Genomic DNA, 144,179 nt, shown 5'->3' on the forward strand with positions numbered 1-144,179 from the left:
TCAATATTACTAATGTTGGTACTGTCATTTTACTAAAATTTGTAGTGTAACTTCTTTTATTAATGTTGGTTTGCATGTTTAACTTCTTTTATAAATGTTTCTTTTACTTATCGTGTTATCTAGTTCACACGACTCTAATTATAACAAGTAGATAAAAATCAAGACCTAACAACTCAGACACAACAAAATGTTTTATATCAACCCTCTCTTTTATTTAGGATGGATTATTTTTTTATTTTTATTTTTTGTTTATTGAGATGTATTTGAAGAAAAATATGGAAGACGAAACACAAAAGCAAAAAATTTAAAAGATATTAAATATTAAACTTTTTTCAAATAATCAAATTATATCTTTGATATAACCAATTTGTAAGTAATATTAATAAAATATTTACAAAAATAATTTATAAATAGTGTTATAATAAAATAAATATTTAAAACAATTTAAAATAAAGTAAATCAATTTAATATTTTATAAGTGTACCCCTATATATTATAAAAATAAATTAATATTTAGAATAAAGAACATTTAAATTATAAACCAAATAAAATAGCGTAATATTTTATTAATATATTTGTTTTTAATACTATAATAAAATAAATAAGTAAAATAAAAATATTGAAATAATAAGTATGATACAATTAATTGTTTTACTTTTTAAATTTTAAAATAATTTATTTTACGATATTATTTTAATATAATTTTGATTTTATAACATTTTTTATTTTAGTTTCAAATTTATTTAACCCTAATTTATATTTCAAATTATTTTTATATCAAATTACTTTTAAAAATTTATTTCACACCTTTTTAAAAATATATATATATATATAGCAAATTTTTATTTTATTTATTTAATCATATTAATTTTCACTTCTTTTAATATAAATAATTTATTTATTTTTACTCTTGATTCAAACAAATAAGAAATTATTAGTTTTGTTGACTCAATAAGAATTTGCAAGAAGAAAGTTAAAAAAAAATATTTACATAATATTTTAATAATTCAGATGTGACTATATTATAATATTACTCAATCAAACTTGTCTGACAGTAAGATGTGACGTTTAGCTAGAACCTACCCTCATCACCAGATTGAACAAATGCACATGCATTACCACTTTATAAATGGGAAAATTCAGCAATTTCACGTGTCTATTATGCACAATAAATATTTACTTTTTGTTGCATAAGTAGAAACTATAGTAGATTTTTATATTTATATAAAGGAATTTACAATTATAATTTGTATTTGAAAATAAGAAAATATAGTAAGTAAACTTTATAATAAATAAATATTTTTAAATATGTAATGTATTTTTATATCTACAGTAATTAATTTTAACTGTAATATAACCTTACTTTTAACTATTCATAATTTATTTTTTAAATTAAGTTAAAAAAAATTGTACATATAGCATAAATATTTAATGTTAATTTTTTTTTTCATATAAAATTTAAATTAGTTTATTTTTAAAATTTTATTTTAGTTTAGTTCCTTATATTTATAAATTTATAGGTTTAGTCTTTTTACTAAATTTTATTAAATTTATTTAATATTTTAAATTTATTTTTATAATAATATTTATATTTTTAAAATTGTTTAACATATTTTTTGCTTTTAATGATAATTGAAAAATATGTTTAAAATATTAAATAAATTTAACAATATTTATTTAATAAGTTTAAATTCATATATATTTTTAAAAATAAAAAAACCAAATTGATTTAAAGTTTAAAAGAAATATTTTTTATCAAAATTTAAGAAACAAGTTCATATTTAATCTAATATTTTATCAAGTTAACGAGGTATATAGGTATGTAGATTAAGGATGTCAAAACAATTTGTATTTGTGATTATCTGCGAATAAAATTCACAACAGATAGGGAATTGATTTTGAGAATGAATATACGTAGATAACGGGTATATGTATTTTTTATACCCGTATGTTAACAGGGCAGGTACAGGTATATGTTATATTCTAATTTAAATTAAATAAAAAATAAAATAAATGATTAAACCGTCAACACATTGATTTTGAATGGGTTATTTTTCATCAATTGATTTTAAAAAATCTTCATTTATTTGTAAACTAACATTCAACACTATTTAAATGATTATTTGCACTTTGTTTGAAATTTATAAATGTTATGTATTGTATTTTTATTTTAATTTATAATTAAAATTTGTTGTTAAATATTAATTTTTTTTTTACAAATACTCGCGAGTACTAATAGATATTTGTAAATACTAAAAAATTATGTAGATATTCGCAAAACGAATATTCAAACGAATATAAATACAGATAAAGAACAAATATTTATCTAATAAATTGGACACAAGAGAGTTAATATATATATATATATATATATATATCCTATCCTATCATATCAGCCCGTTGAGATAGATCTTACGGATGTTTTCTCATAGGATTACCTACCACCATAATTTAATCTTATTAATATGTTAATTTATTTTCTCACATGATTGTTTGCTTTGTAAACCTTCTCACCCTCCTTTATCATATTATTTTTATAAATAAAAATAGTAAATGATAAGATAATAACATTTTTTCAATTAAATAAGCTTAAAATTAAATTTAATTAAATTTCATAGAAAATTGTGAAGTTTACGAATAAAGAGAAAAAAAAAAATAGAAAACAGAGATGACATCGGATAACTCACGAGTCTTGGCCTACTCCAGTAAGCTATTATAGGTAGAAATGCATAACAATGGCACGTGAATCGGTGCTTTCAGGAATGGAGCATAAAATACCATTTTTATCGTATAATTCATAGTCAAGAATTAAAATAAAAAGAATACACAATTTAAGAACTTGTACTATGCCGATAATAGAAAATTTGGGTGAGATTGATTTAACATTGTGGAATCTTATTCTAAGCTTTTATATTTATCTCTTTTGATTTTGATATATATTTGGTCAATGCAGTCACATATAATAAAGTTAATATGGACCTGCATTGAGCTGGCAAGCAAAATGCAGCTCCCATGTTTTTCCACTTTAGATTCTCATATCCCAAGTTGAAGCCTTCCCTCCCACTTATCCTTACACAAATTTATTCAAACACAGATACCAAGTTAAAATAGTATAATTTGCTTTTATGTAATATTTTTTAATAAATTTGAACAAATTTAATATCATTAAATTGATTTTTAAGATGAGATTTACATATATTTATTATAAATTAGTTTTATTTGTAGTTGATATAAAATTTTAATTACAACTTTTTTGTGTTAAAATATATATATATCTTAAACATGAAATTAAATATTAGTGAATGGTATAAGAGGAATAATACAATAAGTAAAACAAATAATAATTTTGTTAATAATAAGTTAAACAATTGGTAGAATAAATTTTATTTCATAATTATGAATTTTAAAATTAATTTAACCTCACATAACGAAGTTATAAAATAATTTTTGCTTATTCCTAATTATTGTGAGACTTTGAACATGTTTTTAATTTAGTTCAGTTTTTTATTTTAATTTACATAATTAACTTCTATAATTAACTTCTAGATTGAACTTTGGTCAAAATTTAATGAATTTAATTTGTTCTCCTCGTAATAAACAAAAAATTGTATATTTATATAAAAGATTGACGAATAAATATACAAATTAGCATATGTTTATTTATTGTGCGTGTTTAAAACCAAGTGTTTAGGAATTACGTAGTGGTGTTTTATGGATTTGTATCAATAAAATTGTTATATGTAATTTTAGATTATTTTAAAATAAAAGATAATAGAAGAAACATCCATATTACCAAAGTTCACAACCGTTTTAATAATTACGAATATTAAAATAAAATATAAAAACCTTAGTAAAATAATAATTAATTAATTTGCTGATATAAACAAATTGAAAATATTCATCCATTACAATTCATAAACGTATAGATTCTTTAAGTATGTTATTAGGAATTAAATTGTGTGATAATATGTAGTTGAAATTATATTATTATTTTTCTATTTCTCATTGTGAAAAATTATATAAATGTAACATACAAAGTCGCTTCTAATATGTTTTTTTCTTTTCAAACTGTGAAATAACAATCTATGGATTTAAAAAAAAAAAAAAAAACTTAGGAATTGCTTAACAAATTTCTTCCCATGAACTTTCAGGAAAAAACTAAGACGGGTTCCTTAAAATTAGTTGGTATATTTTTAGAAAAACTTTTATATACTTTATTTGATTTTTCTGTAAAGTTGTCGAAAGAAGTGTAGCTTATAAAAATGTTTGGGTTTCTTTTTATTTACTTTTTCTAAAAATATTTTTAAAATTATAAAAAATTTTGAAATTGTTAAAACATGTAAAGATTAAACTTATAGTTTTTTAGCGGAGATACTTTTCCCCCCATACAGTTATTAGAATGAAATAAATAGTTTAGACAAGTACAAGATTCTTAAATTATATACGAAGAGGGAAAGCAAGTTAAAAAAATATTTTTATAAAATATTTTAAAAAGTTATCCATATTTTTATTTAAGTTTCTCAAATGACACGGCTCAATTAATCCATCTCATTGTTTTAATTAAAAACAACTTAAGAAAAATATAAGAAATAAAAAGTTGGCGGAAGACAAATACCCAAAAATCATGCATGTTGAACTGAGTGATGTTTGGGTGTTAGAAACAATAAATAATTAAATCAGATTGTTTGTCTTTTCTTCCCCACAAAATGAAAAATAAAGGTTGTGTCAGCATTTTCTGACTACTACAGAATACACAGACTGGCATCCATGCACTTATTTACTTTTTTTACTTCTACAATACAAAATTTATGACTAAAATCAATTCAAACTCATAATTTATCCATATTTAACTTTTAATTTTAACCATCTTATAATTGGTCAATACGAATCGGTTAGCAAATCTAGGACAAAACTTAGATGCTTTTGGTTAAGTATTTCTTTAAGCTGTTATTTTCATCATGATCACAATTCAAGTTTTACTTAATGAATAGTTGATATTTTGATCAGAGTTCTGCGTATAATTTTTGTATAAAAAAAAAAAGCACCCAAGTCTGAAAGCTGTGTTCTAAAAGGTCTTAAAGTCAATAATTTACCCATAGTTAGTTCAGAGACAGCGTTACATGATAATTAACGTGGGTTTCCGAGAAGGTGAAGAACTAAGAGTAAACTAAGATGCAGGGTTGGAGTTAAATGGTAAAGAAACAACTATAAAAGGAGATGCAGAAGGTCCCTTAAGAGCATAACCAAAACCCAGTTAACAACAGAGTTGGAGAAAAATGGGGTCTCTAATGGCCTCTGCAACTATCACTCTTGCATTTGCCATAATCCTTTTCAGCCTCCCATCTGAAACCTCCGCCAACCACTACTCCTACTCCTCTCCTCCACCTCCCAAGAAACCCTACCACTACCCTTCTCCACCACCACCATCACCCTCACCACCACCACCCTACCACTACCCATCTCCACCACCACCACCAAAGAAGCCCTACAAATACTCATCACCACCCCCTCCAGCCCCCACATACCCTCACCCTCACCCTCACCCTCACCCCTACCCTCACCCACACCCAGTGTACCACTCCCCACCACCCCCACCACCAGTTTACAAGCCTTACCCTCACCCAGTTTACCACTCTCCTCCACCCCCTCCTAAGAAGCCATACAAATACCCTTCCCCTCCTCCACCGGTGCACAAACACCCCTACCCTCACCCACACCCAGTCTACCACTCCCCACCACCCCCACCACCAGTTTACAAGCCTTACCCTCACCCACACCCAGTTTACCACTCTCCTCCACCATCACCTCACAAGAAGCCTTACAAGTACAAGTCTCCTCCTCCTCCGGTCTACTCTCCACCTCCACCCCACTACTACTACAAATCCCCTCCTCCTCCTTACCACTACTAGACACCCCTCTCGCTTCACACCACATGGTATTCAAATCCTTCCAACATTTTCCTTGTCTTTTTCTTTTACTGTTGAGTAATCTTTCATTTCAAACAAAAGATCTGTGTCTGTCTGTCAAACATTCTCTTTTCCTTGTTGGATTTGTGAATTCTTTTCCTTGACGTGGACTCACACACTGTATACGTGTTTTTTTGTAGGATCTTAAATGCGAAAGCCGTGGACGGGAAAGTCACCAAGAAGTATAAATGTTTATCAATTGTTTAGAGAACTGTGTTTACTTCAACAGTCGTTATGCTTTTCTTCTATTATTAGACAGTTGTGAGGCTTGTGTTCTGCATGTGTCTACACTTGTCTGAATCTTTTGTAATTTTCAAAGTCTGCTTTATCAACCTCACCAAATAAATTATTCCTTCTCAGTCCTCGGATATTGTATGTATAATGTTATTAGTCATTTGATTTCGGAAGCATATTTTAACAGAAAAATCTGAACTTTGAATAAAAGTAAAATAATAAGTATCCTATGTTAACATTTTCGTGAGTAAAAAAAATTGCTTTTAGTTTCCCCCTTCAGTTAAGTGTCTCATGTTTTCATCATAAAAAAATATATATCCAGAGATTTCTTGACGTGAACAAAATCTCCTTGATTGACGCTGGAATCCTGCTTGAGTGTAATAATTTAATCTGACACATTTATTTGTAAGTAAAAATTTTGGTTTAAGTTTAAGTTACAGACGAGTTGATGAATAAAAATAAGATTTATAAAATATTAATAGTTTTAATCACTACGTAAAGACAAAGTGTTTGTGTGCGTTTTTGGCCCAATCTGTTTGATTGACCTTCCTGTGCCTTCAAGCTTGAACCAATAGATTGAACAAAGTTTTCATTGGAGAGTTTTATTCCCAGCCATTTGTCTCATGCCTCACACTATTATTAAGCAGATTTGGCTAGTGTGTGTGTTCCATGATCTTAACGTATATCAAGTATATATGTGTAATAAACATTTTCAAGGCATCTACAAAATATCCAGTACATTATTTTTGGGTTCTAAATTGTGATAGAGCTTAACCATTGTAATACACTCGATCACTTTTATAAAAAAGTAAATTTTAAATTAAATTTAACTTTACAAAACAATTTATAAAATAAATTTTATGTTTATATAAATTAATTTTATTTTTAGTTGATATAAATTTCTAACACATCTTTAATCAAGATATATAAATATTTGAATATTATCATTGGACATTAATAAAGGATTTGATAATAATTTAATAATAAATAACAAAGTTTTGTAAAAAATATTTTTTAATTTATAATTTTGATATCATGTTAAAAATAAATTTTTAAGTCCAACTCAATCTAATTAATTTGTTAGATAAAATTTATTATACTTATATATTGTTGAAATAAAACTTTCAAGAGATAAAATAATAAATATTAATAAATAAGTGAGAATAATAAATCTATTTCTGAAGAAAATTGAACAAAGTCCGAATTCACTTATCAAATATCAATATTTCAACATGGCTACTAACCTATGTTTTAACTATACCTTTTTTTTTATTAATGAGTTGTTTAAATTATGGATATGTTATCTTATGCTTAATTTTAAGATTTAAATAACTCAAAAAATAATTAATTATATAAACAATTGTCTCTAATTTTAAACCAATCAAAATTATATAGGACAATAAAATAATATTAATATAATTAAACGATTCATTGTGTATGCTCTAAATTGATCAATTTTCGGAGGAACTTAAGATTGAAAGAACAATCTTTTTTTCACATGACTTCGTGTCTAAGCTGTTGACGAGAAGGTACAAGCCAAACGAAGCATAGAAAGGAAAAATATTTATTGTTAAAATGTAGATTCACATTTTATACAGATTTAAATATTATTTTAGTCCATATTTTTATGCAGTTTATTTAATTTGATTTTTTTTTATGTTCAATTTGATTTTTATTATGCTAAATTATTTTGAATTTCATTATGTTTATTGATCACGTTTAAATTAACAATGACAAAGTCACATTATATTGAATGTTTCAACTATATGATTATATGTGTTTTGTTTAAATAAGTATCCATTTTAATTAAATTTGTTCAATTTAGTTTCATCATCCATTTCATCACCTTCATTCTCTATTCCATGATCTTTTATCATTGTCACCATTACCACCACCATTGTTGTTGCTATTACCACTACCACAACCACATTAGAACCACTGTCACCACCAAACTAAATCCACAATTACCACTGCCACATTAAAATAACAGTCACTTAGAACCACAATACAATCACCATCACCTCACTAAAACCACCACCCCCACGACATTAAACCCACCAACAACAACAACACTCATGGTGGTATAGATTTTAGCGTGATGGTGGTGAATATGGGTTTAGAGTGGTAATGGAGGTGGTGGCATCGATAATAGTGGTGGTGACGGTGGTAGTGGTGAAGTGTCATGAAATAAAAAATGAAGATAATAAAGGAGTCCATGGTGAAGGTCATGATGAAGTAGATACTCAAGGCTTTTTTGTATTTTGGGATTCTTTAGAAGTTGAATTTGTATAAATGGGTTCATTATTTTTTTTTTTTTGCGAAAATTGGTCAAGTCGTAACATTGGAGGTGAAGTCGTCTTCCCCCTGACCGATTTCTTTATTTTTTTTTGTCGAAAGTGATGTCGTACTATACTATAACGTTTTTTCTTTTAAAAAAAGTGAAGTCGTCGGTATGCATAACGACTTCACCTTTCCAATTTTTTTTTTTTGTTTTTTATTTATTTTTTTCTTCATAATATATGAATTTTGATTATTTTTTTAATTTAAATTTATTGGAAAAATAAACAGTAAAAAAATCAATAGAATAAAAATTAACTTTAAATTAATATATTTTAAAAAAACAAATAACTTATAAATTTAAAAAACATTGATAACTTATAAATTAATAAAAAATAACGAAAACTAAAAATTAAAAAAAAAATAATCAAAACAGTTAAATTGAAAAAAAGGAAAAAAATAAGGAAAAGTGAAAAACTAAAAAAAAAAATTAAAACTAAAAAGTTAAAAAAAAATGAAAAGTGAAGTCGTCATGATACGGTACGACTTCACTTTTCAATTCTACTAGTAGACGTTGTTATAAAAAATAACGATATTATTTTTTTTTTAAAAGAAAAGCAAATCGGCTTGGGGAAAACAATTTCACCCTGAAAGTCGTCCTCCTCAACAACGATTTGACCCAATTTAAAAAAAAAAAATCAACGGATCCTATTTTACAACATTTTTTTCAAAAAACACCCTTAAATACAAAAAAGCCGATATCGAAAATAATGAAGTAGAGTATGAAACTAAATTCAATAAATTTAACTAAAATATAAATTTATTAGAATAAAACACAAATATTCATAATTAAAATAGTCTAATCCACATAGTATAATTATAGTCTAATTTGGACACTCTGTTATTATCAATTTATACAACACTACCAAAAATAATAAAATTAAACATAACTTTTCGAAATAAAAACCAAATCAAACAACAAAAAATGACTAATTGAACAAATTTTGAATAAAGATCCATTACAATAATGTATAAATTTAGACAAATATTATTTTTGGTCTTACTCAGGTTTAAGACTCTGAGCCTTACCCACGTGTCGCTTTGCATGTTGAGCCTCACCACTGCATGCTGCCACCTTTCCATGCGTTTTCAATTCACGCTTATACCCCTGCCCTACACCGCCATGTACTCTCCAATATCACCCTTCGAAGGCTATAAATGTAATTACATATTTACTGAATACAACACCATAAAAGCGCGAAGAAGAGCCGAATTAGTAGCAGAGAAGGCAGAGGTAGCACGCGCAGACATGGTGGCAAAGCGAGGTCATGCCCTCACGTGCTTCGTACGTCTTTCACTCTTCCTCTTCGCTCTAACCCTAACTTCTGCTCGCCAAACCACGGTTCAAGACATAGCCAGAAAGTTGAAGCTCGAGGACAACCAACTTCTGCGAACGGAGAAGAAGTTCAAAGTCTTCATGGAGAATTACGGGAGGAACTACTCCACAAGGGAAGAGTATTTACAGCGTTTGGAGATTTTCGCACTAAACATGCTGAGAGCGGCAGAGAACCAGGCGCTCGATCCCACTGCCATCCACGGCGTCACGCAGTTCTCCGATCTCACCGAGGACGAGTTTCAACGGCACTACACCGGTGTCAATGGCGGCTTCTCGTTGAATAATGGCGCCGGCGGAGTGGCACCGCCGTTGGAGGTGGATGGACTGCCGGACGATTTCGATTGGCGAGAGAAAGGGGCTGTCACCGAAGTTAAAATGCAGGTACATATATATGATAAGTTTAGCTTTAATTTCTACGAAGAAAATTACATTTCAACTAACTACAATTCATGATTATTATGATTCTTTGAAGTGGTATATTTTTTGTTTTCACTAATTACTAATTCTTTGAAGTATTTAATATTTTATTTTATTTTTAGCTAACTGATTCCAGCTATGAACAATTAGTTAAAATGTCACTATTAAAAAATAAATTGGTAAGAAAAGTGTATGGGAAGAAAAATTGGTTTGGCAATAGATTTTTTGCAGGCGTAACCTTAAGAAAGGTTTTATAGGTCCTGAAGATTCTTAAGTTAACAATACGTTATGATTATTTGTGATCAGAGTTTATAACTGTTTTCCTTTTTTAAGTGAAAGTCTTTTCTAAACTTAATTCATCTGTGTTATGAATATTCCATTTTTTGAAAACAGGGTAAATGTGGATCATGCTGGGCGTTCAGCACCACGGGATCTATAGAAGGAGCCAATTTTATTGCCACCGGAAAACTTCTCAATCTCAGTGAACAACAGCTCGTAGACTGTGACAGCCAGGTACTTATAAAAATATTTCTGTTCAAGTTCAAGGATTGTTAGATGCATATCTCTTTATAACTTGCTTTCTTCAGCGCTTTTCAATGCATAAATGTCACAACCTTTATGCATCCCGATTCATTTCTGAACTGGGGTTTTTCTTTACATGAATCCACTTTGCCTTTACACTTGTAAATTTTGCCCCTGATAACTTTTTTGTTCAATTTCTGTTTCCAAGTGTGACATAACAGAAAGGGCCACATGTGACAATGGCTGTAATGGAGGTCTTATGACAAATGCCTACAAGTATTTGCTGGGGTCTGGTGGGTTGGAGGAGGAGTCTTCATACCCCTACACAGGGGAGAAAGGTGAATGCAAGTTTGATTCAGGGAAAGTAGCTGTTAGGATCACAAATTTCACCAACATTCCTGTGGATGAGAACCAAATTGCTGCATATTTAGTGAAGCACGGTCCACTTGCTAGTAAGTCCTCGTAATAAAACAATCTTTAATGTTTAATGCTAGTACTATATCTGTATGTCTTAACATTCATGAACTTTAATGTGTAGTTGGTCTGAACGCAATTTTTATGCAAACATACATTGGCGGTGTGTCATGCCCTCTCATATGCAGCAAGAATTGGCTGAACCATGGTGTGTTGCTTGTGGGATATAGAGCAAAAGGGTTCTCAATTCTGAGGCTTGGCAACAAACCATACTGGATCATCAAGAATTCGTGGGGGAAGAACTGGGGAGTAGATGGGTATTACAAGCTCTGCCGAGGGCATGCCATGTGTGGAATGAACACAATGGTCTCTGCTGCAATGGTCGCCCAAACACAAACACCTACACAAAGTTATGCTTCCTATTAGCTACCTCTTCTGCTACGTACTTATGCAAACACAAGTATTTATTTTCACTCTAGCTACAATATGAGTGATGTGAGCTGCATCTTTATATTAACCTCCCTCTTTAAGTAAACTTTCATGTTACTGTAGTTATGAAATATAAATGTGATGTATGATAATGTGTGCACTATCTATAATAAGTAAGATCTTTATAAGATGAAAACGGAGCATACCATGTTAAGAGTTATCTCTCTGCTATATGACAAGAATTGTGCAATTTTGAAATGTGGGAAATTAAGCAAAAAAAACTTCCATTGCCGAGACTTGAACCCGGGTCTCTCAGGTGAGAGCCGAGTATCCTAACCAACTAGACTACAACAGATTTTGCTAAAACTGTTATGATGCACAATGGTGTTTTGTAACATATTAATTGTGTAGTTACAAACATGGATGGGAAAGTAACGTAATTAAATGAAAATTTGTTAACTTCATTAAATTAAATTGAATATTAATGAAAAGAAATAACTTTAAGGACTTAGTTGTGGTCTAATGAGTATGAGACTAGGACTTATACATGGAACCTGCAATTACCAATGATGATAAACTTCACAACAACACTATTTTCATTTTCATCTAGCTGCACTTGCACTACTGAAATAATAAACTTTTCCATCTCCCTGCGCTTTCATTATTGAAACAATTTTTTTTTATTTTCATGATACCTTGAGCAAAATATTTCATGATACCATGTTGTGAGTTTATATAATACATCATAAAATTTAAAGTTGTCACTTAATTAAATCAATAAGAGAGGGAAATGTGTTTTAGAAACTATAAGAAAATGAGTTAGGTATATTTTTCCTATAAATGAAAAATAAAAAATAAAATTAGAGCTTATAAATTTCATTATTTGATTTTAGAATCTTCTAGAATAATTAAATATTTCAATAATTTCAACATTCCGTTGTAGTCTAGTTGGTTAGGATACTCGGCTCTCACCCGAGAGACCCGGGTTCAAGTCCCGGCAAGGGAATATAATTTTTGATGTGATTAGACTTAATGGAATTAAGTTGTAATGAACTTTAAAACGTATTAACATAAAATAAATTAATTAAGATGACAATTTGTGTGATCCTAAACTTAAAATAAACATTATTATTCACGAGATAATACGTGTTCATTTATTATATTTAATGTAATCACCTTTCAAATAATTTTCAGGTCATTTTAAAGTAATGAAAATATTAAATCGATTTAATAGAACTTGAACTAAAGATAAATATTGGAAACAAAACAAATTAAAGTCCAAAATATAAGACCAATTAATAATAGTTAAGCTTATATAGATTTAGTTAATTTATTTTTTATAATATAATATATATATATATATATATATATATATATATATATTAGTTTATTGTTTCTATGTTATTTTTGTACTTTTAGTTGACTTTTATATTTATAAAATATATTTTTTAAATAAGATATATATTAAAATATAAAATTATATTTAAATTCATCAAAGCAAATAAACAAATTGCTTTTGGAAAAAGTTTGAATATGTGCATTAGTTTATCATGTATGAATTTTATTTTTCAAATAGTAGCATTTGCTGTAGAAAATAAAGTGAAAATAATATATTTTGTTATCTAAAATTAATTAAAATATTGTTGGAAGACATTTTCGTAATCTTTTGTCGATTCATTAATTCTTTAATAAAAAAAAGAGCTATTTAATGTGTTTGATGGGCCATTGAAAAGTTTTCGTTTCTATAACAAATGTGTTTCATTTTCAACCATTATTTAAAGTTTTATTCAAATTGGATCCTTTTCAAATCTCTATTTCATCGTTTAATGAGTTGTTGAAAAGTATTGTAATTAATATATTACGTATCTCTACCCCGATATTTAATGCATCTGAGTTTCAATTATTGAAAAGTCTTTTGAAGTATGTATTTAGCATTGTCACTTTTGTTTAACATGAAAATGTTGTCATATCTTTTAAAAACATTTTAAATAATAAATAAAATATTTGTATTTTAATTTCAAGTATACAGACTGTGAATTTGTTCTTGAGTCTTTAGCTATATATATCTGATAAACATTAATTAATTTGGCATATTTGTTATTATAATTATCAAAATAGGTTGAACCTGTGAGTCAACTCGGTCCATTACATATTTGGTTTAGGTCAAGTTGAGTTGAAAACTTTTCACAAATTTTAATAGGATTGACTTTTGATTCGGTTCACTAAGAACTCGGCCTACCCGAATTGAACCTATGATAAGTTTGGTTGATTCACCAACCCGCAAATAAAGGGTCATATAAGTGTTTTTTGTTAAGTTGGACTTTGCATATGAATCAAGTTAGGTTGTTTCTTTTAGCTAGCACATGGATAATTTGTATTTTTGTGATTACGGTTGTATTTGGACGGTATTACAGTTTATTCAGATTTTAATTATAATTATAATTTAGTTTTGAATGAAAAAAGTAAAAAAAAAAAGAAATTGTATTTCATTTTTAAGTAAGTGAGCTCATGAGTTAATCTGTTTAACCCACCAACCCGTAGTGGGTCGGGCTTTGTTTGAATTTTTTTTGGCTCACTAATAAGTGAGTTGGGTTAGATTGACTCACTAAGTGATCGATCTGTGGTGGGTCGAGTCAGATTACTCGTTTTGATAGCTATATTCGTTATTACTAGTGCAGTAAAAAAATTTGGTCATGGTTATTTTTGCTTTATGATTTTGGTTTCACATATGAGTATATACGAATGAGGTAAAAAAGTAGTCTTTCTACCTTAGTACCGAGACAAAAAAGGTCCACATCATGTTTCAGTTGTAAAAAATCAAAGCATAAAACTATTTAAAGTTAAAAAAGTTTATAAATTGAAGGACCTATTACCTCAGTTGTTATTAGAACCAAGACATAAAACCATTTAAAATTAAAAAATTAAAAAAATTGAAAAACCTATTGTCTCAAGTGTTATCAAAACCGATACTAAATATAAAATTTATTTTTGGTTCGTCATTTCATCGTGATTTTGATTACGACAACATGTATTAAGCTTCGGTAAATAGGGCAATCGAACCACAAGGGTCGATTTAAAAGAAAAAAGAAATTGCACTAGTGTATTGTGATTGTTTTTGTCTTTTTAATTGTTGAAATATATTTTATATTTTAAAAGTAATATATTTTATATTCTTAATTTATTATTGTTGAAACCTATTAGCTATTATTATACAATTACTTGTATTTTTTATATTTATTAAATATAAATTTTAGTTAATATAACGACCTAACTAGTTTTCATTGATGATTAATATAAAATAACTATGTTGTTACCCATGCGATGTATCTACCAACAAAGGTCTTGCTAACTAGTTATATAGGGCACTGATTAAAAATAATTAATATGCATTGAATTTTATTAAAATTCATAGTTAATTGTGATATTAAATGAATTTTGACCTAATAATTATTAATATAGTTTTATTTTATTTAGATGACAAAAATACTCATAAGTGTGGTACAACCGTGTTTAATGTTTTATTTAATGTCCACTAATAAAAAGTTAAAAGATAATTAAATAATAAAAATAACTATATTTTAATGCTGTTAAAAATTAAAATATAATTAAATGTAAATTTTTTAAAATTAATAAAAAAATCAACAAAAAAATAGTATTAAACATCTAAAAATTTTACAAAAGACAAATTGAGATTTCATTGAGTTTTCTTTATTTGTCGATAATTTTTTGTAACATTTATGTTAACTGAACAAAATCTTCTATACTAAATAAATATATAATATTTTAATATCTGAAATTATTAATTTTAAAGACATAAAGTTAATGATATAAAAAATTTAATTATTGAAACACTTATTTAAATTTGTATTTTTAAAATATTTTTAATAGAGACCTTACAAATTTTAAATTATTTATTTTATGTTTAGAAAGTTAAAAGATACTTTTATCTATATAAAATCTATTATATAAATTTATATTATTTTAATTGATAAAATTAATTATTTCAATTTTTAATATAAAAATAACAAATTCGAAAGATCATTATTTTAACGTTCATAAAAACGACCTGTGTAGAGCACCGGTCGAAGGAATAGTTATTATTATAGAAATGATACAATTTTGTATTATATTGAATAGACACAGACTTTAAAAAGATAAACTAATATAAATTATCGTCTCCATTTCAATATATTTATTTTACTTTAAAGACGTGACACGAAGAAACGTGTGTGGTTCTTACGAGCTGAACTTTTGCCTGATTGTTATGACCTCAAATGACTAAAAGCCCCTCAAAATGTTTTTTCAGTTCTTGTCCACCTTCATGTCATGAAGGGTTGGTGGAGGGGCATTGTAGTCATATTGTATTACACGTGTATAAATAATAAACAGCAATAATTTTTCCAAACTCTACCATGTGAAAACAAATATTTTTCTAAAGGCTCTAAAGGAAAAATTTATGATGCGCATATATTTTAATTTGGATACATGTACTTTATAATATTTTATGGATAATAAAACATTTAATTTATAAAATAATATCTGATAATAATTTATAATCTTTATATTAATAACACTTATATATATTATTTTAATTTGAATTTAAACAATAATAATTATATATTTATTATATTTTTAAAAATTACTTTACATGTTTTAATATATGTATATCATGTATATATTATATTATTTTTAAAATATGTATCTAATGTATGAGGTATATTTTGTATCCACCGTGTATCATAAGATAATTTTGATTATTTATAATAATTTTTTTTTTAATTTGAGAGAGGAATAAAAAAACAATAAAACATGCAATAAAATTACTATTTCAAAAGAGAAAGGCTTTTCATTTTTAACATTTTTAACATTGTGAGAAATTATCATAAATTCAGTGAAAAGAATATTCTAAGAATTTATCATAATAAATAATAACAATGGTAAAAAAAACAAAAAACAAAAACTGATGGCAAGTCGCCACAGACACATGTCCGCAAGCAGGAATTGAAAACGTAGATAGTGGAGAAAATGCATGTTCTTAATTGTTGTAGCTGAATGCTTGTAGAGTCTGAGACCCACGTTTCTAAATCGGAACTTGAAATTCTTTAGCTTCTGATTCTTCTCCGATTAATCTCTTTGGTCAGCCACCGCCTCCCACCGTCACTCAAAAACATCATAAGGGTATTGCCCTGTTCCTTTCTTTGTCAGGATATCACACAAAAGTTCACATCTTTTTCTATTTTGTTTTTGTTTTATGTTTCATATGCTGGTTCTTTTTTTATTCAGATCTGGTGTTGTTTTTTCTTTTCCTGAATGCATTCCTCATTGAGGGACAATGTTGTTTGGTTTTGTCTCCTAGTTGGAATTATAGGGAATCTCTTACTTTTTTGTTGCTGTTAGCTTTGTAATTTGTGTTCTTCTCGTGCATAATTGCTAGATTATGTTGCTTTCTTGATGAAGCTGTGTTGTATTAATTGTACATTTGAAACCGACACAAGTTTTGAGCTGTATACAGTGATGATGCGAAAATTGATTTGCGGGATGTTGTCCAAATACGGTTTTTGATTTGTCTAAATTTCTGTTTCCTTTTTGTTTATATAAAAGCAATGTTTATCTGTGTTTACCTAATGTATTTCAAGTCAGGAAGATTTGGGATCTAGAAGTAGCATATCTGTGTTCTTTTTCTTTACCTAATGTATTTTATATCAGATCTGGAAGGGAGGTGGAATGAATTAATGGATAAATATTTCGTTCGTGATATTGTGTTTGATCGGAATTTGGGTATTATGTGTTAGAATTAATTAATTAATTCTATTAGTGACTCTTTTGAAGCCTAATTGTGATTTAATAAAATCTAAAGATTTATTGGTTATTATTATGGGAAGTGATAATAAAATAAAATAAAGATAAGATAAAATAAAAACTAACTTGATGGACGTTGGTTTATAAAAGAGATTGGGATTTTGTCTCTGGCCATAAGATTCTTTTCACAGTAATCCATTAAGAACGTGTGAGAAGAGTAAAGAAAAGCAAAGAGATAGATTGAGTAACTGTGGTTGAAGAGCACACAGGATTACAAATTGAAGACATATTCACAGGATCTCTCATGGATCAAGGTTAATGCTCTATTATGTTTTATCCGGTGAGAATCATAAATCTTAAAATCTTAAAGATTCTTAATTAGTTTTACATTATGGGCTAACAAATTCCCACCTAGAGTATTATAGGATACCCGTTGAAAGATTTAGGTGCCTGGTTCTTCCCTTCAATAGTTAGTCTCTGAATTTTTGGGTTACTTATCAGGATCCGAGAATCAAACTGTTGTATTCCAGTTGAAGTTGAAATATTAGGAAAAGCGTGCAACTAATTTTGTATGGTATCAGGTCGGAGAGTGGGGGGGAATGCTAGATTCACTGTAATTTTCAGGTTGTTTTACTTTAGGATTTCGGGAATGATGCTCATGTGTCTAGAATAACTTGAATTGAATGTTAATATGCATCTGCTATATTTGAACTTGTGAGACTGCACATTCTGTCATTTGTTCATTTCAATACTGACTAAAATCGGAAAACAAAGCAGGTACAGGGTGAATTGCCTTGTTTAAAAATTGTTACATGCCATTGATGACTCAGAAAGGTTCACTTTCTGCATTATCGTAAAAGACCATTACTATGTGTAGTGCACAACTTGTATAACATATGACGCAGAGGTGTTTTCGGTTTCCTTGATAATACTCCAAATTATCATAATCTTCAGCCAATTGATGCCACATTATAGAAGAGATATAATGTGGAACCAATCAGACAAAATGAGGTTTGGGGCAAGATAAGTTTGGAGTGTTGGTGCAAATTTAAAGCAATGGGTGAAGAAAACTACTGTTGCAGGAAGTTATTTATGAATGTTGTACAAATTTTGTGAAATTTACAGTTCATCCTATTTTTTCCATTTTTACTTTACCTTGTTTTAATTTTTTTTTCTTTTTCCTGTTTTATTAGTGTTGTACAACAAACACAAATTACACTTTGCCAATTGTTTTCCTTTGAAAGTTGTTTTGTCATTATGCAGCAACAGTGACACATGAGCACCAGTTCTTTTCAAACCTTGTGACATGAAAGTTGCAATAACTGTAAGGAAGCTTGGAGGTACCTCTAATCTTTTGAAGGAAACAAGTATTAATATTTACCGTATAATTATTGCGGGGAATAGTCATTTAATTTGGATATGATGGAGTTCTGTGCTGAAAGTTCCCATTCAAATGGGAAACAAACTTTGAAGCATTCTAAACCTGCAGATGAAGTGAAAAGATCCAGTGAAAAGTCTCACAGAAGTTCTCATTCCAATGGAAAGCAAAATTTGAAGCAAACATCGAATTTTGTTAATCATGGTGAGCTTGTCATTGTAATGTTCATAATCTAGTAAGTAAATTTTCATTTTCCTTTAGCATTGTTTGTTCATCTATTCTGCTCTAGTTTACCACTGAAAAGTATTAAACTATCCAGTCATCCCATATAGCTTGTTGGTAGCTGCTAGTTACAAGGATGGTATGTAATAATTTTGTTTATCAGCTGAAATAACATAACTTGAGGAATATGGAAGGAGATTGATCCATGAAATATCTTTCCGATCTATATATACGAGGACTCCAAATATGTAATCAGATAAAACAAGCTTCAAATACCTTTCTCACCTAGAAAGAATTAAAGAAACAAATAATGAAATAGTACTAGCTTTATCATAATTTTTCAGTTTTTTTTTTAATTTATTTAACTCTTCAAATCATTATTATATATACTTTTCTATTTTCTGTTCACCTTTTAATTTTTCTGCTGTAACTTAAAGCCTAATATGGATTGATATATATATATATCTGCAGCTGCAATTGCTTGGCATGAGGATAGAAGAAAATGGGTTGGTGATAGGTCTCAACATCCACCAAGAATAGCTAAAGATCAAATTATTAGGTATAACTAAAGCCAACTTCCCTTTTTTCATTCACAGAATGATCAATCATTGTTATTAGAGTATAGTTATAATGAAAGTTTTGGAAGGTGTTTTATCTTACTTTTTGCATGAAAAAAAACAAGAAATGAAATAATAATGCTTTAGGAGGTTTTTTTTCATACACATTTTTCTAGTTTCTTATATATAATTTGCAATTTTATTTAAAGGCTAGAGTTTCTTCATTCATTCTTAAGACACAGGAAATCACTATTCTCTTCCTTGTCTTTTTTTATACCCGTTCCATGGGTGAATCCTATTCCTCACCTGATAAACCGTCCTTGCCAATGAATTAAATGTCCTGTTTCTGCCATAAGAAGAACTCATCTAAGCTGATGCCCTTTTTCTGATCTTACACTATAATAATTCATTTGCATTTTCCCTAATTCATAAATAACCAAAAAATGACACGTGTAATTAAGTTTTAAATATTTTTCTGGCACATGTAATGATTTTTAAATTACTAAATTGGATGTAAACATCAAAGTGGGTTGAAGTTGACTTATATGAGCATCACCCATTATTAGAATGTCATAACTAGCTGTTACTAATTCTGAAACAAATATCCATGACTAGAGTTTCTAAAAATAAAAAAAAATTATGATGATTTTTTGGGATAGGTTTTACTACAATAATCATTAAGACATTCCATTCACAATTTTACGTGATTTTTTACTTTAGTTTACATAATTTAATCTGAAATGTAGCTTTTGTTTTTACATGCCTGAAATGCTGTTCAGTGGTTAACAATTAAAATGCATCTGATGTAGGAATAGCTGACAGTATATAGGGCAACTCATGAAAGAAATGAAAATACTTATTACTTGATATTGAAATAAATTTAAGACTATTATGGAATTTTTTTTGTATATCTCGCTCATAAAGATTGAATTGATGAAATATACAACCTTTCTATAAACTTTCAGAATCATGAAAATACAATCTAATTATTCATATATATAGATCACATTTGATTATATATTTATTAACAATTTCTGTAATCTAATTACAGCAATTTTCAAACCAATTGGTAACAAAACTTAGATTTATCTGCGGACATTGTCCCTAAAACTACAACCTCTCCTTAAAGGAAATCAAATAAAAAATACTAACAAAGTTGTAAGGCATAATTTCATTTATGCTCTTTGATAAAGGGAGGATTGAAGAAAAGAAGCATGATATTAAGACTTAAACACCAAAGGAGGGTTCAACTGCAAACACACTTGTCTATTAATTGGGAGAATCTCAAGAGTTAAATATCAGTCCAAATAGTTGATTACACTCAAACCCAGTATTTGGCTAGGTTTTTTAGTAATTCATTCATATAGCATTCCATGCCTTCTATAGCTAGTACTACAACGAGAAACATGCATGCAGAAATTGGTAGTCAGATTCCACCTGAGTTATACCAAGAAGGTGGTTTTATTTGCCAAGTTGCATCAGACTTAAATACCGGTGGTTAGATTGCTCGAAGGGAACCATTAAAAAGAATTAAAATTGTAAACTGAGAATCCACATGAAATCTGAAATTATTGAATTTGAAGGTTTTCTTATGCTTTCTTTTGTCTACAAATATATATTTTTCATATAAATCCTCTTCAATACATGATGTTAGGGATGTTTAGTCCTATAATAGGGACAATGTACACCGAAAAATCTGTGTTTTATTACCAATTGCTTTGTAAAATCCCTAAACGTGCACTTCAATAGTTTTGCCCATTCCTTTGACTTAGCTTCATAAACAACTCTAATAGTTTTGAACATCTTTATGTCAGCTGGTCAACGTCTTATGAAGAGTTGCTTTCAACTAACGAACCTTTTGCGGAGCCAATTCCCTTACCTGTAAGATTCCTTTACCTGAAATTATCTAATCTAATGCATAAAAAATGTATGTGCTCAAATGGATCTCACAATGTAAAAGTCTATTTATGGCAAGCTTGATCTATAATGTTAACAATCAAGTTAACGCTCTCTTGCCAGTGTTTTGATTGTTGAGTCACAAAGAACTTCAATTTCTCCAAGTATCTCTTAGGCACAGGTCTCAACTAGAGTCTTAAATTTAAGAGTTAGGGCTTCGTAAAATTTCTCATCGAAACTGCTGATATGATATCGTGAGGGGTATGAATTTAAGACTTGTAAAATGCAAGGTGTAAAAAGTTGAAATGCAAAAGAACATAAAAGTGCAAATCTTATAAGATTTTATCATTGGAACAAAAGCTGTAAGATTGTTTTAAAAATGTAGTATGTAGAGATCCACTTAAGGTAAAATAAGATCTCAGGAGAAGGTTTAATAAGACTGTTGTGTTGGATATGCTCTTGCTTTTTCTTAACCAATTTACACCTGCATCAGTAATTTTATCTCAATACTTGTTCATTCATTTTGTAGCTTTACCAGCTATTACATTTTATAGTAATTCATTTGGAGCTAAAAGGACTTGTTGCATAATATTCCTTCCATGTAATGAAACAAAATTGATGGATTGGTGGTGACTTATGCAGGAGATGGTAGATTTCTTAGTCGATATTTGGCATGATGATGAAGGCTTCTTTGATTAGATTGTTGGAAGTTTTAGTTAAATGTCCAATGAAACAAGAACTGTGTAAAGCCTCTAATATGCAATGACTTCCATTGCTCTTGTAGGTGTCCGCGTGCAGTGATCATGATCGTAGAGGGAGACCATCTATGTTTTCCACGTTAACCTCAGCATCTAATCCTTTTATATGTAGAAATGGTTAATGGTTATTATTATTTTGCATCATTTATCTAATGACAAATTTCATTATATATGCACACACCCACCATAATAAATATATTATTTGTATCTCCTGATCCATCAGCAAATAGACAAGTTCAAATCCATGTATTAAATAGATGGTTTGATCAATGCTACTTTTTCATTTCTAAATTCAAATCGTGCCACAGTTGTGTTTTATTGTGACTTCCGGTGACAGATCTAGGATTTCTTTTGGTGGAATAATTAATTTTTTGTGGAAGCAAAAAAATAATATCTAAACTTTTGTAAAATACATAATGTTATGATTAGAAAGATTATATATATATATATATATATATATATATATATATATATATATATATATATATATATATATATATGTGTGTGTGTGTGTGTGCAATTTGAAAATTGTAATTGTTTATTGTAGTAGCATCATAAAATTAATACCAAGTCATTCTTACATTTACATTTTATAACATTTTACAATTATTTTAGGAAAAAATTATCAAAGCAATATTACATTTTTTATTGGAGAAAACAAAATTGTTAAATATATACATTTTGTGAGGATCATTACTCACAATTAGAGAGGATAACTAGGCGGGATGAGTATGAATTTATCTTTTTCATATTCATTCTCCAAATAATATTTACACGATTCATCCACAGCCGGAGTAAGTGTCTTAGATAAAGATTATTCTTCACTACGTTTCATAGCTGTCACATGAAGTTTGGCTTTTGTGATGCAGATCGGACAGGTTGTATTGATACCCATAGATCCATTTCGGGCCAATGTTTTCTTCTTGGTTCATTTCTTATTTCTTGGCGGAGCAAAAAGTAAAGTGCAGTCTTGAAATCTTCATGCGTACTTTATCTGAAACTACTTATGAATTACAGTGGATTGTTTATTTATTCTAAGACTTGCACGTGGAATGTTCATGATAATCAAAGCGTTCCGGTGTTTCATGAATGTACGGAACACCTTGATATAACTCTCATTTAGTTCAAGAGAAGTCACAAGTTGGATTGATGCGGCTGCTACCAACCAGATAGCATATTTCTTTACAAAGGCCTTCTCTCCAAAACCTTTCTATGAGGTACCGACTAAGTTTGGATCACTTGGCAATTTATATAGAAGTTATAATATCGGTCTGGGTGGGCGGACCGATCTATCGGCCCGCGAAAAAAAAGTATGGAACGGATATTAAGTGTCTTGGTCAATAGAAGTTTATAGTTTGTTTGGGTTGATCTTTATCTGTCAAAAAAATATAGGACAAATTAGAATATTGAGTCTGTTGGTTCATAAAAGTCCAATCTATCTGTGTGGATAGACTTACTGACCAACATAAAATAAAATTACATTTTGTGTATGTTAATTATTTTTCTTCTGAACTTCTGCATGAATGTTTTAAATTTTTAAAAACAACAAATATTATATATTTTTTAATATGTTAAAATTTGAATAATATATCGTGTATGTCAGAGTACGAATATGAATATGATAAACATGTTGAATTATCAATTTATCATCAACTTTTTAATATTTTTGTTTAATTTTGTAAACTTATTAAAAAATTTCAATACGTTGAACATTAAAAACTTTATCATATAATTTTTTTGTTAAAAAAAGTATAGGCAAACTGGTTTACAAATTCACATTTATACAAAACTGGTTAAAAATGCGAGACGAGCCGAACCGGACCATCCTGATCCACGTTACCACCCTGATTTTACATGATACATGTACGTTGGATTAAGTGTATCTAACAATATTATTCTCCACTATATGTCACAACTTCACATGAGGAGTTTGTTACACGGTTATTAAAACCAGCCACTTTACTTGTTTGTCTGTTTCTTTGCTTTTTTTTTTTCTTGTATAAAACAAAGACTCAAATAAATATTAAATAATTATAAAAAATAATTAAATAGTTGGTTTTAAAACAAGATAAAAAATAAAATTATTATAATATTTTTTAGATTAATTAATAAATTAGACGTTTTAATAATTTAAAAAACAATACATTTATATTTCTAGTGTTACTTTATTAATCCGCTCCCATTGCTGTTTTCCAATACATTTATTTAAAAAGTGTTAACAATACATTCTGAACACAATTTTTATTATCAAACACAAACCAATTCGCTTTAAAACTAATTTTAGTAAAACACAAAGCTATGGATAAATTCAGGTATTTTATTTTTCTAGAGCTGTCAAAATAAGTTGAAACCCGCGAGCCAACCCAGCTCACCACAGGTTTGGGTTAGGTTGGGTTAAATTTTTTTTACAAATTTCAATAAAAGTTGATTTTTGACCCGGCTCATTTAGAACCCGGCTCATCCGGGTTGAACCCATGGTGAGTCGGGTTGGCTCACCAATCCGCAGATAAAAGGGTCACACAAGTGTTTTATTTTTTTTATTAAGTTGAGCTTTACATTTGGGTCATGTTAAGTTATTTTTTTATCCAACACATAAATAATTTGTATTTTTTTTATTTTGGTTTGTATTTGGATTGTATTAAAATTTATTTAGATTTTAATTAGAATTACAATTAAGTTTTGACTGAAAAAAAAATAAAAAAAATAATTTTTTTTTAATTAAGTGAACCCTTGAGCTAACCCGTTTAACTCACCAACCCGTGGTGAGCCGGGTCGGGTTCGATTTTTTTGACTCGTTAAAAAGTGAACCAAATTGGATTGTCTCACTAAATCATCAACCCGTGGTAGGTTGAACAGAATCGGGCCGGGTTACCCATTTTGACATCTCTATATTTTTCCATCTAAACTTGAAAACCATTTTACTACTTTCACAACAAGGAAGATCTGATTAGAATAGCAGATTGTATCAGTATAAAAAATCACTGTTGTGGGAGTAAAGTAATAAACTATGAACCTTTGCTATTTATAACAAATAATAAAAACAATTAATTTTCATAACTGCTTTTTTAGTATGTATTTTTACTATTTTAATCCTAGCTATCTTTAATCTTACTAATTATTTTTACTTACATTAACTGTTTTATTATTATAGTAAAAATATATCCACATGTTTGAAGAGTATCTACACTATAATTACTCCGTTAACTCCAAATAAATGGTGCACATTCCATTGCTGAAGAGAGAAAATTTCTCAAATTGCAGTGCCATGACAATGATTAAGTTACGCCATCAGCAAATATAAGTTACGTCAATATCGGCATTGACTTAACTTAAACGAAGACAATTAGTAAGGTAAAGCACGATTAGATATTAATCAAACAAAAATGCATTAAATTAAAACGATTGCTTTGAAGTTCCATACACGATAGAAAGAAGTTATATTATTTAACCTTTCAAACCATCCGGAATAGCAGGTGACGTTTTCAACTAAAACATAATAAAAAATTTCTGTTCATAAATTTACTTTGAAGTTATGAATAAGAGATAATGTAATACGTTTTTATTCAAGACATTTTCTAATATGTTCTTTTTATCATTCATCAAATTTTTTAAAAGCTATAAAACTATGAACAGACAGATTAGATGGGAAATGAAACATGTGAAAATTTTATAGTTTTTAAAGCTAATAATAAAATATGCGTTGAAAAAAAAAAGTTATTAATATTTTTTATTTATCTTATTATAAGTCCAATAAAATAGTTGATAATTCAATTGATGAATGCATGTAACAAAAAAAAAACAGTGATTTATGTAATAGTTAAACAATTTTTTTTATTAAACTTAATTTAATTTTAAAACAAAAATGAAGTAGAAATAAAAAAAAAAATATAACTTGCTCAAGATTTCTATCAATGGAAGTGAATTTATTCATATATTATTTAAACATGATGTAGCATTGGAAACATCACTTAAATTAATAGTCAGCACCGACCTATTGAATTAACAGTACGTATTGTTTATATGATTTATATTTATATTTATCCATAACATTATAAAGATATACTTTTTTATTTTAAAATAATTAAATAATTTTAAAAAACTTATACATATTTTTTTAATATTACTTTTATATAGTTATATATATATATATATTAATATTTTTTTTACATGTTTTGATTAATTTCTCATAAAAATAATAAAATTATACAATTTTAATGTAGTGGAAAGATAAGATGCATGTGGAGTTTGGCACGTTTAAAGAAAGGTGGTTGTAAAGTATGGTTGTATGATCCCACGTGTCATTCAAAACGAAACTTTCATAGCACGCAAGCACTTTCTATTACAATCCTGAATTTGGGTTTGGCAGAACAAAGTGTGGGAAAGAAAATGGGAGACTGTAACCGCTGCTTCTTCACGCTGTGCCCTCTTCTCCTTCTCCTAACCCTTCCTTCTCTCTCCGGCGCGGATCTCGTATTTGATTTTTCTTCTAAGATCAGAGACCTTAACCTTTCCCCTTCACAAGATGTCAACATCGTTCGCGACCCTAATTTTCACGCCAACAAACTCGTCGAGAAACCGCTCAGATTCCCAAACTTGTTGCCTCCACTGTCTGGCGTTTCACTCGACAATTTGACTCATTCCGCTGGTTACTATCCTATTGCCCATTCTCATGCAGCCAGGTTTGTTTGTTTGTTTTTTTTTTAATTGATCGAATGTATGTGTTTTCATTGTACATTACGTTGATGTTGAGTTAAATGGTGAAATCCCAGCTTTATTGTTGATAGTATCATTTGTTGTTTAACCTTATGTTTCTTTTCAGGTAAAAAACAAGAAAAACATTAAGTTTGGCTAAACGACTTATTTAATATATGCGATAAACGCTTATGTTATATAGGTTGGCTTTAGCCTGTGGAGAAAACTTAATTCATTTTAAATTCTGGAGTTTTTAATTCTTTTCGTGTAAGTTCTAATTAATTTTCTAAGCTACTCTGGAGAGCTTATTAAATTAATTTTGGAACATAATTATAAACTATTTTTTAGAGCACTTTATATTAGGATGAATAGGGGAAAAGAAAATGGTTGAGTTAAATAATTTTTATTCCTTTGTGTCGGTGAAATATGATTGTTGAGGGGTAAATGCTGCAAATCCTTGGTATGCATTTGTTATTTATTTTTGGGTTTGGGTTGAATGGCGCAGGATGTTCTACTTTTTCTTTGAATCACGGAACAGCAAGAAGGATCCTGTTGTGATTTGGTTGACTGGGGGGCCTGGCTGTAGCAGTGAATTGGCTTTGTTTTATGAAAATGGCCCTTTTAAGATTGCTAACAATATGTCCCTTTTGTGGAATGATTATGGTTGGGACAAGGTAATCCTCATATCATTTGTTGCCTTTCAACTGCGCCTTTTTTATGTTCCTATGATTATCTTGTGTGAGGTCTTGATAAATTGCCTGGTGACCTTTCAGGTGTCCAATCTTCTCTATGTTGACCAACCAACTGGAACTGGCTTTAGTTACAGTACGGACAATCGTGACATTCGTCACGATGAAGAAGGTGTGAGCAATGACTTGTATGACTTTTTACAGGTACTTGTGTTCGCTCAAAATACTCGTTATACAGCATTAATGCAGTGTCTTCTTATTTGGTTTCCTGACTTGTATTTATTTTTCTTTTCTGGAACAGAAGCTGTATCTCCTATCTTTTTATTCTCTAACATTTCTTAATGGCTCTTCATAGAAGACCAAAACTAAGCAATGTATCGTTACCTTGGATTTTGATTTAAACACCTTTCTAAACTAAGCATTGTCTTGTCTTAGCAAAGTTTTCTGTTTACCTTACAGGCCTTCTTTGCTGAACATCCTGAGTATGCAGAGAATGACTTTTTCATTACCGGTGAATCTTATGCTGGACATTATATTCCAGCTTTTGCAGCTCGAGTCCATAGGGGAAACAAAGCTAAAGAAGGAATTCATATAAACCTAAAGGTCTGTTACATTGATATGTGAGCTATTCTTTCTTAACTTTTTGATATATGCTGAAAGGTGAGTAGACTTGCTTGGCTAACTGGAAGTGGTTAAACAGGGATTTGCCATTGGTAATGGGCTTACTGATCCTGCGATTCAGTATAAAGCGTACGCAGATTATGCACTGGACATGGGCATAATTCAGAAGACTGACTATGATCGCATCAACAAATTGATGGTCCCAGCCTGCGAATTGGCAATAAAACTATGTGGTAATTCACATGTGATTTTGTTCCATGCTCTGCTTTCAGTGGATTTTGTGTTTCTTATAATTTGTAATTTAGAAGCTAAGGCTATAATTGAATTAAAAAGAGAGCAATGCCATAAGTATTCATGTATTTATTTATTTTAATGAATGCTGAGTTCTAAATGTGAATCTGAACTCAAGTTGCTTTATTAATATATCAAGCTTAGCTTTGGTCTTTGGTGAATTTAAGTTGATTTCAAAAGTAATTATTGAGGAAACTACATTTGCCTTTTTGAAGTATATCTTTCTATTGTAACAAACTAATAATATGCAATAGCATGCATTGGTAAAATGTGATTTATATGAATAATTACATAAATTAGTACCTAGCAAATGTTTATCGTCCTTTATAGTTGCTAAAGACTTCCATAAATTAGTTATATAAAATTGTGCTTTAGAATTGTGTTGTCCACAACTTATCCTACAATAATTTAAACTGGATAATCATATCATTTTTAGAAGTATGTAATAACTATCTTGACAGTAAATGCATATTACTTTTTTCCAATCTCACCTAGTGGGATAAGGGCTTTGTTGTTGTTTGTTTAAGGTGCATACTACTTTTTTATTATGAATTATTGGAAGGAAGTTCTCCAATCATATTTAGAGTTTTACTATGATAGTATGCAATGGATTTAATGGGAGACCAACAGCCACAGTACTTATGTCACTTTATGTAAGTTTTGTCCTTGTATGAAATACTTTTAAAATTTAACATATAATAATATTTTAGTGGATTTTAACTTTCAGCAATCATGTGGTATTTAAGCAAGTTTTTTGATCCTGATCTTTGAACCAAGAATTAACTGGTTCTCACTTGCTTAAAAAAATCCTTTCAGGCACTGATGGAACAATTGCGTGCACGGCTTCATATTTTGTTTGTAATACGATATTCAATTCCATCCTGTCACATGCTGCTGACGATATCAATGTGGGTAAAAAAGTTGCTTCCTCTTCTGTACAGTTTAGATGTTTGTAGAGTTTACTTGTTTGCGGAATATAATTAACTGTACTGAACTATGTGGGAACCCATTAAGCATGAAGCATGGTCAAAATACAGGCATTTTTTGTTGATAGAGATTCTGATTACTTTCTCAGCGGAGTATATTTTGGACCAGAAATTTTAAGCTTTTTATTCTGCTTGTTAGCTTGCAGATTTTCATGTATTGACATTTATGGAGATTGTGCCAAGTCTTGAAAACACGGCATATTCAAAATTTTGACCAGCTACTGTATTCTTGTGTTGTAGTATTATGACATCAGGAAGAAGTGTGAGGGGAGCCTCTGCTATGATTTTTCGAACTTGGAAAAATTCTTACAGCTAGAATCTGTTCGGGAGGCACTAGGAGTTGGAGATATTGCTTTTGTGTCTTGTAGTTCCACAGTTTATCAGGCTATGCTGGTGGATTGGATGAGGAATCTTGAAGTAGGTATTCCTGCCCTTCTTGAGGATGGAATCAATATGCTTGTGTACGCTGGGGAATATGATCTCATCTGCAACTGGCTTGGTAAGTGCTTATGCCTTTAAAATTTCACACATTAGACTTCAGTGCAATGTGCAATGTTCTTTTTCCTTGTGGTATGAATTCAATGATTAGGTAATTCAAAATGGGTTCACGCCATGGAGTGGTCAGGCCAGAAAGAATTCGTGTCCTCACTCGAAGTTCCTTTCAAAGTTGACGACTCTGAAGCTGGACTATTGAAGACCTATGGACCATTAAGTTTCCTAAAGGTATGTATCTCTCTTCCCCCTCCACACACAAACATGGTAGATGTGTATGATTGTACCACAAAGCAAATACAAACTTGTCCTTGCTTCTTTGATGTGTGTTGTACTTCATTTACCTACAAACTTCCCTGTGGCTTGGTAAAATGATTACTCACTTTGATATTTTGTCGGTGAAAAAAAATGCAGGTTCATGATGCTGGTCACATGGTACCGATGGATCAGCCAAAGGCTGCTTTGGAAATGCTGAAGAGGTGGACTCAGGGAACACTTTCAGAATCTGGAGATGATGTGAAGAAATTGATTGCAGAGATGTAATCACTTATGTTGTAGTTAGTTCTACAAAAGGATACAAAAATATGATGCAATAAAGAGGGAAATTAACCAGCATTTGTTTTCCACCAAACTGAACTCATTTCCTTACAAGGACAGTGAGTGAATCAAGGCTGTGCGATGTAAGCGAAGAACTACCCAAAGAATTTAGTAAAATGTTGAGATGTAAATGGTTTACACTTTAAACTTCATATCGTGGGATTTTCATTGCTTTACATATTGTTGAGTGGCACACGGATCCGATCCTTGCAAAATTTTCATTTCTTTTATATGATGAATTATTAAATATAAAATAAAGAAAAGGCTAAGATTTCATCCAGTTTTGAGAAACTGTGAATCTAGCTCACAAACATCCATCGGAAATTAAAAAAAAAAATTAAATTCAATGCTTGAATAATATAAATTTACTTTCATTTTATAAAAGTTTTCGTGCTATATATAATTTACACGAATTTTAATTATTTGTTCAAATAAGGAAATATGGGAATATATTTAAATTGAATAATTAATTGAGAGAAATTAGTATCAATTTGAATTATAAATCTATTTAGCTTAGTTGATTAATACATTTAGTTTAAATTACTATTCACTGATTAGAATATGCTAAATATATTAAAGTTAGTATAACAGTGAGATGAGTTATTCATTATAATAGATAATAGATTAATTAAAAGAAAATCAAACATGAAGAGAAAGAGATATTCTTTTAATTATTCTTGGAATAAATTTATTATTTATAACTAATATATTAAATTCAATTTAATAAAAATTAAATTAAATTATTGTAATCATAAATTAACTTCAATATATCAATAATTTCTTATCACTGTGTGTATATATATATATTTGTTATCATCAGCCGTCTGTGTGGAAGAGTGATAGTGGAAGAAGTTGGAAAGTAGTGAGGAAAAATCATGTCATCTGCTACTTCCATTGGATTATCAGCAAATTCGTGGTTGCGCTGTCACCTACCAACACCCCCTTCGTGTTTTCCAGTTTCAGTGTCTTATTCTTCTTCTTCTTCGAACTCTTCTAACTTCTGCCATTATATTCGAAGAGCATCCTCTGAAGGTAAAATTTACAATCTTATCACTGTCTTCTCTTCATACCCATTTGGGGCATCGTGCATTTCTTCAAATCAACTTCAATCATGTCAACACTCCTACCCACAAGTGGTGTTAATTTTTTGTTTTTTCTTTCTATATCGCCAAGTATAGATTTGGACTTCGAGCTTCTGAGCTTCCTTATGTAACTTCTATATTGAAAAAAAAAAAAGCTTTTATTCAGGGGGCGCTGCGAACTACAATTCTTTATATAATATTTTTCCATAGTGCAGGACTTCCTAATGAGGTTGTTGAAGACTCGAAATTCGTTCCTTTGAATGCAGAGGATCCTATATATGGTCCACCTGTAAGTCATGGTTAGTTTTGAATAACATGTTTTCCATCACTTATTATAACTATTCACATCACCGCCACCATAAAATAATTTTCAACATACACACTCATACAAAATGCCTATTGACTAACTTTTCATGGAAATCAAAAGTTGTTATCTTCTAGTGCCTCTGATAGGCCTTGATTTCCTATTTATTTAGCTTGGAAAATTTGAATCAAGTGAGTTTTGTGGATGCTCTTTTCATTCTATCTTGACTTGGGTCAGAACTTAGTAATCTGGCTCTGACTTTACATGTAGTCAAACCCAAGTTTCTTTTGTTTTGCAGGCCTTATTGTTGTTGGGCTTTGAAGCAGATGAAGCTTTGAAGGTGATCTTACCATCACCCATGTAGTAAGATATACTAGTCTTAGTAAAGAATAATGTGGTAGTTTCATGTCTTGAAAGATTTACAATGCCTTCTGTTTCTTTTACTTTCTATGTCTTTACTTAAATGGCCATTCGTGTACTTGAATTTCTAATCAGCCTTTGGTCTGGTTATTGTTTGTGCTTTCAATTTGATGATCCAAAATATCATCGATGAGTACCTTTTATTGATATTGTTGCCACTATTGAAAATCCTCTACATACCTTGTAATGTATCATTAATTTATCAACTGTCAGTAAATTACTATAGTAACATAACCAAGCTGCTTACGATGATTATGCAGTCATATTTTGCTTTAGATATATTAGCATTAAATTGCCTTGGCCATGTTTTCTTTCCAAATATGTCATTTAATAGTATAATGTCCATTCTGATGTTGAGCAGATCCAACAGCTTTTAAAAGAGTTAGATGGTGAATTCCTGAAGGTAACATCTCATTTCTTCTCTTTCATGGCCATTTTATTTGAAAACCAAAATCAATGGAGTAATTATCCTGTAAGAAATCTACTCTCTCACACAGATCATTGCTTCAACATTATATATTTCCAAGAAAACAACATTATGATGGAAAAGTTACTATGATGTTGATAGAGTAAATAACATAGCACAATCAATTAAAGATGCATTAGATAAACTAAGAAAATGAATACCAATATTTACCCATAAACGACGGGCGAGATAGTGCATAAGGTTCCCAGTTAGAGTATGGAGAAGGTAGATTTTAGAAGACGTATCAGCACAAGTGGATAGGCTATTTCGAGGAACCTCTTACCATTTGGTTAAGGCTTAGCCTCTGGGTTTTTTCACAATGCTAACTAAAATTTGAAGGTTATGTAACAATTTTAATTTCCGTAGTTATCTCAAAAAGAATTGAAAAAAATAAATAGGGAATATAATGAATTGCATTGCAGGTCATCTATTGCACAGAAGACATGATTACAAGTTCACTTTGGGAGGCAATGCATACAACACAACAGAGTTTGGAGGAGATCAAGGTATAAATATTTATGTATTACTTTCGTCTAACATCTTTTTCTGTGCACTCCTGGAGAATTTGAACTCAAAGTGAAAATGAATAACAGAAGAAAAAGTTTTTCCTTTGTCATTGGTGCCTACCATTTCACACAAATTCATCATGCATTTCGCAGTTTCTCATGTAGACTTTATTGTATCAAAACTAGAGAACTCACACCACCTCTAATTTTATGAGCATAAGAATCCTGAACCTTGCAGCACTATATAAGTTAATAAACATGCTTCTAATGCACTAAGGACTTTCATTTCACATGGACAAAAATACTTCCTTTTACTGAAGGATTACGGTGGCACATATTGATATTTCATTCGGTCATGGCAATCCTTAACTTATGAATTACATTCAAATCTCGGCATGTTCTTTATTTTGTACCCTGCAGATAGCCAAGCCACTTCCCCGGATATGTTTCTTGTCTGGTTTAAGCGGAGAGGAGATGATGATGTTCATAGATTCTTTTCCCGAAACCGGTAACCAACTTATGATCACATTTTCAATTGTTCCTTAGGGTCTGCTGAAGACGAAGTCTTTCTTTCTGAACATTCTTGGCACATTTCAGACGTTCACTATGGTTTTGGAGTTTTTGTTATGCAGGACTAAAACCAGCTGCATTTGCTGCACTTGTTCCCAACAGTGCTAATAAACCCCTACAGGAATTGATAGAAGAAGTAAGGGGAGACCATGAGATGTTGGTATGTATTTGTTTCCAGAACCATTCTTTATCATTTCCAATGAGCTTATGATCAATCGGAAACTATATTTTATGACTGCAGACTGGAGAAGAGTTATGAACATCTGAATTCCCACTGAATCCAGGGGAGTAATTGGAAAAGCGACCTGATTTGATGAATCTACACTAATAAATCTGAATCAAGTCAGGATTTTAAGTGTAGAAAACTTGTTATTGTTTCCAACTGCTTTACATAGTACTTAATTGGATATTCTGTGTTAGTAACTTATTGAAAATATGGATGGAATCTTATTCTTTGGTAAATATGTACTGAAAGTTGAGCCTAAGGCAGAACAAAATTTTAAGCAATGTTTGGATGACGTTTGACAAATAAGATGTTGAAAATGTATATTAGTCATGTTAAGAGAATATTCTGAACTAATTACATGTTTCTCATCCACAAAATTATTCATATTTGAACCAACGACTTCTTGAATCTAAATTAAATTTCAAAACACAACATAGGGAAATTCTTCCTGCACTTCCATGTTCTCCATGCACCCTTCAGAATTTAGGCATTGGTGGGTGTTTGTTTTATTGTGTCGTGACCAATCAGAGTCTGAGCTTGTAATGTTTATTGGTGGTTGGTAGTGGTTTGTGGATGCTTGTTCTCTTGCATTGCATGTTCGGTGAATCTCTTTTTCTGTTCCAGATAGAAATATACAATCTAAAATGTATAATTACAATCTCTTTTTGTGGATGTATGCATTTTAGATTGTTAAAGAAAAACCAAAGTTATATCAAAATGTTATGACCATGAAGAGTTTGGCTTTATTGGCAGCTATCATAACAATTTCTGTATACATAGATTCGTAAGAGACAAAGGTAGCTTCATCCAAAGTGAAGCCGAAGAGGACTTAAAATGAATTTAGAAGGTTCTCCAATCCCTTTTCATGTTCTCCAATCTAGGTTGTCAAATATTTTAGTACTTTCTTTACTTAGGCACCAATTCAATGATACATAATGTCTTCATAACAAATGGATTTAAGAATACTATTTTTTTCGAAGACAGGAAGAGTCAGAGTAATCAAGCTTTTAGATTTATTTTGAAAATATTTCAAAAATGACATTCAAATGCAAAATAATTGAGTTGTGCACATTTCATTAAATTTACTTTAAAATAAAACTGCAGCCTAATTTATTAAAAAAATATTCATTCACAACTATTAGACTCTTATTATCGAAGTACAGACTTTTGATGATTAGTAGACTTCAAAATAGTATATACTAAGTACGAAACAGCACAGCAACTTTCGCAAGCACAAACGAATAATGAACAAATTCAAGGACATTGAACGTGATGTCCTTCTATAATTCATTTTGCATAATTAAATTGAAACACCAGTGTCAAAATTTGCTGAAACAAGCTAATGCGATAACACCAAGCAAAGCTCAGCGTCAGTAAGGAATGATCTGTAAAATTGCATTAAATTGACGCAATCTACATTAACTCCTGTTAGAAAAACAAAGCTCCACTACCATATACAACGAGCAAGAGGGCAAAGCATGCATGAGGTGAAATAATTGCAAGGGCGGTAAATGAACGGCAACCAATCCTGCTATGCTCTGCAACGTCAATGTTCCGTAGTTTGAAGAGGATTATACATATTCATCTATACCGTATTGAAAATTATATGACGACACGCTGTACGCCACTGCATGAATGAAATCTGACATTAGTGAGATTTTTTTTCTCTTTACCATCAAAGAGGTTCAAGGGAACCACTTTTCAATCTTTCCATCCGCGCTTGAAGGCCAGACAGTGCTTTCTCATCCATAGGAAGTACCCCACCATGCAAAGTATTCTCGGTTCCGGCATGCTCTGCTGTATGAGGAATCTGACTAGGAGGAACTCCATGATTCAAGTTGTCATTTGCACTTGTTAAGTGTCTACCGACAGATTCTGTACTCCCAGCAGCAGCTGCTAATTGCATACTCTTCATCCTCTCTCTGATTGCATCCAACGTACCACTGGTTACTGCAGTTCATATGTAACTTCTCCTAGTCAACATCATTTCTTCAATGTAAAAATTGGCGCAAAACAACTAAAATTAGGTTAAAATACCTCCTGTCATAAATCTATCATTTCTTTGGTCACCTAATGTATAGTCAGAATTTAATGCTCTAGACGTAATGGCATTCACAGGCCTATTCTCCTCACTGTATGATGGGGGTAAATTAAAATTTGTTGGGTCAGGTTTCATATTTAATTTAGCATCACCCAATGGATTTGCATTTACAGGTGAGAGAGGTGCAAAATCAGGGGAAGATATGTTTAAAGATGCTGGTGGAGGAGTAGGCATAGGTAAACTCGAGGGAGTTCTTCCAGCTGCAGCATTCTTTTCCATCTGCCAAAATGTTAAATTCAATTGCCAATCGACAAATACCTCGAATTGGTCATAGAAATACAAAAACGCAAGCTCAATTAACATGTGGTAATACAAGTAAATAATCTCAACCTGAGCAAGACCATCTCTAATGTAAGTTCGAAAGGCCTCACTAGCATTTTGAAGCTGAGCAAATATGTCAACCTAAGATAAAGCACAAGAATCTTGATCAAATAAGCAAAAATCGTATAGGCTGAACATTCACTCTAAACCAGAAAAATAAATCGTTATTTCTGTTATCTTTACTACCCTTAATTCTTACCTTAGGGTACAATTGGGTAATCCGATATAGCTCATATAGACCAATCGTGCAAGTTTGCTTCTCTCCAATCTTCTTAAATATAGCAGCCAACTCTTGCTGCAATTTAATTTTGAAGACAAACGGAGTCAGCGGTGAAATATAGGCTTTTAAGTTAAGTTTCAGCAAAATAGGATATTGACACAAGAAAAAATAGAATAAATTAGAAACATTGAGATATATCGGTTATTGTCAGGATTGCGAATTAAATTTTAGGATTGTTAGAATTATTACCTATTGTATCATTAACCCTATGTGTAGGGTGTTGAGTGTGGGAAACTACCTACTGCCGTATCTACTGTTGCATGTAATCATGTCTAGTATCTTAGAGTAGTCTTTTCATATGTACTTGCTTCATTATAAATAGAAGAGGAGGAGAGTGGTACTGTAGTCCACTACTCATATATTTTAAAGTCTCAGTCTCAAGTAGGATAATACCTACAAGTTGAGAATCTTCTCTGCTGCCTCACCAACGGAATGTACGGCAAGTGGGAGGCAAGCAGACACATTCACAGAGATCATTCTCGCCTTATTACCCATTTTTTTTTAAAACACCTCACATTTCTTTTCTCCATGTCCTACTTATTAATGCATTGTACCATAATGTATTTGGGTTTTATGACTTATTAACAACTATGATTTTTCAATCTAAGTTCGTAGAATGTAGATAAAAGTTATTTTCTTTTTTATGCAAATGATGTACACATGAATGTAGCTTTGCATTCTAGATAAAATCTTCAATTCAAATAACAATTCTAGGTAGAATTTCAAGTTTACAACATCTGATGATGTTCTAGTACCCAAGATACCGAGAAATAAAGCATAACTATACCTTTAACTGGGCATCAGCAGAATGGGTCCCAGAGGCTGAATTATTGGTTGCTGAATCTCCCCAATGGTTTTGTCCCCCAGGTCCAGATGCAGTCAACATTCTCGCCGCTGCCAAAGTCTAAAAATAAAAGGTAGGAGAAATAGAGTATAAATGGGTCTACTTCAACAATAAATCACATTAATTTGTTATAGTTTATACCTCAAGATTAAGTTCAATGTATGCAAGGATGATGGGTTGAGGTTTTGCATCAATAGGAACCATTGAGAGATGACCCTTTATCGCTGCACCACGAAGCTTGACAAGTTCATGTAAAACAGTTTTTACCATTCGTAAGGGTTTGTCATCAGCACCAGCCCTGTACAAATTAAACATTAGAAAACAGAAATAATTCAAGAATTATTTTATAAGCAAAAAATAGCAACTTTACCAATCAATCAATACCTTCTTCTAATTTCTTCCATTCCCAAGTCTTGCAGGTACAAATGGATACTTTGAAGAATGCGATCGAGATCAACATCATATATAGTACTCTGAAGAACCTGCAGCACAAACAAAATACATGTTAATGATGTGATGACTAAAAAACTTTAATTAATAACTATTCGAGCCAAATTATATAAGTTTACAGTGCGTAATATAGAAGTCCAATAGATTGGTTAATGGGTTTGTTAATAATTGAATATCTAATAAGTATTAACTACATATTTGGGCCCATTATATAATCATCCAAAAACTAATACTGTTAATTCATCGATCAAATAAAATAGTATAACAATTATATGGTTGGGTAGAGGAATGAACTAGATTAAAAAAAAATCTTTGCCACCAAAACTGACATAGAATGGTGAATGGTAAAATTTAGGGTAAAAATTTCTTCACAAGTTTATCATATTAAAAAGCATAGTAGTCAATCTTAGATATGCTATCACCACAAATTGTGTAGTAGTCTCAATTAGAAACATAAGTAAAAGTTTAAAGTCAAAAGTAATCTAAATTCAAGACATTCATCATTGATTCATGCTACCTGTGGAAGTTTAAATGAAACAGGAAATATAATAACCTTATAGATAGACCCTAGAGCAAGTAACAAATTACTCGATCCAGAAACCTTGGCTAATAAGCTATATTACATTAGCCCAATTATATTTAGATGACCAAAATAGTTTGTTTTACGTTCATATCTTTTACCATTTTGCCGATGGCTGCACATGTTACCTTTGTAAGCTTGATAAGGCATTTTACAACTAGATCAGAAAACTTCTGATTTCTAGAAGCAAGTGGCTCATTTGATGCTGGTGAAGGCCACCTGGATGGATCTAACGGTCGCAAAAGATTGATTAAGACAACAAAGGAAGAAGTGCGGTCTGCATTATCCTGTATTGACAATAACTAGTTACTAAATAACCTGCACTATAATACATCAGCATAATATGCCTCACGTTGCAGTTCAACAGATGAGGGGAGATAAAGTTCCTAACCAGAATCTTAAGCATCAACACATTCAATGCTTTCAACAATTGACTTCCATCTTCCATATGAGGAACCCTGTCATCCAAGAGCCACAGAAGCAGCTCAGTAATGAGACTGTCAAGAGTGCTCTCATTTACAGCATGTGCTAATCTTTTATTCTGAAAAGTCTGTATTTCCCAAAACAAATTAGCAATCACAAATAGCTATATTAAAAGACATCAGATGATACAAATTCTAGCGCCAAAAAAAAAGTACCTGCATGAGAGTGTTAAGCACATATTTACAAGATCGTGACGAGGCCCCAGTCAAATTGAAGTCAAAGGTTCTTGCAACCTATTTAGAATAATAAAAAAATAATCAAAACACGAAAATCATTTCCCGAATGAGAGTAGTATAGAAAGTTAACTCGCCTTATTTGCAAGGCATGAAACTAATCTATCTGCGTCTTTCACAAGTTCATCCATAACAATGCCGTCTGGGTCATTAGAGACCTGACTTAACTCATGACAAATAACTTTCATTCCATCAACAGACTGCAACAAGAAAATCGAAAATCAGAGTTCAATCTTCAATTTCAAAAGAACAGAAAGCGAATGGGGGATCTCAAAAGATGTGGGTGTGTGTGTGAGTGTCTATATATATATATATATATATATATATATATAATATATGTATGCATGTATGTATAGCAAATTATTTAGTTTATTTCACCTGTTCAGGAGAACCAAAAGAAATTATATCAAGTGCTTCGTTCCAATCTGGGGGCCCATTAGCAACAGCAGAAGAACGGGAAATCAACTGTCTCTCTATGTTACTATCAGGTTGACCATAATTTTTTCTGACATCAACATGAGTGATATGGAATAATAAAATAGGGATAATTTGGGGCAGGGTTAATTTCCCCTTAATAAGGAACAGAAAATGAATGAATATCAGTAAAACCTTTACCCTACCTCAATATAGGACCAGCAAGAGATCTAGACATCTCTCCACTTTGCTCTGCAACATCAGACCTGGTAATGGAATCAATAACAGGAAATATTCACTGTCAAGTATTTAACTGTTTAATAATCCACGCAAAAGAAACTCTTCAGTCCAGGTCAGGAAATAGGTTAACTAATCCCACACTTGAGAATGAAAAATATGAGAAAGGATGCTTAAGACATAATTATCTCTCAGCTTATTCATGTTTGTGTATGTGTATACACACGTGAGTTCTTACATAAGACATATGAAGGGAAGAAATAAAAGTCTACAACTAGGGCTCAAGTTGAAAAAGAAGTACAACAAGAAACAGCCTTTAAGCTTTTCCAGAATTGATTAGAAGATAAGTTAATCTAGTTTAACACCCATATACACCCATCATGTTTCTCATAAAATAAGAGTTCATAATCTTGAAATTATCGCATTTAGAAATCACAAATAAATTATACTTCCACATAGCTCGTATAAGTTGCCTTGTTTCAATACCAACATGCCAACTTAAAACTCCCATCTACTAGAATTTTATTCGCTAATGAAAAGCTTTGAACCAACCAAACCATCCATGTATTCCAAAAATCTTCTTTCAAAAGCACTTTTAATCCTACACGTGGTGCAAAAGCACTATGGATATCTATAATAAAACAATTCAACATTTGAAGCCATAAAGCAAAAAAGAAAATTCAGAATAATAAAGTGCAGTAGATTAGTACTAAATAAGCTCAAACTAAATAAGTGTACAATATACATATATATATATATATATATATATATATATATATATATATATATATATATATATAATTTCTCATTAAAATGAAAACATTTTACAAAGGAGTTAACTTTTTCAAATTGAGTCAAGGTATATAACATGTGGGATCGATCAATGGGAGAAAAATTTACAGTTAAGTTCAAACACATTGACTTGAGAGTTTGTACAAAAGTTAAATTGTTTTGCTTAACTAGAACTGTAAAATCATGAAAGAGGTAACTCAAACAACCATGATAGGACCTATGCGAAAGTCATTGTGTAGTTACTATGTTCATTTATACTTCCTTGAAAGGAATTGTATCACGCATATCCATCATAACATTTTCAATATAAATAAGATATCTTTTCAATGATTTTATCAAAACAATTTATCAAATCCTAAAATCTCATCAGCCGTAATCAGAGATAGTGCACCTTCCCCCAAAATATTTATGCTACACCAAATAGGATTCCAGCCTCATTTAATAGATAAAATTAGCATAGATATCAACAGCAAGCCAATGACCACAAAAAGGAATTAAGTCATGTTTATATTTTCATTTCAAAATGATGATCAGGATCAAGAGATTATAGAAAAAATTAGAAGGAAAAAATGCATTGACAGAACAGATTGGAAAGAATGGACACACCCATTTTCCCTTACTGCACGTCTTAAAATGGCCCTTGCTTCCCCAGGCTTCCCTTCCTTCTTCTTTTCCATCTCCCGTACCTAGTAAAGTACACAACCGAAATTGTCAAGAACTCCGTATAACAAACGGAGACAAATGACTAAAGGATGTACTGACCTTCCACTTGAATCTATCCTCTAACATGCTGTGTTGAGTGTTTGAAAGAGTCCCAACAAATTCCCAGATGTCATTACCTGCATAGCAAAAATTGGAAAATAACTCCACAAGTTATAAGAGGTGAGAAGAAAAGAATAAAAATTCAGCATCTAAGTTGAGCGAGCCAAAAAGTGGTTCACTTCACACATAGAGAAGGATATGCTGCTCATGCAATTTATACACTAGTGGAAAAACCCACCCCAATCCAACAAAATACAACAGATGTGCTTTACATCACGAGGCAGAAGGCACAACATTTCCCAAGAACGTTGAAAAATAGAGAGATGGTCCTAAAGGATGTGGCATACCAAGAATCTTATAACAAGTAGCTAGTGTATTTAATGCTGCTTTCCTAGTTTCACCATCCCGTTCTGCTGTCAAACTAGCAACCTGTTGCAATAATTTTAGCTGCCCACCAACCTGTCCACATAATGTCAGTAGTATTCAAGGAAAACAGTGAGAGTAGAAAATAATAGAAAAATAGATACAATACCTCAGCAACATGATGATCAATAATAAATCCAACCAGATCAACACATTCAATTCGAGTTCGGTTATTCTTGGAGCGCAAACCCTCTGATATATAGGGTAAACATTTAGAAGCTGAATATATGGCAACAAATTGTTTGGTCAGCTCGCGCATTTTTTCTCGTACTTTCTCAATGTTATGCCCTAACTGCAACATTAAAATAAGAAATGAACGTCTACTTTGCCATCTGTAACACCAAAGTAAGCACACTAATATAACCTAGTACCTTATTTTAAAACAAAAGTTAGCTGAAATCAACTAAACCATTAGAAAGATTCATGGGAATAATAACACTCTACAAATATAGTTGCTAATATTAACCTTCTCTACAAGGCATGGAAGAAACATGGCCACTTCAGATTCTGTCAGAGTGTAACCCTCCTCCTTCAAGGTGTCAAGCAGCTCTGGAAGAAATTCCAGCACCTGAGCAATTAAATTGAATGAAGTTACAACTGACACCATACATCTGCAAACTAAAGGAAGAAAAGAAGGAAACTGGCATCACAACAAAAACAAAAATAATAGAAACCTTCAATAGACATGTTGTGTTTGATTTGCAGAACTGTAACACAAACCACCTCAGAAGAATGTCCAAAACTTCTATTACTTCCTTAGCAATGGAAGGAAGGGCCTGAAAAGTGCAATTGCAGTTTGTACAAGTTCCGGTAAATAAAAAACACTTCAAAAGCATGGAAGTTATTGAGAATGTTATAGAACAACACCTTCTGCAGCATTTGAAGTCCATCAACTTGCTTCTTAAAATCTGCACTTAAGAGTCTCCTATGTAAATCCTCTCGGAAATACTTCATCATATCATTCTGCAAATTACAGTCGCTTTTAATATAATTCATTAGTTATAGAAAGTTGGAGTTATGTATACTTGTTCCTCAATAAACAGTCCCACCTCGAGATCTTGAATTTGCTCAGGACGAGGGTCCTCAAACTTTAACCTTCGAACCACCATTCTCTCCCTATCTTCCTGCATGTATGACAATCGTGAAGATGACACTCCAGTCATGCATACTTTGAAGATCTCAAGTAAAGTTTTGTAAACCCAACCCCAAACAACATTACCTTATTTGAATCCTTGATATTTAACAAAGCTTGAGACTGTACCGCTATATCTTGAACAGATATTGGTTCAGATTTAGTGCCTTTTGTTGCCACAGCTCTCTGTTGAGATGATGAAACAAATAGTTAGAAAATCCAAACAGATCTAAGAGTACTTAATAAAAAGGAAAAAGAAACTACCGAAGATGCAGCTCTATTTCCATGTTTTGAAACACCATTAGCAGTTGATTTCCCCCCCTTCAATTTTGCTGGTGCACCCACTGAAACCGATTTGGCCACCGCAAATGACTCTAAAAACAAAAACTGTGTAAGTAAGATAAAAATAAGAACTTCACCATGATTAACAAAGAAGAATGAGAACATACCTTGAAAAGCTCCATATGGTTTCAACTTCTCAAGAACCAGAGTGAGTGCTGGTCCATGAATGTCTTTAAGTATCTTTTCAATCTGAAAAAACAAATTAAAGATGCTTGGGTATCACATCAATATTAAGGAAACAAGGGAAGAAAAAAGCAGTTTTTTAAAACAAATACCATTTCATGTCCACTAACTCTCAGTATCTCATTAATGCAAGCTTCTGCTGCCTTGCGAACATCAGAAGATTTATCCTAACAATAAGCCATCATAAATTTTGTTCAAAAGAATAGGGCAAATTAGAACTATTTGAGAAATGTTATAAACACAAAATCAGAAAGCTGAGTATCCAGACTGTACTGTCATTGCGGAAGAGGCAGGCTTCAGCAGTTGTGCAGCTTCAGCAAAATTACTTAACCCAGAAAGTTGCTTAGATACCCAATCAAACAGATCCTTACGCCCATCCGCACCAATTTTAGAGTCCACCAAAGCAATTGCAATATAAGGAACCTAAAGTAAAAACCATACTCAGGACATTGATACTACGGACACAGAACAACAGAACATAGGCTAAGGACAGACCATTTTATCAAGATGAACAGCAGCCAGCCAAGAATCTAAAGCATTCAGTACACATTCTCTCATGTGCTTCTTGTTGTCACCAAGACATTTCAATATATCAGACAGAATACCCTGGATAAACCGTTGCAATTAAGTCAATATAGCAAACAGCAAAAGAAAAATACCAACTGGAAAAAAATATGAAAGCATAACAGAATCCTCTTACCTTGCTTGCCTTCTCTACAGCTTGCCCCATTGCAGATGCAACATTGCCAATTGTTGTCAAAGTAGCCATGACGATGTTTTTGTTGCTATCAACGAGTCGTCCCCTAAGAGCTCCAAACAATTCACCTGGTAAAGAAACAGTTCAGAACAAATAAAAGGACTGGCAAAGTCGAAAATATAGCGAACATCTTATTTAATAGGGTAAGGGTCGGTGAAATACCAGTTCCAGTAGCTTGAATGCGCTTATTAGCCTCTTCCAATATTTTGTTTACAGCATCAACAGACTCCATACGAACCTATAGTAAGTAAAAATACACAGAAAAATTAGAAGCAATAGTGCAACATTTAATAACTGAAATCCCAATACAACAATAAATACAAAATTAAAAGCAAATTGCAAGCTCTTATCAAACAAACCTTCCAATCAGAGCTTTCCAAGCTCTTCAGAAGAGTTTGAGTGATCTTTCCACTGATGTCTTCACGAGGCAAGCCATCAAGTCCACCAGCAGCAACAGTTGAAGAGGAATCCGAAGTCCTGACAGTTCTCTTGGCAACTACAGATGCTCCCTGAAGCAGTCGAAATTATATGACACTACTAGGAAAACCAAGACACAACACAACTAACCTCACCAAACACAACATACCTCAAAAGGATTCTTCTCATATTCCGTATCAAGTGCACTAAGCAGTGCAGGCTTTACATCAGTAAGAAACCCTTTAATGTCTGCAAGAAGAAAAAGCTTAGAGCCTTGAAAACATAATTGAGAAGAAAATATGAAACACAAAGTTACCTGGACCAACAAATCTATGCAGAACACCCAAGAGCTTAATTGATGCATTTCTAGTAGCAGCATTACTTGACTGCAGCCCAGTGTCTTTAAGAAAATCAATTAAATCCTGCATAGTAAGATTTGCATTAATAAGTTATAAACTTTAAACAAAACATTCCACACTAAAAAATACAAAAATAAAACATCTATAGTGCACCTTAAGCTTAATATGAGAGACACCAAAATCCTCGACAGCAGAAACCATCCACAAAATTCCCTCACTGAGAACCTTAGGATTCTTATGTTCCTTCATGATCTTGTAAAGCTACAATTGAAAAAATCACATTTTTCCAAACATCATTTGTTTTAATACGCAAGATAAACAAAATCACTAATATGCATCCAAAAGGGAACAAACTGAAATTCAATTGAATCCAGATACGGACATTAACTTAATAACAGGAATTAATTACAAAAATTAAACAGCAACACTAAGACTGGTCTACTGCAGGCTAATTGCTGGTATTTAACTAGTATTACAGTCACAAACTTACAATATTTTAAAACTATGCACAACCATCATTTTTAACTCTTAAATTTTGTCTTCTTTCTAAAAAAAATTATATTATTTAAGATTACTTAGAAATTATGAGATTCAACTATAAAATATATAACTTAACTTGATTAACTAAATAGTACAAAATTTGGTAAAGGAAAAAAATATACATGTGATATCATTTTACTAAGCCAGTCATCTTTCACAAAAACACGCTTAAGTGACTAAATTCACCTCATGTTTATACAGTTAACACTAGTCACAGACAACAGTGCAAACAATGACAGTCAACAGTGAAAAGGCAGTTCAATTCTTTAAAGCAGTGATAACACAAAAGGAGTTGCTAATAGAACATAATTTTATTTACCATATTAAAAACAAACCACACTTATGCCCTAACAACTCATGTTTAAAGGGTTTACAGGCTAGGAGAACACTTATGCCTAACAACTAAAATATATGCTTATCAAGGGCAACCATGCTTACTCTTTCAAAAATGAATCCTGGACCAACAGCTTCACACAAAGTACTCAGGCATTTCATAGCATGTGCACGTGTCTTAATATCTGCCACACGTTCACTTAGTCCTAAAATTGAAAAACAAGTCGCAAATTAGAACAGTCATTCCTAAAGTAAACACAGTTTATTAACCGTAATAGCTAAACTACCCACCTGAAAGACAAAGTACTGCACATTTCTTTGGAAATTTAGCTGCAGTTGAACCTATATGATTGACCACTTCAATAACCTGCTGCTGAACCTGCACAAGAAAACACAAGCTTAGGGCCCTCTTAAAATCTCCTCCCTATGTTTCACAACAAACCATCAAGAGTAGAACATTTTAAATTCCAAAGAAAGTATTTTGGAACCTGAACATTTTTCTCGCCCCATCCAGGTAAAGTGCAGAGTAAATGAATCAAAATTTCTACTGATTGGTTGAGGTCCTGTAAGCCTTCTACCTGCTGTTTCAGTGAAGAAATGGCTGCAAAAATCTAACTTCAGCGACCTTATTTTATCAAGCACTTCATAAAGGCAACAGCATACAATTACAAGGAAAACAGACTGCCAACCTTCTAGACGCTCTTTCCAAACAGCACTTTTCAATAGAGCAATAGTATCTGACTGTATAAGAGAACCTATTCGACTTTCAATCTCCTCAAGACTCATCTCAGTAGGCTGCATAATGTTAGACACACATATTAAATAAATATAATTAGTTATCAAAGAAACAGAAAGAATGTTCAGATCAAAGAGAAAGATAACAGACAGACATCAATTTACCTCAACATCCTCAGGTTGTTCAATTGATTTTGAAGCCTTCACCTGTGCAACTCCATCAGTTTTTTTGTTTGTGCCAGACTTTACAGCCGCTCCTTTCTTAGGGACAGCCTAGAATGTGCAAAATATTTAACAAATCAACTCGCATTCATCAGAAATACAATAATAATATCATCAAATATTAAATAAATAGCAAGATACAATCTTACAGCTGACTGAACAGGCCTCTTTCCACTAAGCATGCTGGCTGCTGACCTTTTGACAAATGCACTTTCAGAGGTCTGTAAGCAAATCAAGTGACATATAAATGTTCGTCCTCCAATATATACATTCAACTTTAAAATTAAATCATTCACAAGTTTGTATTTAACATGGTTCTCAAATTCCTGTCCAAAACCTATTTTATCAACTTAGCATTCATATTCCATGTGATATTTAAGGTAAAAACTGGAATTACATTTTTTCAATGGTTGTCAAAGCCTATGGGAGGGAGATGGATTGATCCATTAAAGGGAAACTGGGCAGGGAAAACTTCCAAACTACATATAATCCAACTAAATCTTGGAGCAGCTCATGAATGAAATGAAATTGAATCAATATTTCTTGAGTTAAAAACAAAATAAAAGAAAAAGGAAACCCACCTCCGCAGAAGATGCACTTGCTCGGGTATTATGCACAGAAGCTGGAATGTCATTACCAAGTGTCAGCATAAAAAAACGTATGTACACATTAAACATCAACAAAAACACAAATTAGAGAATGACTCAAATTAGGAAAGCCCTAGTCTTTAAAAAGCCCAAAACTTGCATTTTCTCTTCACATCTAAATTTTATTTTTCTAGAATAAATAAAATTACAAACCTGCAGAAGAACCACCAGGCACAGCATCCTCAGAACCTGAAATCATTTCCGAAAGCTTCTTTCTTCTAACATCATCAAGTTTCTCCAACGACCTCTCCAAAGGTCTCATGCCAACAGACTATTTAACAGAGTGAAGGAAATATCGTTCAGAACCTGAGCAGCAAAAGCATATTCTAAAGCACAGAAAAAGATGTAGTTGAAACGAGTTTTACCTTAGCTATTGCAGCCAATGCTGAAAAGGCAGCATCCCTGACTTCAGGAGTGCCATCATTTAGGCACTGAAATATCCAAATTTTAGCATTTTCAAAAAATATACAAATATAAGACATACATTTACAGTGTATTTTTCACAGACAATTGAAATAAATTGTATTCTAGAATAGACAGCAGCTCAGAACTTGAGAATTAAACACCAGCCAAAAAATCACAACTTTAGTCAAGAAGTTTATTAAATCATGTTTTGAGTGATCCTAAACCAAGGAAAGAAGGGGATCAAATTGATATTTAAATAAAAATATCTAAAACTGCTGAGCCGAAGTCTCTAAAATCACTTTAAAATCCACCACGAAACAAAGCAAGCACACTAAATAAAATTAAACGATAAGAGCAAACTGACCTCCATACAGATTGGAACATAATCCTTGTGCACCTTTGTAATAACACCCTTGTTACTTGTCTCAATACAAAATGTCACCCACGTCAAGGATAAGGATCGCACAAGAGGGACTTTGTTTTTTGTGGCTGTCTTAACATCTGCAACAGATTACACATAATACATTCAAGAAGAAGCAAACATAAAACACTAATGACAAGATTATTTAAGGTCAACATACAGAAATACAAAAAATAACTTACTACAAACTACATACACAAAATACCAATCTAAATCATGGAGTATTTAATACAAGTAGTTAAAAAAGCAATATGAATCTACAGCTAAATAAATAACAACAGGAAAATATTGAATGTGTTTTACATCAAGTCTTGCAGAGGATACGGAATCTAAGAGGAAAATAACACCACAAATCCTTTGTTCTGACATCTGTGGTTAGTGATGCAAGATAGATATTATAATCTTCAGTTTGCGAACTAATAAACTTCACCAGGAAAAGCACCAAACAGTGTAGCGTAAGGCCACAGGAGTTGGGAGTATGTACAAAAAAGAATGCTAGAGATGAGATTCTTTAAAACTAGTAACTAAATTATTTAACCTATAGTCGAATAAAAAATCAAGGATGTGAAACATGCCTTCAATGATATCTATGAGGCTGATGCATCCAGCTTTCTGCATCGCTTGAAGAGTCTGTATCAAAGCCTCAGCCAAAGCAGGTTTTTTTTCCTTCAACTTTTCCTGATCATCACAAAGAAACATAATAAACAAGCAATATTTGAAGAGTACATTATTAATATGTGTATAAATACAATTCACTATTTACTTTAACAAGAATTTCCTTGCAAACTAGAAGCACAGTTCTGATGTTAACACCTCTAACAGCATTCAAAACAGAAGATAATCAACCTTCTCCTAACCAAAATCAATGACTTCTTCAAAAGACACAGCAGTAACAGAAATGTAAGGTGATGAGCAGTTCAGAATGAGAAAGATCACACTCTCAAAACCCTTTCTGCAGATAAACCAATTTAAAGAAAACAGATAATGACTTTATAGCATTTAAATGGAATGAATACAGATTAACTACTGCTGCTACATGTAACAAATAACCAATGAAGAATACAAAGAAAATAGACCGCAAAGTAAAAAGCATTCAATTGTTAACCCCTCGTACATTTGGCTGTAGGATAGTACTTACAAGCAAAACAGGCAATAAAAAGCGAGAACTGGCAGAAAAATGAGTTCTTAATCCACGAGCAAGATTGCCAATAGCCTGAACAGCTTCAACTGCAACGGCGATATTCACATCTGTAATAAGCTGCAAGCAAAAACGACCAGTTAAACTTTTGGCACCCAAAAATACATCAGTGACAAAGAAAATACATTAAAAAAAACAATATCAAGTCAACTATGTCCCTGGTCACAAAAATGGCCATGATTCACATAAACAATTAAACGTCAGAGTAAGAAAACTACAAAATGCACCATTACCAACTTCACAAATATAAAGCAACCTTTGTCCTTTACCATATAGTCATATCATAGTCATATGATACAATACAAACAGGCAAATGCCTCTCTGAGCACAAAAATGTTTAAAAATATTGCACCTTACATTTACATAAGCAACTCCTAACCTCCACAAAACCTGGAAGAAATTGCCCAGCAATAAACAGAAAGAAGTTTGAAAGAGTGCACAAAATAATAGAAGTGGTATCTCTTCAGTAGACGAACTTTAACTGAAAATTATGCCCCAACACTTTTAAATTTGTGTCAGTGGCAAAACTAAAATCAAGACCCAATCATTTTAACTTCTCTAAGTCAACTATTCATCAACACATGAGATATCCCAAGTCTCTAGGAAACAAACAAATATTTGAGTGAAAACATATTATAGATCCAAACAATGTCAAAGCTTTTGTACTGAAAAGGCCACGGGCATCATTTCTATAACACACAAACATGTACAAGATACCTTCTTTAAGGTCCGACAAACTTCAGAGAAATCACCAGGAGAAATTCTTTTAGTTGATGCAAGCTTTGTTAGCTCAGCAACAGCTTCCTTCCTTTCAGACCATTTGGTGGCTTTCTGAATATTAGTGAGACAAAAGTAAACAGCAAAGTTAGGCAGATTCAAAGCATGTAACAAAAGTAAAGGTACAGTAGTTACTGAGCACAATCTAAGACAAAGTGCAGATAACTGACCACTCCATCCCAAAATCCTGACTTCTCCAAAGGAGTCAATATATCAACCGGATCAACAAGTTCATATTCATCAATTTCTTGAGGAGCTGATTATGAAAGCATTTGACAACCAAAAAAAGGCATAAATCAGTATTACCGGGGAAAGACAACAATGTCTAAAAAAAAGAAAAACATACCCCAGATACAAAATTTTGCATACCATCATTCCCAGAATCTTCAGTGGGGCCAGGACCGACAACCTCGGACACAGCTTCTTGTTCGGGTTCCTTGTCTTGCTCAGATCTAAAAACAATGACGGAATATTTGATTAGGATGACATTAAGACGGTTAAGCCAATAAATGTTTCGCATCAACATATTCAACTAAAAAACATCGACACCAGTAGTATAACCAAAAATGTTGTGTTTGATGAAAGTTGGTCATACACCAGTGGTTAATGTCATCTGTTGCTGGTAAAATCTTATGAAGTAAAGGAACTACGACCTAGAAATATATCACATATTTGACTTCAAAATTTCTTGCTTGAAAATTACCAAAATGCTCCAACAAAAATGCTTTGTAGAACTAAAAAATGCTCCATACTTTTTGGTGGTACTAAATTTATGTAAGATGCCCTCTGAATTTAAGTTTCGATTATTCACTCTCCAACACATCACTTGTCACACTCAAATAGAAAAAATAACTAGTTCAGATTTAGAAACTGTTTCAAGGTTCTGATGAAACATCAGAAAAATGGGAACTTGGAGGAATCTAACACCTGAATAAAGCAATACCTAGTAATAAAACTTCCAAAAGCAACTTAAAACAACACACAAATACACAAGTCCATAACAAGGAAAAAAACAATTACAAAATAAAATGAAGTAAAAAGAATATGTGCATAAGTCATGTATCTCCCGGTAAGTATGAAGAAATTTAAAGCAAAAAGAATTAAAATCAAACATCACCTTATTTTACGGGTTGGCTTTGCTGTTCCGGTAACATTTACAAGTTCTGCTTCTAGCTCTTTTTTCTACAGGAATGGGAAAAAGGTAGTGTATGATTTTTTTATGGAGGAGAAAATAATAAAAAAAAAAAAAACTGCAAAATATAGAAAACCATTCTAACTTACCATTGTGTCCCTCATTTTCTCAAACAAAATTGACTTTACACTATCTTTACCAATCCAACGGCAAAGCTCGAGGGTCAACCCTTTAGAGGATGCACGAACATTTTGATCTTGATGATCAAAGAGTTCTGGAAGCATCTTCAAAATTCTTTTTGGAGGCACAATTTTTGCTCCAAATTCACTAACAACATAGAAAATAATTAATTCTATAAAATCTGTAAAAGAAAACCCCTATAATAAATTTTGCAACAAAGATCCCAAACCTTAAAGCTTGAAACATAACATCTATTGCAGGTACCACTGCTTTAGCAACTTTGTTTTTGATTGCTTTCTCCATCGCATCCTAAAATTACCAAAAGCCTTCAGATATTATTGGAAAGGAATAATATGACAAGTAGACCTATTATTAATGTGTAAACCCCAAAGAATTCACCACATTGGAATTAAAACAAATGTTAAAATGTATCTTTGGAGCCATAGAACATAATTAAATTACAAAAGGTTTTCCTACTACTAATAATTTTCACTTTTTTAACGTACCATACCTTAAATTTATTTTTATATAAGTTAAAATTTCAATAGATCCTAATAATTGGAGGGGCATATGTAACGTAGTGTACGCTGAAATTACTAACAGCTAAGAGGAAGAAATGATTAGTAGATGCAATGTTATTGACTGGTCAAATCCAAACAGAATTCACCATGTAAAACATTTTCAGAATTAGTGACAAAGAAATTGGAAAACAAAGCTAAATGAAATTAAAAAATAGTTTGAAGGATAAAACCATGAAAATATAAAAGAAAATGGACCCCTAAATAACATTTTTTTTTCAAAAGGATTTTTTCAATTATTAGTTGATGATATTTTTTCCATTCACCAAAAAACCCTTAATAAAAGTAAAAATAACACTAACCAGTAAAAGTCAAAATATTACTTCATAAGACATGATGACATTCAGAAAACCGTATTTTGCGAATGTAAACCATTCATTCAATCAACACTAAAGGAAAACATCAAGAATACAATTTCAATAAGGAGACTCTAACTATAAAGCCCTGGTATCGGTTACTGTTAAAACAGCACCAAAAAACAACCAATTACTGAGAGATAGAGGGAGAAAGTTGTTTAGGTCAACACATAAAGTTTGGTCTCTTCATCACCAAACAAACTGAGAGGCAATATTGTACCCATTAACTTCAAACATTGTCCGCTCATGAAAAATATAACTGACAGAAAGCAAGCAAGATAAAATTCAGCATTCAAAAAACCTGGAAAAAGCATAAAAAAATAGGCACTGCGATTAGGACTTCGTGAAGACTCTTTTCATGTCCACAATCATTGCCAACACAAGTTTAAATTAATGATGACATAAACAGAACACACGTCACTACTGAAACAAAAATGTATGACCAATCTCAACTCGGCTTGACACAAAAGAAAAACCCATCCCTCACAAACAAAAAAGGAGAAGGCAGTTTAATAGCAAAGAAGCTAAATAAATGGTACCAGAAACGCATCCACGGCCTCCAATTCCACCCATAACATAAACACTGCCTGAGCCTTCTCCACCGTCTTTGGCCTCCCCGTCAGACATTTAGCCACAACCGCATCGCAGACCTCCTTCCCGTACCTACTCCGAAATTCAAATTCAAATTTAAATGTAAATAGGAACGATAACTTCTTTTAAACTAAAACATGCAAACAAATTACAAATCCAAAAACCAAAAGCAACGAAATCCTCACCTGCCGGCGTCGGCATCCGCAGCTCTCAAGTACGCAATCAACGCATCCAGCGCCTTCTCCTGTACCGGCGCATTTGAATCCGCCACTGTCTTCTTGAAAAAATGTCCTGACAAATTCAAAAAGAAAAACAAGGAAATAAACCACGCATCAAGATCCAAACGAGAATGCACCTTAGCAAATAACAACTCGGCAGAGAACCGCATCCAGATCCACCATAGGGAGATCGAGAAACGAATCCGAAAACTTAAAAACCCTATCTGAAGAGAAAAAAAAACACTTACCGAATTCGCGGATGCGAGAGTCTTTAGGATCGGTGATGGAGTCGCAGAGCGACGCCAAATCGATGTTCGCCTCGTTGCGCACCTTCCAATTCTTGTGGAAGAGGCGATCCTCCCACGGCAATTTCTTCGCCTCCTTCAACAACTTCTCTTCCTCCGACATTGTTGCTTCTCTCCTATCAAACTACAATACGCACGTCTCAAACCTATCGATCTCCGCCGAATCCTATAGAGAAGAAAGAATAGAGTGTGTGATTGTTTATGTGTGTTTTCGGTGGTATTTTGGATTCTGGAGAATGCCGGCGAGAGGGAAGGGGGAAATGTAGAAGAAACGGTGAATGAGCGTGCAAAGGCTTTTTTGTATATTTGCTTCAAAAACACAACAGAGAGAGAAAGAGGGGTTTTTGTTTTGGATTTTTTTTCTTATTTATATATTTATTTATTTGATTTTCCTTGGGCACTTGGGACTGGGATGGTGGTATATTGGTATTTACGTTTTTCCTTGCCCACATTCCTTTCGTGCGCGCGTGGACACAACGCCAATTTTGAATTGAGATCTCCCTCACAAGTCACACATCAGCATCACACAAGGAGAGTTTGTTTTTAGTTGTTCTGCATTAGTAAATTTTTGGCAGTTATATCTTATCACCATCCTCTTTCATATTTTCATTCCGTTCTCTATAATTAATCATTAAAAAGAGTTTTATTTTCTTTATTTTCTCAAATCAACAGTCAAATATAATATTTTAATATATCAATTTATATATATATATATATATATAAGATTAATTATTTATAACCTATTGGTTTTTGCAACGGTTTCTAGTATACATTTTTTTTCACCTTTCCTGTGATAAAAGGTCAGATAAGAGCTTAAAAGTGTTTCAATTAATTAAAATATTTTATAATTATTTATTATACATATTTTATTATAATTTTATTTTTATGTTTTGATAATTAATTGTTATAATAATAAAACTAAAACAATATTTCGTTATACTTTTATTTTTATTACCGTAGAAAGATCTCAAGATAAATACATGTAAACCAATTTGAATAATTTTTTCATTAACAAAAAATTACAATGACAACTACCCTGCATTTTTTAAATGACAAAATTATAAATCAATTATTTGTAATATACACTAAACATAGAATTATCCAACAATGTTACATAAATACAATCTCCCTACATAAAAATGATAGTGATCAAGACATTATGCATACCATCTATTATCAATTTTAACTATTTTTCCTTAATTGAAATATAACTACTCTATGTTAAACATTTGATAAATCCTAAATTAGTATAGAAAATTCAAAACACACGTAAAAGATCACAAATATTATTATAATCACATACAAAGATTTATTATTTCTCATATACAACTTAGACATCCAAATTCCTCACATGCCAACAACCTAACTTTGTCTTTGGATAAAAAAAATTCACAATTTTAAAAATATTTAAATTCATTGAATTTGAATTTATCTTATTTTAAATTGCTTTATTTTTTAAATGTATTTTGAGATAATAAAAAAAATCAAATTTAATTACTTTTAACTTTCTTGTCTAGATAATATTTAAATTATCACCAAATTCAAAAAAAATATTAAATAATTATTAACAAATTTAAAGATATCAGTATTAATTGTCTTTTATTATTTTCTAGCAAACTCAACAATAAAAAGCACTTTTTTATTGTCTAACCAATATCTTCCAAAAAGGGTAAATAGTAATTTTCTCTAAACAAAATTCGATGAGAAGAATATTATTTTTACTATTTGCCAGCACCATTAAGACGTTATCATATTTTGAAAGAGGTGAAGAATTAAATCACAACTTTAAAAAAATAGAGAAATTGTTATTTTTGTTAAATAAATTAAAATAATAAATACAATATTTATAATGTTTTAACTTAATTAATAAAATTTTTGTCTCGACCTATAACAAAATATTTTTAATTTTTAATTTTATTAAATAAATACGGTCACACTTGTTTATTTCACATAGGTTTTATTTATGTTTATAACGTTTTGAAATTCTGAGGTTTGGACTGTGTTTGAAAAGCGAAGGGGAAAAGAATCGTCGTGAAAGAAAACAAAACATCACAGTTTGAATTTTTTATATAATTTGTATTGTCTGGCCTTTAAAAGTTACGAAAGGGAAATAAAATTTATAGCATATAGAGAGATAGACATAAATAGTACAAAGAAATAAAAAATATAATCAGTGTGCTTTTTAATTAAACTATATTATTTTGGTAATTAATTATTGTTATAACACAGTCCCATAAAAATGTTACAAATATAAATATTTAAATTTAAATAAATCTTGGGAAAGTTCATACGAAAAAATGTGTCGAGTTGAAAAAAAAATTGTTCAAAAGTAATCGCAGGTAACAAACTTTTAAATATGACCAAATATGAGGACACACGAATAATAAATTAATTATGAACCTCTTTTGAAAAACATTTTTTTTAATTCTTGTCGGTGTCATACCTAGTTTATTGTCTACACAAAAACATAAAAAATTCTATTTTTTTATTTATATTTTATAATATCAATTTTATTTTTAATTATTTTATAAATAATTTATTTTTAACTGTTATTTAAATAAAATTGTCCTAAATTATTATTTTAAAAACTTTGTTTGTACTATTTTTTGATTTTATATTTAATATCTATTTTTAAAATTAATTATATATTTATTATTGATCTTTATTTAAATTTTTTGAAAATTAAAAAATATGAATGTTCGCTAGTAGGAGTAAAATGTGTAATGATCCAAATTTTTATCGTTACATAATTGATAATCTCTATATATAACACCTACTATTCAATAGACTAGCAGTAGTATCTTGATTAAATACGGTAATGATCAAATTATAATAAAAAAATGTCATCAAATGGGTTAATTAAACACACAATTCTAAATAGATATATAATTATTACATGTGCAATATTCAAAACACAAGACATTTTAAAATAGTTTTTCAAAAAAAAAAAACAACGAAAAAACAATAACACAGTGCATTTATGTCCATATATACACACATTCGATTATGCTATTTTCTTGTTTCTGCATTATCCTTTGTTGTCATGAAACACATTGTCATTGTAGTGAGATGCCGAAATCACGAATTCACAACAAAATACATATGATAGCTATTATATATAAAGGCTTAAATAGTCATTTGATCCTAGTTTTGAACGATTTTTTCACTTTGATCCTACTTTTGAAAAAGTTTTCAGTTTGGTTCTACCTTTCGTAATTTGTTTTCAATGAACTCCTTCTCGTGAATTTCGTCTAAATCGTTAACGGAACAGTGCTAGCGTGGTGATTTTGTGTGACGTGGATACTGTTCAGTGACATGTCCGTTTGCACTGTCATAGCCCAGATTTTAAGTTGAAATTTAGGGTTTGTGTTCATTGTGGTTTAGGGTTCCATTAAAGTTCAGCTGAAAACGAATGTTCCGTGGGGCATCTTCATCTTCTTGCAATAGTTGGGTTCACCGAACTTGCAATTCCTGCCATGGTGGTTTTAGGGTTTCAGACTCACCCCCAATTTGCGATTGCGAAGACATTGCAGTGGTGCACACAGCTAGAACTACAAAGAACTTGGGTAAATAATTTTGGGGTTGTGCGAACTTTAAGGTTTGTTTCCCAGTGTTCGGCTTTGGGTGTTTCTTTCACTTCCAGTGTTTTACTTTCATCTTCATGGTTTTTTTGTGTTGCAGAGATGTGGTGAAGATGTGTTGGGATGCATAAACAAAACCCTAATCATTAACACTAAACCCAATCAATACTGAGCAAAAATAAAATCCTAAAGCAGGACATACCTCCGCGATGAAAACGTTTTTTCCCTCCGCAACGATTGTACAAAGATGACTGGCGAAATTGGATGCCAGAAATTGATCTCAAAGGCAAAATTCCAGAATTTCAAAGCGCGACGACAAAATCCTCAATTCGACCCCAAATCCCCAATTCGACATAAACAACCCTAAACCCAATTTAATCCAACTTAAACCCTAAAATGAATCTGCAATTTCAATTAAATGGTCAGCACAGTGCAAACGGACACGTCACTGAACAGTATCCACGTCACACAAAATCACCACGCTGACACTGTTCCGTTAACGATTTAGACGGAGTTAACGAAAAAGAGTTGATTGAAAACAAATTAAGAAAGGTAGGACCAAACTGAAAACTTTTTCAAAAATAGGATCAATGTGAAAAAAGTCGTCCAAAACTATGACCAAATGACTATTTAAGCCATATATAAATTATATATATATAATAAATAAAGTGAGAAGTTAGCAGAAAAAAACGTCACTTTTGTATAAAACTATAAATCAATTTTTTGAAAAACAACTTAGTTATCTTTAATATTTAAAACTTGCTTATGTAGTTTTTTAAAAATCTTTAGTTTTGTCGAACAATTACACTATTTCTTAAAAAAAATATGAGTATAATTTTAAGTTCGATTAGTTTATTAGAATAAAAATGTTTTTTCTTTCAACATTTCGTTAAATTTAAAAGGTCAAACTATAGATGTTTTTAATAAGGTTTAAATATTATTTTCTTCTCTATTTTTGTTATGTTTGTTTAATTTGATTTCATTTATTTCGGTGTTTACTTAAATTATAATTATCGTCAATTTCAGATTTTTTGTTAATGACGTTTAAATAGTCAATGATGGTAAATTAGTTAGTCATTGACTTTATGTTCGCTCAGCGAGTGAAACCTTGCTTAGTGACTCCCAAGTTATTAAGCCTTTGACTTTGGGGCTGAGCGAGCTATCCCTCGACCAGCTAGTCTACATAATTTTGCATAACACGATTCTACATAATTATGCATTCGCAATTAAGTTTAAACAACTTATGAACTTTCATGGATGCTAAAATATACCAGATAAAATTTCACAACATTTATCAACTCAATTTATCTTATTTGTAGTACTAATCATACAACCCAAATCATGTAAATTTAAGGATTTAAGCATCAATTCAACAAGTAAAACTCATTACATAATTCAATCATGCCAACAAATCATAGTACAATCATGCAATTAGCAATTCAAATATGTTTATAACTTAAAAGCAGTGCAATTAGTTTCCCTTACATATTATCTAGCTTAGACAATTTTATAAATGTAAAACACCTATGACTTCACGACATGCTCTATCTACACATAAAAATATCCACACATAGAAACTACATAAGATACGATCAAGACTCATATTAATGATTTAAACATGACATGCAACCGAAAAAAAGGCTGCATGCAAGGGCAAAACATTTTGGAATGATAAAAAGGTAGAAAACTAACTTACATGAACTGAGAAACTAATTGATCCAAATTGAAGAGCTCGTCGCGATGATCACTCTTATGATCTCGGTTCTTCAATCAGATTATTAGCCAAAGAGAAATAACTCTTAGAGAGAAGTCAAATAACTCTATAAGAGTGGGTTTGTAGATAGATAATATTTTTAAAATAATGAAACTCTTATATAAGAATTATATTTTCTACTACGACCTTTTCATATTCTTATATTAAAATAATCGATTTCACCATTTTTAAACCATACTGACTTCTGAAAAGTAATTTTCCAAGTCTTTACATTTAGAATACAATTATTAGAAGAAAACATTTAATAGTCATATTTTATTAATATTATAATAATTATATTTTATTTAATAATTGAATCCAATAATTATATTGATTTTATAATTAAGTCTAATAATTAATAATTTAATTTAAAAAATATTTAATAAAAATGTCAATTTTAACAAAAATATTGGAAGAGACAAAATTGTTTTATTTTAACAAAAAATATGATTGAATTGAATAAAAATAAAGAATATATGACTAAATTGAACAAAAAATAATGACACAGTTATACAATGATATGATGTTAACTTGACATATGAATAAATTTTTTATTTAAAAAAAAAATATATATATATATATATAAACTAGTACGTGACATTGACATGTGACATATACTTTCAAATATTATAACTATTTAGATGTCATCAGAAAAAAAAAACTAATTAACAAAAATTAAAAATATTAAAATAAAATAATGAAAAAATGACAAAAATAGAAACCAAAACAACATTTAATGATTTTAATAAAAACACATAAAAATGTCAATAACAAAAGATAAAATAAAACTATGCAAGGTAGCTGACAGTGACAGGACAAAAAATAAGAAACATATATTTAAAATAAAAATAATATAAAAAATAATTTAATTAGCGGTAGATAAAGTTTTGGAGGGAGTGGTGGATGACGTGAGTGTACTCGCAAAAGAAGGAGCGTGGGACGAGAAAGGGTATGAATGATTTTGGTGGTACTTTAGTTGGGCCGGTTTTATGAAATTTACATTTGGATGGAGTTAGAGAGTGAGTGAAAGGGTCGCCAACGGGTCTATATTATGGAGCGCCGAGAGAGACACCAAACTTGTTTTAAATCATTTTATTATTTTAATAATAATCATTACTTAACTTCTTTCAAATATCCCCTAAACTAGATCCCATGAATGGAATTTTTTTTTAAAATGAAGAGACTACACCAAAAATGCTGAATTATCATCATGCACCAGTAATATTCCGTCTCCTCCGTGTATTATTATATTATCATAAGATGGAATATTTGATTAATATCTATAACAATATATAAAGGGGATTCCCCTTTTTGTGTCCACTTTTTAAAATACTGATTTTACCCTTTAAATATAACAATTTTTTAAATTTTTTAAAATTGACCGTTACTTTTACAAAAATTTTATAAAATCAGATGTCTCTGCTTCTTCTTTATTTATTAATGGTTATTCTTTTATCTGTTCTGATATATTTCACTTTATTTTTAATAAATATAATTCTAATATATATATATATATATATATATATTAACTTAATAACATTATCATATTATCACCTACTAATATAATATCACGTATATTTAAAAAATATATACACACAGGCGTGATAGCGCTTGTGTTACGCTAGTTCATGTTAAAATGTATACAGAAAATGGTGATATTTAATGATAATAATTTATAAAGAATATGATGTGATAAGATGATGGTAATGTGTTTGTGTTTTGTAGTTTCCTTTTTGTCACCTGGAGCTGTCAGTTTGAAAACCTAGTGTTATCTTCTCACGAGAAAGCAACCCTTTCCCCTGTTTCAAAAAGCTATCCCATACCTACTTCCAAAATTTAAACTTACACACACACACACACTGTTCTAACTAATCGTTTAATCATAAATGTTAAAAACTCCATGATTTTTTATCAGTCAAACATATTATAATTGTAACTAGAAATTATGTTTCTTGATATGGGATTATTCGATATCATAACAAATTGAATAGTTTAATAAAAATAATATATTACCCTTTACTTTATAGAAATATGTATAAATGTTATTAACGATGGGTTTTAGCAATCAAACACACTCTAACCAAAAATATCTGTTAGCGTAAAACGTTTTACACTGTTAAAAGTTAAACAAAATGGCATGATACTTTTAATTTGTTGTAACTAACTGGTATATAAGAAGCATGCAATCCTTAATTTGTTTGTGCTCTTTATTCCTTAGGTGTATTATTGTATTGTTACTTCTCACATTTATTATACCGCTGTCGCTAATACATAAATTGAATAAATACATAGAATATAAAAAGGAAAAGATATCACAATAAAGAATTGACACGAATCAAGAAACTAAAAGAAACATAATCAAGTACAAGATATCAAAATTTCACTACTATACACAAAAATATTGTTTAAATGTTAAAGTATCGTTTTTTTATTAAATGGTTTATAAAATTAAATGTATTTGAAAATCCAAAACAGTTTAATCATGTGATATTTAATAGTTGTTTTCTTTTCTATTGTGTATTTTTTAACTTATTTTTCACCTGTTTTATGAGTATAATAATTGCTTTTAAAATATTACTTTCTCCTATTATTCAATGATAAAGGGACCTGCATATTTATGACATACTCTATTTTTTTGTATTTTAAAATATAAATTGTCATAAAATATAGAAGAGAGAAATAAAGGAAGACTTTGAAAAGAAGAAAAGACAAGTAGATCAATAGAAAAACTCAGGCTGGACTGTTAAATAATCATGACAATAATTAGGAGAGAAAATAAGATATCCAACAAAAGGAATACAAATACATAAAAATTCAAGTTAAATATAATACAATTGGTCGACCTTGTTTACTCCGCAGCAAATTCAATAATCTAGTTTGTTCAGTTCAATGTGGCTCATCTACGAATCCAGATTTTTTATTGAATTTTTGAATGTTAATACTTTAAATATTTTTTTAATATATTTCAAAATATCAAATTTAGTGCTAATTAATATGTTATAAAGAAAGAGTAAAGGAACAATCCAAATTTGCTCATCTATCCATTAGGAGAGTGATAAACTAATTCACCGATTTATTTAATTTTTTTATACTGTATAGGTAAAATATTAACATTAATATATTAAAATTAACTATAAAGACTCATTTTAAGGAATTGCAATTATCTCTTGCATTGTTATTTGAAAACAGCCAATAAAATCATGAATACTTGTGTATTAAATTTCTATAATTAGATATAATCACGTAACTTGAAAAGGTAACAATATTTTTACTTTATTCGATTTTATGCATTAAATATTTTATTTAAACTTATCAAGTATTTAAACTTATTTTTTGAACTCGTCATAATTTTGACACGGGAAATTTTTATATTGATTTTAACTTAATATATGTATGAGTATTAGTAAAATTTGATTTTATTAATTCAAAATAAGGATGACTATCCAATCTAATTTTAATACAGTTTTAATATCGTCTCCGTGTTCTCGTACCTTTTTTCGTTTTATATTACTAACATGTATTTAGTTATCAAATAATCTAAAAGATGTATATTAACTCTTATTTTTTATCCTTAATTTCATGATATATTTATGAAGTACATAATTACATACAATCCCTTTACGGATATTTAACATGAGAAAAATAAAATGAAAAAAACATTATATTTCTAACATTAAATACTTTATAACATGATGTTTTATCAATTATGATTTTATTTTATAAAAAAATATTTAGTTAATATTTTAAAATAAGAGAGGAAAATATTATTGTCCCTTTTAAAATAGTATGATTTAAAAATGTTTCAGAGGTTTGGTCTAAACCGAACAATTTTAGACCGATCAAAATGTAGAAAAGTTTTTCACTGATGCAGTGTACAACAAGGACGTTGTCATTCTCCCTATCATTAATTAATTTCTGAAAAAGTTTCATAATCACTAGTTAACACAACAAACATTTTGCATTAGTTAATGGGTTTTTTTGGGAAAGTTCCTTCACAACAAACTTGTCAACGTTGTAGAATTGAAAGAAAGTGATCCTAAGTAAGTACCTTAGAGACATTTCCTCGAGTTTTATCATTGCAGGAAACGATACAACATCAACTAACCTTTTCTGGTTTCTTCATAAAATTTGCATGAGAAGATTGCACAACAAATTACATGGCAACAAATGTAGAAGTTTCGAAAAGATGTAGTACATACATGTCTCACTGAATGAAGAAATTTGCTTTTCAAAATATTTTTTTATTTGAAATTAAAACAAAGATAAAAATTACATACTATATAATTAATGTTATATATTTTTAACTAAAATTCACTTTATTTGAGAACTCTCTTTTAGTCCTATAATAATTCATGTTTAATATTGTAACATCCCATTTAATAGTTTGTACACCACTCAATAAAATGTTATATTGTAATCAAACAAAGCAGATAGTATATATGGCTTATACAGTCATCCAAAAATAACCATATAAATCCCTGATGGCAAGTATAGGTATACAAGAAAGGATAATCTATACATCTTAAAATTCCATAGCATCTAACCAAAACACTACCACGGAATATCCAAGCAAAAGATCAACTCCTGTCCAGGAAAGGGGTGTCTTTATCTGGATTCGGCTCTGCTCACACCAACCGTAGGTGATCATTGCAAGGAGAACACACAAGGAAAACAAACATAAACGAGAAGGGTAAGCTAACTGAAATAAGAAAAAATCATGCAGTTCACAGTATAAATACCATTCATAAAACATAGCTCAATTGTATAATTTTAGACTTGATATCCGAATTGTGTAAGCGACATTGGAGCTCTTGGTGGCTTGAACCTGTGAAGATTCCAAAACTCTGCAGAGTTTGGGCACAAGGGGTTATCACCCAACCACTCCTAGGGTAACACCCCTTCGTGTCTAAGACTTTATCAAGTCCTAAGACTAGGACCTCCTGCTACTCCTCACGACATAATCCATTCTGCTCTATCTGAGCGTGAATGATTATTGGAGTTTCAGGATACCAATCAATACGGATTCCTCACGTCCTTACACACACTAACATTCTCTTCTGAATTTCCCTTGAAATTATATTTCAACCACCACTTCTCATAATTCATATTCATCCAATTTCACCATACTCAATATTAGCAACAACATTCCAAACATATAGGAGACTAATTGCACAAAATCACTTTTAAACATATAATTTCACCATTTAAAACAGAACATCAAGCACCCCACTGCAATAGCTTTCGCTCAAGCTAGGCAATCTAGCCCAAGCGAGAGGCTATCTCGCCTGAGCGAGGTTCTAACAATGGCCAAAAATAATATTTGGGCGAACTCTCGCTCAGGCTGAGCTGGTTCGCTTAGACGAGAGTGTCTCTCGCTTAGCTCGCCTAGGCGAGGCTTCGCACAAGAACAGGGGTGGGATCTCTGGTGTTTTTGTTTGGGCGAGAGTCACTTGCCTAGGCGAAAATACCATATTACTCTACTGTTCCCACATGCAGGAGTCCATAATCCATGGCAAAAATCAATCAAGCAATCACACATGCGTTTCAAACATCAATTTAGCACACAATACTTCAATCAAACTCATCAAACATGGTTCACAACTAAAATAATAAGAAAGACAATTAGCTTCCCTTACCTTTGCAATTATCACAAGCAAGAACTCTTTCAACAAGGGGCACCTAAATCTCACAACCTAAGTTATTGAATTGCAAATGTCAAGTGTAAGAACAGGCCTTAACTCAACCCAGAAAGATGGAAGTACCCAAAATTCAAAAATTTGAAAGCAAGGGAGAAATTGAGATTGACTTACGCGTAGGGAGGGGAGGCTCAGCTTGAGGAAGTGGTCCTGAACTAACCTCAAGTATGATTTATGTATATGAAAGAGAATGATTCAGACTTTTGGATGAGAATTCAGACTCTTTTCTAATAGAGAGAAGGCAGAGAAAATAGAGATGGAGAAGAGTGAAGTGTTGTTTATATGAAGTTGGTAACAAAGAGAGAGAGGGTTCATGGGAAAGAAAAAAAACAAAGAGGGGTTCTCACAAATATCACTTAAACAATACTATTTAAGAATTAAATTTATAAATAATCACGTAAAATTGGTAAATGATATAGATTTCTAATGATATCATTCTAATTATCCAATTTTTTCGGTCCTTTAAAATTATTAGCAATTGAATTTTGTTAGACTTAAATTACAGAGTTATAATATTTAAAAAGATGGAAAATAAGTTAAAAAATACGTTATCAATTTTTAAAAAATAGCGTTAAGATAATTCTAAAGTTATTGATTATAAAAGATAATAAAGTTATCATATAAATGATTGGGGGTTGAATTTCACTTTAAAAAGCACTGTTTTCCGATTTATGTTTGTGTCACTATCGGTGTTGCATCGCGTGTGGTGGTGGACGAAGCACACCAACACATAGAAAAGAAAAGACAAGGACCACATCGTAAGTGTAACTTCTAAAGCACTGGCATGACTCTCTCTCCTCCTGCTGTTGCTAATGCTTCCTCACACCTTGGTTTGACTGCTTCCACCGCAGGGTAGGTTCTCTATTTTTTCTTCCCTTTACAGTTTCTTAACAATAATCATAAGCCTCTTTAATTTTTCATTAACCTGCCTAACTCCTATCATCGTCATGGCTCCGTATGGGTGCAAATAAATCAAATCGATCACCTTTTTCCTCTCATTTTTTTTTCACCTTCTTCCTTTAATTAGAGCTGATTTTCCAGCTAGATTACCGATTTTGCAGCAACAAGGTCAACCTTCGTTTCAAATGCTTGTAGGACTTCACATCGATACTCACTTCAAATGCCCTTTGGGGGGGATGGATCTCTTCTGACCATGGTTTTTATATGAAATTCTGGATGTTATCCTAATAGTAAGCTGTTTTTCTTTTTGTCCATGGTCTTCCATGTTGGTAATTGCTGTTTGGATACAAGTCTATTGGCGTTCACGCACCACAACTGTGCATCTGATTAATTTTTGTATCAGTGTATTTGATTGGGCAGAAAAACGCGTGTAGAGAATTATGGGTATTGATTATTTTGTGATTAAGGATTAAAAAAATCATATTTTTTTTAGGTGCAGTATACTTATTGGTTCTTTGATGTTGGTAATTGCATTGTGGTTACACGTCTACAGGCTTTCACGCATCACAAGTGTTCATCTCACATTAATTTTCTTATCGGTGTATTTGATTGGAGAGAAGTGAATCTGTGGGGAGTTATGGGAATTTGTCACTTTGTGATTAAGGATTGAAATGATAAAAAAAATTTGGGGGCGGCGTTACGTTATACTTGTAACTTTGTTTAGCAAATATGATGGAGGGAGGAACAATAGCATGTTAAGGGAGCTTGATTGTTTCCCCTGTTTCCACCTTTATGATTTTGATCTCTGCGTGTAGGTTTCATGTTAGGGTTCTAATGCTCCTTTAATGGTTTCACGTTAGGTTTATTACTGTTTAGTGCAAGTCAGGATAAGTGGAGAAAAAGATTCATTGATAGTTAATGCTACGAGAGTTTGAATATATGATAAATTAGTATTATAGTTTTGTACATGTCTCTTGAAGTTCATATCTCGTTGTTTCTCTTATCTGCTTTCTTTGTCAATTGAGACGGTCTTCTTTTTTGAATGAGTTTAGATGTTATTTTTTATCATTTCTCTAACTTTTCATGTTTTTTTTTTCTCTTCTTCTATGTTTTCTGCTTGTTTTGGACTTTTCCAGTTCTATTAGAACCATGGTGGTGTAGAGGCTTCTGATTTGGCATGTTTGTTTTGCCTTCTAGACTCCTTTCATAGACAATTCCTTTTTGTTTCGTGGCCAATACATGTATAAAAATCGTCTCTATAATTTGTCAAGTCTGTATCCTCGTTCTTGTTCTGCCACAACCATAACGTCCTCTTTCAGAATGTACATCTAATTGTGTGCATCATCTGTTTCATAGAAATTAGTAGTATGCGTTGACACTCTGGAGGATTTGGATCACAGAATGAAATGTATCAATCTATTGGATGTGTAAATTAAATTTTCCTTATGTACGACGGGCTAATATCTCTGTTCAAATTGTTACTCTCTTGTTTTTACCTAGTTATCTTGTTTTGCACAACAACAATCATGAAATATGTTTTTACCCCAGGAAGATGCGTGATTTCTCCATCATTGATGGTTTTGTGGAGATAAGTGAATGCATGGCTGAGATGACCAAGTACGTGGCAAACGAACCATCCGTTGGGCTTTTCTTTATCCAACAGCATGTCCAAAATGCAGTACCTAATGTCATCAAAGTTAAGAATAATGTTGTTGAGAAATCTCATGAAACAACTTTGCAAACAGAAGATTTGGAGGACTCTGTCACGGTGGTTCGAGCAATGAAAGAGCATGGATTTCCCATAGCTGATAAGATGATTGGAGAGATTAAGAAATCGCTGAAAATTCTAGAAACAAAACAGCCGAAGAGAGGGTTGATTAATCCATTGTCACGTTCTCATTCAGAAAGGGCTAGTTTTAATACTCAAGAGGGAAACAAAAAGGGAAATAACTATTTTTCAAATGTTTTGATGTCAGCAAAACAGAAGGCTAGCAGCTTCAAGTGGCGACAGCATGATGCTAGTGGATCAATAGATTCCATGGATGAAAAACCACAGATTTACCCTAATTTGCCATTGTCAGCCTCATCTGCAAGCATTTCTTCATCTTTTTGGGCTGCCAAAACTGAAGAGTTGCCTGTAGCAAGCCATGGTGAAGATGAGTCTCAACATGAAGACCATGATGCAAGTGATATTAGCATTAATTTATTGTCAGTATCATCAGATAGATATGAAGATTTCAAAGCTTGTAAAGAAGCTAAACTAGAGGAGTGGCTTGATGGAACTGGAACACTTGATGAGAAAAGGTCTTAGCTCGGCTACACTTCAATAAAATGCTTCAGCTCTTAAAGGCTGTTGTGCAATTTCAACCATTTCTAGATATTGTCTATAAATAAAATTATTTTTGTTATGCTGTAGAGTTGTTCTTTAAGGTTTAAATAAGCATGATGCTGTACATGATTTGGTCTGGTATGAATTTTCTTGGGAATTTCAATATTTACTATTTCAACTGAGGTAAAAGGAGCTTCATGAATGGTAAATACTACTAGATTAGTTCAGTGCATAATTCATTGAAGGTTGAGTTTTATAATGGCATGGCTGAGATGCTTCTGTAAAAATAATGGTTGGTTATCAATCTAAAGAGAATGAATAATAGAATGGTGAAGAATATCAGAGAGAGGGCTTTACCTCATTCCTGTATATATATAATAGGGAGAACTTCAAGAAAAGTTGGGAAGGTAGGGTTATTTTTTGTATGAATCATTTTAAAATCAACAAAGTAACATTTTTATCATCATTGTTGTTCTTGCACTTGGGGATAATTATGTTCAATTGCATGGCTATTTTTTTGTTTTGTTTTTGTTTCTCCCTGGTCAAAGTGCCAGTGAGAACTACTGAATTAAACTGCATGTGTTTGACTCTCATTGAGTGAAGTAAAGAAAGATATAGAATCAACACAGCACTACACATGGCCAACAATTTCCTTAATAATATCACTGTATGTTGAGTGCTTTTAGTTTCAAGGAATTAGCAACAGTATAATTGAAATGCATAGCATTTATATTTGTAATGAGTATATAGAAGAAATGGGAAGTCAAAGAGGAAATCATGTAAAAAGGAGCGGTTGATTCTAAAATTCACTACTAGTATGGTAGAAACAAGCATTGCAATGAATCTCAACCTATGTTTTTGTGCTTTCGTACAGTAGCATAAATGAATGTCGAGAATCTTATAAAATTATGTTTTTAATTTCGAGTTCTTGGTGTTCCATGAAAAATGTAGAGGATAATTTATTTTATTTTATAAATAAATTTGTAATATTTTACAATAAATAGTTTGGATATAAATTTCAAAGAAATTATTTTTTTGAAACTTGTGAAAAATAATTTGATTATTTTAAATTAAAGAATTTTAAATTTTACTCTAAACAGTTTTAATTTTTTTAGTTCTCTCTTTTCTTTATATTTTCTGTTTGACTTAGATATAGATTTAGTGAATATTGAAGTATTGTTTACTCTATAATTTTTTATTGATATTGACAAATTTTTTATGTTAAAAGTGAATCGTAATTTTTTTTAATATATTTTTCAGGTGTCGTTTGAATTTTTTTATTAATAATATTTTTTTATTGATATTAAACACGTTTTTTAAGTCAGTGTGGTTTATTTTTAGTTGACATCACTTGTTTTTTTTTCTCTTTCGACACATAGGTTAAACATATATTATTCATCTTATTTACTTATCTTTATTGTAAAAAATAAAATTGTAACTAAAATATTAATTGTCAGCAATCAAATAAATGAGATAATTTTGGAGTTAGTTGGCTTATTGATTAAGTGCCAAAAGTGTACAAGCAATGCTTGTGTTGCATATATCAATATCACGGATTCAACACCCTTCAATTGAAGGGTACCCTGCCCAAATAAACTGAATACATTGTTGGTTGGTTGAGTATATAGGTCACGAGCCATAAAATCTTCTGGGGAAACTTCTCATTTTTTTTTTTCTAAAATAATTATATGTTTGCGGTAATTCCTTTTATGCCCATTTTACATTATAAATGTAGTATCAAAACTCTTACTACAAATATCTAATACAATAAAAAATAATTATTAATTGTTTTAAATGTAGGACATTTAATTTAATATTGAGATGTTTAGGGATAATGAGATTATCTCACCGGTGATTGTATTAAAAGAAAGTCTATAATAAAATATAAAATCAAACTAAAGTATTTATGTCTTTAACTACTTTACCCTTTAAAAAATAATAATCTAAAGTTGTCCTTCTTAATACAATTTTAATTGAGACATAAAAAAAGAAAAAAGAGTTGTGAATGGTGTAAAAATTTCTTTGAAAAAAAAAAAAGTCAGTTTCATGTCTAAGAAGTATCTTAAAGTTGTCGTCTCTAACGATTTCATTAAATCTCGTAATAATTTAAAAGCATATCCTTTTACATAAATTAAAAGTAAATCGATATATTTCTATAAATTAACTAATGTAGTAAGATATTTATAGTCTCATATTGTGTTGTAATTTAAGGAATCATCATCATGTAATTTATATATATTTTTAATATTTTTTTAATGTAAAATTGTTTTTATGAAACAAAAATATTTATTATTTTATTAATATTGTACATTATTATTTGTATTATGATAAAATTAAATTAAATTTTATTGAAATTATTAAAAATATAAAATATAAATAAATAATTTCTATATTTTTATTATAAATAAATAATTAACATTTTTAAATTATAAAAATTTAGAAAATATAATGATAAAATCATTTATATTAATGAAATTAAAATCGTCAATATACACATATTCAAAATCATTATTATATAATGATCGTAAAACTTAATAATCTCATTCTTTTAAGGATATACTAGCATACAATGTGTGTACGCATTTTTAAATATGCTTGATATTATATTAGTAGATAATAATAATATAATGTTATTAAGTTAATATATAAAATAAAATTATTTATTAAAAATAAAGTAAAACATATAAAAAATTATGAGAGAATAACTGTTAATAAATAGGAAAAAAAAGAACTAGAGATAAATTATTTTATAAAAAAACTTGTAAAAGTAGCAATTAATTTTTAAAAATTTAATAAATAATTATATTTTAAAGAACAAAATTGATATTTTGAAATATAGACATAAAAGAGAGAATCATCTTATCTTTATATATATATTGTTATAGATAAAGATACCAATATATAGTTATCCTCTTTTATCTTTATATTTATATTTTGTTTTTTCAGTTTTATCTTTAATTATTATTTTAAAAATTAATTATTTTATAAATATTTTATTTTTAGCTGTTATTCTAAAAATATCTTTTGTCTTTAACAATTATTTTAAAAATTTCTTTTATGTACATATTTTATTTTTATAATTTTACATTTAATAAATATTTTAAAAATTAATTACATATTCCTTATTAATATTAACTCAAATTTATATAAAAATTAAAAAAATGCGAACTAGTGGTAATAAAAATAATAAAAATATTATTATTATAATTATAAAAGTAAATATAATTTAAATGTTTTTATAATTTTGTTATAGATAATTTTTGTTTATTGTGTAGTAATTCTTTTATTATAAAGAGTTATTTTAATTTAAATAAATTAAGTTAAAAAAAGTATCAAACAAAAAAAATACTCATGTTTTAAAAAATAATTACTTAGAAGATAATATTAAATAAACAACTACTTTAAAAAAAAGTAAAATAGTAAAAAAGTAGTTATAATTTAAAATTTAAATAAATGATCTTAAAAAAATAAATTTAATAAAATATTTATTTAAGTTAAAAAAAAACTATTATAAAAGATAAAATATATACAGTAAAAAAATCTCTTTATTAATGGCATATATTATAGATAATTTAATATTTGTTTTTTACATATTTTTTATGTGTAAACGAGGGGTGTGATCGTGAAAAATGAGTTTATTGTATTATTTTGAAATTCAAATTTCACAGTGAATATAATTTTACTTTAAAATATATAAAATTAAAATTAATATAAATATTAGTTTAAAGACACTTAGGTTACACTAATTTAAATATTGCACAAATTAATTTTAATGAGCAAATTTGAAGGTTGAGTTATAAATATGATAATAACTATAAATAATAAAATATTGTTAAGAAATAGTTTTAAAAGTAAAAGAATTTGAAAGAAAAAAAAAGTGTTGGTCGCTGACCTGCTAAACTGGGGGAGCATAAAAAATGAGATTGACCATTCCCTATGTTGAAGTTGAAACACAAAAAGAATTGCTGGTGAAGCTTTTGACATTTGTCGCCACGCTGTACTTCAGTTTCTCACTTCCACGATTTCACTTTCAACTCCCTACCAGACCCACTCCAAAAACCGTTTTATTTTTTTCTTAGCCCCGCTTTTCATTGCACCACACGCGCACTCTTCTCTCTCCCTCTCTTCTCACCGCCATGACACGACTCAGGAAACTCGGCACCGTCACTGCCACCGCCATCGCCGCCGCGTACGGCGGGGCTGTCGTGCTGCATGATCCTCTAATATCTGCCAGCGACTACGGAGGTAATTCCCGGCTCGAAGCCCTTCGAAAGAAGGTGCACGAGCCCGGCGCCGTCGTGCCGGCCAGGGAAGCGCAGCAGTCGGCGCTCGCAAGCGCCAGCAAGTCTAATCCGCTCGATGTTCTTGTCATCGGGGGCGGAGCTACCGGTTCCGGCGCTGCTCTCGACGCCGTAACCCGAGGACTCCGTGTCGGGCTGGTGGAGCGGGAGGATTTCGCTGCCGGAACTTCGTCTCGGTCCACAAAGCTCCTTCATGGAGGTACATTGCTGCGAATGGATTATGATTTGTTGATTTTGTGTCACTGATGCTTTATTAGTGATAGATATAATTCTCGTTACTTTTCTGTTAAATGAATTTGCATTAATGAATGCAATCGTTGTTCGGAATCGAGAACCTTCGGTTTTAAGGAACGTTTTGAACTACAGTCGCGGCGTGGCGTGACTTGTTGGAATATCTGACGGTGTGGCTTGTTGCAATATCTGACGTTCCAGGAAATTGTGGAAAGATGTAGCGATGCTTTCACTGATATTAGTTGCTGTTGAGTTAAGCCTTGACGTCACGGTGGTGTTGCAGAACCTTTTTTGACCTTTCTCGGTTGAACGTAGTTTATTTTTTTTGTCTATTTTTTGATTATCATTTGGTTGTGTTTTTTTAGGTGTAATAATGTGTGTGAATAATGTATGTCGATGATTCTGATTTTGAGAAAGCATTTTTTTTATAAAGAAGATGATAAAAATGAACATAAGCACATGGAACAACATCAATCTGTTTGAACTGGGTATATTCCAGGTTGGATATTGGCGTCATGATTCCTTATAAGTATTCAAGGCTTTTGCTTCCTCATATTCCTTTGCTTTGAGTAAATCAAGCACGAGTCTACCTAACAACCTAAGCTTTAAAGAGTTGGTAGTGGTATTGGAGCTTCTATAGCCAAATGATTTTCATTCTTCTAATCAAAGTTGAATTTCTGTAGATATATAAAACCATTTGTTAACCCTTCACCCAACATTTAAACTTTTAGAGGAGTTGATTGTTAGAATTTCACTTTTCCTCTGGCCTCCGATTGCACCTTGTCAAAGCGAGGTTTTCGTGTTTAAGCACTTGTTTTTCCCTTCTTGTTGAGATCAAGAAGCATGTGGGGGCTAAGACCCTTGAAGATGGGGAAAGAAAGGAAGAGAATGCATAATTCCTCATCAAATTTCTTCTTAATCAAGTTGTCTACTGCCTACTAGTGTTTTGATTAATGTCCGCCAATGTTTAATTAATTTATATATATAATATTTATTCTAATGTAAAAATGAAAAAAAAAGAAGATAAAATAGGAAATCTTAAAACCATTTTGATCAGGATAAAATAATATTTTTGCATTTATCGATTTGTGCATAAAAAAACCTCTGACAGACAGATAAAGATGAATGAGAGGAGTACTTTTTTATGTTTTATTAAATTAAGGACTGTTTTACTTTTTAAGATTAAATTTTCTAAACACTTGAGCTAAATCTAATCTGTCAGTGTTTTTGTGAATTAGGTGTTCGGTACCTGGAGAAAGCTGTCTTTAACCTTGACTATGGGCAATTCAAGTTAGTGCTTCATGCACTTGAAGAACGGAAACAGGTTATTGACAATGCACCACACCTATGTCATGCATTGCCATGCATGACTCCATGTTTTAGCTGGTTTGAAGTAGTGTACTACTGGATCGGCTTGAAAATGTATGATTTGGTCGCAGGAAGACAACTGTTGCACATATCAAGATATTATTCTACAGAAGAGTCTGTTGATCTCTTTCCCACTCTGGCAAGGAAGGTAAATGATAGAACTCTAAGGGGCACCGTTGTTTATTATGATGGGCAGATGAATGATGCACGGCTTAACGTTGGATTGGCTTGCACTGCTGCTTTAGCTGGTGCAGCAGTGCTGAACCATGCTGAAGTTGTATCCTTACTGAAGGATGATGATGGAAAACGGATAATTGGTGCACGGATTCGAGACAGTTTAACTGGTAAACGTCCTTTTTTAATTGGGACATGTCTTAATATGTTAGTTTTAAGAATAAAAATTAAATATTAGTTATGTATAGCTTAATAGTTATTTTTTTATTTTATTTTACATGCTGCAGGCAATGAGTTTGATACATATGCAAAAGTAGTTGTGAATGCGAGTGGACCATTTTGTGACTCTATAAGGAAAATGGCCAACAAAAATGCACAGCAAATGATTTCTCCCAGCAGTGGGGTGCACATTATACTCCCTGATTATTATTCTCCTGAAGGAATGGGCTTAATTGTCCCTAAAACTAAGGATGGACGTGTTGTTTTTATGTTGCCGTGGCTGGGAAGAACAGTTGCTGGAACTACAGATTCTAATACTGGCATTACTTTTCTTCCAGAACCACACGAAGATGAAATACAATTTATATTGGATGCCATCTCCGGTTACCTTAGTGTTAAAGTATGCTATACTTTCCAATATAGATGACTATTTTAACTCCTTATTATTCTCTGAATTGGTGTGGACAGAACACATTGATGTGATGCTTGACTGACAAAGTTCATACCAAACAGGAAAAAGGATTTGGCTGGTGTTATTGTGTTTTTCCTCTCTCTTATTTCTGATTTAGGTTCAGAATTAAGAAATCTCATGGATATTGCTTGTTCCGAATATGTTGGATTGTCTTAGCAAAAAACGAAAAAGAAAAGGAGAATGCGTTTCATCATTTATATGTTTGTTTAATTATTAAATAATTTAACCTGTTTATTGTGGGAACCCCCTCCCTCTTCTTTTATTGTTATCTAGGTTTGTGTTTGTAATTCTTGATCAAATGATGTTAGTGAGTATCCACTTGATCTACATTTTTTTTCTTCGAAAGAATTAATAATTGTTTTTTCCATACCTCACTGTTTGGTAATGGGGAATGAATAACGTTGTAGGTACGCCGCAGTGATGTTCTTTCTGCTTGGAGCGGCATTCGCCCCTTAGCAATGGACCCAACGGCCAAAAATACCGAGAGTATCTCAAGGGATCATGTTGTATGCGAGGATTACCCTGGTTTGGTCACCATCACTGGTGGCAAGTGGACTACCTACCGGAGGTAATTATTTAACCTGCGGCTAAAGTTTCTAAGTTGAAGTTTTTTCAAATGTTGTTTCGCTAACCAAGTATGTAACTAATTGTTGCCTTTGTCTCTCAGCATTCCAGCAACATTGTTATTATTCTGATGAAAATGTGTTTTCAGTATGGCAGAAGATGCTGTTAATGCTGCTATTAAGTCTGGAAAGCTTTCCCCCACCAGTGAATGTGTGACTCACAATCTCCGTCTTGTTGGGGGTGAAGGGTGGGAGCGTTCATCTTTTACAGTTCTTGCTCAACAGTATACACGCATGAAAAGTTCATACAGTGGTAAAGTTGTTCGTGGGGTAATGGATTCTGCTGCTGCAAGACACTTGTCTCATGCATATGGAACATTGGCTGAGCGTGTGGCTGCCATTGCTCAGGTTAGCTTGCATTAATGTATATTCCTTGTTGTCAATTTCATTCAGCAACAAACATATACAAAAAGCATCGTAATGAAAAATGGAATAATAGTAACAGATCTCGTATGATGATAATTATGCATTTTCTAACAAAATAGGTCTTTTTTTTTTTCAATTCTGGGTTACTTTTGAACGAACAAATTATATAATGGGGTTGCTTGACCAGTTATTTATAAATTAGGGTCATCTCGGAGTGATTCTTGGCCATGTACAAAAGGATTTCTTCCTGAATCATGAGAGAAGCATATTAGTTAGGAGTGATTACGATTTTGTTTTTTCTAGACTCAAAAAAGTCGCTATGAATCCTAAGGACATTAAGATGAAGTCGGTAGAAGTCTTGACGACTTCCTTTTTATCGATTCATAATAGCGACTACCCATTTCCACACAAATCGCTGTTATTCTTGATGGTATCTGTTTAGATGTCGGTCTGGGTCCAACTGACCTTACCCAATTTTATAATTTTTTAGTCAACCAACTTTCTTTTGTAATTTCTGAAAAAATTGATCCAAATCTGAAAATTAACCAACAAAATAAGGATCTGTGCTATGATGGTAATATTTGTCTATCAAGAAGCTTCATGCACATGTTATAATACTTCTTCTATGTTCTGTGTTTCACAAGTGGTGAAGTTAAACTGATTCTCTGTATTTTTTTTCTTTAAGAATGAAAGTTTAGGTAAACGACTTGCCCACGGTTACCCTTATCTGGAGGCAGAAGTGGCCTACTGTGCTCGTAATGAGTATTGTGAATCTGCCATTGATTTCATTGCAAGGAGGACTCGTCTTGCTTTCCTTGAAACTGATGCAGCACAAAAAGCCTTGCCTCGTGTGATTGAGATCTTGGCAAAGGAGCACAAGTGGAACGATGCAAAGCAGAAGGAAGAGTTGGAGAAGGCTACAGAATTTTTGAAGACTTTTAAATCCTCCAGAAATGCTAAGTTCCATGATGGAAAACACTGTTAGCTTTCTACTTCTGCCAAAGTCATCGATCAAATTAAGGAATCAAGGCCTTTAGTTTACTTTTACCAATCATCTTTGTATTTTGGTTTTTGATATTTATTTCTTCTTTTGATATTGTGGGTTATACAGAATACAATTCACTTAACTGAAGCAGTTTCGGTCTAAAGTTGACGTTTTATTGAAACTAAATGAAATGAATAAATTTTCTCTGTTTTCTATTTGAATAAATGTTATCTTTTTAATAAAATAATTCCACTTCTTCTGTACAATTACCGAAGCCGGACTTCTACTATAAGGAAAATGACGGCGATAGCAATATTAAGGAAAGAAAATTTTATATAGTTTAGAAAATTTAAACACATTGAATATCAATTGCTTTAGTTTTATTTCTCTTTAACTAGTTTGATTGAATAATACAATTTAAATTTATTAATTTGAATAAAGTATTAAAAAATGGTGTTTATCATTAGAAAAAAAAAACATTGATGTTAATAATGAGAATTCTAACTAATACGGACTAAGGACTAAGAAATATAGTAGTTTACATTGATAAAATACAATATCCAAGATGTTATTTGAAAAATAATCACAATTAGTTATAGTTTACGAAAAAACCTAGACTAACATGAATTGAAAAACCTCCACCAATAATATAAGAAAAAAAAACGAAAAATAATTAGATATATTTTCAAAAGTTAAAAGAAACTTTTGAAAAATAAACCTATTATTACTTGATTTTAAATTTGGTAGATAATTATGATAGGGTGAAAAAAAATAAATTACACGACCATGAAAGATCTATCTAAGAAACCACTTGTACTAGCCTCCATTGAATAAACTTTTATAAAAAAGCTCCCCCACTTAACATTTTCAAATAACTAATATTAATTTCAAAAGTTAATTTTAACTTTTAAGAGAAAATGTTGACTCATTATTTTTTCTCATTATTTTCTCTTCCTGTTTAACAAGTTTATTCATTTGAAATTTAAACAAATACCACGTAAACACTTTTGTATAAGTTGTTTCCTTGAAAATAAAATAAGATTAAATTTTGTTCACATAATTAAAAGTTTGTTTCACAATTTTTTTCGAAAACAAGATAAAAGAAAGATATCTTGGATAGAAATATGACACCTTAAAAGACATCAGAGGAAGTCAAAGTTAGAAGATATCTACACTAATAAAGGCTTAAGATTTTGAATCAAGGAATCAAACTAGTCCATTAACTTAAGGATTCAAAGCCTTAAGATTTTCATTTAAGGCTTTTTTGTATGAATTTTGAAAAACAAGTATAATAAAATTAGTGACAAAGTTGATCATAAAGAAGAATGTGGAATTAGGACATTATATTTTTTTTTCTCAAACTTGTGTAATTTACTATCCAAATATAAGATTATCGTATGGTGTAATAAAGAGTTTTTATCACACATGAAATAAATCATAAAATTGCAGTGGTTCAAGTAGCAAAATTTCACTAAATAATAATAAAAAAATGGTTAAAAATGTAAAAGCAAAAAAACAAATTGAAAAAAGAAGAAGAAGCTTTTAAATAAGTAGAAAATATAATATCTGAAAAAGCATAAACACTCTTTATCCTTCTTACTTGGGCACTCGAAATTTGCAGCGAAAATGGGTGCAACTACTGGCATTGGCGCACTCTCTCTGATTCACTGTTTTTCCAAATCCCACACACTGTCTTTTGCATCCTTCCGCACTCTCCCTCGCTTCACGTGCTCCTTCTCTTCCTCCATCAATTTCAACATCTCCTTCGCTCCCCCTAAACCCAAGCCCAAGCCCAAGTCCGAGCCCAACCCCGACCTCGACCTCCAACCCGACGTCTCGAGTGAGCCCGATGGGCCGCTTCTCATCCCGTGGATCGTCCGAGGTGAGGACGGTAACCTCAAGCTCCAATCCGAACCTCCCCCGAGCCTCCTCAAGGTCATTGCCACCGCTCAAACCGGAACCAGAAAGGACAGCAACCAAACCAAAACCACCGCCGCCACCAGCAAACCTCAAAAGATTCGCTCGACGGCGCCGCCGCAGCATTCCAAAGCGGCGAGGCGATTCTACAACCAAAACATCAAGGAGCCCTCCGGCGCGCGTCTCAGTAAGGTCCTCGCCGCATCCGGAGGTGAGTTCGTTACGGAATTTGTTAACGCCTTTGCGAGATAGTTTCGATGGTTACGGAGTCAGTTACTGTGAATGTTTTCAGTTGCGTCGAGGAGAAGCTGCGAGGAGCTTATCTTTGAAGGGAAAGTTACGGTGAATGGTTCCGTGTGTAATACGCCTCAGGTTTGGCTTATTTGCTTTCTTCAGCGATTTTATTTTCTGTGAATTATGTGAATCTGGAGGTTTTGATTGTTGGGAGTGCAGACTAGAGTTGATCCTGCGAAGGATGTTATCTATGTGAATGGGAACCGGCTTTCCAAGAGGCAACCTCAGAAGGTTTATTTGGCTTTGAACAAACCGAAAGGGTATGTTGAGCGTTACGGTTTTTGAAGAAATTATTTTCCATGAACATTTTGAACTAATCTTTTTTCTTGTAAGCTAATATCAACTTAATTACTTACAGCTTTTGGAGAACTTAGATAAGAATTTTCTACAAGTTTATACATTGATTTTAGCTTGCTGGAGAAATTTAATTTATTTACCTCTCTATTTTTTTTTTCCTTTGAGGATTTTTGGGAAAACTTGCCCAAACACTACTTATAAATGTATGCCTACTTTGCACGAACTGAATTTGTAGGTGATGCAAATGCAATTGCGTTTCCACAGGTATATATGCTCGTCTGGGGAGAAGGAGTCTAAATCTGTGATAAGTTTATTTGATGATTTCTTGAACACTTGGGTACGTGTCCCATTGAGCTTTATTAATTTGTATTTGATTGATGGTAGATTTTTATTTTGAACTCTTTGATCTTAAATAGTTTTGTTCGGGCATTGGATAACTCTTTTTGAGATTATATATCATTTTCCAGGGTAAAAAGCATCCGGGGGTACCCACACCACGGTTATTTACTGTAGGGCGCCTTGATGTTGCCACTACTGGGCTAATTATTGTGACTAACGATGGTATGTGATTTGCTTTGAAACCAGTTTTATTTCCATTCTATTGTTAAATTTTGTCTTAAACAAGAACAGTTCATCTAATACTATATGCAATGATGCTTGTTTACAGGGGATTTTGCTCAAAAGCTTTCTCATCCTTCGTTTAATTTATCAAAAGAGTGAGTAAATGAGTTTGGTTAGCGAGTGTGTGTGTGTGTAAGGTTCTTGGGGGAACGCATTGTGTACAGGAAGTTTGGTTCAAAAGATTTTGATGTTGTGTGTTTCTGTTTCATAGTGTTTTACTGTTTACTTGCTCTGAACGATTGAAATTAGATTCTCCCTGTCCCATGGCAATCTCTAATCTTACACTATTGTATGGTATATGTTATTCTTTAGGTGTTTGTATTTCTAGGACCAACTGACCAAGAAAGTCCTGCATTCAAATAAATTCTCACATTCTCTGAAATATCTCGTTTGTTATCTCAGATACATTGCCACAGTCGATGGTTCAATTTACAAGAGGCACTTAATAGCCATAAGCGAGGGAACAACCATTGAGGGTGTCCATTGTGTACCTGATGCCGTGGAATTACTTCCACGTCAGGCGGATATGCAAAGAGCTCGTATTCGCATCGTGGTAATTATCTTTTGGTCTGCCACATCAGTTACATAGTGTCTCAATCTCAATCTATTAGTGAAAAGTTAACAAAGTTGCCTTTTTTATGCAAATTTATGTTGTAGGCTATGGTGCAGCATAGTATGGAACTATTGATTGTGTTATAAATTATAATGCTAATTTTGGTCATTCTGGGAGAGTGAGGAAACATAATTTGATTTCTCTAACTAATGTGAAATAATAAATTATAAGAACTTCGGGCATAGGAACCCTCAGATGAAGGACTTTAGCATATTAATGACAAATCATGTTTCCATTTTATGTTTGAGTGTTCAATAGTATCTTGGAATGTAAATACTAAACATATCAGTGGACTATTAATGTTAATTTGTACATGTAACATGGGAGTATTGGTATAGTTTAAGCAATAATCCAGGATATTGACATCCTCACCATCTCAAAATGGATTTATTTTAGTCGGTTGAATTTTCACCTTTCTACTTTTTAGAGCATGTGAGTTTTCTGATGATAGAAGACCTAGCTGACGTTTGTTGCTTCAATTAATTTTGTGTTCTCAAAGGTCCATGAAGGGAGGAAACATGAAGTTCGTGAACTTGTAAAAAGTGCTGGACTTGAGGTTAGCTTAAATCATACATATGCTGGTTAACTTTTCCAAGAAGCAAAAACGCACTAAATGCTTAGGAATATTCAGTATGTGAAAATCATGAAATTTAGTGAATCCATTTCCTGTCAAACTGGACATTGTTTAGATTTTTTAGGAGCTTGTTTAATTTTGTTAATTGCGAGTGGCATAGCTTGCATTGATGATGATTAGATATACAGCGATGCTATTATATTTTTCATGTGAGTGTTGTCTAGTGCTGATGTATGTTCTGGCTACATCCATTGTTGAAATTGTTATATCTTCAACTCAGTATCATGCTTTCAGAGGAAGCACATATACCAGGTGGGCTCTCATGACAAGATAGCACTTTCATGATTTGGGTTTTGATAATTTATCTCAGTAGAAAATGGAATATTTCTGACTATAGTTGAATATGATACTGTGTTGTCTTGACATTATTTCTGTTTTGTAATGTTGAGTAAAAGCTCGTTATGTGACCCTGCTTTATTTTAAAATCCATCAGAAAAGTTAGACCAAATCAAAGATTTTTATCACGGCTTGACACACTCATCACTTTCCTCGTCTTTGGTGGTATCTGCTTGTTTTTATGGGTTTCAACTTATATAGTCATTTTAATTATGGAAGGTTTCCATGTATGATATTTACAGATTAATAACATACTAAAGGCTTTTTCATTTTTCTCCTTCAGGTAAACGAGTAACTAACTACATGCATTGGTTTCTTATTTCAGATTCATTCGTTAAAACGAGTACGCATTGGTGGGTTTAGACTTCCACCAGACCTTGGGTAATTGTCATGCATCCAATTTTCCTTAGTTCTTGAAGTAGTCTTTATTTTGGTCCCAATCGATTGAATTCACTGATAGGTGAATTAAAACATTTTTCTTGCTTCATTTCAGGTTAGGGAAGTATATCGAGTTAAATACAACAAACCTTAACGCATTGGGGTGGAAGAGTTAACAAATATGCTTCTAAATTATTGGACTTCAAAAATATTTCTCGAGCTTGCTTATTCAGATTGGAACAGCTCTGATGCCATCGGTGTTCGTCAGCATTACTTGTTGGATTTGAGCTGTTGAATTCTGATAGTTGGTGAACTGATTGGGAGATTATTTTGAACAGTGGCAGTGCTCACTGTGGAGTGTTTGACGTGAAGCCAATATGCTTTCGCAATCAACGTATCTGTATGTTGTAGAAGAACTGGGAGAAGATTTTAAACCAATGCTTAGGAGAGATACGAGCTTTTCCTATGAACGTGAAGCCCGGGAATTGATGACATGTTTGTTGAAATCGTTGTAAACGGTGCGAATTGTCTATAAAATGACACAAGTCATTTGCCATAATATATAGGCCATTAGTTTTCTTCCATGCGTTTTCAGTACTTTGAAATTTCATAAACATTGATGAAGTCAAGAAATTAAACTTTAGCTGTTATTATAATACTATTAGTTTAATCAAACATTTAGTGCTGTAATTAGAAGATTTAGCAACGTTTTTTCTGAAGGTATAATTAAGCCACATTGCCCCCCACTTTAAAGCAAAAGTTATTTCATTTTGCATTAATAAATTATTAATATAAATGCACAAAGATCTTAGTCAGATAAAACTATAAAGAGGGCGTCCGTGCTCGGCAAGATTTAGGGCACACGTAGAAAGTAATTATACAACATATTTAGCATGAAAAATATACAAGTGATTTTCAGGTTGTCCTTAATATTGACTTGAAAGAAATGCTCTTCACACTCAAACTCAAGACCCAAAAAATAGAGAGCGAGCAAGGGAGTAACTCAAAAGGAAAGCAGCGGCAACCAAAATTGGAATCACCATTACATTACAAACAATTGATGGGAAGAAAGGAATTACAATCAAAACCACTTTTCACCGGTAGTCTACCATGTAAGATCGGCATCGGTTTGTTACATAAGCATTTTCAGAAATATGAATGAGAAATATAATTGATGTGAGGAATATAAACGAAAGGGAACTTTCTACGTGGATAATATTTCAGATACTCGATCATGTGCATCAGGAGGAATTTCCCGTCCTGGAACCTGAACGTTAAGAAGGTTGGTATACCTGTAGAAATATTTTGTCAATAGAATTCCATAGAAGTGTATTAACAACTAAAATTTGCATAAAACTTACTCAGCGCGGGTGAACAAGTGCATATGTTCTGTGATGAAGGCAACCAAGGCCTGCAACACAAATAGGAATACTAATAAATAAGATGACTGAAAAAAAAAATTGAACAAACGTAGAGTCATTAGTTATGTTGACTTGCCTCAAATGGCATGTTCAATAGTTCATAGTATGTGCGGACTCGATCCAATCTTTGTTGCACTGCTTCGCTATTTATGGATGGAATAGCTGCCAGTGCCTGTACCATCATCCAAAATTTTTATGGCTTTCAAATTTCCTTAGTTCTAATTCTATCTGAATGTACAGTCTCATATACTTGAAAATTTAGTTATATGCAACAGGCCATATATACATCACCGAGAAACTTTAGTTGTTACCTGTTCCAATGCAATAGCGTTTCGACAAATTTGCTGAACGCCAAAAAGATTTATTGATTTCATATCCGCCAAAGCCTAATAAGTAAATAAGAGAACTCTATCATTAGCAGTGAAAGAAAATAATTGATAAAATTGATTATACTGAAAATACAACTCCAAACATCAAAGAAAAAACTGTAAAAAGTATAATACCTTAAGAAATGCATTTGCAGCAACCCCACAAATTCCACCAAATAAGTAATTCCGCTTTACATTTGAAATAAAAGGAGCTATTTCCTCATCTCTTCGAGTTATCTGCGTATTCCATTAACAATTTCCATTTTATGGAAGGAATCAATAGATATGGAATTTACAAGCCTGAAAACTCAAATCACTGCAAGGCAAAACCCTTTGTGTATATAGAATATACACTCAAGTTCCACTACCATATACCGACGTGGCTATAACTTCCATGCCCAAATTTTAGCGCAATGAACTTACAATAAATTTTACGAGCTTAATTATAAATTTACACCACATTACTTCGTAGCATTTAAAAACTATTGTTCCAGGACCTTATCCTGCTTTTCTTGATTTTGAATTATCCAGGGGCAAATAATGTTTAATTGTTTTACCTCATAAATCTGATTTCGGTTGATTTCATGCTAATGAAAAAATTTGTTAACCAATTTCATCAATTGTAATTATCCTTAACTTTCATCAATTTAAATAATTCATTAAGTAAAAGGATAATCATAACATCTCAAGTCTGCAGAAACTGAGAAATAAGAGAAACCATGTCGCCTTGCACCATTACTTTATTCTTGGAATGACCAGCCTTCCATGTCACTCCCTGAATCCAACTAAGAATCTTCATAAGATAAAAACAACACACAATGATAGAAAGACACACCTGTGAAGTGAGCGAAATGATGAAGTCATCCGGCTCTTCAGCATCTTGGTCATCCAAGTATTCTGTATTTGCCATTTCCTGCTCAAAATCTTGATGCTCAGTTAAGTTTTGACATGATCGACTATCAAATTATTATTCCTTTCACAACAGGGACAAATAAACTCACAAGTGACAAACCTGCATATGGAATATTGTCTCCAATTGCATCTCTATACGTAAAACCTTGAGGCAATCAATTGCCAGTTTCCTATAATCTTGAGCAAATGAAGCTAGACTCTTTGGAGGAGCACTGTCTGAACGACTGTGATGGTCTTTTCCATGATTTGGTGCTCTCTGAGTTGTCTGTCCAAGCCTGCAAATTTAACAAAGGATTTAAACACCACAAATAATGTTCTAAATATTTGGAGGGATCTTTGAGAAAACGATGCTCATTTTCTCTCATTTGTGAAACCAGTAAAAAAACCCATCTCACACTTCTGATCAAGGAAAGAAAATGGTATTATATATGATTCAAACATGACATAGGTGCAATACAGTACCAGCAACATGGACATACAGAGGAAATATTGAATGGAAATTTGAAAAGAAATATACTGTTCCATGGCATTCAAGATGCCTTGGTGGCACCCTCCCAGGTCTCCATACTCAGTTTCATATTGCCCTTTCCTTCTTTTTCCTTTCATCATAATCTTAACTCAATCTGCTGCCCTGCCCTACCTCCCTAGACCAGGTTGTTAAATCAAACTCTTTGTCCCCATTTCTTGTGGCTCAGCATATGGGGTATTCATTCAGAAATCAGAGAAGTAATAGAGAAAGTACGCTATCAGTATTCTGAATGTGTTACATTGATTACGGTTCCATATATTACGTTTTATGATATTTAGGAAAACATAACGTCTATTGTTAATTAGGGAAATAGAGACATTGTTTTATATTGGTAGATATTGTTGATATTATTTGTAAGAATATCCTCTATTGACCACAGTTATGTCTGGTTGCCATATATACTTGTATCATTCTTCATTATAAATATATTACTGTGTGTATTTTAGACACAAGGGAGATTAACCCTAAACCTAATTTCACTATATTCAATAATTACCTCTATAAATATTAAGAGTATGACTATTAGCTTAAAGCTTAAACCCTCGCATCTAGTAACTCTTATCCTGGCAAAGAAGACAATAAAATAAAACCTATTTCAAAAGTCATAATCCATTTCCATCAGAAAGGAAAGTGTAATATATGATATAAGAATGTAAGAGCTATGCAGAGGAGGGCAATATGTCTAAATAGAAAAAAAAAAAAAAAAGAAAGAAAAGAAAGCCAGCAAACAAAAATTGGACACAATGCTGACGGATCTTTATTCTTATATGGTGCTCAACTTTCTCATTTTTACCCAATGTGAGAATTAGACTCACTTGGATTTCCCAGCAACATACCACTATGGGTCTTTTGAGAGAGGATTACTGAAGAGATAAAACACCAATGAGACATGAGCCCAACTCATACAGAAAATATTGACACCACTTTCAACTCAAAACCTTAAGACAATGAGTTTATGGGTCTTCATCCTTATATGGTGATCAACTTTATCATTTTTACTCAATATGGAACTTAGACTCACACTTGACTTTCCCAACAGTATACCACTTACTAATGGGTCTTTTGAGAGATGATTACCGGAGAAGTACAACACCAATGAGACATGAGCCCAATCCACACATAAGGGATTGATACCACCTCCAACACAAAACCTTAAAGCAATGGATTTATGGGTCTTCATCTTATATGGTACTCAACTTTCTCATTTTTACTCAATGTGGGACTTAGACTACAATTTAACTTAATGTAGAACTTAAACTCACTCGAATTTCCCAACAATCTCCCCCTCAAGTGAGTCCACATTGAAACTTCCCCCTTCAGCTAACCACAAGCCCACCAAAACTAACCTGGCTTTGATACAATGTTAAGAAGTGAATTTTAAGCTTAACTCAACTCCACAAAACCGGCTTAAAAGGTGAGGTTTGCACATACTTATATACTCTAAATGAGAGTTATCTCTAGTCGATGTGGGACATCCAATACACACAGTTTAATTGTGTTGAAGTTGGAATTTAGAGATATAAAACATGAGATTGCAACTTGAAACATAAGATTTTCTTATATTAGTCGAAGACAGCTTTGACAAACCTCAGACACTTGCTGAATAAAATCAGAGAAGCACACAGGCCAGAGGCTCACAGGAAGCAGAGTCACTCACAAGTACAAACCTAGTTAGATCCAAGGGAAACAAGCACACCCAGGGGAGGTTCTCACAAGAAGTTTCACATTAGATAATAAGACTTGGGGGATCCACATTTTCTTTTCCACGACTGAAAATTGTTTGAGCATTATTGGCAATTTACAGATTTTACCAATCTTACTAGCAATCCTTCCACAATCCCAACAAAGCAAGTTTCTTGCTGGGAGTGGATGTGTTCCACCACCCACAACCTACAGATCATGGAATCTACAGTCTAAGTTGCAATACTGACAGCACTGCACATATACTTACTTTATACACAATAGTTCAATATGCAATTAAAACACTGTCTAAATTGCAAAGCATGAAGAAAATCCACCTTTCAATAGAGTCTGCAACATACTCCAATGAGTCACTAAGAGATGCCAACAAAATAAGTTTGTTGTCATCATGGATCAGGTTTTCCTGGAGAAAAAACATAACAAAGTCATTACTACATAAGCACAATATACAGGAAGAAAACTATATCAACAAGGAAACACAATAATTTGTTAGTATAGACAGAGAAAATCAAACCTGCTTAATAGGACGCAAATTTAACAGTAATTCACTTAGTTCTGATTCAGCCTCAATTGTTTCAGCATCAGATGAATTACTTTCCATATTAAACTGACCGAGCTGATTCGGTAAATATGCACTTGATGAGTTGAGTCTCATCAGTTTGTCAATATCAAACCTCCCAATAAGCATATAACTCTGCTTCTCAAGAACAGCCTGTAATATAATTGATTAAAATGTTGGCAAAAAGTGAAGGCCACCATGCTAGAGTAAACAACTATTTATAGACATGTCAATTATCAACTTAGCCAAATGCTTGAGCTTTTAGGTGCAGGTACATAAACAGTTATGTATCTAACAATCTCAAGAACCAACATAACCCAAAAGCTTAAGCTATTGGGTGGCCTAACAATACAATTGTTTAGGGAAAGGATTAGGGCCATAAATTTTATATGGAGCTTTTTGAGACCCTGGATAAACTATAGAATGAATAAAGTAGAGTTATAAAGATTGGGTCAATTCTCACCTCGTGAGCTAGCTTGAGGTTAAGTTAGACTAATCCTAAATTTAGGACGATAGCAGCCTATCCTAGATGATATTAGGTTATCCTCAACTGTCCAAAAACATACCTAGCTCTGCCGTTTTTCCTGTGTAATTTACTTGCCTTCAGCTTTCCCAGTACAATAAAAAATAAAACCAGTCTAGGGATTGAGGTCTCATGATCAAGGTTTTAAGGTTGAGCTAGGCCCAAACTAATCAAAATGTTTAAACTAAATTCAACATAGCAAAAGAAGTTGGGATGTTTATTGAATTTTAGAAAATTTTGGGGGTCCCAACACACAGTTCCTCTTGTAACAATTAGTATTACCTGTTGGCTATCCCTTGGGAAGGGAGTAATCGCCAGACCATACTTCCAAAACTTAATTCAATTAACAAAGAGGGCAGCAAGGATTAAACTCCATGCATTTCTCAATATGTGGCCAAACTTGTCCAATTCTTTGAGATGCAACTTTGAATCCATTGGCAACAATAACAAGATGATGAATTTTTGGATAAGAAATGGAGGAAAATGATGAATTGTTAGCAGGGATACAGTCTGAGGCACCTAAACTTGTACCTCAAAAGTTCTTAGTACTCATAAGAAATTTTGGATTCTGATTATTCAGAATTAGACATGTGAATAACTTTTCTGGAAAGCCACACAAGGAATAACAATTATTTTGAGCATGACCTATTCACTTGCGGTGTGAGCATTGAGGACATTCACTCCTACCACCATGTTTCCCCATATGTTCCAACCTCCTCCTTTTCCACGAGGGACTGCCATTAATAACTTCTGTTTGATTGTCATCTTTCATCAAGTACACGGAAAAGTCCAGTAACTAAACCATCAATAGAAAGAATTTGATCACCTTCTAGAATCTTATCACAAACATGATCAAAATCTGAATGTAGGATTCTCAGAACCAACACCATATAATATCTACCAAGTTTCTCGTTGAATTCCTCTAATGTTCGCCACTAGAAATCTTTTAACTACTACAGCAGTCCTAGCCTTTTCCAAATGTGAGACCATTTTATGGTTGGTCTGTTTGAGAGAAGTTACTTTTTGAGTTGCATCAAAGAGACAGAATACCATTCACCAAAAATGTCTTGTGCATTCTTCCAAAAAGAGAAACATCCTTTAAAGGATCCGAGCATCTCTACAACACCAGGCTCATCTGATTGTCAGAAAACAACACATAATTGGAGATCTGTTTGAATAAGAAATACAAGAGCTGGCTTCAATTTCCAAATGGTCATGATATCCTTGACCAAGGAACCATAACTCCACAAAGGCAGACAAGCACAAATAATTATTCAGTTGAGCTTTGCACTTGTAATGGTACGAGTAACAGGAAAGGAAGGAGTAGAACCTGCTGAAGCCTTCTAAAAGATGAAGAACAACAACCATATCTAAGGAGAGAGAAGAACCCTAAGATTGTAAGAGGGGGAATGTGTCCCAACACCAAAACACTTCAAGACAGAGAACAAGGTCAGAAATGGAGGCAGAAGATGTTGATGAGATAGACAACAATGTTGCAAAGTGATTTTGGTAACAAGAAGGCTGTGCAGTGAGGAAACGTGCCAAAATCTGGTAGTGCAAAGATCAATGTTGATGACGCACTAGGGATTGGTTGGTTGTGTGACCATTGGGGTTGGGTCGCTTCCTTACAGAGCACCTAACCTTGACTTCTTACAATTTAATGACCGTGGAGGGTAGCGGTGGCAACAGTGGAGAACTGCAGCAACATTGACTTTGATGATAGTGGCAATAACAAATGTTGCCAGAGACAATGAAGGAGAAGACAAAGTGAGATTGTACCCGCTTTAAGACCAACTTGAATAAAGAGAAGAGGAACAAAAGAGTGTATTCAACCTACAATGACGTGCTTGTATCGGTGTATATGAGTTACAAAACAAATGTAAGGCACTGCTTTAACCCTAACCCTAAAGCTGGATACATACAAAAGAAATAATAATAAAATAACATTTCATTTTAACAGTTGTTTCAAATAGGTGACTTTGTGTGGTACATGAGGGTTTGGCATTTCTAATAATGCTTCTATTTGTGACTGTATTCTCTGTTTTTGTTTATATTCCCTAAGCAGATAAAATATCCTTCATAATTGGGCAATTCCATTCAAGGTTTTTTATCCTAAAAGGGAAAAACAATACCTCCATGTATGCAGTCCTACATCTTTCGTAAGTCCTCTCCAGAAAAGTTTGCACATACTTCACTAGATCATTAGCAAACTTGGGCATTGCTTGTGCCCAGCCAAGCACCTTCAATAAATTAGATGAAAAAGTCAGGGAACACATCCATGTTCTATAACCATCAGTTGAAAAATAAATCATCATGCATAGTGAAATAATGGCCAAACTCAGAAACTACAAGACTAGGTATCATATCATCTTCTCAGCTAATATAGAAGAATAAAACATCACATTTTTTGTAAGATTACTATCCATGTTAAAAATTTACCTCCTTTGTCAAGTGATCTATAGTCAATAATCCTTGTAACACAGGGCGACCCTTTTCAATTGAAGGAGTGTAAGCAGTAGCCACATGTGCCCTTGGACGAAATGCAGCTGGACCTGTTTAGATGTAGAGATCAAACCTTAATACAAACTTACGGTGGAGAAATCTGAGGGCATATACTATCTCTCTGTCATACACCCATTTCATATCTTTTTATCATAAAGTAAGAATTATTTTTTAATGCCTGGTTTATTTTAATTTCTAATAACATGTCTATAAACCAAATAAAGTGTGATTGCATATCAGACAAACCAAACTTCAAATTGACACTACAATTTAGATGTTTCAAAAAATAAACTAAGATGCACAGTAGACAAAATTAGGAGACAAGCATGGTGCTCAATAACGGATACAAAATGAACAGTCAGAATAGTATAAAGACTTGCTTGATATGGCTTGCTGTACGCCTTTTCGGTAGTCCACAAACATAGTTGGTAAAAAGTGGTCCTTCAGAAAGTTCTCCACAAAAGCTAGCAAACCATCATTTCTGTAATTCACAAAGTGGATAGCACCACCAATTAACATTAATAAGTTATATAGCAACAAAATTGGAGCTTGGAAAGAAGCATTATTGTCGTTCAAAATAAAATAGAGAATATACAGTAAAGATACATTAAGCATGGTACCCTAAAACAAAATACAAAATTTAACAGAAAACTAATTGAGAAGCAATCGAGCTTCCAATTTCATTCTATTTCCTTACTTTGATTAGGGTTAGTAATTATTGGATGATTAGGGTTAAAAGTCTATTATTGGATTAGTTAGGTAGGGCTTGTATTAATACAGTTACATTAGTATTTAGCCTGAGTCTTACAAAAAATAAAAAGGTCATGGAGCTTTGGGTTTTACACACACCGAATGAATCCAATCTCACATTATTCAGAGTATGCTACATAAACTATTATTTTTAACAGTATTAGAGCTTCTATAACCAAGTCTGCAGCATTCAATACTTGCTGCCTAACTTTCAAACTATAGGAGCTTATGGAAATCAATTATAATGGACATTCTGTATGCCTGTACCTCTAAAAATTGCTATCAGAATCATATAGGGTTAAGGGAAGAAAGAGAAAAAAAGTGGCCAACAATGTCTTCAATACATACTTGATCAAAACATTTATGTTTATAACAATTCAAGAATTGGAAAGAAAATGATAGAAAGTAATGAATCCAACTCCTCTTTGAGCAGCAGCTTGCTTTAATGGATAATACTATGTTCACAGGAATAACAAATGGTGCATATATTGAAATATCAACTGTTAATATATTTATAACTGCCAGAAGAAAAAACTCTTAAAGGACCACCGAAGAGCTAAAAAGCTCAGAGTCTACTGTTATTGAAGAGCAAAAGATGCTTGGAGAATGCGGCTGCTACTGAAGAGAAAAACTGCTAGGAGGGCACATGACAGTCAAAGATGTTCAGAAGGTGCAACAACTTCTAAAGACAATAAATGCTTTGAGGGTGTAGTGGCTGTTGGAGAGAAAAAATGTTCAGAGGGTCAGCAGATGTCGGAGTGAAAAAAGCTCAGAGGGTTGGCAGATGTTGGAGTGCAAAAATGTTCAGAGGGATGGTTGCCGGAAAGGAAAAAAGTTCAGAAAACTGAGGGTGTAGTGGCTGTTGGAGAGAAAAAATGTTCAGAGGGTTGGCAGATGCCATAGAGAAAAAAATGCTCCAAGAGGGCAGCAGCTGTTGGAGAGCAGAAGTGCTCTGACAGTGCAGTGGCTATTCGGGAGGGAAAGTCCTCGGATGGCACAATGATTGTTGTGGAGATAAGTTCTCGGAGGACGTGACAACTGCTAGAGAGGAAACTATGCTTGAAGAACACAGTGGCTGCTTGGCAAGCAAAAAATGTTAAAGTTGGTATTGTTTACCCAAGAGAAAATGTTGGTCAATGAGGATGATAATGCTCTATACCATAGACAGGATTAGTGACAACATAGGTAAATGAGGATGATAATTCTTATATATTATGAAGAGATAGAGTAAAAAGTAATAAAATCAACAATTAATAATGAGAAATATTTCCTAAGAAATTTTCCTATTTGATGAAATCAAATCATATCTTTCACAGACTACAACATTTTTTAGCTCACCCAAGTTGGGAATACTTTGTTGGCAGCATTGAAGCAATTTTATCTGTGAACTGCACAACAAAGTCAATAACCCAGTGAGGAACAAATATGATAAGGAATATGATCAAAACTTTACACGACTATAGAAAATCGAATATGCAACACCTGAAGCACAGGTCGGTATATGGATGCGGCTAGATAAATGCCTTCCTCAGGCAAAACTGCTGCTGAACCATAACCTTCTTGTACATTGGGACCCTTCCTATTCCAACCTTGGCGAACAAGATCAACTCCTGAATATTATTGCAACCGGCCATAAATGTTGAAATAAGAAGAAATTAGCAGCTTAAGAAACAAGTAAATGATAAAGAAAAACATGAATATATATCATATGACATAAACTTGTGTTTTAGAGACAATGACTTGTCGTTAGATTATAAACTGCAAGTAGGGAATAAAAATAATTACTAGTAAAATAAATGATATTACAAGAAACTTCCATGGGTTGTTTACAAATTAAAGTCATTACAGATGACACATGTACCAGGTCAGAAATGCATACTATAGGAATGGAGAATCTTCACAAGCTGAAGAACAACCATATAGAATTGTAGACACTAGACACACAAATGGCCAGAAAGTAAATGTTTCCTAAATATCAGCAATTACTTGTTTATGTTCTATCCAAAATTACTTGCAGTCTTAAACATTAATAATTTGCTTATCCAGATCAAGATATTAGTAAGATTCATACTATAATATATCATATTTATTGGACAGTAGCTTTAACCATCACAAATGTTAAACAATTACAAAGGAACATAGAAAACACAACTGTGAAACATTCTAAGTATTCTGACAAACACAAATTACCTGCTCAAAAACTTATGAATTCCAATTTCTTTAACATTGCAATTTTTTCTTTGCCATCAAATAAATCACATAAAACTCCCAAGAACCTCTTTCTCTATTTAGAAATAGAAATTTTATGCAAAAAAACACATTGTGAGGAAAAGAGATACTCTGGAAAAAAAATGTAAACACAAGTATGAGAAACTAAAAAATCAGCAAGGCTACCCCATCTCTCAGAAAACAAGAAACACTTGTCCTAAATATTTAAGGTTATTATATAACTAATAATGTGTAAAAATAATGCAGAAAGAGATACTGATACTCCAAAGACGAGGCGTAAACCATAACTCAAATGATAAATATATCAGAGTTACTAGAGTGTGCCAATATTTTAAACATTCGAGGCGCATCATTTTAGGCTTTACCCAATACTAATTAATCACACGTTCATCCAGTTGATGATAGCAATATGCTGCCGCTGAAAGACAGTCAAACCAGATCTATTCTTTTCATGTTAATAATGACCAGCACAAAGTTACAAATCATGTCCTTTGTACAAAATTTATCCTCAGACTCAAACAAACGCATCTCTATCATTCAGAAAAAGGTTATAGAGACACCAAGGTGTTTGCCACATCCCTGAATCTTAATTCTAAAGTATGACTTATTTGGACAATGCATTTATCTATCCAAAGCTCAATCACCAGAAATATTGTAAGTTAATCTAATTAAATTGGAAAATTCCATCAAGGAGAGCCTTCTTTAATACATTCATATAGGCGCACATCAGTAGTTTGCATAATTAGTGCAAATTAAGTTGCATCAAAATTGTATAGCAGATCTTAACAACTTTGAACCTACATCATCATGAGTCTTTCATCCTATTAAAAATTGATCTAAACCTAACTCAATCTTAAAAAACTGACTTATTAGGAGAGGATTGCCCATCACCTCCAATTATAGATTGTAATTTTTTAGCCTATCTTTAGTCTATGTGAAACTTGGGTTTTTCTCAATATACCTCTCAAGTCCAACACTATTGGGCTTGCTACGTGCATACCACAGTAAGTAACCCTTTTAATAGATATGGGACAAGCTCTGATACTTTATTATAGAGCGGTTTAGGTCTAACATAACCCTATAAAATTGGTTTATAAAATGAGGATTGCCCCCACTTGTATTCTGTATTTTGAAACTATCTATAGGAAATGTGGAATTTGGGTTTTTCTCAACATCTATGTTACAATTTGAAAATTCATTTTACTTCTTTCATAGAATTTATTGTTTAGATATTTTAGGAAGTTTTAGATTTGATTCCTATTGTTTTTGATTTTGTATATTGGATGTATCTTGATTTTATTACTAGAATATGAATTCCACAATCTTAGAGATTTGTTTCCTAGAATAGGAAGTGACTTATTTATCTATCTCACAGTAGACCAACCATTGGTTTTTCTGTGAGTCTAATCAGTCAATTTATGCATCAACCAAAGGAAACACATTTACAAGCAACTCTTAGAATTGTCCAGTATTAGAAAGGGGCAGCAGGAAGAGAAATTTTGTTCAAAAGAAACAAGAATGCTAGTATTGAGGCATATACTAATGTTGATTATGCAAGTTCAATAATAGATAGGAGGTCATCGCACCTTCCTTGGTGGAAATCTAGTAACTTGGTGTGGTAGCTAGATCTAGTGTCGAGCAGAATTTGCTCAAGGAATATGTGGATTGTTATGGCTGAAGATTATATTGGAAGACAAAACTTAAAGATAAAGTGGGATGAACCTGAGGTTATATTGTGACTATAAATCTCCAATCAACATAGCTCACAACCCTATATAACATGATAGAACTACACACATTGAAGTGGACAGACATTTTATTAAAGAAAAGCTTGAGAGTGGCTTGATTTGCATCCCATATGTGTCTACTCAAGGATAGCTTGTTGACATACTCACCAAGGGGCTGAACAACAGTAACTTTGAGAGAATTGTATCCAAGTTGGGGATAGAGAAAACTCACTCACTAGCTTGAGGTGGAGTGTTAAGATATTTTATGAAGTTTTAGATTTGATTCCTATTATTTTTAATTCTGTATATTGGTTATTCTTGATTTTATTACTAGCATATTGTTAGATATTCCTGATTCAGTTTATTATATTTTTGTCATTAAGTTGTTAGATGTAACAGCCTTAGACCCATCTCTTTGTATTTTCCTATTTATAAATGCATAACCCTATGTGCTCCATACATACAAGATGATTCACACTTTGCTTTATTCTCCTTTATTTCAACATGGTATCAGAGCTAGTGTCAATCACCGCCTCCCTAGTGAACCCACGATCTGCTGGTGCTAAAATTTAGGGATTTGTTTCCTAGAATAGGCAATGCTTATTTCCAAATTTATCCCATTAGTGTATGTATATATACCAGATGTATGTAATGAGACTATATAAAAATATTTTCTTCTAAACTTGAGATTTATCATACCCTGGTTAGGCATGGATATTGTAGCATCAGTAAAGCGAAATGCGAAGCTAAGACCATCTTCTGATCCATCCCTGTAATCAATAAGAAATGATAATTAATAAGAACAGCATACAAATTTGGTCAAGGTGAAGTTTGTTTTGTACATGGAATCTTTCATTTAAATTCAAACAAAAACACTCTATTGTCCCAAGAATAGGATTCCTAGGAAATTTTATAAAATGCGTGTGCTTATTAATCTCATAGGAATAATATGTTAATTTCTGATGAGGTTTTATTCTCGTGTGGAACTTTAGTAACTTGAAAATCAATTTCTAGAAGTTTTATAGAATACTTGGTTACTGTACTGAGGTAAAGTTTTTCTCTTCGCAAAATTGCTTAAAATATGGTGTGTTTGTGTGTTAAAGGGAAAGGCACAAAATGAACTATTATGAGACAAGAAATAACTTATTTGAGTTGCAAACCATGTGCTCCTAAATTAGAAGATTAATAGAGGATTCCAAAAATAGTTTTCGGCACTGGAAGTTTGCTAGTAATTTAATTTATTATCCCTTTAGTTCTTATGCTATATTGGTAGATTTTTCTCAATTTATTTATTCTAAGGTTCTGGGAGCTTATGTGGCAAAAGGACCCGTATACAATAAAAAAGAGAAGTCAGCTGGTAAAGGTTCCATAATGATGAGTTCGGGGGAGGAAGGAAAATGTTTGCAGCCCTATTCCCACAAGCAAAGAGGTTGTTTCCAGAATTTAAAACCTGTGACCCCCAAGTCACAAGGCCGTAAACATACCACTGCACTAGGGCTCATCCTCTCAAATGACCCTAAACAATAATTCAAAATAAATGTTATATTAAAGGACAATATAAATTCAATTCACTTGCCTTTTATCTTTGGAAGGGACTTTGCTTGCAAGCCTAGCTGTTTGAACAGCAGCATCAGCAGATGCAGCTTCAGGAGTGGCCCGTAGAATTTCACAAATAAGTTGTTGGCATTCACTCTATAAAAACATGAGTGAAGGAATATAAGAGGAAAGTATAAATAAAATATAAGTAATATAATGTAGGTCCTGTCAGTCTCATTACTTAGGCTCCCTTTACAATGAACTTAAACAGAAACCTTTCATGTTTCTGTCACAAAATGATGAGATGGAACAAACCAACAAAGGATATGAATTATCCACATCACGTATCCTATTTTTTCATATAAATTAGGTCACCCTTTGCCACTAACTGATGAAGCAGAAACTTAATGCGTTTTGGTAAAATGATCAAGAATAACATGATAGCACAACACAATCTATACAAGCCACATTGCAGCCATAAAAAAATGCATGCTTTAATACTAATCTAATGGCATGAGGGGTTAAAAAGGAACATTGTATGATTATATGTGTGTGTACAGGGAAAATAGAAAACATTTTCCTAACCCAAATAGGCCCTAAGCATTTAAGTATTAACAAAGTTAGTTGCTGAAGTGGATGCAAAGTGACCAAGCTTCAGCAACCAAGTAGTCAACAATTCAATCCTTGCAGCTCTAATTAGATTCAAGGTAAGCTGCTGAGTGTTCCTTGTGCATTGTCCATATTTCAAGCTCAAAAGCTCTTGCAAAAAGGGGGTATTTAAAAAAGAAAATCATTCATTGGCAATCACTTATCAGCATAATCTTTTAAAGAAAATCGGTCACTGACAACGTCTGATATATTTAGAGAGAGAATTTATAAATGTACTTAAACTTCAATTGACTATCCAATAACCACTATATCCTATATATTATACGTTGAGCAGGGTCTGTAACTTAGACCAAGACAACAACCATGTCTAGTCATACCAAATTGTATATTTATTTTAAAATCTATTATCAAATATCTTGCAATTACATTGTCCTAACATAGACTACCTGTAACACTGTCAGGGAGAAACCAATGGTGTAACCTCCGGTGGCTTGAGATGCTTCAGAATCAGGGTTCCAACTTATATCCACTGGCACTGATTTTGGCGTGTTTATGTCAGCATGCTGACTGGCTTTTGCTTCTAAAAGCTCCCCAACAATGACATGATTCTCTAAAGAGTGACACATGAGATTGAAAAATTAAATTTTTAATAATGTATGATCAACACAGAAAGGAGAATAATACGTAAAATTATTGAGTCTCACCAAATAATCGAACAACAGAATCCAAAATTGAATCAAGAAGCTCCTTAGCAGTAACCTGTGCTTTCCCACCAGGAGCCATAAGAGGCGATACGGGGCTCACAGCCAACAGAGTCCCACTGCTAGATATTCCATTCTTAGGCTTCTGCTTTGGCAGTTGAAAACTTTCCAGTTGACCTTTTATGAAGTGCAGATTACCTGTTCCAGCGTGGGAACCATGCCCAGTGCTAGACCTTGATGAATTCAAAAACTCTGCATGAGCTTTAATATTTGATGTAATTATGTCGTGAATTGTTGGCCGCAACCTTTGGCTGGTATAGAATAAAACAAGCACAGCTTATACACCAACTAAGCAAATATAGTTAAAAGGGTAATAATAAAATAATGTGAGACGTACACAGTTGCACACACTCAAAGAAATAACAATAATAACAATTAGATCACCAGTATTTAGTTATTTTCTGCAAAAAGGGTGATTTGCATTTGAATTTCAGGTTTGTCCCAAAACAAACCACTAGAACTAGAAGTAATACATACACAAAGGAAAGAAACCCCACAACAAGTACCAATCAGGATTGAACCTAACATCCTTCTGTACATCTGCAGACTATTCCACAATATCAAACATGTACGTTCATTTAGTGACAGCATTCTTAGACTTGCAAACACTAGAACTGGACATGACCACTTATGTTCAGCATAATGTAAAATAGTTATTCACCAAAAGTAAAGGATAATGTTAGAAATTTAGAATTTTAGGTCCACTGCTATTTAAGAAAATATAAAAGACTAACAATCGAAAAATTCACATAATTTTCTTTGAATTGGGAGGGTACCAGCATCTATAAAGTATGATATTAGAACAATAAGGACAAAAAGAAAAATGATATTAGAATAAAGTTTAAAAAAAATAGCATTGGATTACTGGTTTTTAAATAGTATAACTGGGAAATAAAATTGCAGAAAAGGTTTTTGATTGAACACATAAAATATAAATTCAGATGGAGAGAAGAGATCATGCTATCTATACAAGTCTGCAAGTTAGTTTGAAAAGGAACTTAATTTAAAAAAGCATTCCGAAATCTTTAAAATTGTAATGATGAGATTCAGTTAGAAAAATTAAACACCAACGTAGGAAATGCCTTAGGATAAGAGTGTTTTGAAAGGAGAACAATAAATTGCCAAGATAACAAACCATATCATAGCTCCAGCAGCTGCAACTTTGCCAAGCATGCAAAGGCACTCAACCATGGTCTGAAGATACTTCACATGAAGTGGAGCATCACTCTTTCTAATTGTTTCCTATGCACAAGAAGCTCAGAACATCAGTTCATGACACTAGAAGTCACCAGGTGCCGAATTCAATACAATTATGTCACTCATTTGTGAATTCAATACAATTACGTCACTCATACAAGAAATTCATCAGGTGTCGAATTTGAGAGCCATGTTGGCATTTGACGAAGAGCATTATTGGAATCCTTTGGTACATCACTACCATTACTTCTCATTGCTGCCATATTCCCATCTAAGGTGCCTTCCTCATTTGAATATGCCTCATCACGGCCATCGTAGGAACTGAAATACATTTGATGATGACATTTAATACATTTTTACTAGTATACTCAGTAACGTCAATCCCAAAATACATAGAAACATACACAATTGTCAGAATATCTTCCTAAACTAATATTATAAGCTATATTTAATATTAGTGAAGACAACTCAATTCAAAGTACACATTAAGAAAACAGAAAATTACACCAACCTCAGATTATGAGAGAAAAAGAAGTGATAATGTACCAAATCACACTATCATAGATAGCATGGAATAGTATAACCAGTATACCAAAATAACATTACCAATAACTCTCATCATGCACTGCACACAAAATACAACAAAGTGATAGGAACATCATAAATTTCATCTCTGTACCATGAAAGAGTTATTTGCAATCAACAGTGAAAGGTTCGATAATAAAAAAACATAATGCACCAATAGGAAATCAGTAACATGGTTTATGTAGTACAGAACAAGTAGAAAAATAGCATAAATACTGATAAATTCAATTACCCTCCTGCCACTGATCCTGTCCTATAGGATCCATCAGTCTGAAGACTATTCCGACTGTCACCTTTGAATGATCTTGTTCTTCGAGACAGTGATTGTGAATTATGTGCAGCAAGGGAAGCAGTGGTGGTTGGTACATCATCATCATTCTCTAACAAAGTTGAGCCAGCAACACTGAACAAACAGCACTTCAGATACATTTAACTTAACAAAACAAATAAATCACATGACTTAAAACTCGAGAATATATATTTCAAACTATTCGGTCAGATAAAAATTTTGTTGTACTTGAGCATTCTTGACATCCAAATGTTTCAACACAAAAACACACGCAAACAACATATAGGAGAAAGTAGCTATAGAGAAAATAGAGATCTGGAGTCTACATGAGAATAGCATGTCAAAAATATGCAGCAGATATGATGCTTAAAGCTAGTAATTAGATGCGTAAAGCAAATACCTATATTCACCCTTATTGTACAAATGGGCATGTAAATCCTCCAAAATCTTATAAAAGAGAACTCCCCGTAACTTCGTTAACTCAGAACGGACATCTTGAAGTGCCCCAACCTAAGCCACCCGTAAATCATAATTATGACACACACAAAGCAGTTAAATAAGTTGGAAAATATGAATAATGTGAAAAAACGAAAAAAAAATTAACAAGACATGAGTTGTAGAATAGAGTTACATTTGGTTGAAAGTTCAATACATACTAAACAAATGGAATTGTTAAAAAAGGTCTCACCTTCGCCCTTTGGCAGAATAGACCTGAATAGAATATTCCTTGCATGGACAGAATTAAATACTATAATTAAGAGATCAGGCCAGACTGGTTTTGTATTTATTCTATGGGAACCATTAATCCCTAATTTTAGGAATTAACTGTATATTCTGTAGTTTAGTAACTTCTTTACTAGACCATTTGAATTCTATTTAGGAGTTACTGCACTTCTAATCAAATTACCCAAAAACATTTTTCTGACTCCCTTTCATATGTTATTATTTGTAATTATCATTATTGTCAAAGAGGTGTGATGGCTTTGTTATAGACTTGGATTTATTAAGGCCTGCTCAGTTTAAGAAATATGTTTTCATCTCCTGTTTTCACTAATAATTACAAAAACAGCACGTATTTCATCATTTCTAGTACCAATATTTGAAATCAGAAAAAAAAAAAAAAAAAGTGACACGTTTGTAACAACAATAAATTTAAAAATATCCCAAAATAAATAGGCCTTAAGTCTCTCTGGCTCATTATTATTGTTGGCTTCAAGTACATACCCTTTGCTCTAAATTATAAAAATCTTCTTTTAACAAAAACACATAAATACAAGGTTCAAAAAATAGAACTGTAGCAGTCCTCTAGATAATGGTAGTAAGTTAAGATCTTACATTTTGTAGACCTCGCTCAAGCATCAATACTGATTGCACATGCAATTGAACCGCAGCATAAAATTGCTTCTCTGAAATGAGTTTCTCGATGCGAGCTGGAACCTGTATCTTAGAGCTTCAGAATCAAAAACCCTCTATGAAATCAATAATTTCAAACAGAGCAATTGAAAAGAAAGTATGTGTGAAATTATTATCAAAACAAAACACTAAAATCTACAAATGAGAATGACAAATAATTTGCTGTCTTGGATACTTTTTAAATAGATACTATTGGCTCTTCAGTGCCTGAGCATTCAGATCATGAGCTTATTTGATACAGTATCAGAACACAGTTGACCCGATGTCTAAAATCCTCTGTCATCATCAGACTAATAATTAAAATTTCAACACAGTAATACTATGTTTCAGTAACATAAGTGTTAGGCATTAGCCTCTATTTTATCTGTTTCATTACCAATGTGCTTACACATGATTCTTTTGTCATGGTTAAAGCAAGCAATACTGTTCTCTAACTTAAGGAATTAAATTTTAGGGTCAAGTGGTTCATTGACAGCTGAAAATCACTAAAAATTTTGGACAAAAAAAATGATGGTCTATATTATAATAATTACTTATTATTTTGCAGTTAAAGGAACATATTATACAAATACAAAAAATGCAAGTGTTTTATTTCAAAGCAAAAACTGGTAAGTAGCTCAAACAACTCCAAATCAGGGCATGTAGAATCTGATCAAGCAAGCATAAGTTTAAACAATGGAATGGGATTCCGTTATTCCCATAAACTGACCAAAGTCACAATTGGATCAGAATGACTACAATAAAGAATAGACCTTGGCAATGTCTTCAATTTGATCCAACAAGGATATTATATGTCGCAGTGTGACTGATCGATACCATAGTTGATGCAATTGCTTATTGCGGGCACTTAGGCGCTTCTTTGCCTCTGCCAAATCTACTCTTAAGACAGATATACTTTCAGTGGATTCACTGAAGAGCTTCAAGATCTGGAGATAAACAAAAATAGTTATCAAACGGAAATTCATATAATTCAGCTGAAGAAATCCGGTTACCATTTAAAGAATTTCAAGTTCATGAAAAAGAAAATTTAAGAACAAAAAACAGTTTCAATTATTTTATTAATAAAATGTCCTTCATTTTATTTACATCTATAACTCCTTCTCAACTTTAAATTCTTAAGATACAAGAAATTCAGGTTAAGATTGTTTATTGTTTCTCATCTTTTTTAACCTTGCATTCCAGATCAGAAAAAGAAAGTCTCTTAAGATTGTAATTACACAGAATCAATACAAAAATTAGATTAAATGGACATAAACAAGGCAAGAAAAAGAAAAATGAAATGGTATATAATACATTCTAAAAATAACAGTAAACATAAGTAATCGAATTAAAAACAACTTAAAAACAACAAATTATGTCCCACAAATTATGTAAAAAACAGGTTGATAATTAAAAAATATATTTTGTTCTTTCTCTTGTCTTATAACAAACTTATAAGAAACAAAAAAAGCTGACAAATCTTTGAAAATTGAACAAAGCAGCAGCTGTTATGCCAATGATATGAACCTGATATTGTGACAAAAACTATAATCTGTGGCAGGATCAATACATACACATATACACCACCCAAGACTTTCAATGACAAATGACCGTGACCGACCCAGTTGTCCATAGTTCAATGTATATTTGAAGTAATCACAGAAACAAAATCTAAAGAAACCTGGGAATAGTTTTGGATAGCTCTGTTGAAGCCACTATGGTAGGAATGTACTACTTCATCCACAACATCTTCAATGATATCACTTTGCTCCTTCAAAAATTGGGCAGCAGCATCACGGTCTTTTGATGTCAAAATGTGAACAACATGAGGTAATGAATCAAAACGAGCAGCAATCCAACATTCATCTATCCTCAAGAGGTCTTCTCTTAAAAACTGCATTCAAATGTAGCATTGAGACTCAGATTACCAAGAATAAGTATACAGTGTAAGCATGAGTCAGTACAGAATAAATACCATAAGTACATAACAACAAAAGCTTCAAAAAAAATAATTTAGATTCATAATTTATAAGTTTACAGTCAAGACATCTTTACTATGAATAAACTTAGAAACAGAAAAGAGAATTTGCAGGAAAAGGCTTTTTAGAGAAGTCCAACTACTGACCAACGAAGAGCAATTAACACTGTCAAGCAAATGAAGAGGGGTTTTACATCCAAAGCTTCTCGGTCAGAAGGATTTCAAGAAAAATAGAAATTTTAAGAGATGGCAATGCAAACAAGACAAATATAAGAGGACAAGAGGGGGAATATAATGTTAAAACAATGACCCCGACACATAAATCCTCATAGAATATAATACATTATCCAAACCCTGAATGCCAAAGAAACCAAAAGCAGGCATGTAAAATAAATCTGAGATAAATATCCAGAGCCAAACGAAAATCTGATATTCAAAGAAAAGTGGTTTCTGATTGATATTCAAAAAAGAGCAATTGCTCTTAAATAGAATACAGAAAACTTAATGACAGAAAATACTAAGATATGAGAAACACAATTTATCCCTATAATTCACAATCAATGGTCCTGTATATTAAATCTAAAATATATTGTCAGCCTCTTAATCCTCCTAATTAAGGAGTGTAATTAAATCTCCTAATTATGTAATTAAAACGGTACAAGGAAATATTATCTGCAGCATATATCAAAAGAGGGTGACACTTACAGCTTTATCTGCAGGCAAAGGTAACTCATCAAAAATTCCCATATCGAGTCTTCAGTATCACCACACACCATGAAGGTATGGGATTAACTTGCTCCAGCAAACCCACAACTTTAACTGAAATGCATGAATACAAGTTAAAACAAATAAAAAGAAAAGCTAATATTGCTTTAACATAAAAGTCAGGTACCATCTACTAAAAACACACAATTGCACTCAAATAAAATAAGAATTCGCTGATAGGTGTTGAATAAATGTGAGGAATAAACAGTACTCTAATAGGTATTGGATAGATGTTGTCACTTGTATTCTACGCAGTTCTTTAAATATTTAGAACACTCTTCTACATATATATATATATATAGTCTTATTTGCTGATAAAAAAATAATAAGAATTAGCTAGACTTTAACTGGAAACGAATCATGAAAATTCTTAAGCAAACTTGTGTAATATTAAAAAACAACACTTCAACTTGCGCACTAGTCTCTAGACGATAAAACATAGTTTAAAAACTGGAATAGCAAAATCAGAAACTTTTGACCAAAATGATATATGCACAATGTAATGACAACTCTCTCCGTCATTCTGCAACAACCAGAAAACACAGCAACAAATTTCCGTTCTTAAGTAAACATTTATTTCCGGTGCAATTTCAGACAATTATTAAAATTCAATAGGCAGCAAACTCCCAATAAACTTAATCCAGCACAGCATTGAAAGAGCCAAACAACAAACGTACAATTACACATCCTTATTATCATTTCTATGGCGATGTTAACTAAAACACCAAAAACACGATTCAACAACTATGAATAGAGACAGATCCCTGATTTCGGCTCACACGAACACTTCAGTTGAGCTCTTTAACAATTCACTCACACGAAACAGACTACGCGGTGCGATAGCACAAAAGCATTTGACAATTCAGAGTGAAAAAAAACCCAGGAAAAAAAATGGTAGCAACAATTCGGAATACACATTAAGAGTTGAAAGATCTCGAGAAAATGAAGCTCGAAATCGAGATTGAACGTGTGCGCGTTGAATCGAAGGTTTTGCGAATCGAACCTGCAGCTGAAGGAATGAATCAGAGACGAACAATTCAGAGTGATGACGACGGAGAGATGGTGGAGGGCGCGTGAGAAACAGACTATAGCTTACGAAAAGCAAAGGTGAATTGATATGATTGACTGGTATTAATATTTATTTTTTTTTATCTAAGACTAGTATGAATATATATATATATATATATATATATATATATATATGTATATATATATATGTATATATATTTGTGTTTTATGTTGTTAGTTAATAATAATAATAATAATAAAAAGCGTGAGGAATGAATGCAATATTTTATATTTTTAAATTTGATATTTTGGTAAATATTTGTCATTTTTTCTCTTTTTATTTTCAACTTTGATGGTTAAAATGGAAAATTCTTTTTTGACAAATTTTTTAGACAAATTTGATAAAGTTTAAATATAATTAAAATAGATGAATTTTTTATTTTGGTTTAATTATTTTTTTGTCTTTGTTTTTGTTCAAAAATGTTAAATTGATCCTTCAATTATTTTAAATTTCAATTCGATCCTGATTTTTTAAAAAATGGATGTATTGTTGTCATTTTTATTAATTTATTGTAACAGATTAAGAAATTTTCTTCAAGATTAAAGTTGTTAATAATGATGATTTATTTTATTGATGTAATTAATATAATCATAGTGTCAATTTTGATAAAAAAAATCATTAATTCGCTTCAAAAAATGTAACAAAAATTATCAAATTGTATCAATTTTTTAAAATTTGGGATCAAATTGAAATTTAAAAAGAAATTGAGTGACCAATTTGATACTTTTAAACAAAAACAGTGACCAAAAGAATAATTAAACCTTTTATTTTTTTTAACCAAAATGAAGTAATAAAATATTACTTTTTTTATCTTTATAGGTAATTTGTCAAAGTAAAAGAAAAACTTTGCCAAACTGTCATTTTCCTTAAAAATTGAGGTATTATTTCTTGCATGATGTTTTCTTTTTCCATCCTATTATGTAAATATCATAGATAACTTTTTAAATTTTTATTTTAATCTTTTAACTTCTTAATCTTCATCCTTCATCTCCAAACCTACATCGACATCTCGTTGAACCTGTGACAGTGAGGTACATCCCCTTATGTTGTGTTCACATGTAAGGTTTGTATTGTTGAAAGGAAATAAGGAGGACAGATTAGGTAAATGAAAGGTGTTCGTTTGGGGTGTGATTTGTGAGAAAATGCGGGATTCATCCATTATCCACTAACACAAAAAAGGCCTTTAACGTCACTCCAATAACGTCTGCCTAAAAAAAGCCCAACGTTAAAAATGCGCGGTGGCATTTTTATAAATAATGAGACATTTTTAACGTCTGCCCGCTTCACGTCAGACGTTACTTAACGTCTGTTCAAAAATGCCCCGACGTCACTCAAAAAAGGACGTCGGCCCCCAGCTCGACAGACGTCAAGGGACGTCGGACCAGCGCGCGCCAGACGTCACTTAACGTCGGCCCCCCCCACCCCCGACGTCACTTAACGTCGGGCATAACACCCCCGACGTTAAGTTTTGCTTTATCTCTGCGCGAAACGCAGAACCCTCGCGCTGTTCATCGTTTTCGCGAGAGTTCCCGCCGGCGACGCCATTTCCGACCCCCTCCAGGTGAGTTTCGAAAGGTTTTGGCCATCAAACTTGTTGGGGTTTAATTATGGGTTGATTTTACGCGTTTTGAACCGATTATTTTCCGTTTTCATCCCCATTTGCAGCGTTTTGAGATTCGTCCCACTTGCTCTTCGTTCCCATTTGGCCAGCAGTGTGCGGAGACCCTAGACTTCCTCTCAAAGTTCGTCTTTCAATTAGAGGAGGTTAGTTTTTCATTGTATGTATATATTTGTTCATTGTATGTATAGAATTACTTGTATTAATTTATAAATGTCATTATAGTTTTAGTCTTAGACTATTTTTTGTTAATTTTTTTGGCCTATTTTTATATTTTATTTAAAATTTTATAATAATATTTGTAAAATTAGTAAATAAAATTATATTTATTATTAGATATATGCATTTTAAATAATTCTCATTGCATTTTATTTTTGAATATTATTATTAGATATTATAGTATACAGTGAGCGAAACTTAGTTCCCGTTTGAGATTTAATACAAATGATTAAATTTTTAATCGTTTGTATTAAATCTTGAATTGTCCGATTGGACAGTTTGAAAAAATTATTTTTCATAATTTGCTACAATGTGTACATTGAGGTTTACGCATAAATTTCATAAAATTTCGATTGAGGCTAATTTGTGTTGTTCTCTGGATGCATACTTGATTGTGATCATGATTAATCACTTTCATTTCGTGTACTTCAGAGACCAATGCGAAATGCTGTCGAAATTTTGTGAAATTTATGATGTTTGACTTATTTGTACATGTGTTAGCAAATTATGAAAAATAATTTTTTCGAATGGGTAGGGCCTCACCTTGTGAGAGTTAAAAGTTTGAGATTGATTGAGTTTTTTACGAACATATAGTATGGATCGAAGCTGGATGAATGAGCGTCGCATAAGTGAAGAGTATGAAAAGGGGGTTTCTGAGTTTTTGCAATATGTTCAAGAACACGCAATCTCAAGTAACGGGACATATTTTTGTCCTTGTGTTCGTTGTCTTAATCAAATACGTCATGACTTAGGAACAATGCGTGATCATCTATTCATCTTTGGTATAATGAGAAGTTATACACTTTGGACTTGGCATGGAGAAGTATTAGATAAGCCTACAACGTCACGAGGAACAGATTATGTAGATGACTGGATGAATGATCATTTATAAGATATGGTACGTGATGTTGGGGAGGAGAATTTTGGAAAAGTTCATTTATATGATTCTCTTAAGTCCGATTCAGAGGAACAATTGTACCCAGGATGCACTAACTTTACGCGACTGTCAGCAACTTTGAAATTATTCAGTTTAAAAGCAAGGCATGGATGGACGGATACAAGTTTCACAGAATTGTTGGAGTTGTTAAAGGAGATGCTTCCAGAAAATAACACGTTACCTATCCGTAATTACGAAGCGAAGAAAGTTTTATGTCCAATGGGTTTGGAATATCAAAAGATACATGCATGCCCAAATGATTGTGTTTTATACAGAGACGAGTTTGCTTCACTGAAGGCGTGTCCAACATGTGGTTTATCGCGGTTTAAAAAGAAAATTGATGGAAATAGTGGCGATGAAGAATGGAAGTCCTGAGGATGAAGTTGTAGCGAGACCCCGCAATGGTGAAGAAATATACAACCAAGTGGAAAACATTGACATTGTGTTTGGGAAACATCCAAAGAAAAAGACCACGGAAAAAAGCATTTGGAAGAAACGATCAATCTTCTTTAATCTTCCATATTGGTGTAAACTTGATGTACGACATTGTATAGACGTGATGCACGTTGAAAAAAATGTATGTAATAGCGTCATCGGGACTTTACTAAATGTAAAAGGAAAGACTAAAGATGGAGTTAAAGCACGACAAGATTTGGCTGAAATGGGCATCCGTTCTGAGTTACATGCACAATCAATTGGAAGACGAACCTACCTGCCTCCAGCTTGTCACACTCTTTCTAGAAAAGAGAAGCAAATTTTTTGTGAGTGTTTAAGAAGTGTGAAGGTTCCCCAAGGTTACTCTTCAAATATTAGTAGCCTTGTTTCTATGCAAGATTTAAAGTTAGTCGGTTTAAAGTCTCACGATTGTCATGTGTTGATGCAACAACTTTTACCAGTAGCTTTTCGAGCCATCTTACCTACTTCTGTCAGAGGTATTCTAACACGTTTGTGTATGTTCTTCAATGCCATATGCAAGAAAGTTATTGACCCTCGAGTGTTAGACGATTTGGAAAATGAGGCCATTAGACTATTGTGTCAATTGGAAATGTATTTTCCACCTTCATTTTTCGATATCATGGTTCATTTGATAGTTCATCTTGTGAGGGAAATTCGATTATGTGGGCCAGTTTTCTTGAGATGGATGTACCCAGTGGAAAGATACATGAAGATCTTAAAGGGATATGTCAAGAATCAGTATCGACCAGAAGCTTCTATTATAGAGCGGTACATTGCAGAAGAAGCCATTGAATTCTGCTCAAGTTATATGCCAAGTTGTGAACCAATTGGAGTTCCTAAGACTAGACATGAAGGTAAATGTGAAGGTAAGGGTGTGCGTGGAGTGAAGATTCAAAGTGTTAGTAGAAAATTAGTTGATCAAGCCCATTTGTACATCTTAAACAACACTGTAGAGGTCATTCCTTACATAACGCAACACATTGATGAAACGAAATCAGCACATCCACGAATGAGTGAAAAATGGGCACTTAATGAACATAACAAAACATTCTTATCATGGTTTAAGAAAAAGGTTTACGCGACTCCAAATGTTTCTGAAACTCTATTGAGGCTAGCTCGTGGACCGAACAATGATGTCATTACATATGGCGGGTACTACATAAACAATCATTGTTTTTATTCAAAGATGGAAGATGACAAAAGTAGAGTTCAAAATAGTGGGGTTACACTTCAAGCTGAATCTGTACATTTTGCCAGTTCTAAGGACAATAATCCAGTTACAGCATCCATGAGTTACTTTGGAATAATACACGAAATATGGGAAGTTGATTATGTGACTTTTAGAGTGCCAGTTTTCAAGTGTAAATGGGTTGATAGTAATTCGGGTGTTAGCACAGATGACTTTGGCTTTACTTTGGTGGATCTTAACAAGATGAGTGATACAAATGAACCATTTATTATGGCTAGTCAAGCAAGACAAATTTTTTATGTCATTGATCCAGCCAATCAGAAATTGTCAGTTGTATTGGAAGGAAGAAACATGCACGTAAATGATGATGAAGATTGTCTAGACATACTTGAGACAACGTCTTTCTCATCAAGAACCATTCAAGACAAAGTTGATGATGTAACTGATGACATCCATGCTATTCGAAGTGATCACAATGAAGGCATATGGGAGAACACAATTTCTTGATAGGTGTTTATTTAATAATATTGTCACATTTACTTTTTTTTTATTTTTCTTCCTGTTTTAATATAATAGAGGTTAATTGAGTATATTTTCATTGTTAACATTTCCTAATGATATGTTTCAGGTATGACAAGCTCCGGATCAGACCAGGAGGGACCTGGTAGATCTGTGACTCGGTTGCCGGATGTCACAAACCGACGAGAGAGGATGCCGGTCCACATTGATCCTCGATCGGGTGAACCCAGTGGCCCTTGGGAAAAAAAGTACCGTAGCTACATAGGAATGTTGGCCAAAACGAAAGTTTCTATTGCAATTGCATGTTGGGATGACGTCGCGGAGGTCGAGAAGAACCTTCTATGGCAGGATCTTGTGGTATGTTTACTTAAACCAACTATAGTATTTTTTTATGTTACTGTTAACATAACATATTTTATGTTTTAAACAGCACAAATTTGAGATTACTCCGAACACTGAGCGAATTAGAAAGAAAGTCTTATCTCACATAGCCACCAGATGGAGGGACTTCAAGGCAAGGCTCACACGTTTATATGTGTTTGGAGATAGACAACATGACACTCCTTGTGAGAAGTACAAAATCTCGGAGGAGGAGTGGATGCAATTTCGTGCATGTAGAGAGTCTGGAGACTGGCAGGTTTGTTTGTTAAATTTGTTTATAGTGACACTAGTCATACATTTCTGTATTCAAACTATTAAATAATGTTATGTGTGGCAGGAAAAAAGGACAGCAGCCCAACAAAGACAAAGGCTTAATGATACACCACATGTACTCTCTCGAGGTGGTTATGCATTATTGGAGAAAAAATTGAAAAAGTCGCGTGCACAGACTCTGGGACTTGAGTCCCCTGACCTAGTGGATGCAATTCCTAGGTACGAGATGTGGAAGGCTGCTCGGACTAAGTCCGATGGGCAAATGACATCACAATCAGCTCAAATCATATCTCAAAAAATAGTAAGTACAAATCTTATTTGACTATCATAGTTCATATGTTTCTCCTTTTGATTAAACTTTCTTTTGTGGTGTAGGATGAATTAATTGAGCAAGAGACTCAGGGTTCGTTTGTTGGCCATGGTCGGGACGATATACTCACAACGGCAATTGGAAGGCCAGAGCACCCAGGACGTGTGCGTGGTGTTGGAGGTGCCATTGGTCTTCGAGATTACTTTGGTCCTCCACAAAGAAGTAATGAATCGTTGAGTCAAGAGGCCTTGAGGAAGATGGAGCAACAAATGGAGGAAAGATTCAACCAACGCATGGGAATTATGGAGCAACGTTTTATGGAACAACTTCAACAGCAACAACAAATACAAAGAACACTTGAAGAAAAGCTTCAGTCCATGCAGCAACAGAACATGGAATTACCCACTCAAGCTCCAACAGGACAACGTGTGAGTACAAAAGGCTCATGCTCTGGTGTAGATCATACTGACTACACAAGTCAGTATGAGCTATTGGTTGATGAAGACCCCCCGCGCGTAGTGGCCATAGGACGACAACTTCAGGGTGGGGAGACTATCCATGGTGTTCCTCTATTGCCCCATCATGTGCGTGTGATGATTGATGAAGTTCGAGATCCCCATGCCCAAGTGCCTGTGCCAACTTCAGAAATCCAATTTGTTGGGGAAGCTTTAGGCACATTTATTGCTTGGCCTAAAGCATTGATCATGCCATACTTTAGCCCACCAAAGGTATTATGACATCATGTTTTTAGTAGTTCAATCTTACAATTTATAAAACTTTTAACGTCAAACCTTTCTAAATCTTTATTTCAGTCCACTCGTCCTGAAAAACAGCCGGTCCGACGTCCACGTGTTATACGTGAAGATGATGAAATGGCGGAAGCAGAAGATGATCCTCTAGGAAAGCTGCTTCTGAAATTACACAAGTTGAAAAGAGGACCGGTAGAGCTAGAGTGGGAGTTAAGAGTATTTGGCCTCCATTGTCATGTCCCATTGTACATAAACCTGAATGATGCACTAGAGATCATTACAGGAGACAAGATGTTAAATATTTCAGTCATACAACTATGGTGCATGTAAGATTTTTTTATTGTATTTCATATTTAAAGCAAGGAATTGGTACCTTTTAATATTATACCTAACTGTCTTCTTGTAGGTACATGGACAAAGTCATTGTGGACCAAGGTCGATCTTCCGTCTATGGATTCATTGAACCTCAAACAATTCAACCTTCGGGAAACTCACCTGACCAAATCAAACTTTATTTGCAAACATGGATGGTTGAGTCAAATAGAGAGATCTACTTTGCGCCATACATTGATTCGTAAGTGTTTTTGCTAATAATATTTTGTGAAGTATTATTAATTATTTTGGCTAAGTACTTGTGATTGATGGTAGGTATCATTGGCAACTTTGTCTCATCATTCCAAGACAATGCCTAGTTGTATGGTTTTGTTCATGCCATAGGAAGATTCCACCAGCTTTTAAAAACATGTTACAAGAGTAAGTATTATTTTTTTTCAATCCTAACCTATGTATCTACTTAGTTATAAAAACTTATATATGTTTTATGTTTCCAAAATTTCATTAGAATTGTGGGTAAACCTAGAGGCCAACAACTTAAAGTCATATATCCAAAGGTTAGAACTCATTCATTTTAAAGTTATTAATTTCTGTATGTCAACTTATGACTTTGATGTGTTTATTTTATTTGTAATGTTCAGTGTAACAAGCAAGAAGATTCATGGGAATGTGGATATTATGTCATGTCTTGGATAAGAACAATCATTCGAGCTGCAGTTAAAGATGAATGGATAGAGGTAATTATATATATCTTTCACATATTATAAATCATATCAAACTTTAAAGAATGATATTCATACATAATGAAATTGTATTACTTTTTCAGCGATTCAAGAATCCATCACCTCTACCAGATGACATTATCCACACACTAAGACAAGAATGGGCAGCATATCTATTGGAGAGATGGAGTTGATACCACATGAATTATAACTCGTTTTAAAAACTTTATTGTACAAGAATTTCATGTTGAAACTTTTAGTTTGTTGTTATTTATATTAGTTTAGAATATATGTTGAAACTTTAGTTCTATTATATATAACTGTAACTCTAAAATTGTGCTGAAATTTTTATGAAATTGTTCTGGGAATTTTCTGATTTTCAGGTGTGTGGATATTGTAAAAACAGTCAAATTTTTTTAAAAAAATGGTGCAGTTTGACGTCTGGTGTGCCCTGACAGACGTAATTTAACGTCGGACTGTACCAGGGCCGACGTAATTTAACGTCTGACTGTTGCAGGGCCGACGTTATTTAACGTCTGACAGTCTCTGACAGACGTTAAATTGCTTAGTTTTTTCCCTCTTTCTGGTGCAAAAATTGACGTCTGCTATTACTGGCCCCGACGTTGGATAACGTCGGACTCCCAAAAGGACCGACGTCAAGTGACGTCTGCTATTTTGCCGACGTTATTTTGACGTCACCCGATACGACGTCGGTGTTTGGGCAGACGTCAAAGGTCGAAAATATCGGACGTTAAAAGGCTTTTTTGTGTTAGTGATCTCATATTACGAAGGTTGAGAAGAAGCATGTGGTCAGTGTGCAAGCAGATCAGTGTAGCAACAACGATGGTGGCTTCCCACCGGTGGTGGTTACCTTCACTGAAAAGGAAAGTTGTGTTGATTATTAAAGGTAGTTTTCGGAAATGGTTACCGGAAAAAACATTCTCATTCGGAAACAACATTTCGAAAAATATTTTGTAAAGTTTTTTTCAATAACCATTCCCAAAATTTGTTTTGTAGTTGTGTTTTTTGAATTTGAAAATTTGGTACAATTGTTTTGAATTATTAAGTCAATTTAGGTGGTTGTTTGGATGAGGTGGATTGTATAATATTAGCGTTGGTTTATGTATATCTATTTGCATAATAATTTTCTTCGTGTGTATTGGTCTATGTAGTGTGTTAAGTTTGTGTAAAGTGTTGAGTTTTGGATATTATTAACTTTTGTGTATCTATAGTAACTATAGTAAGATAAATATGATAAGAACTATAGTAAGTGAGTCTTAAAGTTATTGTATACGACTAACCACATCTATTAGATGAAGACAGTGTGGTGGTCCAAGTAATGTTGTTAAAGTTAAAGTTCTTGTTGAAGATGAACATGTGGAGGAAAATGTTGTCATTGAGGAGGAGCATGATGTTGGTGAAGAAGGCAATTCGAAGGATTGATTGTTTGACAAGTCGTTGCTTGTTTCTTATGATGACTATGTTGCTAGACAATTGTGTAATGGGATGGTAAGTTCATATATTGATATAGTTTAATTGAGATTAGTATGTGTGTTGGATATGTTAAAGTAATATTCATTGACAATTGTAGGATTGTATTGAGTTGAAGGTTGTATCACATGGTAGAAAGATGAATAAGTTATAAGATTCACATGAAAGGATTGAAGTTGCATTAGCGTTGTCCAGATTGGGAGGCCTTGTACAAACTAGCTATGAGTCTACAGACAGTATGTATCAGTAAGTATTTTTTATATGGGTTTCATGTAAGTGGGCAAAAAATCCAATTTTTATGATCTAATCTATTTTTTTCTATGATCCAATCTATTTAATATCTATTATATTAAAAATCCAATCCATTTAAAATTCATTTTATTGGATTTGCATATCAATCTAATCTACATTTTACATATTTTATGGATTGGATATCCATTCTCGAAATTTAGATTTTCAAAATGGATAATCCAAAATATCTAATCCAAATTTTCACTTTATATTTTTTGTTAGGTTAGGCTAAAGGTTGAGACGGACTAGCCCAAATTTAGTCGTATTTGATTGAGTTGGTGTGACCCTGTACAAAATTTGGTTGAATTAAGGCCAAATTTTGTCAAGTCGGTCCCGATCGAGATTTGACCCAGTTGGTCCTGGACAAAATTTAGAAGTATTCGGCCAAATCTGTCAAATTCTTTGGTGTCAGCTCTATGGACAAAAATTTGGATCCACATCCATTATTTGGATCCAAAATGGTTGTGGATTAGATTTTCGATAGAGCTGACACCATAGAATTTGACAGATTTTTTGTCGAGGCCAACGGGGCCAAATTTCAGCATGGGATGAACTTGGATGACTTTCGAATGAATTTCGGTCGGGAACGACGTGACCAAATTTGGGCTAAGGTCGACTCGACAAAATTTGGCCAATTTTGCCTAATACGACCAAATTTTGGTCAAAGCCGACTTGGCCAAATATGGTCACATTTGGGTCAGGTCCTGATCAGTCAAATTTCGGTTAGGGTTGACTCCATTAAATTCGTCGGTCGGGACCGACTTGACTGAATATAACAAATTTTCGATCACAGCCGACTAAGTTGAATATAGTCAAATTGCGTTCAGGACTTAGTCGACCGAATACAACTAAATTTGAGCAAGTGCCGACTTGACCAAATTTTGGTTATGACCAACTCGACCGAATTTGGCCAAATTTAGGTCAAGACCGACTCGCCTAAATATGACAAAATTTCGGTCCTGATCGACTCTGCCGAACACGACCAAATTCAGGCCAGGACCAACTTGGTCAAATTTTGGTCGAGACCAACACGACCGAATTTTGACCAAAGCCGACTCGACTAAATTCGGCTGAATTTCGGTCGTGGCCGACTCAGTTGAATACGGTCAAATTTTGATCGTGACCGATTCATTTGAATATTGACAAATTTCACCCTTGGCCGTCTCAGCCAAATACGACCAAATTTGGGTTAGGGCTGAGTCGGCCAAATCTCAATCGGAGCCAACTCGATTGAATTCAACCAAATTTTGACTAGAGCAAACTAGGCTGAATACAACCAAATTTTGGTCGCGGTTGTCTCTGTCGAATACGGTCAAATTTTGTCTAGGTTGACTCAGGCCAATGCAGTCAAATTTGGGTCGGGGTGAACTCAATCGAATACTTCCAAATTTTGTCCAGTGCCAGTTGGGCAAATTTCGATCGAGACTGACTTGACAAAATTCGGCCAAATTTTGTATAGGGTCACGCCAACTCAATCAAATACGACTAAATTTTGACTAGTCGGTCTCAACTTTTAGCCTAACATAACCAAAATTATAACTAAAAATTTGGATTGGACATGAAACGTGGAACGTAGAACGTGAGACATAAGACGTGAGACGTAGGACGTAAGACGTAAGACGTCGGACGTGAGACAACGTGGGACATGAGATATGGGACGTGAGACGTGGGACGAGAGACATGAGATGTGAAACGTGAGACGTGGGACGTGAGACGTCGGGATGTGAGACGTGGGACGTTGAGACGTGAGACGTAAGACGTGGGACGTTGGACATGAGACGTGAGACGTAAGACGTAAGACGTTGAACATGAGACGACGTGGAACGTGAGATGTGGGACGTGGGACATAGGACGTGAGACGTGATACGTGGAACAAGAGACGTGAGACGTGAGACGTGGGACGTGGGACGTAGGACGTTGAACATAAGACGTGGGACATGAGAGCTGAGACATGGGACGTGCGATGTGAGACAAAAGACGTGAGACATGAAATGTGAGACGTAAGACGTAGGACATGGGACAAGGGACGTAGGACGACGTAGGACATGGGACGTGAGACGTGAAACGATGCGGGACGCGAGACGTTAGATGTGAGACGTGAGACGTAAAACGTGAGATGTAAGACGTAAGACGTTAAACAAAAGACGTTAGACGTGGGAAGTTAGACGACGTGGGACGTGAGACATGAAACGTGAGACGTGAGATATGAGACCTAAGACGTAGAACGTAGAACGTGAGACGATAGACATGAATCGTGAGACTTGAGACGTAAGACGTGAGAAGTGGAACATAAGACGTGATACGAGGGACGTGAGACAAGAGATCTGAGACGTGGGATGACGCGGAACGTGAGCCATGAGACGTAGAACAAATAATGTGGGACATGAGACGTAGAACGTGGGACGTGAAGCGTGACACGTGAGATGTGACACGAGAGACGAGACATAAAATGTGACACGTGAGACGTGGAACGTGCGACGTGGGATGACGCGGGACGAGATTTGTAAGACGTGAGACATGAGATTTAAGACATAGGACGTGCGACGTGAGAGGAAAGATGTAAGATGTGGGACATGGGACGTGAGACGTGAAACGTGAAACGTGGAACATAGGACATGAGACGTGGGACGTGGAACATGAAACGCGGACCAAGAGATGTGAAATGTGAGACTTGAGACGTGGGACGTAAAACGTGGGACGTGAGACGCGAGACTTGAGACGTTGGACAAGCGAGATGAAACGTGGGACATGGGACGTTGAACATAAAACGTGGGACATGGGACGCTGAACGTAAGACGTGAGACGATGTGAGATGTGACACATAAAACGTGAGACGTAAGATGTGAGACGTGAGACATGAGAACTTAGACGTGGGGCGTGGGACGTGGGACATAGGACGAGACTCGTGGAACGTAGGACGTGAGACATGGGATGTGAAACGACGCGGGATGTAGGACATGAGACGTAGAACAAAAGACGTGAGATGTGTTACATGAGACGTGAAACGAAAAACATGGGACGTGAGATGTGAGAAGTGGAACGTGAGATGTGATACGAGGGATGTGAGAACAGAGACGTGAGACGTGAGACATGGTAGTCGACGTGGGAGGACGCGGGACGTGAGTCGTAGGATAAGGAATGTGGGACGTAGGACATGAGACGTGAGACGTTGGACGTGGAACGTGAAACGTGAAACGTGAAATGTGACACGAGAGACGAGAGACGTGAAATGTGAGACGTGACACGTGGAAGATGGAACATGAAACGTGCGATGTAGGACGACACGGGACGTGAGATGTGAGACGTGGGACATGAGATCTGAGACATGGGACGTGCGACGTGAGAGGAGAGATCTGAGATGTGGGACAAGAGACATGAGACATGGGACGTAAAATGTGGGACATGGGACATGAGATGTCGGATGTCGGACGTGGGACGTGAGACATAGGACGTGAGACGTGGAACGTGAGACGTAGAACGTGAGACATGGACCGTGCGAGGTGGGACATGAAACGTGAAACGTGAGACGTAGAACGTAGAACGTAAGACATGGGACGTGAAACGTGAGATGTTAGATGTGACACAAGAGATGAGAGACGTGAAATGTGAGACTTGAGACGTGGGTCATGAGACGTGGAAGGTGGGACGTGAGACGTTTGACATGAGACGTGAAAGGTGGAACGTGAGACGTTTGACATGAGACGTTAAACGTGAGACGTGAACGACGTGGGATGTGAGACATAAGATGCTAGATGTGACACGAGAGACGAAAGACGTCAGACAAGAAATGTGAGACTTAAGACGTGAGACGTGATACATCAAATGTGGGATGTTGGACATGAGACATGAGACATGAGACGTGGGACGACGTGAAACGTGTGACATGAGACGTGGGACGTGAGACGTGCGACGTGATACGTGAGACATGGGACGTGAAACGAGAGACTTGAGACTTGAGACTTGGAACGTGAGACGTGGGACAACGTGAGACGTGAGACGAAGGACGTGGGACATGCGACGTGAGATGTGGAACGATAGACTTGAGACGTGGAACGTGGAACATGAGACGTGAGATGTGAAACGTGGGACATGAGACGTAGAACGTGAAACGTGGAACGTTAAACGTAAGACAGATGTGGGACGCGAGATGTTGAACGTAAGACGTGGGACGTGGAACGTGAGACGACGTGGAATGTGAGACAAAAAACGTGAGACGTAAGACGTGAGACATGAGATCTGAGACGTTGGACGTGTGACGACGTGAGATGTGAAATGTGGAACGTGATACGTGGGACGTGGGACGACGCGGGACGTGAGACGTGAGACACAGGACGTAAGACGTGTGACGTAAGATGTGAGACGGGGGACGTAGGACGTGAGATGTGACACGAGAGACGAGAGACGTGGGACGCGGGACGGGGGACGTGAGACATGGGACGTTGGACATGAGACATGAGACATGGGACGTGAGACGTGAGACGAGAGACGTGAAACATGGAACGTGGGACGTAGGACGTGAGACGTTAAACGTAAGACGTGAGACGCGAGACATGAGACGACGTGAGATGTGAGACATGAAACATGATCCGTAAGACGTGAGACGTGGGACATGGGATCTGAGACTTGGAACGTGCGACGTGAGACGATAAACATGAGACGTGAGACGAGAAACGTGAGACGTGACATGTGGGACGTGGAACGTGAGACGTGGAACGTGAGACGTGGAACGAGAGACGTGGGACGACGCAGGACTTGGACGATGCAGGACGTGGGACGTGAGACGTGGGATGTGGGACGTGAGACGTAAGACGTTCATAAACACTAAACATTGAAATTTATATTTATAAACTTTAAAGCTTACAATTTAATTGAAATTTTTAGAAGTTTAATAAAAGAATTGTTAATATATCCATAAATTTGTACTAACAAATTTAAATTATACTTTTGTAAAAAAATGTATTAATAAAAAAGATTAAATACATATAAAATTGAAAGAATAAAAATATGAAGGTAAAAATAATAATTAAGGTTTATTTAACACATAAAAATAAAAATTATGAGGATAACAACAATAATTTTTATTTATTGAACTCTTAAATGAGTGAAAGGAAGCAGAGGATGATATGAAAAGTTGAACTAAAGCATAAAATCTAATTTTCATGATCCAAACCATTTTTGCTATGATAGAATCCATTTAATCTTCATTTTATTAAAAATCCAATCCATTTTATTGGATTTGGATATCAATCTGATCTACATTTTATATATTTTATAGATTGTATATCCATACTCTAAATCTAGATTTTCAAAATGGATAATCCAAAATATCCAATCCAAATTTTTAGTTTATATTTTTTGTTAGGTTAGGCTAAAGGTTGAGACGGACTAGCCCAAATTTAGTCGTATTTGATTGAGGTGGCGTGACCCTATAACTTGGCTGAATTAGGCCAAATTCTGTCAAGTCGGTCCCGATCAAAATTTGGCCCAGCTGGTCTTGGACAAAAGTTGGAAGTATTCAGTTGAGTTCACCCTGACCCAAATTTAACTGCATTGGGCTGAGTCGACCTAGACAAAATTTGACCGTACTCGGCCGAGACAACCGCGACCAAAATTTGGCTGTATTTAGCCTAGTTGGCTCCAGTCAAAATTCGGTCGAATTCAATCGAGTTGGCCCCAATTGAGATTTGGCTGAGTCGGCCCTGACCCAAATTTTGTCATATTCGGTTCAGACGGCCTAGGATGCAATTTGGCCGTATTCAAATGAGTCGGTCACGATTGAAATTTGGCCATATTCAACTGAGTTGGCCACGACCAAAATTCGACCGAATTCAGTCGAGTCGGCTCTTATCAAAATTCGGTCGTGTTGGCCTCAACCAAAATTTGACCGAGTTGGTCCTGGCTTGAATTTGGTGGTATTCAGTAGAGTCAATCGCGACCAAAATTTAGTCATATTTAGGCGAGTTGGTCATGACCAAAATTTGGTCGAGTCAGCACTAGCCCAAATTTAGCCGTATTCGATCGAGTAAGTCCTGAACGAAATTTGACTATATTCAACTTAGTCGGTTGTGATCGAAAATTGGCCATGTTCAGTCAAGTCGGTCCCGACCGGCGAATTTAGTGGAGTCAACCATGACCAAAATTTGACTGATCAGGCCTGGCCCAAATGTGGTCATATTTGACCAAGTCGGCTCTAGCCAAAATTTGGTCGTATTAGGCAACATCGGCCCTGGCCGAAATTCAGTCGAATCCAGTCAAGTCGATCTCGACTGAAATTTTGTCAAGTCGACCTTGTCCCAAATTTGGTCACGTCGTCCCCGACCGAAATTCGTTCGAAAGTCATCCAAGTTCATCCCTTGCTGAAATTTGGCCTCGTTGGCCCCGACAAAAAATCTGTCAAATTCTATAGTGTCATTTCTATGGACATAAGTTTTAAAACATTTAATTTGAATTTATTTTATGAAAAATGGATTTTGGATTTTGAACTTGATCTAAATATTTAGATATGGATTTAAACTTGATCTAAATATTTGGATCTGGATTTTTAAAAAATCCAATCTACTTTTTTTGAACAAAAGGAATTGGATCGAAAATCTAATCCAATTATTTGGATCCAAAATGGATGTGGATTGGATCATTAAAAATCCAATACATGATCACCCCTAGTTTCATGTTGACTTGCGAGTGATTGCACAATATGCATGAGTGGCAACCACTTTGACCAACATGTATAAGCAATTGGGATACATAAGCTATGTAAAGACGAAGCAGTTAGGTGGCTATGCAACTATTTACAGATTAGTTTTAATGAATGCATTCATTAATTTTAAGACTGTTAAATATGTTCAAAAGATAACATTTCATAGGACATTCATTAGGGTGTACATTTGTATGTTGTAGGTGTTATAACCTAAATCGCGATATGATGACCGACTCGAAAAAAATAAAATGTAATTTAAAACAAAATACATTTTTTAGAAATCGGCATCATAGTTTATTCTGAAAAACTAAGAAAAAACCATAATGATAAAACATGGTATACAAAATTCAGATTTTGAGTCCGAGAATCTATTACGCTATAGGGAAGATAATAACACCCTACCGCATCCACCTGAAAACGGTATCTTCCTCTCTCCTACATATCTTTGTTCTCAAGTACTTAAACCTTTATTATAGATGTCAGAGGACACAGACAATCATACAAATATCCAAAAAATTATCCTTAAAAGTATTTAAATAAAATAATCGGATATCAGACGATGCAGACAACCATACAAGTATTTGAACATTTATTAGGGATGTCCGACAATGCAAAAAACCATACAAACACCCTAAAACTTATATTTGAAAATATTAAAATAGTCACATACTAGACGATGCAAACTACCATACAAGTAACCAAATCTTTATTGGGGATGTCAAGCTACACAAATGACCATACAAACAACCAAAAATTTATCTTTGAAATATTTTGATAAAATAGTCGAATACCAAATGATGCAGACAACCGAACAAGCATTCAAACCTTTATTGAAGATATTAGATGATATAGACGACCATACAAATATTCTAAAAGTTTATCTTTAAAATTTTAATAAAATAGTCGAATATCAAACGATACAGACGACCATAGTGTTAAACGATGCAAGCAGCCATACAAACATCTCAAAAACTTATCTATTAACATACTTTGATAAAATGGTTAGATACCAAACAATGTGAACGACAATGTGATAACCATCCAAAACATTTCAAAATGAACTTAAGAAAGAATTAAGAAAGAGAATAAAAAAGTTGGACTTGGAATATTAGTAAATTTTTACAGGCGAAATTGAATTTAAATCATATAAAATAAAGAAATTAACAAAATCGGAGTCAGTGAATATTTGTCACTAAGCCCATTTATGGCGCATTCCAGTTTATAGTCTATGCAATCATTAATTAATATATGAACCCCACACAAATACCCAAAATATTAATACGATAAAAGTGGATAATCAATAATTATAATATTAAATTACCAAGAACTATATTGTATAATTCAATTTCATATCTGAATAAATACCGAGAAAATACATTTTTTTTGAAAAGTAAACGTGGGATCCATCTCCAATATTAGGCGGGCTACATATAATTAATGTCATATATTCCAACTCATGTAACTTTGGGTCACTGAAAACCAAATCGAAGCAGTGGCAACACAACGATAAAATAGCAAGTATTCATAAAATATGTCCTTGCATTCGATGCTTCGCACAACCATCAGTCAATCCCAAAACAATAGTTTCACATATTACAACTATATTCAAATTCTTTAGAACTTTTGATTCGAAAATTTTTCATTTGATACTTAAGATTCATGAAGTGAAATAGAATCCTTCCTGCATAATTTTCATTCCAGATCAGAAAAAGAGTATTGGAATAATCCCAAAAACCAAACAACTTCACTCAATTATCAAGCCGTTGCAAGTGCATTGCCTACTCATTATTGGTATGAATTTGGAAAAACTAAATGGAAAACGTGTTCAATCATAAATCACTACTCAGGTTTAGAATGAATTCATGCTCAACATTCTAGATTGAAAGCCACAAAACAAGTGAACCCACATATCAAACTTCAAAGCATATTATAAACTTCAAGCACACCAAACCCCAAGCACTATAAATATGCCAACCTTGCGTCATTACTAAACTGGATGAAAAGATCCTTTGTTCATATTCTATCATTTGAAAATTTTAGAAATGACTCTAAACATAACATGCCATCCAATCCGTACCCATCAAATTTTATGACCCTGAAGCCTTGATAGTCAATCCATACATACAAATGAAAATAGCAAGAATTGTGGGCTAATCTCCTACACACCACCAATTAACGAAACACCTATTCCAAACAAAAACAATTATGAAATGCCAATGGGATTCATCCAGCCCTTTTTCATGGCCAACTCCTGTCACACAAACCGTACTGACTTTAACTCATCAATCCTAATACAAATCTAGATACATTATAACCCAATGATTCACACCTCAAGAACAATCAGAAAATTCAATCCAGTCACGAACCAAATCACCAATACCCATACTCAATTACAAACCAAAATACCAACATGATTGCATTTAAACCCCACACAAAATGAAATTAAACCCAAATCGAGGGTAAATCGTAAAATGAGTATATAGATTATAATTTCATCAACACAAGCACCTCAATCATCAATCCCAAACTAGTCAGTAGCCTCATCAATTCAATTGGTTTCAACAGCCCATGGCGACACCCGATCAAACCCCAATCAGTTTCAGAATGAAATCCAAATTCAAGCAATGAATCCAAAAGCAAAACGAAACAGGGAAGGACGGGAAGATAGTGAAGCTGAACCTCGCCGGTGCCGGCAGCGGTGGACTCGGTGACTCAAACGCGAGGGCAGTGGACCGAGCAATCTCGTGCCTTCTGTGTTGGTAAAAGTGGCGCAGAGTGGAGGGAATGAGGGAAATGGCTGGAAAAAATGATTCTCTGATGGAGATGCGTCTTTACTATTCGTTGGGTAGAAGATGGAGAAAATGGAGGAAGGAACGTGAGTCTGAGAACGGTGGTGTGCGTGGTTTTTGTGAGTGAGTGTCGTGGTGACGTGTACGTTAGGGTGTCAGGTGTGTGCGTGATTTAATCAATGGTGAGAAAGAAAAGGGTTGCCAAGTGGATAGGGGGTGAGGTTAGTAAATAGGATTGAGTTTTTGAAGATAAAAGAAAATGGGTTTCTTTTAAGATATAGGATACTTCAATTTAGGTCAGCTTTTTGTGTTCAATATGGATGATATTTTAGGATATTTTATTAATTTTAACAATGAAAATCACTTTATAAAATTATAAAATTTTTATGATAATAATAATTTATAAAATTTTTATGTCGACAATTTTAATATATATGACTGTATAATAACAATCATATATATATATATATATATATATTTAAAAATTATAATACACTTTCAATATGTATATATCTTTTATCGTATCTTATTATATACATTTTTCAATATATATATATCACGTTCAGATGACAAGAAAGCAAAAACAATAGAAAAGGTCATCCTAGTAAAAATAACACCTACAATCTCAAGTAAAGACATCCTATACCTATTAGTTTTGTAAGTATTATCCATCATCAGTACGATATTAAAGAAACCCAGCAATTTCATTGAATCATGGTTGTCCAAAATATATTTATAACAACCTCGTCAAATGCAATCCAAAAAACATACATATCTCATTTAAGTAACATCATTGCATTTCAATCTTATGATCTCAAGTCATTGCACTATAAGAATATATAGCATTATAATGAACAAGTAAAATACACTAAATTAAAAAAAAAAAATACAACAATGAAATTCACAAAGTCATAGTGGACTATACTTTTGAATATTTTCAATTGAATATCAATTATTTTGTTTGTATATTAAATCCTTAAAATTTTTATATTTTCATTTGATTCCAATATCATTTTATATTAATTACAAAATTTTATATCTTTTTAAAGTCAATATTTCCGTTACATAACCCAATTAGTGAAAAAAACTTATAAGACAAAGTCAATTAAAAAATATAAAAATTCTAAATACTTAATAAAAAAAATTAACAAATGAAAATGAATCAACTAAAAATATAAAAGTTTATGACAGACTTAACTTAATTAAGTCTAACAGAATTGATTAAACAGTAGAAATACATAATCAATATAATAAAAATTTATTCGTATAGTTTGACGATAGCTTATTGAACACGACAGTGACCTTAAATGTTGACTTTTACTAAAATAGGAAATTCCAAGCAAGAATTACAAACTTTGCCAACAGAGACAACAAAAATGATTTTTTGACAAATATTTTGTTAGAAAAGTTGACAAAGTTACTGAATAAAATATTTTTTTTAATTTTTTTACGGAAGTTAAAAAATAAAATAATAAAGTCTTAGGATTTCTTTTACCAAAATAGTTGTTTATCAAACAAAACTTTGTCAAAATATCATTTTCTGAAAATAATCTCAGAAACTAATTCCTTTTATAATCCTCCCATAACATCTTCAATAGACCATTTACAGCATTTCATATACAGACAGATAATAAACAAACATAATACAAAGTTTCTGCAAAAGTTTCCCAGCCCATTACTTGATTCAAAATATAAAACATGAAAACACTACTATCAGGTGGCCATGGTTCTTCATACATGCACAATTCTCTGATCATCTACGAAAAATATATAATGATGTAACAATGAGGCTATGAATTCCGCAGATTATCATCCCCTTCTATTCGCTGCAAGAGTTCTAGTATGCTTCCAGCTTTTCTCTTCGCTCTATCAGTTCCATTTTCTGATAACTCCTGCAGTGCTGCTTCAGCACCATGTTCTTTTGCTAGTTTTAGTAGCACCGGATCTCCGGTGCAGAGTGACCACAAGACGGCGGCGGCGTTCTCTCGGTTGCGTGGAGAGCCGGTTCGGATAACCTCAACTAGAATCGGTATCGGCCCGGCCTGACCAATCGCCACCCTGCCTTCATGGTGGCTCGCAAGAATTGCCAATATAGCTAGTGCTTCATCTACCATTCCACCTCCAGCATCCTTCAGAAATTGTATCAGCGGGCCTACTATACCAGCTTTTACAGCTCTTGCTTTGTTTCCCTGATAAATAGATAGGTTAAAGATTGCAGTAGCAGCATCCTTCTTACCTCTGGGAGTACCTTCACAAAGTAACTTTATAAGGGCGGGGATAGCTCCAGCTGCACCTATTTGCACCTTGTTCTCATCTAGTACTGATAAACTAAAGAGAGTTGCAGCTGCATTTTCTCTAGCCTCCATGCTTCCTTTCTTTAGCACATCTACAATATCTGGTATGGCTCCGGCATTTACTATAGTTCCTTTGTTACTCTCATTGATGGAAAGATTGAGAAGCGCTGTAACTGCATGCTCTTGGGTTCGAGGGTCTGAAGAAGACAACAAATCTACAAGAGGTGGTATTGCTCCGGCCTCGGCAATGCACACTCGATTATCTGCATTCCTCTTAGCCAGCAACCGGAGCTCACCGGCCGCTGCCCTTTGCTGTTCTATGTTGTTGCTCGCCAGTTTATCAAGTAAGGCACTGATAGCAGTTCGATCGCAGTCTGAATGACTGCTTCCACCACATTTCTTTGTTCTGCAATTCCCTTGCTTTTTTGGTAGCTCAATACCATTGCTTTCACACCACAAAGCAATCAGACTCTTCAGAACATAGTTAGGGGTAAGGGCTGTGTGGACAAGTGTCTGCTGTGTCTTGGGGCAGGTTTTGTGACCAGCATCAAGCCATTTTTGAATGCAAGATCTTTCATATGTCTGTAATAGGAAAGCAGAAATCTATAAAGGATATAACTTATACCATAGAAATGTACCATGTACACAGACAATGTAAAGATTGTACCTGACCAGTAGAGACAATAACAGGATCTTTCATTAGTTCAAGAGATATAGGACATCGAAAATCATCTGGGATCACTGGAGACCTGTGCTTAATTGTTAATTTTTCACATTCACTTGTGTCGACTTCGGGATTTTCTGTGAGCACACAGTCCCTCAGCTTGCTAAGAAGGGATGTGATCATTTCAAAAGAGTCTCCTAGTTCTTCACCACTTGTGATCAACAATTCATGTAATTCACTAGACTCTTTCCTTAGGTCATTTATTGTCCTTAGATGCAACTTCTCACAAAGTCTTTTGAGTATAGCAGGATCAGGGTCTTTTTCTTTTTGTGCCATTGCCATATCCATGTCAAGTTGTATATCAGCAAATTCTGTTTGAGCTTTAGCTCTTTTGAATTGAGCATGTACTAATTCAATCTGAAAAGAATTAAAATAGTTGTGAAAAATATGGCACATAAGCTGCTCCCTTCTCTTCGCCAAAAATATCACCCAGAAATATAAAAGCAGAGAAATCAAATATGATTAGTGGAAAGAAATGATAGGAAAATGTTTGAACCATCACGGAATTGTATATGGTATTGCTGGTCTCCTTCCAATATATGATAAAGGTTTACCTGTTCTCGAACTTCCTCTGATATCTCAAGTTTGTAGTAAGGAATTTCACTCAGCACAGCTTCAATTTTTTCAGTCACTTGTTGGAATTTATCTGCTGTATCATTCCTCCGCAATGCCTAAGACATGTAAACCATTAATCAGATTAAAATTAACAGTCGGGATCAACTAAACAAAACTACATCAGAAGGCATACAGCATCTGCAGATGCTATAATCCCTTGCTCTGTGGACACACTTCAAATTCAAGAAACAATACCCATTTACGCCCAAATGTAAAAAATTCACGTTGTGAGCTTTCACTTCAAATTCACGTTTATTTGAACATTGCGTGCTTTCACCCTTAGTAAGTAGTAAAGCATTGACATTCTTTTTTTTTTGTTTCCAACTTAAGTGATGGTTAAGCCTCTCTTTCTCGTCTGATGATGTTGATGGCTTCTGCAAAATGGTTTAATTATGAAGGTAGATTCTGCTTTAAGTGTTTAGTTTGGTTAGATTAACTATTTCAAGGTGGTTAAACATTGCAAATAGCTTCTGCTCGCAGGTTAAATTTATTTTCTTTTCTTCCCAACTTGGCCTTGTTGGATACTCCCACATTAGAGATTTCTGTTTCGCAGATTCAATTATTGAGTCTTAATTGTCATTTCATCATAGCAAAGACCTTCCCAACTTGACAACTCTTTCAAAGTGTTTGTGGGGACTCTATATAGCACACACATGTAACAAGCTAGATGCATATGATACAGATGCTTCTTCAACTTGAAGGGGGACTGTTTAAGATATGTTGAGATACTATCCAATAATTCTCCTGATTCTGTTTCACTGTTTCCTTGTTTCTTTTTAGTTTGTTAAGATAGTTTGATCCTATTATTTAGTTTCCTTAGCTTTGTCGTAATGCCTAAACTATATAAATTGTTTTAGATTTTTTTGTACACAAGAAATTCTATAAATGGCTCAACGACATAGAAGAGACATCTTTCTTTCGACCTCTTTACAGTCGCCTACAAAACCAAAAAAGACACGAAATTCAACCCTTTGAAATTCACCAAAACAAGAAAGCCATACCTGATAAAGCTTGCTCCCTTGGTTGACAGACTTTAAAAGGGTCTTAGCTGAATCCAAAGCAACCAAGATAGACTCAAAGTTCTCGAGTTGTTCATCGCTGAGGGACTCATCACTATCTTTCAATTCCTCAAAGAGAGGACTCAGAAGCTTCACCCTGCGAACCAAATTCCCATACACCCTCTTGCAAAAGTTCTGACACTCTGGCAACCCAGAAATCTCTTTGATGCACTCAACCAAGCGACCCAAAACCACGCCTTTCGAGCTCTCGCTTCCACCCATGTTGAGAAAAAGTCAAAGCAGCAAACTTTGACCACAAGATCGAAGGTGATTGATGGTACCCAGATGAGGGAATTGCGGGGATATAATCGAAGAAGGGAAGAATCACCGTGTAGAATTGAAACCCACCAATACCACGAGCTGAAAGAGAGTATTGTGTTGCGTTACTGGAGAAAGAAATGAAATTGGACGATTGTGGAGGATGAAATGAAAGTATAGTAATCGAATTGAAATGGGAATGGTTGACCTTTTGGAAAGGTCTTTGCCTGGTTCGAAGGTAAGAGGTGAGACAGAAATCATGAGAGAATCAACTATGGTCTCTCTCTGTCCTAAGACCAAAATGTCTTTTCCTTTAATTTTTACCCCTATGAAATTTAAAGTGCTGTTTTTTTTAAAAAATAACAAAATAATCCTGTGACACTTAGATATTTAATAAGGAATAAGAAATTTCTTGAAATTTAATGAAATTTATTAGAATATTGAGTGATGAAATTTTTATAACTTATCAAATGTTGTCTCATATATACAATAAAGCAAATTTCCACGAATTAGTTTTTAGGACACATTTCATGAATTTCATACTTTTGCTTAGTTAGATGAATAACGTATTATATTTATCTAATTATCCCCTTAAAACTCTCCAATATTTCCTCATTTTTATTATTTATTTTTCTGTTATTGTCAATTTTTTTATCTCTTCCATCTCAAAATTTATTCTCTTTCCACGGAAGGTTACACATTGGTCATTTTTTTTTTATCCTTCTCACTTTCTCTACCATTAAGGTAATAGACAAATACCCCATTATAATTTAAAATTAATGTTTAAACTTCATAGAATAAGAGATTACTAGATGAAAAACTCATAACCATAAAAATGTATTTTAGGTATATGCCAAGTTAGAATCAATTTAGTATTGAAACATTAAAAAAATATGTTACACTCACTTTTATTTATTAGTTTATGGGCCCATAACCAGCCACTTGTTCCTAGGACCTCTGCCAGTTGTCCACTCACTTCTAGTTTTGTCCCCTAAAACCAAAACAGCTTACTTACCGTTCTTCCTTTCTAAAACAAAAGCTCTCCTAGGGTTTGAGGTACTCCTTCTTCCAACTCACTTTACGCTCCTCTTCCATATAAGTTGAACAAACCTCTATCCCTTTTTCTATTTTGTTTCTGTTCTTAATCTCTAGTTTCATGTGATCATTGTCAAGGTCTCATTTTTCGTTCCCCTATGTTTTGCTTCTAGTTCCTTAAGTTGTTCCAGGTCGAGGTGCTTTCCCACTAGGAGCTTTCTCTCCTCCTTAAGTTTAGCTCCACTCAAAGTAAGGGAAACTAGGGTTTAAAGTTTTTTTTATTTATAAATAGTGCATGTTTTCTGACTTCTAAATTGTGTTTCTAGTGCTTGTTGTATGGAAATGAGTTGGATGTGATGTTGTTTGAGTTCTTGGATCTGCATGTGTGAACATGTGAAAAATCTGCTAATCTCGCCCACGCGAGCAATTTTCGCCTAAGCGATAGTAACAGGAACTTACCTATGGTTTCTTGCTCGAGTTGTCGCTTAGGCGGCGAGGTCCAGTTTTGAGTGAGAGTAATCTCGCTCATGCGAGGTGGTATTACTTAAGCAAGAAGAGTTCACTTGAGCGAGAGAATCTCTTTCGCCAACGAGACTCGTGTAGGGAAAACTGTAATTTGCTGAAGTTATTTCATGATGGATTTATTTACTTTTCAAGCTCGAAGTATATGACCATGCATGTTTTATGTGACTTAATGAGACTGGGATTTTGCTGTATATGAAATGAATCATGGATTGTTTTGTTGGTTGTTCATTGGCATTAGAATATAATGCTTTGAGATTACATGTGGATTTGGTGTGAGAACATGGATGTGGTATGAGCTTGGCGATATTTCATGGTGGTGTTGTAGTGTATATATTAGATAAGGATTCAAACAAGGTTGCATCCTGAAGCTGTAAAGAATCAGTCAGTCTCACATAGAGTAGACTGATTCAAGTGGTGAGAGTAGCAGGAGGTCCTAGTCTTTGGCAGGATAATGGTCTTAGATGATCATGGGCTAACCTTGTGCGTGGTAGGGTGAAACCTAATGGCAATGACTCTACAGAGCAGTAGAGGCCAACACAAGTGCAAACATCAGTGAATTGAGTCAAAGGGTCTTGCATTGTTTGTTATCACATGCCTTGTGTGGTTACTGAAATGCCTGTTTAAGATTTATGCTTGTTTATATAAAAGTTTCTTATTTATTTTTAGCTTACCCTTTCTTTTTGGGGTCTGTTTTCTATTTTCTGTTTGGTTTTTTTTTTTTGCAATGATCACCAAATCTTTGGTGTGAGAATATGTGAAAATTCCTAGTGATCACCATATTGATGGAGATGCTATGGCGTAGTCTAGTATGAGTGTTGGATTTGGCTCACTGTTGAACCAAAAGAACATTTCCTTTTTAATTGTGATTCCTTCTGGCAGCGATTTCATGTTCAATTGTTTAGTTTAAATATTTTTTAATGACATTGTTTTGTGACTCAGTACTACTAATTCAATATATGTGGGATAACTATAAAAGTTAATCATTTATACATGTCTCATACTCTAATTATTTATAAATGTGTTATGCTTAATTTACTATAATTATTCTATTAAATTGAGATGTCACATTAATTTTTTTCCACTTGTCTCTTTTAGATTAACTTTAGTAAGTTTAAATGTTTGTATAAAAATTATGGATTATGGAGTCCTTTCAAATTTTATATATTCATAAAAAAATTACAATATTTTAACTATACAGCTCTTTACAAAAAAACTTATAAATCATTGTATTTTATAATTTTTGAAAGTATTAAGACTTCTGTGTATTAAAATAATCTTTTAAAATCCATCCGTAATATATACTTTATTAGTTTAGTAGAAAAAATGTTTCTTTTCATCAAATTATGTGGAATATTAAAACAACTAAAGTGGACAAAGATAAATATGTCATCTAGGACTAACTTTGATGACTGAGATTTAACATGTTTGTTGTATGTAGATACAAATTACTCATTTTAATAGTTAATATAAGACATTTCTAACATAATTATATAAGTTAATTTATTTTAATTTGATTTTAAAATATATTACTAATGCATTAAAAAAATTATATTATTTATAGATTTTAAAATTATTTTTTCACTTATCATTAATTTAAAATACAAAAATTCCTAATATATATTACATATAAATTATAATAGTTGAATGTAGATAGTATATATTTTTTTACAAAAGCCAAATCAGTTCTATTATTTGATTTACGTGTTCTAGAAGGAGCTATAAAATATTTTTCTTCAAAATATTACTTTAAAATATTTTTCTTAAAAATATTACTTTAACTAAGAATATGCTCAACAGCAAAAAAAACAAAAACAAAAAACATGAAGTTAATGCTTAAAGAGTAGAAAATGAATGTAATTCCTACAATTGTAGATTGGCGAAGCAATCTTTTGGCAATAAGTTATTACTTTGAAAACTGAATCAACTCAAAATGTTCATATCATAATTAGATGTAAATATTTAAAGTTTTTGAGGGACCTTTATTTGAAATTTGATTTTTGATTTTTTTTATAAAAGGGCAAAATCATTTAGAACTTTTCAAATAAACTCTGCCGACATGTGACGATGCTGCAAACCGCGTTTTAAATAAAGACATATGTGGCTATACAATGTGAAATAAAATAACCCAAAAATTTGCCACACAGAATTTTGCTTTAGCAGCCTTGGCTTTTCTTTTCTTGTCTTTTATTATTACACTAAAGATTATTATACGTCATTTTCCATTAACATACCTCTACTCATCAATTCTAATGTTATTTAATATATGTTTTGCATCAGGTATAATAAAGACTATACAATTTTTCATGCAAAAATTGTAATAAAGATCTTAAGTTCAAGATATAGATTTTGTAACAAAGTTTCGTTAAATATATTGATATAATCATAAAATTTTGTGAAAAATTATTATTAAAATATATTAATATGATAAGTAGAGTTTTAAAATTGAAAATTGGATCTCGTATAGAACTTTGGACCTCAAAAATAAATAAACAATATATATTTAAACTACCGACTCGAGAGAGAAGAAAATAACATCAAATGTAACATTACAAAAACAAAACAAAAAATTAAGAACAATAGTTTTTTATACATGTAAAAATACTATTTATTATATTAATGATATTAAATTAAAGTTTAGTTATAATAACTAAATTTTATAATATTAATTTTTCGCATAATTAGAATCACATTAAGTTAGTATTTAATTATATAATTAAATTAAACCCTCGGTAAAAAAAATACATATAACTAAAGCTGTAATGATGTAAATCTGGTAAAACCCCATAATTGAAACGATATGAAAAAAATGCAATATTGCAGGTTACAGTTATATTGAAGTTGATTTAATTAAAGTTGTAAAAACGGATAATCCGACTCGATCTGACTTGACTCATCATGAGTTAATGATTTAGTGAGTCAATCCAACCTGATTCACCTTTTAGTGAGTCAAAAAAATTTGAACTCAGTCTGCCTCATCACGGGTTGGCGGGTTAAACAAGTTGACTCATGGGTTCACTTAATTAAAAAAATATAATTTTTTTTATTTTTTTCACTCAAAATTAAATTATAATTATAATTAAAATCTAAATAAACTTTAATACAATTCAAATACAAACCAAAATAAAAAAAATACAAATTATTTATGTGTGACTCTTTTATCTGGAGGTTGGTGAGCTAATCCGGCTCACCACAGGTTCAACCTGGGTGAACCGGGTTCTAGATGAGTCGGGTCAAAAATCAACCCGTATTGAAATTTGTAAAAAAATTTCAACCCAACCCGAACTTGTGGCGAGCCGGTTGGCTCGCGGGTTCTAACACATTTTGATAACTCTACTTGTAATCAAATATACGCCAAACTAGATATGCAAATAAGTGGGGCACAATGAACAAATAGGTGGGAGTTGCTTGTTACTTTTCGTACAATTTTTCAAAATTTACTAATCAATCTTTTTTTTCTATTATCTAAAAGGATGTATTTCTTATGTACCACAAATTTGATTACAAGTCACCAAAATCAAGCCTTAATTATTGCGCTAGGTGGCTAGCTTGAAGAAATAAATAGGACAAACCAGATAGGCAAATATTTCGGGATAATAAATAAATAAGTGTGGAGTTGCGTATTATTTTTCGTACAATTTGTAAAAATATACTGATCAATCTTTTTTTTTTATCATCCAACTGGTATTTACATCTTAAGTACCACAAATTTAATTAATAGTTACAAAAATCAACCCTTATTGATTGCAATAGGTGGCTGACTTGAAGAAAAAAAAAAATAGGCACCATAAGAGAGGAAAATAGGTGGAGCAACTCCATAATGCATTATATGGGTTGATTTTATGACTTGTAATCAAATATAGGCCAAACTAAATATGAAAACAAGTGAGGCACAATGAACAAATATGTGAGAGCTGCTAGTTACTTTTCGTACAATTTTTTAAATTTTACTAATCAATTTTTTTCATCATTCAGAGGATGTACTTCCTATATGTACCACAAATTTGATTACAAGTCACATAAATCAACCCTTATTGTTTACTTGAAGAAAACAAATAGGATAAATAAGATAGGCAAATAAGTGGGGCACATTGAACAAATATGTGGAAAACTGCTTATTACTTTGCGTACAATTTTTTAAATTTCACTAATCAATTTTTTTTTTATCATCCAAAGGGATGTACTTCTTATGTACCACAAATTTGATTACAAGGCACATAAATCAACCCTTTATTATTTTCACTAGGTGGTTGGCTTGAAGAAAAAAATATGATAAATATGATAGATAAATAAGTGGGGCATATTGAACAAATATGTGAAAAGTTGTTTGTTACTTTGCATATAATTTTTTAAATTTCACAAATCAATCTTTTCTTTATCATCCAAAGGGATGTACTTCTTATGTACCAGAAATTTGATTACAAGTCACAGTCACAAAAATCAACCTTTATTGATTGCAATAGGTGGTTGACTTGAAGAAAAAAATAGGATAAATAAGATAGACAAATAAGTGGGGCACATTGAACAAATATGCAAAATGTTGCTTGTTATTTTGCTTACAATTTTTTAAATTTCACTAATCAATCTTTTCTTTATCATACAAAGGGATGTACTACTTATGTACTACAAATTTCATTACAAGTCACAAAAATCAACCCTTATTGTTTGCACTAGGTGGCTGCCTTGAAGAAAAAAATAGGATAAATAATATAGGCAAATAAGTGGGGAACAGTGAACAAATACGTGGAAAGATGTTTGTTACTTTGCGCACAATTTTTTAAATTTTACTAATCAATTTTTTTTATCATCCAAAGGGGTGTACTTCTTATGTACCACAAATTTGATTACAAGTCATAGAAATCAACTCTTATTGTTTGCACTAGGTGGTTGACTTGAAGAAAAAAATAGGATAAATAAGATAGGGAAATAAATGGGGCAGATTGAAAAAATATGTGAAAAACTACTTGTTTCTTTGCGTACAATTTTTTAAATTTCACTAATCAATCTTTTATTGATCATCCAAAGGATGTACTTCTTATGTAACACAAATTTGATTACAAGACACAAAAATAAGCTCTTTATTGTTTGCACTAGGTGACTGACTTGAAGATAAATATAGGATAAATAAGATAGGCAAATAAGGGGGCACATTGAACAAATATGTGGGAAGTTATTTGTTACTTTGCATATAATTTTTTAAAATTTTACTAATCAAATTTTTTTTATCATCCAAAGGGATGTACTTCTTTTCTACCACAAATTTGATTACAATTTGAAAAATTAACCCTTATTTTTTTCACTAGGTGGCTGACTTGAAGAAAAAAATAGAATAAAAAAGATAGAAAAATAAATGGGACACACTAAACAAATATGTGGAAACCTGCTTGTTACTTTGTGTTCATTTTTTAAATTTTCCTAATCAATCTCTTTTTTTTATCATCAACGATATGCACTTCTTTACTACCAAAAAATTGATTATAAGGAAAAAAAAATCAACCCTTATTTTTTACACTAGGTGCCTTGCTAATTAAAAAAAGATAAATAAGATAGGCAAATAAGTGGAGCACATTGAACAAATATGTCGAAAACTGCTTGTTACTTTGCGTCTAATTTTTTAAATTTCACTAATCAATCTTTTCTTTATCATCCAAAGGGATGTACTTCTTATGTACCACAAATTTGATAACAAGGCACAGAAATCAACCCTTTATTATTTGCACTAGGTGGGCTGACTTGAAGAAAAAAATAGGATAAATATGATAGACAAATAAGTGGGGCACATTGAACAAACATGTCAAAAGCTGTTAGTTACTTTGCATACAATTTTTAAATTTCATAAATTAATCTTTTTTTATCATCCAAAGGATGTACTTCTTATGTGCCAAAAATTTGATTAGAAGTCACAAAAATCAACCCTTATTGTTTGCATTAGGTGGCTAGCTTGAAGAAAAAAATAGGATAAATAAGATAGACAAATAAGTATAGCACATTGGACAAATATTTGGAAAGTTGTTTGTTACTTTGCATAATTTTTTTTAAAATTTCACTAATCAATATTTTTTTAATCATCCAAAGGGATGTACTTCTTTTCTACAACAAATTTGATTACAAGGTAAAAAATTAACCCTTATTTTTTGCACTAGGTGGCTGGCGTGAAGAAAAAATAGGATAAAAAAGATAGGCAAATAAGTGGGGCACACTGAACAAATATGTGGAAACTTGCTTGTTACTTTGTGTACAATATTTTAAATTTACCTAATCAATCTCTTTTTTTATCATTTAACTAGATGTACTTCTTTTCTACCACAAATTTGATTAGAAGGCAAAAATAATCAACCCTTATATTTTACACTAGGTGCCTGGCGTAAATGAAAAAAAAAAAGGATAAATAAGATAGGCAAATAGAGGGGCACATTCAACAAATATGTAAAAAATTGCTTGGTACTTTGCGTACAATTTTTTACATTTCACCAATCAATCTTTTCTTTACCATCTAAACGAATGTACTTTTTATGTACCACAATTTTGGTTACAAGTCATAAAAATCAACCCTTATTGTTTCCCCTAGGTGCCTAGGAAGAAAAAAAACCGGCCAAATAAAATAGGCAAATAAGTGGGGCACATTGAACAAATATATGGAAAACTGCTTGTTACTTTGCGTACAATTTTTTAAATTTCACTAATCAATCTTTTCTTTATCATACAAAAGGATGTACTTCTTATGTACCACAAATTTGATTAGAAGTCATAACCCTTATTGTTTTCACTAGGTGGTTGGCTTGAAGAAAAAAATAGGATAAAGAAGATAGGCAAATAAGTGGGGCACATTGAACAAATATGTGAAAAACTGCTTGTTACTTTACGTACTATTTATAAAATTTGACAAATCAATCTTTTCTTTATAATCCAACGGGATGTATTGCTTTTTAACCCCAAATTTGATTATAAGGCAACAAAATCACCCCTTATTTTTTCACCAGGTGGCTGGTTTGAAGAAAAAAATAGGATAAATAAGATATACAAATAAGTGGGGCACATTGAACAAATATGCAAAAAGTTGCATGTTACTTTGCGTACAATTTTTTAAATTTCACGAATCAATCTTTTCTTTATCATCCACAGGGATGTACTACTTATGTACCACAAATTTCATTACAGGTTACAGAAATCAACTCTTATTGTCACTAGGTGGCTGGCTTGAAGAAAAAAATAGGATCAATAAGATAGGCAAATAAGTGGGGCACATTGAAAAAATATGTGAAAAGCAATTTGTTTCTTTGCGTACAATTTTTTAAATTTTACTAATCAATCTTTTTTTTTCATCATCCGACAGGATGTACTTCTTATGTATTACAAATTTCATTACAAGTCACAGAAATCAAGCCTTATTGTTTGCACTAGGTGGATGACTTCAAGCTAAAAATAGGATAAATAAGATAAGCAAATAAGAGGGACACATTGAACAAAGATGTGGAAAGTTGCTTATTACTTTGCATACAATTTTTTAAATTTTACTAATCAATTTTTTTTATCATCCAAATGGATGTACTTCTTTTCTACAACAAATTTGTTTGCAAGGTAAAAAATCAACCCTTATTTTTGCACTAGGTGGCTGACTAGAAGAAAAATATAGGATAAATAAGATATACAAATAAGTGGGGCAGACTGAACAAATATGTGAAAAGTTGCTTGTTACTTTGCGTATAATTGTTTAAATTTCACGAATCAATCTTTTTTTTATTATCCAAAGTGATGTATTATTTATGTACCACAAATTTCATTGCAGGTCACAAAAATTAACTCTTATTTTTGCATTAGGTGGCTGACTTGAAGAAAAAAATAAGATAAATAAGATATGCAAATAAGTGGGGCACATTGAAATATGCCAAAAGTTGTTTTTTACTTTGTGTACAATTTTTTAAATTTCACTAATTAATCTTTTTTTAACATCCAAAGGGTATATTTCTTATGTACCACAAATTTCATTACAAGTCACATAAATCAACCTTTATTGTTTGCTGTAAGTGGCTGGCTTGAAGAAAAAAATAGAATAACTAAAATAGACAAATAAGTGGGACACATTGAATAAATATGTAAAAAACTTCTCATTATTTTACGGACAATTTTTTAAATTTGACAAATCAATCTTTTCTTTATCATCCAACGAGATGTACTGCTTTTCAACCACAAATTTGATTATAAGGCAACAAAATCACCCCTTATTTTTTTCACTAGGTGGCTGACTTGAAGAAAAAAATAGGATAAATAAGATATACAAATAAGTTGGACACATTGAACAAATATATGAAAAGTTGTTTGTTATTTTGCGTACAATTTATTAAATTTCACGAATCGATTTTTTCTTTCTTATTCAAAGGGATGACTACTTATGTACCACAAATTTCATTACAGGTAAGAGAAATCAACTCTTATTGTTTGCACTAGGTGACTAGCTTAAAGAAAAAAAATAGGATCAATAAGATAGGCAAATAAGTGGGGCACATTAAACAAAAATGTGAAAAGTTGTTTCTTACTAATCAATCTTTTTTTTTATCCGACGAGATGTACTTCTTTTCTACCACAAATTTGATTACATGAAAAAAAATCAACCCATATTTTTTGCACTAGGTGGCTGGCTCGAACAAAGAAATAGGATAAATAAGATAAGAAAATAAGTAGTTCACATTGAACAAATATGCAAAAATTTGTTTGTTACTTTGCCTACAATTTTTTAAATTTCACTAATAAATCTTTTCTTTATCATCCAAAGGGATGTACTTTTTATGTATTACAAATTTCATTACAAGTCACAGAAATCAACTCTTATCGTTTGCACTAGGTGCTTGGCTCGAAGAAAAAAATCGGATAAATAAGATTGGCAAATAAGTGGGGCACATTGATTAAATATGTGAAAAGTTGTTTGTTTCTTTGCGTACAATTTTTTAAATTTCACTTTTTAATCTTTTTCTTATCATCCAATGGGATGTACTTCTTATGTACTACAAAATTTCATTACATGTCAGAAAAATCAACCCTTATTGTTTGCACTAGGTGGCTGGCTTGAAGAAAAAAATAGGATAAATAAGATAGCCAAATAAGTGTGGCACATTGAACAAATATGTGAAAAACTGCTTGTTACTTTACATACAATTTTTTAAATTTGACAAATCAATCTCTTCTTTATCATCCAACTGGATGTACTGCTTTTCAAACAAAAATTTAATTATAAGGCAACAAAATAACCCCTTATTTTTTTCACTAGGTGGCTGGCTTGGAGAAAAAAATAGGATAAATAAGATAGGCAAATAAGTGGGGCACATTGAACAAATATGCGAAAAGTTGTATGTTACTTTGCGTACAATTTTTTAAATTTCATTAATTAATATTTTCTTCATCATCCAATGGGATGAACTTCTTATGTACTACAAATTTCATTACAAGTCACAAAAATCAACCTTTATTGTTTGCACTAGGTGGTTGGCTTGAAGAAAAAATAGGATAAATAAGATAGAGAAATAAGTGGGACACGTTGAACAAATATGAAAAAATTTGTTTGTTTCTTTGCGTACAATTTTTTAAATTTTACTAATTAATCTTTTTTTTTATCAACCCATGGAGTGTACTTCTTTTCTACCACAAATTTGATTACAAGGAAAAAAAAATCAACCCTTATTTTTGCACTAGGTGGGTGGCTTGAAGAAAAAAAAAATAAGAGAAATAAATAAGTGGGGCACATTGAAATAATTTGCAAAAAGTTGTTTGTTACTTTGCATAATATTTTTTAAATTTCACTAATTAATCTTTTTTTATCATCCAAAGGAATATACTTCTTATGTACCACAAAGTTCATTACAAGTCACAGAAATCAACCCTTATTGTTTGCACTAGGTAGTTGGCTTGAAGAAAAAAATAGGATAAATAAGATAGGCAAATAAGTGGGGCACATTGAACAAATATGCGAAAAACTTCTTGTTACTTTACGTACAATTTTTAAAATTTGACAAATCAATCTTTTCTTTATCATCCAATTGGATGTACTGCTTTTCACACAAATTTGATTATAAGGCAACAAAATCACCCTTTATTTTTTTCACTTGGTGGCTGGCTTGAAGAAAAAAATAGGATAAATAAGATAGGTAAATATGTGGGGGACATTAAACAAATATGCGAAAAGTTGTTTGTTACTTTGCGTACAATTTTTTAAAATTTCATTAATTAATCTTTTCTTTATCATCTAATGAGATGTACTTCTTATGTACTACAAATTTTATTACAAGTCACAAAAATCAACCCTTATTGTTTGCACTAGGTGTCTGGCTTGAAGAAAAAAATAGAATAAATAAGATAGGCAAATAAGTGGGGCACATTAAACAAATATGCAAAAAATTGTTTATTACTTTGCGTACAAATTTTTAAATTTCATTAATTAATCTTTTCTTTATCATCCAATGGGATGTACTTCTTATGTACTACAAATTTCATTACAAGTCACAAAAATCAACCCTTATTGTTTGCACTAGGTGACTGACTTGAAGAAAAAATAGGATAAATAAGATAGGCAGATAAGTGGGGCACATTGAACAAATATGTGAAAAGGAACAAATATGTGAAAAGTTGTTTGTTTCTTTGCGTACAATTTTTTAAATTTCACTTATTAATCTTTACTTTATCACATCCAAAGGGATGTACACGAATTTGAAACGTTAATGTAAGAGTCCATAAAAGTAATTAATATACACAAGTGCAAGTTTTTTTTTTTTTAATTTTATGTGGGTCGCAGGCCTATGCGGGCCTGCGAGCTCACTACTATGGCCTGCCCCGTGTTTTTTCTGCGGTCTGGCCCGATGGGTCAGGCCTTAATTGCCACCCCTAATGCACTCTATGGGTTGATTTTAGCGACTTGTAATCAAATATAGTCCAAACTAGATATGCAAATAAGTGGGGCACAATGAATAAATATGTGAGAGCTGCTTTTTACTTTTCCTACAATTTTTTAAAATTTACTAATCAATCTTTTTTTTATCATCTAAAGTGATGTATTTCTTATGTAACACAAATTTTATTACAAGTCACTAAAATCAACTCTTATTTCTTGCACTAGGTGGTTGACTTAAAGAAATAAATAGGATAAACCAGATAGGAAAATATTTGGGGCATAAGAAATAAATAAGTGTGAATTTACGTATTACTTCTCTTACAATTTTTTATGATTTACTAATCAATCTTTTTTTATCATCCATGTTGTGGTATGTACCTCTTATGTACCACGAATTTGATTATAAGTTGGCTGGCTTGAAGAAAAAAAAAATAAGTGGGGCTGGCTTGAAGAAAAAAAAATAGACACCACAAGACAGGAAAATAAGTGGGGCACCTTCATAATACACTCTATGGGTTGATTTTAGTGACTTGTAATCAAATATAGGTCAAACTATATATGAAAATATAAGTGGGGCACAATGAACAAATATGTGGAAGCTGTTTGTTACTTTTCGTACAATTTTTTAAAATTTACTAATCAATCTTGTTTTTTATTATCTAAAGGGATGTATTTCTTATGTACCCCAAATTTGATTTCAAGTCACTAAAATCAACCCTTATTTCGTGCACTAGGTGGTTGACTTGAAGAAATAAAAAGGACAAACCAGATAGGCAAATATTTAGGGCATAATAAATAAATAAGTGTGGAACTGCGTATTACTTTTCATACAATTTTTTTAAATTTACTAATCAATCTTTTTTTATCTTATTGCTTGCACTAAGTCTCTAGCTTGAAGAACAAAATAGGCACCTCTAGATAGGAAAATAAGTGGGGCACCTCCATAATGCACTCTATGGGTTGATTTTAGTGACTTATATAAGCCAAACTAGACATGCAAATAAGTGGATAAGTGGGGCACAATGAATAAAGATGGCAAATAAACCCGCCCCCGTGGGTATTGCCCGAACCCGTCCCCGTTTTGACGAGGAATCCCCGCATTGACTGGGTATAGGTATGGGAAATCCCCGACTTTTTCAATTGGGTATGGGGATGGTTATGGGGATGTACATATCTCCGCCATAATACCCGTCCCCACCATATCTCTGTCATCATTTAAATTGTTTGTCATGAAAGTCATTCACATCTCCAATATATTTTTCATCTTATCATAACATTTATGTAATTATGTTAAAATGATGTATGTCAATTAAAATTTTTTTATGTCTCATATTTGAATATTTATATTATTTTTTAATATTTTTATTTATTGTATATTTTCTTTTCACATGAGTATGTTTAATACTCTCAATTTAAGTGTTCAATAGCATAAACCTTTCATTTACTAGGTAATATAAAAAAATTCTTTACTTATTTTTATTAATTTTTGTTTCATTTGAAGAACTTTTTTGTTTTGCTAAAACAATTATTTCTCAACCATTGATTATATATGTTGATATTTGAAAAGTGTTCTTAGATGTCTAAGGTATTTTTCATCTTATCATACTCTTAATTATACATTCGTTTTTTCTTTGTGCGATTTCTTTCAATAGTTTCTCAAATTGTTTCTAAGACATACATTTGTTAATTTTTTTATTTTTTTATTTTTTTATTTTCATCATGTAGAATACTATTTCAATATATTTTATCTAATTATTTTTTATTTTCTAACTCATTATATCAATTATACTATAATTTTTCACTATAATTGTATAAATAACTTTTATTTACTACAATATCAAAATTTAATGTAATTGCCATGAATTTTTTTTATCACCATCCAACATATTTTGGAGTTCAAAAGATACAATATCCATGTTAAAATTTTATTATTATGTGTATTATTTGTTATTTGCGTCATTTTAATTAAATGATGTATTATCATTTTTATTAGTGTATAAAAGAAGAGATTCATTAGAATTTAAAAATTGAAGTAAACAAACATTTAAAATATATTTTAATTTGAATATTGTTTTCCTTTAAATTTGTTTAAAAATATTTTTTAATTTTATCAACTAGGTTTCATTAATGTTTGCAGTTTGCAAATTTAATAAATGTTTTAGTTCTCATGAATTTTTAATGAAATTTTATTTGGTATTCTAATATAAAATATAAACAATTATAATTTATTTCAAAGTATTTGATATCGAAGAAACATTTATTATCTTATTATTGAATATTTGATAATATTATGTTTCCTTTACCGTAATTTTTATTATTTTATAAAAATTAATTAAAATTTATATTAAAGTAGTAAGAAAACGGGTACAGGTATGGGT

General features: G+C 32.6%; 11 protein-coding genes and 2 non-coding genes across 27 annotated transcripts; 9 read left to right on the forward strand and 4 right to left on the reverse strand.

Annotated features, from left to right (window-relative positions):
• The first annotated feature begins 5,227 nt into the window (after positions 1-5,227).
• LOC114192214 (extensin-3-like) lies at positions 5,228-6,360 on the forward strand. The gene is made up of 2 exons (XM_028081858.1): positions 5,228-5,935; positions 6,107-6,360. Exon 1 carries the CDS (start codon positions 5,277-5,279, stop codon positions 5,907-5,909), a length of 633 nt encoding a protein of 210 aa, XP_027937659.1. The 5' UTR covers positions 5,228-5,276; the 3' UTR covers positions 5,910-5,935; positions 6,107-6,360.
• A 3,299-nt stretch (positions 6,361-9,659) lies between these two features.
• Positions 9,660-11,845, forward strand: LOC114190430 (probable cysteine protease RD19D). Its single transcript, XM_028079308.1, has 4 exons — positions 9,660-10,254; positions 10,684-10,803; positions 11,021-11,264; positions 11,351-11,845. Exons 1-4 carry the CDS (start codon positions 9,661-9,663, stop codon positions 11,650-11,652), a joined length of 1,260 nt encoding a protein of 419 aa, XP_027935109.1. The 5' UTR covers position 9,660; the 3' UTR covers positions 11,653-11,845.
• A 92-nt stretch (positions 11,846-11,937) lies between these two features.
• TRNAE-CUC lies at positions 11,938-12,010 on the reverse strand. Its single transcript has one exon. It is a non-coding gene; the product is annotated as a tRNA-Glu (tRNA).
• Positions 12,011-12,588: 578 nt separating this feature from the next.
• TRNAE-CUC lies at positions 12,589-12,661 on the forward strand. The gene has a single exon. It is a non-coding gene; the product is annotated as a tRNA-Glu (tRNA).
• A 3,948-nt stretch (positions 12,662-16,609) lies between these two features.
• LOC114189735 lies at positions 16,610-22,556 on the forward strand. Of its 5 annotated transcripts, XM_028078403.1 has the most exons (7): positions 16,610-16,833; positions 18,718-18,794; positions 18,944-19,036; positions 19,526-19,613; positions 21,426-21,492; positions 22,150-22,155; positions 22,292-22,556. In XM_028078403.1, exons 2-7 carry the CDS (start codon positions 18,761-18,763, stop codon positions 22,385-22,387), a joined length of 384 nt encoding a protein of 127 aa, XP_027934204.1. In that variant the 5' UTR covers positions 16,610-16,833; positions 18,718-18,760; the 3' UTR covers positions 22,388-22,556. The 5 variants fall into 5 exon arrangements, with proteins under 5 accessions (XP_027934204.1, XP_027934202.1, XP_027934205.1 ...); XM_028078401.1 differs by having other exon boundaries at positions 18,718-19,036; XM_028078404.1 differs by lacking the exon at positions 22,150-22,155.
• A 4,049-nt stretch (positions 22,557-26,605) lies between these two features.
• On the forward strand, positions 26,606-30,811 carry LOC114192073 (serine carboxypeptidase-like). Its single transcript, XM_028081647.1, has 9 exons — positions 26,606-26,944; positions 27,463-27,631; positions 27,731-27,850; positions 28,106-28,249; positions 28,347-28,500; positions 29,375-29,466; positions 29,785-30,043; positions 30,134-30,267; positions 30,451-30,811. Exons 1-9 carry the CDS (start codon positions 26,652-26,654, stop codon positions 30,577-30,579), a joined length of 1,494 nt encoding a protein of 497 aa, XP_027937448.1. The 5' UTR covers positions 26,606-26,651; the 3' UTR covers positions 30,580-30,811.
• Positions 30,812-31,445: 634 nt separating this feature from the next.
• Positions 31,446-34,528, forward strand: LOC114190383. Its single transcript, XM_028079237.1, has 8 exons — positions 31,446-31,665; positions 31,931-32,004; positions 32,318-32,359; positions 32,801-32,842; positions 33,328-33,411; positions 33,832-33,919; positions 34,044-34,141; positions 34,223-34,528. Exons 1-8 carry the CDS (start codon positions 31,509-31,511, stop codon positions 34,238-34,240), a joined length of 603 nt encoding a protein of 200 aa, XP_027935038.1. The 5' UTR covers positions 31,446-31,508; the 3' UTR covers positions 34,241-34,528.
• Positions 34,529-35,378: 850 nt separating this feature from the next.
• LOC114190058 (protein MOR1) lies at positions 35,379-54,286 on the reverse strand. 3 transcript variants are annotated; one of them, XM_028078819.1, is made up of 54 exons: positions 53,899-54,286; positions 53,618-53,723; positions 53,381-53,504; positions 52,137-52,216; positions 51,877-52,054; positions 51,713-51,777; positions 50,965-51,047; positions 50,766-50,851; positions 50,536-50,649; positions 49,759-49,878; positions 49,196-49,298; positions 48,564-48,700; positions 48,160-48,225; positions 47,948-48,065; positions 47,729-47,769; positions 47,297-47,368; positions 47,091-47,198; positions 46,880-46,985; positions 46,679-46,791; positions 46,482-46,569; positions 46,296-46,396; positions 45,471-45,578; positions 45,275-45,380; positions 45,128-45,207; positions 44,901-45,050; positions 44,704-44,779; positions 44,485-44,609; positions 44,280-44,390; positions 44,058-44,207; positions 43,877-43,951; positions 43,709-43,790; positions 43,524-43,633; positions 43,347-43,445; positions 43,177-43,251; positions 42,995-43,090; positions 42,802-42,903; positions 42,594-42,695; positions 42,237-42,419; positions 42,052-42,163; positions 41,705-41,781; positions 41,549-41,628; positions 40,120-40,179; positions 39,878-39,980; positions 39,577-39,699; positions 39,422-39,499; positions 39,175-39,333; positions 38,912-39,070; positions 38,138-38,235; positions 37,895-38,051; positions 37,697-37,813; positions 36,829-36,924; positions 36,639-36,710; positions 36,245-36,527; positions 35,379-36,157 (listed from the first exon to the last, which is right to left on the reverse strand). In XM_028078819.1, the coding sequence occupies exons 1-54, from the start codon at positions 54,056-54,058 to the stop codon at positions 35,883-35,885; spliced, it is 6,048 nt and encodes a 2,015-aa protein (XP_027934620.1). In that variant the 5' UTR covers positions 54,059-54,286; the 3' UTR covers positions 35,379-35,882. The 3 variants fall into 3 exon arrangements, with proteins under 3 accessions (XP_027934620.1, XP_027934618.1, XP_027934619.1); XM_028078818.1 differs by having other exon boundaries at positions 35,883-36,157; positions 39,878-40,004; XM_028078817.1 differs by having other exon boundaries at positions 39,878-40,004; positions 43,524-43,790.
• An 11,376-nt stretch (positions 54,287-65,662) lies between these two features.
• Positions 65,663-68,428, forward strand: LOC114191946. Of its 8 annotated transcripts, none has more exons than XM_028081413.1 (3): positions 65,727-65,837; positions 66,027-66,175; positions 67,434-68,428. In XM_028081413.1, the coding sequence occupies exon 3, from the start codon at positions 67,438-67,440 to the stop codon at positions 68,194-68,196; it is 759 nt and encodes a 252-aa protein (XP_027937214.1). In that variant the 5' UTR covers positions 65,727-65,837; positions 66,027-66,175; positions 67,434-67,437; the 3' UTR covers positions 68,197-68,428. The 8 variants fall into 8 exon arrangements, with proteins under 8 accessions (XP_027937213.1, XP_027937214.1, XP_027937216.1 ...); XM_028081415.1 differs by having other exon boundaries at positions 67,438-68,428; XM_028081417.1 differs by having other exon boundaries at positions 65,732-65,837; positions 66,047-66,175.
• Positions 68,429-72,208: 3,780 nt separating this feature from the next.
• Positions 72,209-77,150, forward strand: LOC114190598 (glycerol-3-phosphate dehydrogenase SDP6, mitochondrial). The gene is made up of 6 exons (XM_028079548.1): positions 72,209-72,714; positions 73,985-74,458; positions 74,576-74,907; positions 75,387-75,547; positions 75,692-75,950; positions 76,654-77,150. Exons 1-6 carry the CDS (start codon positions 72,351-72,353, stop codon positions 76,951-76,953), a joined length of 1,890 nt encoding a protein of 629 aa, XP_027935349.1. The 5' UTR covers positions 72,209-72,350; the 3' UTR covers positions 76,954-77,150.
• Positions 77,151-78,539: 1,389 nt separating this feature from the next.
• Positions 78,540-82,627, forward strand: LOC114191890 (putative ribosomal large subunit pseudouridine synthase SVR1, chloroplastic). 2 transcript variants are annotated; one of them, XM_028081334.1, is made up of 10 exons: positions 78,540-79,081; positions 79,163-79,242; positions 79,324-79,424; positions 79,726-79,798; positions 79,929-80,022; positions 80,129-80,177; positions 80,485-80,635; positions 81,195-81,251; positions 81,991-82,046; positions 82,159-82,627. In XM_028081334.1, exons 1-10 carry the CDS (start codon positions 78,580-78,582, stop codon positions 82,217-82,219), a joined length of 1,224 nt encoding a protein of 407 aa, XP_027937135.1. In that variant the 5' UTR covers positions 78,540-78,579; the 3' UTR covers positions 82,220-82,627. The 2 variants fall into 2 exon arrangements, with proteins under 2 accessions (XP_027937135.1, XP_027937136.1); XM_028081335.1 differs by lacking the exon at positions 82,159-82,627 and having other exon boundaries at positions 81,991-82,050.
• A 283-nt stretch (positions 82,628-82,910) lies between these two features.
• Positions 82,911-105,525, reverse strand: LOC114191888 (exocyst complex component SEC8). The gene is made up of 27 exons (XM_028081333.1): positions 105,380-105,525; positions 104,317-104,430; positions 103,315-103,527; positions 102,407-102,580; positions 101,577-101,678; positions 100,642-100,751; positions 100,185-100,355; positions 99,526-99,688; positions 99,306-99,412; positions 98,114-98,421; positions 97,856-98,019; positions 96,841-96,956; positions 95,964-96,034; positions 92,791-92,918; positions 92,647-92,696; positions 90,939-91,039; positions 90,496-90,608; positions 90,189-90,296; positions 87,489-87,686; positions 87,292-87,377; positions 84,845-85,019; positions 84,668-84,745; positions 83,968-84,069; positions 83,776-83,850; positions 83,541-83,636; positions 83,405-83,454; positions 82,911-83,335 (listed from the first exon to the last, which is right to left on the reverse strand). The coding sequence occupies exons 2-27, from the start codon at positions 104,356-104,358 to the stop codon at positions 83,248-83,250; spliced, it is 3,189 nt and encodes a 1,062-aa protein (XP_027937134.1). The 5' UTR covers positions 104,359-104,430; positions 105,380-105,525; the 3' UTR covers positions 82,911-83,247.
• Positions 105,526-125,955: 20,430 nt separating this feature from the next.
• LOC114191726 (U-box domain-containing protein 14) lies at positions 125,956-129,670 on the reverse strand. The gene is made up of 4 exons (XM_028081086.1): positions 129,054-129,670; positions 127,992-128,108; positions 127,381-127,794; positions 125,956-127,295 (listed from the first exon to the last, which is right to left on the reverse strand). Exons 1-4 carry the CDS (start codon positions 129,330-129,332, stop codon positions 126,210-126,212), a joined length of 1,896 nt encoding a protein of 631 aa, XP_027936887.1. The 5' UTR covers positions 129,333-129,670; the 3' UTR covers positions 125,956-126,209.
• Between the last annotated feature and the right edge of the window lie 14,509 nt (positions 129,671-144,179).

This window comes from Vigna unguiculata, chromosome 7 (genome assembly GCF_004118075.2).
Source record: "Vigna unguiculata cultivar IT97K-499-35 chromosome 7, ASM411807v1, whole genome shotgun sequence".
NCBI lineage: Eukaryota > Viridiplantae > Streptophyta > Magnoliopsida > Fabales > Fabaceae > Vigna > Vigna unguiculata.

Bases quoted from the DNA above. Each gene is read 5' to 3' on its own strand.
- LOC114192214 (XM_028081858.1), top strand. From the start codon at position 5,277: ATGGGGTCTCTAATGGCCTCTGCAACTATCACTCTTGCATTTGCCATA.
- LOC114190430 (XM_028079308.1), top strand. From the start codon at position 9,661: ATGTACTCTCCAATATCACCCTTCGAAGGCTATAAATGTAATTACATA. The intron at 10,255-10,683 runs GTACATATATAT...TTTTGAAAACAG, and splicing joins TCACCGAAGTTAAAATGCAG to GGTAAATGTGGATCATGCTG. The intron at 10,804-11,020 runs GTACTTATAAAA...TCTGTTTCCAAG, and splicing joins TCGTAGACTGTGACAGCCAG to TGTGACATAACAGAAAGGGC.
- LOC114189735 (XM_028078401.1), top strand. From the start codon at position 18,874: ATGATGGAGTTCTGTGCTGAAAGTTCCCATTCAAATGGGAAACAAACT. The intron at 19,037-19,525 runs GTGAGCTTGTCA...ATATATCTGCAG, and splicing joins ATCGAATTTTGTTAATCATG to CTGCAATTGCTTGGCATGAG. The intron at 19,614-21,425 runs GTATAACTAAAG...TCTTTATGTCAG, and splicing joins GCTAAAGATCAAATTATTAG to CTGGTCAACGTCTTATGAAG.
- LOC114192073 (XM_028081647.1), top strand. From the start codon at position 26,652: ATGGGAGACTGTAACCGCTGCTTCTTCACGCTGTGCCCTCTTCTCCTT. The intron at 27,851-28,105 runs GTACTTGTGTTC...TTTACCTTACAG, and splicing joins ACTTGTATGACTTTTTACAG to GCCTTCTTTGCTGAACATCC. The intron at 29,467-29,784 runs GTGGGTAAAAAA...CTTGTGTTGTAG, and splicing joins ATGCTGCTGACGATATCAAT to TATTATGACATCAGGAAGAA.
- LOC114190383 (XM_028079237.1), top strand. From the start codon at position 31,509: ATGTCATCTGCTACTTCCATTGGATTATCAGCAAATTCGTGGTTGCGC. The intron at 31,666-31,930 runs GTAAAATTTACA...TCCATAGTGCAG, and splicing joins TCGAAGAGCATCCTCTGAAG to GACTTCCTAATGAGGTTGTT. The intron at 32,843-33,327 runs GTAACATCTCAT...ATTGCATTGCAG, and splicing joins TAGATGGTGAATTCCTGAAG to GTCATCTATTGCACAGAAGA.
- LOC114190058 (XM_028078817.1), bottom strand. From the start codon at position 54,058: ATGTCGGAGGAAGAGAAGTTGTTGAAGGAGGCGAAGAAATTGCCGTGG. The intron at 37,814-37,894 runs GTATAAACTATA...TTTTATTTTTAG, and splicing joins ACATTGAACTTAATCTTGAG to ACTTTGGCAGCGGCGAGAAT. The intron at 36,158-36,244 runs GTATTTTAACCT...TATGAACTGCAG, and splicing joins TGATAGATTTATGACAGGAG to TAACCAGTGGTACGTTGGAT.
- LOC114191946 (XM_028081412.1), top strand. From the start codon at position 65,770: ATGACTCTCTCTCCTCCTGCTGTTGCTAATGCTTCCTCACACCTTGGT. The intron at 65,838-67,433 runs GTAGGTTCTCTA...TTTTTACCCCAG, and splicing joins TTGACTGCTTCCACCGCAGG to GAAGATGCGTGATTTCTCCA.
- LOC114190598 (XM_028079548.1), top strand. From the start codon at position 72,351: ATGACACGACTCAGGAAACTCGGCACCGTCACTGCCACCGCCATCGCC. The intron at 72,715-73,984 runs GTACATTGCTGC...TTTGTGAATTAG, and splicing joins CACAAAGCTCCTTCATGGAG to GTGTTCGGTACCTGGAGAAA. The intron at 74,908-75,386 runs GTATGCTATACT...ATAACGTTGTAG, and splicing joins CCGGTTACCTTAGTGTTAAA to GTACGCCGCAGTGATGTTCT.
- LOC114191890 (XM_028081334.1), top strand. From the start codon at position 78,580: ATGGGTGCAACTACTGGCATTGGCGCACTCTCTCTGATTCACTGTTTT. The intron at 80,178-80,484 runs GTGAGTAAATGA...TTGTTATCTCAG, and splicing joins TCGTTTAATTTATCAAAAGA to ATACATTGCCACAGTCGATG. The intron at 81,252-81,990 runs GTTAGCTTAAAT...TTCTTATTTCAG, and splicing joins TAAAAAGTGCTGGACTTGAG to ATTCATTCGTTAAAACGAGT.
- LOC114191888 (XM_028081333.1), bottom strand. From the start codon at position 104,358: ATGGGAATTTTTGATGAGTTACCTTTGCCTGCAGATAAAGCT. The intron at 98,422-99,305 runs GTTTGTTATCTT...ATTCTATACCAG, and splicing joins GCTGCTGGAGCTATGATATG to CCAAAGGTTGCGGCCAACAA. The intron at 96,035-96,840 runs GCAAGTGAATTG...TATTGATTACAG, and splicing joins GTCCCTTCCAAAGATAAAAG to GGATGGATCAGAAGATGGTC.
- LOC114191726 (XM_028081086.1), bottom strand. From the start codon at position 129,332: ATGGGTGGAAGCGAGAGCTCGAAAGGCGTGGTTTTGGGTCGCTTGGTT. The intron at 128,109-129,053 runs GTATGGCTTTCT...TACATGTCTTAG, and splicing joins AAGGGAGCAAGCTTTATCAG to GCATTGCGGAGGAATGATAC. The intron at 127,795-127,991 runs GTAAACCTTTAT...AATTCTTTTCAG, and splicing joins CAGAGGAAGTTCGAGAACAG to ATTGAATTAGTACATGCTCA.